Source organism: Microtus oregoni, unplaced genomic scaffold (genome assembly GCF_018167655.1).
Source record: "Microtus oregoni isolate MIOR12 unplaced genomic scaffold, Mior012 000036F_ref0000092, whole genome shotgun sequence".
NCBI classification, from domain to species: Eukaryota; Metazoa; Chordata; class Mammalia; order Rodentia; family Cricetidae; genus Microtus; species Microtus oregoni.
Genome location: NW_024543095.1, coordinates 2,556,748 through 2,700,926, shown reverse-complemented (window position 1 = coordinate 2,700,926; position 144,179 = coordinate 2,556,748). Strand labels below are relative to the sequence as shown.

Here is a 144,179-nt window from a genome sequence, read left to right as displayed (position 1 = left end):
GACCTCCTTCTTCGAGGACATCAAGAAGAGTAACAGAACCCAGCATGTTGCAGGCCTTTGATTAGCAGACTGCCTTGTTCTCCTGCCTCCCTTGTCCCGCTCCACAAGGAGAGTGGAAAGAGTGTCACCCTTCCCATTTGCTCCTCTCCATCCTGGGGATGTAGCTGAATTACAATGTAAGGAAAACACTTTTTTTTATATATTTTTTTTTATTTTTCGAGACAGGGTTTCTCCGTAGCTTTTTGGTTCCTTGGTTCCTGTCCTGGAACTAGCTCTTGTGGACCAGGCTGGCCTCGAACTCACAGAGATCCCCCTGTCTCTGCCTCCCGAGTGCTGGGATTAAAGGCTTGCGCCACCACCGCCCGGCCTAAGGAAAACACTTTCATCTAGAAAGCTCAAACCCTCCTGCTTCCAGCTGTGAGCCTCCAAGGAGATAGGAGGGGCCACCAGGGAGGGAGGGGCGTCCAGATCTTCTTGTCCACCCTCCAATGAAAGGCCTGAGAGTGGAAAAAGGCCAAGGGTGGCTGCAAGAGTCTGTCAAGCAAGGACAAAGGAACAGAAATGACAGACCCCAAAAATGAGACGGTCCCTGCTTCCTAGTAGAAACGACAGAACACTTTGTTTGCCCTAAGCTTGCATAGACTCGGTGGGTCTCAGGTTCCACCAAGCCCCAGCACTGCAAGGAAAACAGAGCTCCACATCACTAGTTTCTCCAAACACTGACCCCCTCCAGAATGTCACAGCCATTGTCAAGGGCTCCCCATGTTTTATGCTAAACAGCTTATAAGAATTACCTCAATAATCTTCAGAGCAGCTGGGTTAAGGTGGATATTATTGTCGTATACACTCACCACCACTACTACCACACACACACACACACACACACACACACACACACACAAACATACATACACACACACAGGAGAGAGAGAGGTTGACAAAACGTCACACATCAGCAAGTCAAATGCCTAGGTTTCTTAAGCTGAGACCCTGGGCCTCTGTACCTGACCTCGGTCTCTATCTCCAATGGCTGGGCACCCAGAGGTGAGAGGAGAGCAGACCTGACAGCCTGGAGCACCGTAGAGCCAAGGATATTGTGCAGGGCCCTTTTAAAGAGGAACGTAGTGAATGTGCACAGGAGACGCTCTTAGTGGTTGCAGCTGAGGACGTACACCCAAGGTCAATCAGTACAGATGCCTGAAGATTCACAAGTCCTGGTGGGTACAGTCTATAGACGTCTCAATAGTATGTTATTCTCAAGCTGGGGGTGGAGGGGAAGAAGAGGCCTTGCCATAACCAAAACCTACATGCCCACCCCCAGAAGCATCTCCTGTGTCCTAGTTAGGATTATTATTGCTGTGATGAAACACCATAGCCAAAAGCAAGTTGGGCGGAAAGGGTTTATTTCAGCTTACACTTCCAGATAACAGTCCATCACCAAAGGAAGTCAGGACAGGAACTCAAGCAGGGAAGGGATCTGGAGGTAGGAACTGATGCAGAGGCCATAGAAGGGAGCTACTTATTGGCTTGCTCCTCATGGCTTTGCTCAACCTGCTTTCTTATAGAACCCAGGACCGCCAGCCCAGGGATGACACCAACCACCATTGGCTGAGCACTCCCCCATCAATCACTAATTAAGAAAATAATTACAGGCTTGCCCACAGTCCAATCTTATAGAGGCATTTTTCTTAATTGAGGTTTCTTCCTCTCAGATGACTCTAGCTTGTGTCAAGTTATTACAGCAAATCCTAGAAGTAGAGTTTCTGGCTCACTCACAATAAATCAAAGGATGGGGTGAGCCCAGCCCTCAGCCACCATCTCTGAGGTCTAGCAGGACAATGTTTATGGCCCATGAATGACCTTCATATGAGGCTCTTGGAGGATGTCCCAGCAGGCTGGGGCCCTGGTTGTTATTGTGCTATCCTCTCTGTGGTTTACAAACAACAACCTGTAGCCCAAGTTCACCTGAAACTTCAATTCACCACACTTGATTTGGGCTTCCCAAAGCCTGCCAGATCCGCCCAGTTCTTTCTCGGTAACAGTGTACCAGGGGCATGGGCTGCAGACCTTGACTGCCCAGCAAATATAAACCCTGAGATCGTGAAGGAAAACAGAACAGAGCAAAGATTTGCCCTTCCTTTCTCTACAGTTGGTGGTTATTTTCAACACATCCACCCACGAGAACCCTAGGAACAGGAAGCTTGGGCTTGAGGTGGGTACAGAATTATTTCCTTCCTCTCTCTCTCTCTCTCTCTCTCTCTCTCTCTCTCTCTCTCTCTCTCTCTCTCCTGTGTGTGTATGTATGTGTCCGTGAAAGTATATGGGGGTGTAAGAGAAAGACCCTCCATCTGACTCAACAAGGCAAGGTTTTTCAGTCAAACCCAGAGCTTGCCAGTTTGACTAGTCTGCTATCTGGCTTGCTCTGGGGATCCTGACCTTGCCTTCTGATCCTGGAATGACATAGGAGCTCCTGTGCCCACCTAGTATTGACTTAGCCTCTGGGGCCCTGAATGCCAGCTCTCATGCGTGCATAGCAAGTTCTTTAACCACTGAGCCATCATCCTCCAAACTCGGCTTCATTTCTGTCTTCAAACGTCTCTGCCAGCCTCCACGTCCCTCAGCCCTTACCATTCCAAAAAATCTTGAAATACTCTTGTCTCTCCTTGGATCTTGACAAGCAGAAAATACGGGTCTTCCCCCCCCCACACACACACACCCCAAAAAAGCTTGCTCAGACAATAAGCAAACATGGTTAATTAAATAGCATAAAGCCTTAGGAAGATTTCAAATCAGTCTCTTTGAGTGCTTCTGCACAGCTTCCTTTGTAAGCATTTCTCCTGGCCCAGACTGAGTCGGCTTCTGGAAAGCCCTGCTGGGGTCACCATGAGGTGAACAGCAGCTCACAGTGGCTCTGGAATGACCCGCAGTCACACTTAAGCTGACTATTAAAAGCCAAGCCCTAACCTGACCTGCAATCTCCCACTCGGCATAGGGAGGGGCTGGCCAAGCTCTGGTTTGGCCCAGAGCTTCCCTGGCTTAAGGCCAGGCTCCCCTGGAGAGGCTCAGAACAGTATAGAACTCATATCAAACCTGGAGATCAGATGATGGATGATGCAGGGGGATTCCACTGGGTGGTGGGCTGGCACTGCCAGAAAACCTGCTGGCATGAGGCTGGGCCTCAGGACTTCACCATCTGCAACTGGCCCTGTATGGTGCTATGTCTGAGTCCTTGGCCAATGGTGAAATGTCACCCCTTCAGCCTTCTCCACATCACAGCTGCCGCCGCATGTTCAAGGCAGTGACCTGAGCTCTTAAATCCCGGGCATACCACTGTTGACCATCTATAGCAGCCCATCTATAGCAGCCGATGCCATTTTGTCTAGTCCATGAGACTAGTAAAGTAAAGTAAGGCATGCAGACTCCATCCCACAGTCCCATCCATGCTGCTTTAAACATGAAGCATCATCTAGTCCTTGTCAGAATGAGCCAGACGGCCAGCTTCTAGCAAAGGTGTCTAGTAGTGCATTTGCTAGATTCTTCTTGCTCTGTGACAAGCTGGGCAGATCCCCACAGAAAGTCCCACGGGATACACAGAGACTTAACTCAGGTTCTGCAGGGCTGAAGCAGGATGGGCCGGAAGATGCATGGCGTGCAGTGACTTCCAATCAAGTCAATGAGAAGCAGAGCGTATCTGAGTGGGCAGCGAAGGGCTCTTCGATGCAGGAGTCTTCCAGCTGTGCACAGACGTGGGGCTGGGCTGTATTCCTGCGCTAGGTTGGCCTATGTGTCCCCCTTTCTTTCCTAGCTACTTGTCACTATCTTATCTAAAACTAGGGTTGCTGTTTTCATGTTTCATAAACCTGTCTGCTGGGAAATTCTCTATGGTTAAAAAAAAATGTAAGATTAAAAAAAATCTTAGAAAAATAAGCAATTCTTTTATTTCTACTTCAAAATATACTGTATACAATGGGGACCCTAATGAGGAGAGTAGGCCGTGAGGTGACTCGATCATAAAAATAAAATAAGGTAAAAAAATGATAATTTCCCACTTCAGACCCATCTTTAACCCGGCTGCTGGGGGCAGGTGGTTCTAGTCATCTGCTGTCAGGGGGCGTTCCCCGACCAGCAACCTTGTCATTGCCACCCAGAGAGTCAGAGTCTACAAGTCCCTGGAGCGTCTTGACGACATGCTGGGGCTGACTGGCAGCGAAGTCCTGCAGGCGGGACCCCATTTGCTCCTGGAGGCTTCCAGCCAGCCTGCGCACCACCGTGCGGACGTTCCCACCCCGTCCCGGCAGCACGCCGTTGCCGCTCATCTTGTTCAGGAAGTACCAGAGGACTGGAAGGATGTGCCGTTCCACGGCCTGAGGCTTTCGGGGGTACACTGAAGCCACCAGCACTGTCAAAGGAAAAAGGGAGGGTCATTTGAGCTGTGCACTCTCTCTTCCCACCTCTCTCCAGCACCACCAGTTCTGTGCTCAGAGCAGAGGGCAGGCACCCCTGCCAAGCTGACTTCCCACCTAGGCCCCATGCTCAAGCCTCACCACATTCAGGGACCCATGAAAATGTTTCAATTTATTTTAACATCAGAAGAGAAATATTGGTTTGTATTCACAACAGTTATAAAATATAATTTTATTTTCTATGAAGGAAAGGACCACAAAGCCAGTGCAAACGAAGTAGGTCCATGGTGATCGCAGTGCATTCCCTCAGCCCCAGTGAGGGAGATGAGGCAGGTTGCAATTCCACCTCTGTAGGCAGAGACTGTTCTTAGGTTTCCCGGCCGCCTAGACCCAAATAATCACACAAAACTATATGAATTGCAACACTGTTTGGCCAACGGCTCTAGTGTATTCCTAGTTAGCTCTTACATCTTAAATTAACCCATTTCTATTAATCTATGTATCACCACAAGGCTGTGGCCTACTGAGAAGGTTCTGGCATCTTTCTCCTTCAGCAGCTACATGGCATCTCTTTGACTACACCTACTCTCTCCCTATATCTCTTTGATCCTGGCTCTATTCTGCCCTGCCATAGGCCAAAGCAGCTTCTTTATTAACCAATGGTAATAAAACATACTCACAGCATACAGAGGGGAATCCCACATCACTCCTATACTGTCTACCAGCTTTGTGAACTCGAGAAAACTACCGCCTCTCTGAGCCTTTTTACATCTGTAAAGTAAAAGTTGCCAGCCTAAGCCAGGCTCTCAAGATTGTTAGAGATTCCATTATAAATAAATGTCAAGTAAGCAGGTGACAAATAGCAACCAATACTAGCACTGCAGAAACGCTTTATTGCCACTCAGGAAAGTCATGCCAACACAGACAAATGCCACACTAGCGGTGCAGCCTAGAATGAAGTCCTTCTAGAGACATGCGTGCACCCCTCTCTTTGACAACGAGAATGGACATGTCTATGCCTGGTCCTGGACAGTGTGACTGTCTGCCTTATTCCAACCTAAACCTCAGATCAGGACCCCAAAGATGAGCTGAAGGAGGCCACTGGACTTCTTTGCTGCTCTTCCCAGTGTGGCCATATTGAATAAGTCTCCTTTCTCTATTTTCCCCTATTACTTGTTCTTTAATTAAGAACAAGTTAAGGATGGGTCGCTGAAACTAGCTTGTTAGGGCTGCCAGGGTCCAGACTCCTACTTAGCGACTCCAGCAGCAGGGAGAAGAGTAAAGAGTCTCTGAAGAAGAAGAAGACCTGTACAGCGACCAGTACAGCTACAAGGAGCAAACCCCACAGCACCTGGGCACAATGCTACAATCAGGCAGCTGTCCGTGAGGATGGATGTGTGTGCAGGCTCTCGGGCTCTAAATAGACCCTCCGCCCCAGTGAAGAAGCCCCTGAACTGTTTTCTCAGAACTCAACCCTCTACATTCAAGAATACTCATCACCCCACATGAACCTGCAGAAGCTCTCTATCACCAAAGGAAGTACCAGGGCTACAGCCAATGTCAAAAGCCTCCCCAGGCCTTCATGGAGAGGTTTCCCTGGCCTGAGGTTATGACTATTACCCTAAGTACAATAGTGCTAACCAACACTGCCAGATAGATAGATAGATAATAGATACATAGATAATAGATAGATGATAGATAGATAGATATGATAGATAGATAGATAGATAGATAGATAGATAGATAGATGATAGATAGAGAGAGAGAGAGAGAGAGAGATAGATAATAGATAGAAAGACAGACAGACAGACAGACAGACAGACAGACATAGAGAAATATGCAGCCTAGTCTGCCTGGCATCCTAGTCAAGTGCTGGTCTGGAACAAGGAACAAGAAGGTTCTGGAAGACTATGAGGACCTAGCCATATATAAAAAACTACTCCAATCTAAGATTTGAAACTTCAAGGCTTCATTTCAGGCCAAAAAGATGAATATGAGTCCATTGTTCAAAGGAGGAAAGCAAGACTCAGGCTAAGGACTTCTCTTCATGAAGACCTTGCTGAAGACAGAGGCTGCTTTGCCTTGACTCCAAAGCTTACACCCACACTGTCCTCCAGACTTCAAGGAGTCCTATGTCTCAGAGGCCAGTCTAGAGTTTTAAATGCCCAATTTGTCCTTCTCTCGCCAGCTTAACATCTTCCAAACCCATGGGTGTTCCTTTGACTTCTGAGACAGTGGAGAAACAGATAACCTGGATGTTCCCCTCAGGGAAACCAGATGACCTGAATGTACCCCCAGATCAGACTGATACTCTCCACAGCATTTTCAGGAGTGTAAATGTCAGATATGACTACCCCAAGGTTCCTGCGTCCCATGGGAGGGTCCCCTGGGAACACCAACAGTCACAGTTCACTTAGGTGTCAATGTGGTGACTGGGAAAGCAGGTTTGCACGCTGAAGCCATGTAAGCATCACTGGGAAAGGCTCCAATACAAAGAGCCTTGGAAGGGTTCCTTGAAGAGGGGCACTGGCTGGAACAAACTAAATGCTGTGCTCTCTGGGTTTGGAGAGGGCTATGTTGGGGAAGCAGTCACCCAAAGGCAGAAGAGTGGTCAGGTAGCCCTGAGGAAAAGAGGCAGGGGAGGCAGGAGAGAAGCAGCTACATGTATTAAACAGCCAAAATGTTTCTGTCTCTGTGGGATCTCACCCACACAACCAAAGTGAGGTCATGAAATATTTACTTGTGCACTCTTTGTGGTGACATTACTCTCACAAGGTCCCAAAAGTAGGTGGAGGTCTGGGGTGTGCATATAACAGTCTGTCTTTAAGGTAGGAATAGACTGATATCCATCACCAGGTGGAGGGTGAACACAGTCTGGGGTGTGCATATAACAGTCTTTCTGTAAGGTAGGAGTAGACTGATATCCATCACCAGGTGGAGGGTGAACACAGTCTGGGGTGTGCATATAACAGTCTGTCTTTAAGGTAGGAGTAGACTGATATCCATCACCAGGTGGAGGGTGAACACAGTCTGGGGTGTGCATATAACAGTCTGTCTTTAAGGTAGGAGTAGACTGATATCCATCACCAGGTGGAGGGTGAACACAGTCTGGGGTGTGTATATAACATTCTGTCTTTAAGGTAGGAGTAGACTGATATCCATCACCAGGTGGAGGGTGAGCACAGTCTGGGGTGTATATATAACAGTCTGTCTTTAAGAAGGGAGAAGCCAGTATTCATCACCAGGTGGAGGGTGAACACAGTCTGGGGTGTGTATATCGCCTTTCTTCCTTCAAAAGAAAATACTGGAGCTAAGAACATGGTAGTCAGTAAAGTGTTTGCTGAAAGCATAGGGGCCTGGGTTCATTTACATACATTTTTTTAAAAAGCAAGATGATGACGTTTTTCTAAGCCAGGCAGCAATGGGGAAATAGAGACAAGAGAATATCTGAGCTGTCTGGTCTGCTAGTTTAGCCAAATTAATGAGCTCCAAGTTCACTGAGAGTTTCTGCTCAAATAAAAATAAATAAATAAATAAATAAATAAATAAATAAAAAAGGGAGAGGAGACTAGAAAGCTTGGTCAGCTTGCTGTTCTTATAGAGGACACAGGTTCAGTTCCCTAACCCCCACATGCATATAGGTCAAACTCTGGCCTCCACACCCACCCATGCAACACACACACACACACACACACACACACACACACACACACATGCAAATTCTAATGCCTGTTACAACGTAGGTAAACCTTGAAGACATGATGTTAAGTGAAACAAGCCAGTCTCCAGAAGATAAACTATGTCACAGTCCACTGACATCAAGTGCCAACCACAGTCAGTCTCACAGAGACAGGAAGCAGAATGGTAGTTGCAAGGTAACTGAGGGGAACAGGGAGTTACTGTTTGACAGGGTGAGAGTTTTCAGTTTCACAAGATGAAAAGAGGTGGCTGGTAGTGATGGTTGGCCAGCACTAGGAAGCATTCAATACCAAAGAACCTCTTATGGAGATAGTGGTAAAGTTAAAATAATAAAAAGAGCCCGGAAGTGGTGGCACATGCCTTTAATCCCAGCACTTGGAGGCAGAAGCAGGCAGATCTCTGTGAGTTCGAGGCCAGCCTGGTCTACAAGAGCTAGTTCCAGGACAACTAGAGCTGTTACACAGAGAAACCCTGTCTCTAAAAGCCAAATAATAATAATAATAATAATAATAATAATAATAATAATAATAATAATAATAATAATAGATTTAGGGGAACAGAAAGGAAAATTAAAGAAATCCCAAGAACCATCCCTTACCTTGACTTTAACTCTAACTGAGCCCAGAAACAAGACACTGGACTCCGCACGGCATCACTGGCCCTTCCATCAGACCTCTTTTCTGTCCTGCCACGTCTTGCCTGCAGACTCTCCTGGAGCCTGGCTCTCTAGGCAATGGTGGGTACTCACTCTCTTGACCTCCAAAGACTAAGAACAACAACCTGCCCACCTCAGCTGCCCAGCCCACACTCTCTTTCCTGCCCACATCTCAGCCCCTGCAGGCTCAGGATACTGCAGAGTGTGTCTGTCAACTTCCTGTTGCCTGCAAGCCAAGATGTAGCCAATGCCATGTCTGCCTGCACACCACCGTGACTGAACCTCTGCAACTGTAAGAGAGCCACCCCAATTAAATGTTTTCTTTATAAGAGTGACCGTGATCATGGTGCCACTTCATGGCAATAGAGAACCCACCCCAATTAAATGTTTTCTTTATAAGAGTAACTGTGATCATGGTGTCACTTTATGGCAATAGAGAACCCTAACAAAGACAGACAGACAGGCAGATGGATAAATAAACAAACAGGTATGGTTGGTGTGGTGACTCGTGCTTTGTAACCCTCACAGGTTAGGGTGGTTGGAGTTTACTCACTGAAGAGTAAACTCCAACCACCCTAACCTGCTTAACAAGTTCGAGGCCAATGAGGGACCCTGTCCTTAAAAAAAAGAAAAGAAAAAAAGGTGGATACTAGCCAAGAAGTCCTTTGGCTCCTATATGTATGTCCACCTCCACCTCCACACAGACACATACACAATTTTCTAAAAAGGTATTCAGTGGGATACAGAAATCTCAGTCTGTAAAAAGAAAGAAATACATTCTTAGGAACTATTTGGTTGTATACATATTTACCTCGCTTTCACCAAAAACAAAGATTGCCTTCTGGTAATGTGGAGAGTGTCATAGAAAAAGCAGACTGTGAAAATTCTTAAATGGTCTCTGAGATGAAAAACTACATTCCAGGAGAGAATAGTGATGAAGTCTGGGCTGGGTGGGATCATGGGTGCTCACCTGAGAGGCGTTCTGTGACCTCCAACACTGCAGGACCGCTCAGGAAACGCACACGACCTGCAAAGGCTTGTAGGAGGCAAAGGTGATCTGAAAGAGACGGAAATGCCGGTGATCGAGACGTTGCCAGTCATACCGACACACCAGGCACGCGCGCATGTGATTGGAGACTAAGCTCAGGTGCCGGCCCTCACTTTTCACCTTATTTGAGGCAAGGTCTCTCACTCACTGCTGCGGCACATGAAGCTATCAAGCTCACCAGCTTCCAGGACCTGTGATAAGTCTGGCTGGGATAACAGACTTGTGCATCCAGCTTGATCTGGGGACTAAGTCAGGTGTATGACAAGTATTTACCCACTGAGCTGTCATCTCAACGTAGGGCCAGTTTGTAAAAAAGCGAATGAACAGGGTATTATGGGAAGACTGAGAGGTCCAAAGCAGTGCAATTGGCTCCAGTCTTCCATTTCTCCCATAGGTCTGACACATAGTGTCTGTGATTTTCCAAATTGTCCTGCAGTGAGGTTTTGGATAAAATTGGTAGGCAGAAGACAGACTCACAACTAGTGATGCTAGCAAGAGATGAACGGGGGTGGACACAAGGATATTTGAGTGTTTCTAGAGCCTCAGAGTAAACTGAGGCACTAAGTGCTGGTCACATGAAGGTCATTAAAGGGCTGGGGACAGCATTCAGAACATACAATCTGGTCATTAGGATATTCCATGCCAGATCAACACTTAATCCCATAGTAAGCACTTCCTGGTGCCCTTTATGTAATGGATATGAAGCCTGGAACCAATAAAAAGGAGTCCCCCTACCCTCCAGGAAGTTTCTTAGATTTGAACATGAACCTCACCCAGGGAGGGAAAGTGTGCCCACGTAACAAGAGCCTGAGTTAGGGTTGATCAACACCCCTAGGTCTGGCCATGGAAGGCATGAGAGCAGAACCTTCTCCTGCTGTCCCCAACTGCCCCTGCCGTGAACCTGGAAGCCCTAGCAAGCCCGGTTTCCAGCATTCTCAGCTCCCAGGATTTTGCAACCACAGCAGTCATGGAATAACTTGATGGAAGGCAGGGCAGGTAGTGAAATCACCCTTCTCAGGGCGGTGGCTAGGGGCTTGCCCACACCTGTCAGCAGGGCAGGGCAGGCACAGCCACCCAGCGAGTGCATCCTGGTGTCTTTGTTGATTTTCTGCTTCCATAATTTTAAAAAAACAGAACAAGCAATTTACAAACAATGGAGCTTTATCTGGCTTGGGGTTTGAAGGGTGGAAAGTCGAAGAGCCTGTACTAGACCCCGGTGAAGACATAAGTTATGTATTAGTCCCTGACAGAAGGCAGAAGTATACACCTGGGCGTGACGAAGACAGAAAGGAGTCCAGAGCCACCCTTTACATCAGGATCCCAACCTGTGATAGCCGAGCCTGCAACAATGCGCCCATCTGCCCACGACCGCAGAACCCCTTACCCGAGATGCTCTCAAAAGTCCTGCCACTCATCACTACTGCAGAGGGACACACTTTTAGTATGGTTGGCAGGGGACCTCAGAGCACAGCACCTGAGGTCAGGATGCGAGATTTAATAAGTGTTTGATCCAATATGGCACAGCGAGAGCAAAGCATTTCTCCTGCATGGCTCGGTTCAGCTCCTGGCCCTTGGCACAGACCTCCAGAGCCCGAAAATTTTCAAGAGTCCTTGAAAATGAACCGCCAGCCAATCAACCAGGCAATGCTCCTACGGCAGCCAGCAAGCACCAGGGGCTTCACAAATGCTTGCAGAGTACAGGTGCTTGGCAAGTGCTGGCTGAGCGCGGCCGCCTGGTAAATGTGTGTGGAGTCATAGCACACAACAGGGCACAGGTTTTCCGGGTTGGTTTATGAATGTCAGAGCACTTGGCCTTGTCTTGTTCTGGTCAACTCTGTAAGACTGGCCTTCTTGGGTCACACTCGGATTTAATGAGATAGGAATACAGATTCTGGGTGCACGTTGCCTGAGTTTAAATCCCATCTCCTTCATATCTTCCTATGTAACACTATATGAGCCACTCGCTCCCTCCATGCCTCAGTTTACCCATCTGTGAAAAAGGAAAAATCCTAGTTTCTTTCTGAGTTGCTGTGAGGATAGATGAGTTGATTTAATATTTAGGATTAGACCCATATCATATACTTAGTAATGTATATACTGTTGTAATGAGTTTTATTATTGCCCTAAAATTCTCACAATGGAAAAAAAAATCAAAACAAGAGGCCAGAATCTTGAGCTGGCTTAGGTTACTCAGCAACAGAATGCTTGCCTAGCATGTGCAAAGGCCCTGAGTTCACTTCCAAGCACCATTTAAAAATAATAATAAAAGATGATGATAATGGAATCTAACATTGAAAGGCTAATGTCAATACTCCGTTAGCTTGGCCCACATTTCCAGAGGGTTCTTTCTGCCTCACAGGAAGGTCAAGACTCTCTATGCAGCAAAAAGAACCTAAGATGTCATGCAATGAGAAGAAAACAGGCCTGACCGACAGTCAGTCTGTCCTCCAGAGTCTCCCTTCTCTACAAAGGGACAGAGGAATCCCCAGGCACTAACAGAGTTGTTCCCCTTAGAGAAGCTGAGGCCACCAGGCCTTGTCATCCTCAGACACTTGAAAGCCACAGAACTCTGTGTCATTTAAAAAAAATACTGCTGTTAACATTTGGCATCCTTTAGTTTTTTCTTTTCGAGCCTTACTGCGTAGCTCTCATAGATCAGCCTGTTTCTGTCTCCCTCTTTCTGCGCACGTCTGTGCACATCTGTGCACGTAATTGTCCTATCATACATTTGAAGTTGCATCCTGTTTAACCAAATCAGAGCTTTTGAGTATGATGACTTGAGTCGTGGTCTTTCCTGGAGTGCATATACTTCTGCAGGTAAGTCTATCAGTTCCCCTCCTCCGAGTTTTTCCTGGGCGGCCACACCCAGTTTGGGCCACCGGGAGGACATAGAGTGTCTTACGGGACTGAACTGTGATGAGTGTCCCCAGATGATCATCAGGCCACTCACGCTTTGCCATGTTTTCCTTTAAAAGTTCTCTATAGTGTGAGGTAGCTGGTTCAGTCAGGAAAGTACTTCCACACGAGTGTGTAAACCTGAGTTTTGTGTCCAGAAAAAACACGTACACACACACACACATGCGCACCTGGGATGACAGCTATTCCAGGTCACAGTGAGAGGTCCTACGTCAAAAGCTGAGGTAGACAGTTCCCAAAGAAATACTTCCGGGGGTTGTCTCTGGCGTCCACACAGACAGACAGACAGACACAAACATGCACGCACACACGCACGCATGTGCACACACACTTTTATGAGTTGATACTTGTCATAAATGGGTTATATTTCTTTCAAATGCTTTAGGTTTTTCCATTTCCCAATAATTTAACAAGCATTTTTTTTTATTTTTGGTTTATTTTTTTCTTTGAGACAGGGTTTCTTGTGTAGTCCTGGCTGTCCTGGAACTCACTCTATAGACCAGGCTGACCCTCAAAATCAGAGATCTGCCTGCCTCTGCCTCCCAAGTGCTAGGATTAAAGGCGTGCATCACCACCTGGCCCAACAAGCATGATTTCTATAGAAAAGAATGAGTCTTTATGTTTAAGCAACGAGTAAGACTATAAAGTAGCGTTGGAAACTGGATGCAATTCACTTGTTTTCTCTTTGAACTTTTAGACGGGGCGCAGATTGGCCCCAACTTATGTTAATCTTCCTGCCTCGGCCTCCCAAATTACAGGTATGTACCATTAATATCTGTATTAAATGAAAGAGCCCATATGAGATTTGTATTCCCTTGTGGTTTTCCACTGGGAATACAATTTGAACAAATATGGGCTTTTTTTTTTTTTGAGCGTTTGGTGTGTTGGAGAGGTATCTTGACTCAGAGTCTAATCCTGTTGACAATATAATGTCAGTCACATGATTTACAGACATTTAAAGTCAGAGAGCAAACAGCAAAGCTAGATCCACAGCCACCCCAACCCAAGCTTATCTGGCCTCTACAGCCCTGGCCAGAGGCTGAGCTAAATTGAGAGCTCCTCTGACTGTGAGAAACGGGAACACCAAGGTCATCTGGGGAAAGCAGAGCTGTCTGCAGTCTGAGGTTTTCATCAGGCGGATATCTTCTCCAACGCAAGAGTAACAGAGCCCAACACGGCCAAGCAGTCTGCTCCTGCACGTCCTTACTACTCAGAAAAATTCCCGAGAATTCAGGTCTCAGTGTCTAGTAGGAAAAACAGCACTGAGCCTCAAATTCAGAGAAACCCCAAAGCAGGAAGTGGGTGATGAATGGGAGAGGCCAGGGAGCAAGCTGCCCAGTCTCCTTCCTGTCCCCCTAAAGGGAACGCTGCAGAAAGCAACACCTGTTATGTCAAGGGACATCCAAGTCACCAACCCTCGGGAGAACCAAGCCAGAAGACATGATTGGGGCTGACGAGACCATGCTCTCAATGAATTTCACGATCAAGCAGCGTCTTGAGACTCGTCCTAGGAAAGCCAGCCTCCCCAATTAGCCGTGCCATCTGGACTTCGTGCCAGGGAACAGAGCCGGACTTGGCACTGTCGTTCTCAATCCTCCTGCCCTGCAATTAGCAGGAAACAGACTGGGGGTAGGCTATGCTGTCGCTCTGGCCTTCCACGTGTGAGTTCTGCCCAGCATTTGACAGTCCACCTCCAGCCTGGAGCCCAGCATCCCACCCCCCAGAGTGGACAACTGAAGAAGCAGACTGTTGAGAAAGCACCTCTGTAAGAGAAACCCAAAGGCCCGTCAGAAATATCAGGTTTAGCGGAGTAGATTGGAAGACTGTATTCATTTTCTATCCCCACTGCCTGGGCTCTGCAGCCACCACCGAGAGCTCTGAACAGTGGGAAACTTGGTCACTCGTGTCTCTTCTGAGCTCCGTTCAGCTCATTCCAGACAGATGAAAGCCCTTCCCGGGGATGACATGAATTCTATCCTTGGTACTCCACATCACTAACCTAACATGAATTCTATCCTAGGTACTCCACATCACTACCCTAAGTCCTTAAGCTTGCACTCCATCATCATAAACACCTTCAGAATCAGGGTTGCTGCAGGAACGGAGAAGGTGTGTGGCACAGCAAACCCTGCTGGCCCAGACAACTCGTTCGCACACCCTACTCCAACAGCACCACATGCAGGACCAAGAGAGCATGCTGCTCCATCTCAAACCTCAGTGCGGATGTAAGGAGTTAGACGTGGATGTAAGGAGTTAGAAGACAGCCCCCCTCACACCAGCCATCACTCTCTGTGCACCACAGTCTGCCTGGTGGGCCAAAAGGACTGTTTTCAGCTGTATCCAAAAGGACTTTGTCCCAACAGGGAGAATCACGTGGCTGAAACCCTGCTTGCCACATGCTGGTCCCCAGAGGTTTCTGTGTTGGGAGCATGGTCCCCAGCGTGGAAATGTTGAAAGGTGATGAGGTTTTCAGGAAGCAGACGTTGACAGAATGCAATGAGGTCATTAGGAGCCTTGCCCTTGGAGGGGGCTTAATAAAGGCCTTGAGAATGAGTTCCCACATACACTCTCTCTCCCTCCCTCCCCGTGTGTGTGTGTGTGTGTGTGTGTGTGTGTGTGTGTGTGTGTGGAGGGCAGAGGCAACCTCAGCTTTCAGTCTTTGCCCGCCACTTTGTTTGAGACATTGGTTGAACCGCTGCATTCACCAGGCTAACTGAGCTTCGCGAGATTCTCCCATCTCTGCCTCCCATTTCTCCACAGGGAACTAGGATTACAGAGGCGCCTTAGGTTTCCATGACCCACTTGAAGTGGGTTCTGGGATCTGAAATTGTGGACTCACACAGAAAATTCTCTACTTACTGAGCACAGCCACCTTTTCCTGGTGTCTGTCTTCCTGTCTCACCATGTAATCTCTTTCACAGGAACTCCTGCCATTGTGAGACCATCCACCACTGTGACATCATCCACCATTGTGATGTCATCCACCATTGTGACGTCATCCAGCCAATATTATGACACCATTCACCACTGTGGTGCATCCATCACTGTGACATCATCCGTCATTGTGATGTCATCCACCACCGTGACATCATCCATCATTGTGACGTCATCCACCATTGTGACATCATCCACCATTGTGACATCATCCACCATTGTGACACCATTCTCTGTGAGGTCTATCAAAGCTGATCAGAAACTAGCACCATGCTCTGGAACTTCCAGAACCATGAATTAAATATATACATATAAATATATATAAAGATTAAATTTCTTTACATATATATGTATATATATTTCCCAGGCTTGGTGTTTTTTGCTATAGGAGCAGAAAGCAGACTAATGCACAGGCCACTCCCAGGCCTATTGCTTTCCAGGGTAGTCATCCTGAGTGGCTACAGCAGACCCTCAGGTAGAGCGTACCTGACTCTTGTAGCTGTGGGAAACACCAAATTCTGTTGTCCAAAGTGCTGGGCTCTTCTATGCTAGGGAAGGTTGTCCCAGTGGCAAAGAGCAGGCTGAAGTCCTTGGTGCAGGAAGAGTTAAGAGTCCACTCCTAGACATGAGCGTTCATCCTCCTCCGATACCTAACACCCATTCTGCTTTGTGTAGGTTTCCCCCAATAAATCCAGAGCCTGGGGTGATTTACCAAGAGCCTTGATTATTGGCAACAGCAATCTCACGCACCCAGAGCAGCGCAGGGAACAAGCTGTAATTTAGGGCTCGATTTGTATTGTTTGTGCCACAGCCACAAACTCAGCAAATCATAAATTCCCTCCGAGATGAAATGTGGAAATTGACAATATTTATGAACTCAGGAGACAGAGAAGGGCTTGACCAAGCCTTTGATTTGTAACTGAAACTCCTCCTGGTGGTTCTAGCCAAGGACACAGCTTGCTGTCCCAGGCCCAGGAACTGGGCTCTGGCCAAGGCATGAGGGAAGGAAGAGAGATGAGTCTGCCAGGGACGTCTCACCCAAAACGTTCTGCAAATGCCAGAGTCAGGTGCCACCCTGTGCCCATCAGATCTCCAGCAAAGGCAATCTTCAGATACCAGTTCCTTCACACTAGCCCAGACATAAGCCTGCTCGGGTACTTCTTTCTCAGTGCGCCTCAAGTTTTAAACTCGCCCTTCCCTCTAGGGAGCAATTAAATATCACCTTCCAGCCAGGAGGGGAAAGGCAGATGCATCGAAAGGCTGCCTGGCAGTGTGGACCTGGGCTGTTAGACTGCAGGGTGCATGGGATCCGACACATTCTTGCTTCTCATGATGACCGCCCACTGTGCCTCCCTTCTTTTCTCCATGTTCTGTTCCCCTCTGAGAGTTCATCACCAACCGCTGCCTCTGCTAGACCTTGCCAGCTCCCCTCACTCACCCCTGTGCTGCCCTGTGTGGCCCTGAAAAGCCACTTTCCTCATGTGACTGACTATAGGGAGGCTACACCAAATCCTCTCTCGTTCCCGATCATGCAGGGCCTAGTAGACTACAGTGGTTTGAAGAAGAAAGACTCCATAGGCTCATATATTTGAAGGTCTGGTCTTTAGGGAGTGGTGCTACTTGAGAGATTAGGAGGTGTGGCCTTGTTGGAGGAAGTGTGTGGCTGTGTGTGGGCTTTGGCGTTTCAAAAGTTCAGATCAGTCCCCAGCGTCTCTCTCTTCTGCTGCCCAAGGACCCAGTGGTAGAACCCTCAGCAACCTCTCCAGCACCATGTTTGTTGTGTGCCCCCATGCTTCCCACCATGGTAATAATGGATTAAACCTCTGAAGCTGTAAGCCAGCCCCAAATAAATGCTTTGCTTTATGAGCTGCTGTGGTCTTGGCGTCTCTTCACAGCAATAGACCAGTGACTAAGACATAGACAGGATGTGGAAAAGCCTCCAGTCAGGACCTCGGGGACCCTACAGTGTTAACACCTGTTCTACACAGCGTCAGACAAGCCAACCAGAGCTGTTTACCACACAGTTGATCCCCAACACAAGAAGATGGGTGTGGTGCTGGTGCCTCCCACAACCCCACAGGGACCGCAGTGGAATGCTCACCCAGGCTGTCCATCATGGCATCCAGCACAGTGGAGGCAGCCGCGGAAATCCCAGAGTTCTTAGCGTTGAGGTTGTCTGTGACTGCAGTGATGACGGAGAGCAGCATGGGATGTATGCCGTCTCTCAGGAGCGGAACCATCTGTGCAAGGGACTCCAGGGCCCACTGGCCCACTTTCTTGTTGGGATCCTGAAGCCTTGGGGTAAAAGCATCAAAGACCTATTGAGGGGGGGAAACAATCAAGAGTTTGTGGGAACTCAGGCTTGGCAGGAGTTAGCTGGGACCCCTTTGGTATCCCTGAAAGGGGTTTCCAGACCTGTACTAGAGCATTCCCAAGGAAGAAGAGCTCAGCTCCTCAAAGGGGGAACAGACAAGAAGGTGGGACAGATGTGTGCTGAGCATTCTCCACGTGTCAATCATCCACCCTCTTCGCTGTCTCACACTGAAGACCTTAGCCACCCGTGTTGCTGCTGTACTGCCCCTTCCATTAACTGTGAAGGCTCATGGAGGTTAATGAGTCTCTTAAGATCACATAGCAAGAAGGAAACCTGACTCAGCCTGGGTTTCCACATGCCTGTCAGCATGAACCAAGTGCATTCAGCCTGTTACCCAGCCTGTCCATCATTTCTGTTCCAGCCGCTGTCTAGCCATGGGCTCTGATACCAGATATTATGCAGATAACTAACCGAATGTAACCCAAGATCTTGACCACAGCGCCCTCTCTGGCAGAGGGGCTGAAGTCAAGCAGGAAATCTCCAAGCATTCTAAAGATGTGCTCAACATCCAGCCACAGCCAACTTGTCATTGGACATTACAAAGACCACAGGAAAAGTGAGCGCTTAGTAGGCTCCCCGCACAGCCCCTCCAAACCAGTTCAAAGCTCTCCAGATTGAACCGGCACCCACAGGGAGAAATCAGGGAGGATGGGGTGGGTGCTCACCTGAACAAGGTTGGCAGCAATGAGCTCTGGCTTGGCCTTGCAGTATTCAAGGAGCTTCCCAATGCCTTCCATCCGAGCCAGGAACTCCTTGGCCTCCAGCAGCCTGGTCAGCTCCCGTAACTGCTCTGCCATCTCCACGCCACCACGCATGGAGGAGCGTAGCCCCATCAGCCTTGGGCCATTGGGGCCAAGCCTAGGTGGAAGCAGAACCTGAGCCCTGGGGAGGAGCCCAGGGGATGACCACAGCTCTCATCTCAAGCCACATCCCACCGCCAGGTAAGACAGAAACAGTGGTGTCTCTATAGCTTTGTCCAAACCCTGCCTCTCTTCTGAATGCTGCTTGGGGACACTGTACTTGGGGACTGTGGGCATCTCTTTTCCTCAAAGGGCAACAAGAAACACTCTCTCTTCCTGATTTTCAACTCTCCTTTCTGAGGACATGTAAAGAATTGGAGGTGGGGAAGATAAGTGGGCATGTGCTGCGGAAAGACGACCGTTGCAAGCGTTGGGAAAGAGGGGATCCTGAGGATGGAACCCTGGGTCTCATGCACACCAGACAACTATTGTACCACAAAGAAGCACATCCTGGCTACTGTATATGTAACCTAAGACTAAGGAAAGATTCAAGATTCTGGAGGCCGTCACATTCTACTCCTGCTAGGTTCACATTTCATGCCTCTGGTTAGCTAGGCTCTCATACTCCTCCAGGAACAGAGAGCATTTGGATCACATTCCATCAGAACCTAGACTGTTCAGCCATCGTGAGAGAAGCTCCACATACGATTCCTACCTCCCACACTTAGTTCAAAACCAGGGTCTCTGAGCTCCTGCCCCGTACCCAGGTCCTGCCCGTCATTTGTCCTGTCATCTGCTCCTGCATCTCGCATTCTTGCCTACTGAAAACCAAGAGCTGTGTTTGGGTCCTGATAACAAAGGGATGAGAAACACAGCCTTTGCCTTAAGTATCTCACAATGGATGGGATACAGAGGTATGAAGAACAAGGACAGCTGCCTACTCTGGAGAGATGGGGGCACAGTGTCAGAGAATGTCAGGGGAAGGTAACAGGCAAGCTGCATCTTGTAGAATCAACAGGCAAGTTCTAGGTGCTTGGGATGAGTAAAAACAGACTGTAGCAGAGAAAGAAAATATGAGGGTGGGAAGGCTGGGGGCTGACTCAGTCTATGAAGGGAGAGGAGGAGAGTGCAGGACATCACTGAAGAGCTGGGCAGGACCTTCCCGGACATCCTGCTGTGGTCAGCTGGGATCCTCACAGGACCTGGCAGAAGGGTTCACACTTCAAGTAGAGAATTCCTGTCTCATTTTTAAATGTTCCCAGTACACATCCTCCAGCCCTCAAGCCAGGTCTTGTCTGCCTGTGTCCAGCTCTGCCTAAGGACTAGTCCTGGGCTGACCAATCTGGTTGCTAAAGGACATGTTGATCTAAGTGAACAAAGAGATGCTGAGCCTATACAGAGAGCCTGGCCAATACAGAAGAGCATTCCCTCAGTCGAGACTACCCAACTCAACATGTCTGGCAGATGCTGACAAGCTAGGATTTGGTATGTCTAAGATGTGGGAAAGGGAATTTATCCTACAAATTCATCATTATACATGCAAACCCAGCTAGGTTTCAGACATGTCCCAGACCACAATCAATCCCATGGGTCATAAAACACCCTTGGCAGCTTTGGCCATGGGGCCCCAGAGACACAAGAACAACCATACCCCTCCTGAGTAGGCAATCCGTTCTCACACACCACCAAACTCTTCAACACCTTACGGCCTTTGGCAGATGGAAGTTCATGATTGTCTTGTATTCCCTTGAGAAACAGACACAGAACATAAGCCAAATGGGGTAGTTTGACATTCCAGTATAAAGCATAACAAGATGGAAAATCCTTCCTCCTGGGAGCACCCCCAAGTCTGGAGCTCTGAAAGTAGCTGGGCAGAGACCAAGATCTCCACTCAAGACAAAAGGGAAGAGGGACCCAAGGATCTTGAGATGCATAGGGGCAGACCTGGGTATAGATACTGGGAGAAAAAGCACAAGCTTAACCCTGAGTGAGGATGAAATGGAAGATCCTGGAACCCCAACTCATTCCCCCGACCTACATGAAGGCTGTCAGCCACTTGAGTTCCACCAGCTCACCCGCTGTCTGATGGCTGCCATGACTTTCCGGAGGTCATGAGACGGGAGAGACTGCTTCAGAAATGCATCGAACTTTGCATTTGCCATCAAGATATTCACCATCTTCCGACCATAAAACCTGCCACCGGGGAAAGAACAAATGAAGAAACAGCCATGGAGAGGCCCAATAAATTCTCTCTACAGCTTTACACAACTTTCCCAATTATAACAGAAGAGGTTTGCTTCTTCTAATTAGGAAAGCAATCCCTACCCAGTTAAAAATTAGATTCATAAAAGAATAAACATCATCCATAATGCCATTACCAAGAGGAAATCACTATTAAATTTTTATATATTTTCTTAGTCTTTTTTTCTAGGCATTTACATTTTAATAGATAGCATAATACTTGGGCAACTCACTTACAAGTCTTTTTGCTTTCTTATTAACCATCTTCCCAGACTATGTAATATTCTTCATATACACCTTCTTTTCAAGATTTTCTAGAATTTATGAGTATATATGTCTAGGTGTATTGTACAGGTACCCACAGGGTCCAAAACAGGATGTCAGAGCTCCTGGAATTACGGGTGGTTATAAACTGTGCAATGTAGGTACAGGGAATCAAATCTGGATTCTCTGGAAAACCTCACAGACATACCTAGCCACAACCTATCTGAGTCACAAGCCAGACAATATTGATGACTCTGGCCATGGACATTAAGAGCAGCCATACCCTTCCTCACTGGGAAAGTGGCCTTAACCACTAAGCCATCTCTCCAGCCCCATTATCTTTTTAACAGCTATCCATTATAGCTATTTATCCAATAGAGCCAATATTCATATAGTTATCTATCCAATACCAGAATACTTAATGTCCTTCTGCATGGCTATCAGAAGTGTTGGTAAGTATAGTGGCATTTCATCTGTATTTTAATAAATAAAGCTTGCCTGAAGATCAGAAAAGTAAAACAGCCCCACTGGCAAGCCTTACAGACCAGGCAGCCATGACACACACCTTTAATGCCACTTGCCACACTAGCTTGCCATAGATACTCGGTGGTAGTGGTGAACACCCTTAATCTCAACCCTAGAGAGGATTATAAAATGGGAGGAGACAGCTCTCAGACACAGTCTTATTCTGAGATTTCTGGGGGCAGGGTCACCATTTTTGGGCTGAGGTTGAGGTAAAAGCCAATGGCTGGCTGCTTTGCTTTTCTGGTCTTCAGGATGAACCCCAATATCTATCTCTGAGTATTTATTAACTGTTCTTCAGGTAAGTTTTTTTCACCTGGTTTGGGACACTAAAATATCTGGGGAAGGGAATAGGAGGGAGCATCATCTCTACCGGGTGAATTAGCGCTGGCTGGGTAAGAAAATCCTGGCTTGGGTTTGGGATTCAACAGAGGAGTGTGAGTTCACTCATAGGACAGGACTAGGAAAAAAAGGGGAGGGGCATTCTAAAGTCTACAACAGGGTCTGACACACAGCCGGATATGGTTGAAGGCTATGAGGCTGAAAGAATGCAGAGAACAGGGTAAGCTGTGTTTAGGGCGATGTGAAGGGACCGGGCTTTGGTCAAGAGGCCACAGGAAGCTGAGGAATGGCCATATGGTCATGTTAGTCAAAGCCTCTCCAGGCAATAAAGATATTTATTGCCTATAACTCCAGCTTCAAGGGATTCAACATTCTTGTTTATCTCCATGGTCACCCCATCACACACACACGCACAATAAATCTTTTAACTCTAGGCAGGAAATGAGTGGCAACAGGGCAAGATTAGGAGCTTGGGGACCTGTTAAGAGGCCACTGTCAGAGACCAGGAAAGAGCGACAAAATGAGGATAAGATGGGGGCAGTCAAGTTCAAGACATGATAAAGGGGTTGAAACTGCAGGATTACAGAGCTGACTGGAGATGGAGCAGAAAGCACCTAGAATGATCATATCCACCCAACCTGAGACTCTGCTCATAAAACACACAGTCCTTGATTTTCCACTAAGGAAAACAGGAACATGAAAATGCTAGCAGCTTCCCTGTGTTCGCTGCCACTGCCCCGTGTGTGAAGGCTATCAGAGGAACAAGGGTCGCATCACGGTGGTCTTCTCCCTCCTCTGGGTGACACTCTTGCTTTGCAGGAAAATGTGGCATCATTCTTTCAACATGAAGTCTTGTTTCCCTGATGTCTCTCTCATGGCTGTCCCGATGCTCTATGTAACTTTGGTTTCAGTGCCAACTGACAGCATGGCCCCGCTAAGGAAAACAGGAACTAACTCAACATTCTCCAAACAATACCCGAAGGGACTTATGGAAACAAATCCCACAGTCAACAAGCAAGGGAAAGTTCCAGGCATCATTCCTACAGGCCAAACTCTAATCCCCAGTTTATGCAATGAAACTCTAAGAGGCAAGGAGAAACAGGAAGTCCAGTAACTCTAGAAACCCGGGTACTTTAAGGGAAAAAGAAATGCGGTTGGCTCCATTTGATGAGGGAATAGGAAAATATTAGGTCTTGATTTCCAACCCTCTCAACAATCACAGACAACCCCAAGCCTTCTCCTGAAATACACCTTATTTCAATAAATGGTGCCCCCATTGACCCCGACGTTCAGTGTAAAAACTAAAAGTCACCCTTGACGTGCCTTTGAAACCCTCCCTGCCCATACCTGATGGTTCTGCCTTCAAAACAGACCTAATGCCCAACCCACCTCCTGGGCCCAGCCTTTAGTACCTCCTGCCAGGATTCTGAACTAGCCATCTGTCTGCGGCCATATGGAATACAAAGCCATTAGGAAGAAAGACACTCTGAAACAATGGTGAGGTGTCACCTTCTCCCATTAGAGCCATTAGAGGGGAAGGAGGGAGGGAGGAAAAAGTGGATACTGCCAGTCATTGGCCAGACCAAGGGGGAGGCAGCACCTCAGGCATCGGGAAGGTCCTTGGAGGAGGCACTCTGAGTTACCCAGAATGACCCCTGGAGAGTGGGTGGCAGTGCTATACTGGGTTTATTCCAGAAGATTCCCACTCAGCAAACAAAGAAGCCACAGGCAACACCCTGCACAGTGGGGGGTTTGGGAGAAGGGTGGGTACTTCAGTTTCCCAGGGAACAGGGAGGTGTGGACAGTTTATGTGACCAACACACCACCTCAGCTCCACTGACTTGGGGGAATGGGACCTCTAGAGCAGAGCCTGGTGACCTAAGTCCCCTGATCATGCACCCCATCCTCTGAGATGAAGGCATTAGGCTTCACATCCAAACAGACATAGTGTCAACATCCAAGAAAGCCAGAGGGTGGGATTACTGCAGTCAATGGCTCCCCAACTCCGCCTTTGGGAGACAATCAGCCCCCAACACACTTTAAAACTCTCTAGAACTCTCCCATTACACAGCCTAAACCCCAGCTTTTGACCTTGGCCTCCAAGGTCCTTCATGATCTGGGTCTGTCTACCATGCCCTAGTGTCTCACTCAGACTGGCCATCATTTCCCTTGTCCAAGATGTTTCCCCGGGGTCTCTATTCTGCTTCCTTTGCCTGGAATGCATGCTCAGAGCCTCGGAGAGTGGACTCCATCAACTTATCCCTGCACAGCTATCCCCAGCCTCAGCCTCAAGTCTCTCCCCTGCTTCTCCACTCCATTGTGTTGGCTTTTAAAAAACTTTTGTGTCCTTTACCTCTAATCTAAAATGCTCAATATACAGGGATACATATATTGCTTGTTGAAGGCAAGCTTCAACACAACAGAAGCTTAATTTTCCCTATTCATTTTCGCATCCATACTCAGCAAAGCCCTCAATGAACACTCTTGCAAAAAATAAGAAAAAAAAATGGCTGAACAGTCTGAGGTTGGCAATGGGGCACAAAAAATAGAGGAAATAGAAGGTAAGAAAGAGCAGTCACTGACCACTGCCTAGAGAAGCTGGCCGTTATTCCAGAGGGAAGAGAGAACACAACTAGAAACAGAGGGTGCAGCCTCCATCCACCTGATCATCCCTCTGCTAAACCCTGAGGACACTGAGCTATGGGGCCGGGACCCGACCAGTGACTTGTTACCTTGGCCACAGCCGGTCCTGAGTCCTGTCCTACCTGGTGTCTTGGTTAGAGTCCTGTGCCAGCCTCACCAGGTTGTGCACCAGCATGTCTGTGTTGTCTCTGGAACCTGAGAGCAGCTTCTCCGCGCCAATCTGCTCCAGGACGGCAGAGAGATGCTTGGCGGTACATTTCCGGACTAAGGGGTTCCGGTGGCTGAAAGGAAACACAACCGTGGCCAAGAGGTTGGTCACAGCCCCAGACTAACACACATGCAGGTCTGTAATTGCAGACTGAAAACCTGTGTCCATGGCAGAAATGACTATAAACCTGTCCTGTGGCAACAGGGGTGGTCTTTGAGTGGTCAGCTCCCAGCGACAGGGCTAAAGTTGACCACAGCATCAATGGAAGTGAGAGGAGCAGCTGCACGGAGTCACATGACAGCAACACCATTTTCAGGGCATCCACGAGCCCAAGCATTTCTTCTGTCCCACACACGCGTGTTAGCATCATTCTTCCACCTGTCCCAAAGGCAGAATTAGATGCTCACCCTGAGTTGGCACCTGCTTGGTCCCTGGTAAGTACAGCTGTGCTCTTGTATTCCCCCACCCCAGCCAACTCAGGCTGTCAGTTCCCTGGAATTGCGTACCCTGCCACCATCTTGGTTGTATCTCCCAGACTCCGGCTGATGCGAAGCCCTTGCATGATGCTTAGTGACAGTGGGATACATTTGGTCATTTAACAGGTGCCACCCAACCTCTGGTGAGAGAAAGCCATCAAAGTGTTGCCTCTTTCAAGTAAGGCTCGTGTGTCCACAGACTACCAGGCTGTACCGCCATGCTCCGCACAGAAGCGCACAGTGCCCCACTGCTGTGGACATAAAGGGGAACATCCGGGTTCTCCCTACTCAGTGTGACCTTGGCATCACATAAGCAAGGTCCCCAGGAGACTTAAACATATAAGGCCTGTTCTGGGCATCTTGAGGACAGTCTACCCTGGTACAGTGATCAATGGTCACACCCCCTATGTCAGGCACCAGACCGGGCTCACCTTATCCACCATCTCCCAACAACCCCAAGTTACCAATGTCATCATACTGCAGCAAGGGACGTTGAGGCAAAGAGGAAAATCTAGAAAAGGCACCATTCCCCCAAGTTCATTCAGCCACAGGCAGTATTCAGTAACGCTGGGGAAAGCATGCTTATCGTGAAGCTATTCATTGATTCCTCACAACCACTTCCGGGGAGAGATACCAATATTCTCTTCATCAGCTGAGGAAGCAAAGGCCCAGAGAGGTGATGTGGCGATGTAAGGAGCGAATCTAAGCTGTTTGGCCCAGGAGCGGGCATTGCTTTGCAGCAGTTGCTGACTGGTACAACCAGGGTGTGCTGGCAGGTGCAGCCGGCCCTGGGTAGGCTGAGAAGCTCCTGTCTCCACATGATGATTGACTTATAGGAGCAGGGAGGTGTTTTGCCCTCTGGGAGGAAGGGCTTGGGAAATGCCTTTTGATTTGGTTTAGACTTGGGGGGGAGGGGGTAAATCTGGCTCTAACAGTAGACCATTCCCTCCCTCCTGAGAGAGGCCAGTTTTGGTCCTGGCTCTTCTTGCTTGTCCATGTTTCAGCAGAAAGAAACACTGCTCCCCTGAGAAGGACAGGAGCCCCCGGGGAACCGCGGAGGCTGCTTTTACAGCTCTGTCTCCCAAGCGTTGCCATGACCACCAAGCAGAACAACATCACCCTTGTCCTTCCACCCACACTTACCCGTTCTCCCCAGCTAGCCTATGATAGGTAGCAGGAGCCCACAGAATACAGGGTTTTGCTCCCTCTGCTAAATGTGTGAGGTGCTTTCTGTGAAGCCTTAATGTGGATACCTTAGCATGCTGACCCCAGCAACCCAAGAGAACCTCTACAAACACAGTTTCTGCTTCCTCTTTCCCTGTCCCTTCCTCCCATTCTTCTTTGCTCACTCCATATGCCTAGGCCTCTACCCTGACACACACAAACACACACACACACACACACACACACACACACAGAGAGAGAGAGAGAGAGAGAGAGAATACATACTAGACACCCGCAGATGTGAGAGCCACCAGTGCACGAGCAGGGGTCACATTTTCCACCATGGCGCCCAAAGCCCGGTTGGCTGCCCGCTGGATGAACTCGCTGGTGTTTCCCATCTTCTGCAGAAGGCACCGGGCAATCTCCTCAGCCTCCTGGTCCATGCTCTTCTTCAAAGACCGGAAGAGGTCTCCCAGGGTGCTGATGGCCAGGCGAGATACCTTGGAGCGGAGGTTGGTGACCTTGGAGAGAGGGGAGAAGGGACCTCCAGGACAACTGTACCTTCCCAAGGGCTCTGAGCACAGTATGTGGCCTCTCTGCTGCCTCTTCACTTATGCCAAGGCCCTGTCATCGTTTGTTACAGTAGAAGAGGAAACCTTTCAGTATCTTTGGGCAAAAAGGTCTCTTTTGTTATGATAATAATATCCCCATTTTATCATCATCCCAACCAGTCTTTCCATTTTCAACATTATCTGAAATTTGTACATTTGCTTTAAGTTTGAAAATTTCCCTCTAGGTCCATATTGTGAACACTTGCTCCCCAACTGTTAGGGCTATCTTAGGACAATGGGGACTTTCAGGAGGTGGAGCCTAGGGTCACTAGGGGCAGTCCTTTGACTTTTCTAGCCCACCCCTATTTCCACTGGGCTTTCTGTTAGCTGTCCCTGCCGTAGTGTGAACAAGCTGTGCCATCCACTTCCTGCCCTGATGGGCTGAAATCCCCCTGAAACCAGGAGCCAAAATCTTTCCTCCCTTAGGTGGCTCCTCTCAAGTGGTTGTCACAGTGCCAAGAGAAGAAGACGAGCAGCACATTTACAGAAATGACCTTTGCCCTTCACACTCACTCTGCAGAGGAAAAAAACCAACCCTCAATCACATAATGCAGTGCAGCCAAGTGTCAACACAGCATCCTCTGTATTCATAACTGTCCCACCCTTGCTAGAGCAGTTGGTTCCCAAGGGTACAGCTCTACAGAGATGGAGCTCATGTTACTGGCTCTCAGGGCAGGACCTCGGCTGAGATTCGGGCCTTGGGAAACACTACAGCAGCCCTGAGGGTGAGGATAAACCCAGAGTAAACACTCCATCCCTCTTTAGACATTGCAAGTGCAGAAGATGATGGACAGAGACAAATGGGAACACAGGACTCCAAACGCTTCAACTTCCAAAGATTACACAATTGCAGATAAAGAAAACCTGGGTCTCAGGGCTGGTATCTGAGGGCTGGGTAGGGACCTCTTCCCTCTGTGGCTGGAGGCTGATGGATAAGCAGAGGTGACCATACTCCAGAGAGCCATTGCCTCTCATGGCTGGGCTGTGGCTCACCTGAACCATTGTGCCGGGAAGACTAGGGGATGTGTGTGTGACTAGGGGATGCGGCAAAGAACAGAAACTGTGGGGAGGCCTCACCTCTGCCGTCACTGCCAAGGACACGTCGTGCAGCCGGGTACCGAGGACCTCCGAGTGACAAGCTGCCAGGCGCTGGATGCTCGCCAGGCCCTTCTCCTTCATTTGCCTGAGAAGCAAGGCCAGGCCTGTCACAGGAGGGGAGGAGGGAGGAGTCCTGTTTCTCTGCAGACCGCCCCCAGCAGGGTGTGATTTCACGGCCTCAGAAGCAGGGTTTCTAAGGGTGACAACACCCAGGTTTGGAAACCCAGAAGGTCAATACAAGCTGGTTTATAGCCCTCCACTCTGGCCACCCAGGACCTGCTAGGGTTTTTGACATAAGACAGACAATGCCACGAAGTTGCTTAAAGTGAGGCCTGCAGATCGGAAGGCTCCTGCAAGTGTCCAGGGCCACTGCTTCCCTAGTGACTAAGAGCACAGTCTCATTTGCATAGTGGGAGGACACTCATATTAAATTTGATTCAGATGGGGACATATCTTTATTAGGAGGATGCTGTCCTAGTATGTGCAAGGCCCAACACCAAATAGACTGCACACGGTGGCACATGCCTGTCACCCCTACACTCAGAAGGCAGAGGAAGAAGGATCAGAAGTTCAAGGTTATTCTCAGAGAGTTCAAGGACCGTCTGGGATACATGAGACCCTGTTTTAAAACATAAATTAATAAACTTGATGTAGAGGAATAAAGTTGTGACTTTTCTTGGTCCCTTTGTTCTGTAGTCAAAGTCCTACTGGTCATGCGTGGCTCTCACATGTCACAGAACAACAATACACGGGCTCATTTGGAAGGGCCCCGGGGCATGTACAAGAAGTTAGCGACATCACACATATGAACTACATGTGTGCATACACACACCTGCGCATCTACATACACGTGCGCGCACACACACACACACACACACACACACACACACTTCTTCCATAGCAGCAGACCCTAGGGGTAAAGGAAGAGTGAAGTTGGGGGCCAGGAGCTCTTCTGTAGCCCTCCTAAATAACCCCCCTCCCAGTCCAAGCCACAGGTCATACAATGTGGGAGCCTCCTCACCAGTCACTGCTGTTGAGGCTCTGGAGGGCATCTGTCAGCCCCAGCTCTGGGTTCGAGAAGGGTCTTAACTCCCTGAAGGCTCGAAGGTCCACCTCCTCCTCCTCTTCCTCCCATTCAGGGGAGCCCAGGGTAAGCACGGCGGGTAGCGAGTTAGCTGCATTGGAGGAAGAGAGACAGCAAGCTTCACCCGGGAGGATGGAGAAGATGGAGGAGAGAGAGATACTCCTAATTCTCAGACACTAAGCCTGACATTCAGTGCAGCCCCACACACAGAGGGGGAAGAGCCTGGAGGTGGCGAAGTCATCATCTGTGCCTCACTTGCCCTAACTTTCCACCTACTGCTCACATCAATGCCGACTGCATTACCTTAGGGACACACTGGCTGCTGGGCGTCGTGTGGAAGACCTCTGAGCCTGTGCCTCTCCTCCAGCTCCTCCCCACCTTGGCTGGGATATGGCACAATAATCTGTTGAAAGGCTCCCTGCCCACTTGATAGCAATTTAAGCTCACGCTCATCCCTGAACCGCTATTCCGTTCTTCCAAGCATCCCTCCTCTCGTGAGAGCGCCTGAGCACGGAAGTACTCCCGCAGACTGCTGAAGGAAGGCAGGGGGGGCAGTGAAAAGAGGAGGGGAGATTGTCACCTGCAGGGGCAGGATGTGGTCACACTTTCAAAGGCTGAGGGAAAATGGGAACAAAAATGGCTGGCGTGTAGGATGCTTGCCTAGTATTTGTGGGGCTCTTGGCCCAGTCAACACATGCATACACAGAGAGAGACAGACAGACAGACAGACAGACAGACAGAGACCAGAACATGTCTTCTTTCTTATGAATAGATGCTAGAATCACACAAAATTCTAGAAGAACAGGGAGAAATTTCAGAGACACAACACAGCCCTCAGCTCCTCCATCACCCAGCTGGCATTGAGTGCTCTCCACCACGTCTCCCGCCTTGGAGAGTTCTGCTGCGAGGATTATCTGGTTCCCCTCCCACAGAAGGACTTTCACTATAGTACACTCAGAGATCCTGGATCTGGGTGCACTGGTGAGTGTCTGTGTGTGTGTGCACATGAGCATGTGTGTATGCAAGAGTGTGTATGTGAGTGAGCGTGTATGTATGCGTGTGTGTGTGTGGTGTGTGTGTGTGTGTGTTTTACTGGAGATTGAACTTACAACCCTCCAACACGCCAGTCAAGAACTATAACACTGAGCTATATCACCAGTCCCCTCTTTACTTTTTTTTTTTTTTGATTTTTGTTTTTTTGTTTGTTTGTTTGGGTTTTTTTTGTTTTTGTTTTTTGTTTTTTAAGACAGGGTTTCTCTGTGGTTTTGGAGCCTGTCCTGGAACTAGTTCTTGTAGACCAGGCTGGTCTCGAACTCACAGAGATCTGCCTGCCTCTGCCTCCCAAGTGCTGGGATTAAAGGCGTGCACCACCACCCGGCCCCTCTTTACTTTTTATCTCTAGACAAGGTCTCATTAAATCACCCAGGCTGGCCTTGAACTCATTCGGCAGCCCAGCCTGGCTTTGCATTTAATCTTCTTACCTCAGCCTTCCAGGTGTCTGTTGATTTAGTCCTGCACCACCAATAGTACTAATAACCAGCCTTCCACTACCCGCCTAGCCTCCACACCATCCTCCAGCATCATTTACACCCACCTAGATTTTAAGCACATACTTGCACATAGAAACACATTCAGACCCACAAGGTCCTGCAGGGGTCACTTCAGCTTCTAGCCTATAGGGTTTGTCTTGATTTTGTCTTAGGATGCCCCTCTCCTACCAGCTTCTCTACAATACTCTTGAGTATGCCTTCCCACTAGTGCCCAAAAATTTCCATTCTCTGTGTCCACGTGCACACACATGCACACATGCAGAGAGCGAGAGAGAGAGAGAGAGAGAGAGAGAGAGAGAGAGAGAGAGAATTGAAGAAATGCAGGCGAGCTGATCTCCAGGCACCTGGTCTCCTGAGATAGGCTGGAATCTCAAGAAGTTTATTACAGCTGTGAAGACAACCAAGCTTCCAGTCCTGAGATTCAATCATTTTCAGACCAGCCAAAAACAAGGCACAGCTGTAACTGAGGAAGCAGCTGAAGTGACCCTCCCATGGCTGTCAGGGAGGGGAGAGTAAGAGGATTCAGGCTCAGCTTCCAGGGAGGTCAAAGACGTTGCCGGTTCCTAATCATCCGCTCACAAGCCTGAGGAGCTTCAATAACGAGACAGTAGCAGACCCTACTGGATCAAGACTCAACAGCCCAAGGCTCGGGCTGGTGGCCCGCCATCGCTGTGGGTGGCTTTGAGGCTTGGGCTCTCCAGTCTGCTTATCTACAGAGTGGGGTGGGTGAGACAGATCATGTTCACGATTCATTCTCTCTCACACACAACCCAGGCCACGGGGCGCACAGGATGATGACTCCTCACCAGTCGGCTGTTGAGGAGGACATCTGCTAATCCCTCTCCCTCATGAGAGACAGACAGACAGCACAAAGACAGACAGACAGACAGCACAGAGATAGAGACAGAAAGATAAAGCTGGGCCTTGCTCATCTAACCAAGTGCCGTACCACTAAGCTAAAGCCTGACTAGCCAAGCCCATCTCCTAATTACCTATAATTTTAATCTCTTTTGAACTCTCCTTCGAATCAAGCCTCTTTCTCGATCCTAAAGGAATTTACTTTAAAGGAAATTTTAGGTCACAGTCATAGCAGGTAAACTAGTACTGCTTGTGACAGACCATGATTTTTTTTCTTTTTTTTTTCTTCAGACCATGATTTTTTATACTAAAACTGGAATAATCTTTAAAGGTGCAACTATGAAATTTCAGCTTCTGGAGCCTCTGAACCTCATTGTGGATCTCTTTGTTAAAACAAAAGCCAAACAAAAACAAAAACAAAGGCCAGCACAGTATACACACCTGTGACCCTAGCACCTGAGAGAGAAGGGTACAAAGATCAAAGGTCAAATAGCAAGACCCATCACACCGTGATAACAATAAGATGATAGAAACTAAAAAGGAGACCCAACTTAAGGCTTTCTATTTGACACAATTGAAAAGATACAGAGAAGGAGAAGAGAAGTCAAAAATATTTATAATACCAAAGCTCTGCCATCATTACATGACAGAAAATGGAAATCTGAATCAGAATTATTCATTTCAACCTTTACTTTAAAAAAAAAAATCAAGGCTCCTTTGAAAGTGGGACACAGCTCCCCCTGGTTCATTGGCACCTTCCCTGAGGGGACCTTGCAACATCTACAGATTCCTTGGTCCTAGCCAGCCCCATAAAGTCCCACTGTATGAAGTCACAGGCAGACTTCCAAAATCTTCCCTGGGAAGTTGTTGCTTGCCAGCATCTTTGGTTCTCATATAATGATGACTTCTCTAAGACTCACACTAGACTAGCAGAACTGCCTAGTCATCTTCCTGCTAGATGAGCCATCATGGGCCCCCTAGCCTGGCCCATGGATAATTATGGGCCCCAGACACTGTCTCTCTTAGTAAGACGAACACGACAAAGGTAGGCAACGTCTCCCTGGCCACACTTCAGAGCGCCCAGAGACTGCCCAGATAGAGGTTAAGTCCCACCTGATGCATGGCGGGCAAAGCTAGGCTCCTGCTTGCTGACAGGGATGCTGGGCAGGGAGGCTCGGTTGGCCCGCTTCCTCAGGAGGACTCCGACATTATTTCTGTGTGGGCTGCTCAGCCCGGTGGGCACAGACATGGTTCCACTGCCCCGCAAAGGAAGGAGGCCTGTCGGGGGAAAAATCCTACACTAAGGAGGTCTTCCACCTCCCTGGCATCAAGTTTCCATGATCAGCAGGTGACAAGGGAGGAGACATGATTCCCTATCCTGTCTCAGGGTGGAGACGGGGAGGAGATAAAAGTAGCCCCTCTTTTGGAAGGCTGAAAACCCAGGAGTTGTCCAGGAGACTTTCCCGGTGGAGACATCCACCTGGTGCACCAGTACTCCACCCAGGGCACGGGTACCCCACCCAGGGCACGGGTACCCCACCCAGGGCACGGGTACTCCACCCAAGGCACCGGTACTCCACCCAGGGCATGGGTACTCCACCCAGGGCACCGGTACTCCCACCCGAGGCACCAGTACTCACACCCAGAGCATGGGTACTCCACCTGGGGCACCGGTACTCTCACCCAGGGTATTAGTACCTTCCTTTGCTGAAGTTCTCCATGTGCCCAAGCCCTGGGAAGCCAGTTCCTGCTCCCGTTCTGGCTCCTTTGTCCTCCGAAGCAGCTCCATCTCCTTCATCTGCTTCAGCCTCATCTTTTCCTGGGCCGACTTAGAAATGGTGAATTGGACCTGGAACAAGGTCAAGGAGATGTCTGTTAACCTTGGGAACACAACCAGTCTTTCTATAGCTTCATCCATCCAGGGAACGGAGCACAGCTAGGTCCTAGTCCCCTGGGAGTTTCACGGCAGGGGTGGGGCGCAGACAATAAACAGTGACCTGTCTATAAAGTCCAATGAGATAGGCTAGGAGAAAGTACAGCAACAGAGATGGCGGCTTTGACTTCAACGAAGAAACCCAAAGTCGTAGCTATGAGACCCCTGCAGGATGATATTTAAGGGGAAACAAAAAGGAAGAGAGACAGCAGAGCAGAGTTTGGAGGAGAAAAGTGTTTTAGCAGGGTAATAGAAAGTCCCTGAGGCTGGGGTGTGCCTGGCACAAGCAGGAGCTCAAGACTTTAAGTGACCTCTTATGCCCTTCCAAGAAAAAGCCGCAGCCTTTGTCGTGAGCCCTAATAACCAGCGTGAGATGTAGCCTGTCACCTCTTGAGCAGAAGTATGGCAGGATCCAACTTTCAGGTAAGGCGTTTCTCCAAAAGCTGGATTGTCAGAACATTTTATCTTTAAATAGCTTGATATTCTTAAGAAGTTGTAAAAATGGAGCCAGGTGTGGTGGCGCATGCCTTTAATCCCAGCAGCACTCGGGAGGCAGAGGCAGGTGGATATCTGAGTTCAAGGCCGGCCTGGTCTACAAAGAGAGTTCCAGAACACACCCCAAAGCTACAAAAAAACCCTATCTCAAAAAAATAAATAACAAGCCGGGCGGTGGTGGCGCACGCCTTTAATCCCAGCACTCGGGAGGCAGAGGCAGGCGGATCTCTGTGAGTTCGAGGCCAGCCTGGTCTACAAGAGCTAGTTCCAGGACAGGAACCAAAAGCTACGGAGAAACGCTGTCTCGAAAAATCAAAAATAAATAAATAAATAAATAAATAAATAACATAAAATAAATAGGGAGAAAGAGAGAGGAAGAGAAGTCAAAAGTGGACCTGGAATTTGGGGCCTGAGCAGCTAGGAATTGTCATTGGCTGGGTGGGCACCCTGTGGGGTAAGGATTCAGAAGTAGGCACAGTAGGCTCTGAACCTAATTAGATATTTAAGTAGTGATGCTGGAGGTAAGCAGAGAGTGGTAAAGACTTTGAGAGTCTTTTGCCTGCTCTACTTTCAGCACAGCTTTTGGTGCCATGGACTGCAGCGCACACTCTGGGATAATTAAGTAGGCCAGAGACCAAAGGACTGAGCCCTGGTCCTCAGTGTCTACAGGTCAGGAAGATGAGGGGGGTTACAAAGGAGGAGCTGAGCTGTCCATCATGTTCCTACGCCTTCTTTCTCAGGTGGGAATTTTCTAGGTGGAAAATTGAAGAGGGACATGTCACAACGGAGTCACAAAAGCTGGCCCAAGGCAGAAGAGGATTGAGATAGGGCATCTGGGACCTCAGTTGGGCAATGGGGAGTGAGGCTGCCAGACTGGAGTGTGCTCAGGAGAAACAGGTGTTTTGGGGGTGGGTTGTGGTGTTAAGATGAAAAGGCTAAAGGGTGATCTGGACTCGGCGAGAATGCTATACTGATACAAGAAAGTGGCCAAAGGCTAGTGCTTGGGTGTTGATGGAGGGAGCCGGAACAGGAGATGGTGGTGAGCAAGGGGGCCCTTGGAGCCAGGATAACATGATGGGGGCAGATCAACTCGCCATGCCGGGACCTGTGGAATGACTATGGAGAGAGTGGCTGCGGCAGACTGGAGAATAAATCATGTCACATAGACCTTTCATAGCCACCCCGGTTAGAGCGGAGCCTGGCCCTCGTGTTGCCAGCGCGGTATCTCTGGCTGTAATGCGGCACCTGCTCAGGGCAGGCCTTTCGTGTCCGGTTCAGATCTGAGCTGCCGTAGGCTGTTTCAAAGGACAAACACAAGGATCCCACAACAATGACTCTGTAAGGTCAACTAAATTCATCTCAGTCAGGGAAGAGAAGCCACCGCCTCCTGAAGGTCACCTTCCAAGTGTGAGGTATTTGTCAGCCTGTCAAGCACAGCTTGGGCCCTTGAGCCTCTGAGTCAGCTGCCTCTGGGCTGCTATCTTGGGGGTCAGTTCAAATTACTCAGCCTGGTTCACCTAAGCTTTCTGTGCTCTTCCCCGCATCCCACTCCCTCCCAGCCCACACATGACCTTCTTCTGTCCTTCCAGCTCTCCTTCCATCTGTATTCTCCCCTGTTCCCAATCCCAACCTCATCCCCAGCTCCCCATCCCCCCACCCCACCCCACTTCTACATTCCCCACCAGCTTAGCCCAGCACAGCAGATTTTAGAAGGATGCTTCCATCCAGCCGTTCGGACCTCGGCTTCATTCTCCTGTCACTTCCCTGGTACCTTGGCGCTGGACTCCTTCTGGTCTTCTCCGCTCACCAGGGAGTGGGCTTCTTTGGCATCACTAGAGGGGAACGTTGTCGGAGTGGAGACAGACTGTGACGAAGCCAGGGACTTAGGGGGGTCTTCAGCAGACTTGGCTTTGACCCCTGGGACCAAAGGCTTTGGCTCTGAGAAGCAAGAGCAGGGACAGAGCTGAGGACCGTAGTGTGGGCTGTCAATGGGTCCCTGACCCTTGACTGTGCAAGGCCTCATTCCTCGCTTCTTCTGGCCCACACTTCCCTAATGGGGAAGTCAGGTAGCATTGCCAGGGATGTCAACGGTCACATCATTTCCCATTTACTCATTCCCTCCCTCCTTCATTCATTCAGAAAGCAAGCCACGGATATTTCATTCTAAGAAGAGGAGAGGGCGGGAAAACAGAGTCAAATAAAACACGCCTGTCAAACATTTATGCCACTCCAGCAGACCCAGAAGGGGTCAGAGAATTTTTGAAAACTAGAGCAACCGTCTCACTTCACAGATGGGAAAACTGAGGCCAGGCGAACTTCATTTCCAAATGCCAGTTCTATACAATCTCACCATAACTCTGTATTTCCCAACCAATTGATTTAAAGGTACATTTTTTTTTCTTAAATAGAGACAGAATAGGGATGTTTTCTCCTGTCCTCTAAATGTCGTCATTCGTCATCTTGAGAGCGCCAGCTAACCAAGGGTTCATTGGTACCGAGACTGCCATCTGGGGGTGCTCAGGACTGGAAAGGGCATTTCTGTGTCTGTTTCTCCACGGCTCTTTGGTCACTAGTTCCTCCCTCTGCCCCGTGAGGACATCACTATATGCTTGATACGATATCTGATCCACTCTGCCCCGGTGCAATCCCCAATGCGGTTCTGCTTTGCAGGCTGCATTTCGGACTCTGAGAGCAATACTGTGAGCTCAGTGAGCCTCCAAGCGGCCTGGACCAAACTACTCAGCCCAGTTCACCTGATTCATCAAAAAGCAACAGCACATCTCCCTTGTCTGGACTGTCATGAGCTATATGAACTGGTGTGAGTCTGGTGCTCGGTAGACCAGACGCCTTCCTAGTCCCTGATACAGGCTTGTCACCACTTGTCACCCTGTCTCCAGTGTGGTGGCATCTTCCCCATCTGTCTGTGAAATTAGGGGTCCTCAGATCTCCGCTGGTCTAATCCCACAACCCAGGCCATGGATGCGAAGGAGAAACCGGATGAGAGTTGATGGGAACACGTACCCAGAGAGGAAGGGGTCTTCTCCAGAGGCCCATTCTCGCAAGTCAACCTTGAAGTGAGTGAGGAAAGAACTATATGAGATCCAGAGACATTGGAGCAAGAAGGTGGGGAGACGGGAAGATGGACAGAGACGGGGCTGGTTTCCCTGCCACAATGGCAGGAGCTGTGGGAGAGTCTCATTTTATGGCGTATGACTTTGGTTTCTGCTGCCTTTGTTTAACTCTGTGACGCTGTGTTACTGTGCCTGTCTAAAACACCTGATCATCTAAGAAAGAGCTGAATGGCCAATAGCGAGGCAGGAGCGAGGATGGGTGGGACAAACAGGGAGTATAAATAGGAGAAACCAAAAAGGAGAGAGGAGCAAGAGAAGGAAAGGACATCCGGGGCCAGCCACCCAGCTACACAGCAAGCCACGGAGAAAGAAATAAAGTAAGGTATACAGAAATAGAGAGAGATAAAAGCCCAGAGGAAAAAGGTAGATGGAATAATTTAAGATAAGACAAGCTGGCCAGAAACAAGCCAAGCTAAAACTGGGCATTCATAACTAAGACTAAGCCTCCGTGTGTGATTAATTTGTGAGCTGGGTGGCAGACCCCCCCCCCCAAAAAAAGCCAAAAGAGTAAAACACCACACAACAAGGAGATAGAGCTCCTTACACAAAGACTAGATTGGCTGATTATCCACCGGACCAGGCTGGGAGTCCAGACACAGTGCTAGGCCGTTCCCTGGCTGTGCAGTCATCTGTTTCCTAGGTAACAGCATCCCCACGAAACCTGCTGTCTTAAACTAGACCCACATCTTTGACTCTACCTGGACAGAGGACCTAAGACGCTCCCCCTCAGCTCCTGCCACAGCCCCTGCCTTGGCCGGGGCTTCATGGCAAGCGTTGTAGCTGCTAAGCCATCTCTCCTCGTCTCCACTGCTCACCACACTTTTCAAAAATGTACGTATATGTTGTACATGCCTGTTTGTATCAGTGTTTTGCTGGAAGGCGTACATGCAAGTGTCTGTGCATGTGTGTGCATGTGCCTGGAGGCTCGAGGCTGATGCTGAGTGTCTCCCTTCATCGCTCCCTACCTTACATTTTGAGGCAGGGTCTCTCACTGAACCCAGGACTCACTGCTTCAGCTAGTGTGGCTACCCAGCTTGCTCTGAGGGTTCCCTCTCCACCTCTCACACCCTAGGGTCATAGCATGGGCCATGATGGCCACCAGATTTCATGTGGTTCTAAGGACCCAGCTCTCACGACTACACTGCCAAGCCATCTCCCCAGCCTCACAGCGGCCTCCTAAAGTCAGAGCTTATCTAATCCCCACATCTAAGAGCTTTGGATGACACCTACTTGCTTCAAGACAGGGGCTGCACCCCTCGGGAGGGCATTCCCAGATGGCTGATGCCTGTCTCACGTGCAGTGAGAGCTTTGTAGCTTCCCAAACACCACAGTCATTCCTCCCTGTGTATCTTTCTCTCCATCTCGTTCTGTCCTCGAAATTCCTCCAAGAAATGGTCCCAGCTTGACTGAGATGCTTTTCTATCGGGCTTCCCAATATGGCAGGCAGCCTTCTGCTCCACCTCCAGTCTTGTTGGACTTGAACCCAATGATGTGCACACAAATCTCTCTCATCCCCAAAGACTTAGTCACCCTGGTTTCCAAAGCACCTAGCAGATAGTAGGCACTTAATAGTTTTTAAGTAGATAAATGGTCAGGTGGGTGAATGAATGAAGGAATTAATGAAGTGGCAATAGAATGATTTTCCCATCCATTTGCTAGACAACTTTACAGAATTGCAGGACAGCATAAGGCAGGTTTTTTATTTTATTTATTTATTTACTCATTCCTTCATTTGGGTTTTAGAGACAGGGTTTCTCTGTGTACCTTTGGAGCCTGTCCTGGAACTCTCTCTGTAGTCCAGGCTGGCCTTGAACTCACTGAGATCCACCTGAGGCAGGTGTTTTCTATGTGACTAATTCATGCCAGGCACCAAGCTTAGCAACACAGGTTTTTGAGCTAAGGCCCTTGTCCTATAAAGTGCCAAGTTAAAGAATAGGATGAGGTTTAAACAAGACAAAATAAATAAAATGAACAGCATAAAAAGAAACTAAAATCAATTTAAATAGCCAAGATGTGTTAGTTAAACCGATGAAACAATGGAAGGGAGGTGGGGGTGGATACGCACTCTGTGTCATGTGGGCAAAGCAGAGGTAGCCACTTTCTATCCTGGCCAGCTGTGAAAGCCAGCTGAGGCCGGGCTGGAAGGACAGTGCTGTCATGAAGGATAAAAGAGTGCCACATTGGAAGTAAGTCTCTGGGCCGGAATCAGCACACCCACAACAGTGTGAGATGGACCCTGTACGTAGCACAGGAGGGTGAGGGGCTCCCCAAGGTCAAACCAAGCAGGCTCCCCTCAGGGCTAGCAAGGGGTGCAGGAAGGAGAAGGTCGTGGAAGAGTTGGCTGCATGGGGGGTGAAATCAGGCCAGGCTGAACAGCAAGGGGTGGAGACGGCAGGTCAGGACCTTTGGGTGACACTATGAAGCAGCTAGCTGCAAGTGCAATGTGGGAGGGAATGACAGGGACAAGAACATGTGGGAGCTTCTGTGCATCCTGTTGTTGTGAGAGGTATGGGGAGGGCACTCAGTGAGGGACGGGGGCACAGGAAGCCACAGTCAGACTGCTGAAGGTGCCAGCAAAGGGCTTTCTCCACGAAAGGGCAATCTGGGGAAGCACAAGGTGCTTCGTGTTGCCATGATCATATGCATTCGCCCATTCCCCCTACTTCCTCTAGTGATAACCAGCATCTGCCAAAGAAACCAAAGGTTCCCAGGGAGAGTGTGGGTCTCCAGGGCAAGGCCATCACCCAGGGCCCTTGGTCATGGAGGTCATGAGCTCCAGAAGAAAATCAGGAATTCCGAGGGTGTGTAAATTTAAGTGACAGATGAAAGGGAACATGTAAGAGAAGACATGGATGTAAAACCAGAGGGGAGAGGAAGGAGAAAAGTGGACGGCTGGCCACAGTCCAAAATATATGAGAGAGTTAAGTTATGGCACGGGAGAAAGGACTCCACCACTAATGCTGCAAAGAGGAGAGGAGTCTGACAAAGGGGAATATCCCACAGTCAGGAAAGCCAGTCCAGAGGAGGAGGTGAGCTGCCGGTGAAAGTGGAAATGGAAGAGAGCTCCCATCCAGGAGCTGGTACACAAACACGTTCTCACATCCCAGAAAGGCTGTAGAGAGATGGGGCCATGGGTGTACAGGGGAGAAGGTAGCACAGGAGACAGGAGATCAAGGAAGCCAGAGAGAAATGGGAGATCCTGGACCATCAGGCCAAAGATGTGGAAGGAAGATATGACAACTCTATGGAGTGGTATAAGTGAGAAACGTCCCCCGTAGTCTTGGCATTTGAACACTTGGTGCAGATTGGGCGGCAATATTTGGATATGTTTAGAAGGTGCGACCTTGCTGAAGGAACTATGCCATTTGAGGGCAGGCTTTGGGGTTTCAAAAGCTTCATGCTATTCCCAGGGCTTATGCTCTGCTTCCTGACCAAGGATCAAGATATGAGCTCTCAGCATCCTGGGCCACCATGCCGCATGCTTCCCCGCCACAGCAGACTCTTCCCCACTGGAACTATAATTCCAAATAAACTCTTCCTTCTAGAACTTGCCCTGGTCCTGTGGTGTTTTACCGTGAGGGGTGCACCCACACACTTAGACAATGGGGATGTTCTACTGGGAACTCACCAAGACCAGCTGGCCTGGGTCTGGAAAAGCCTGGGATAAAACCGGACTCTCTGAACATAGCGGACAATGAGGACTACTGAGAACTCAAGAACAATGGCAATGGGTTTCTGATCCTACTGCACACACTGACTTTGTGGGAGCCTAGGCAGTTTGGATGCTCAACTTACTAGACCTGGATGGAGGTGGGGGTTCCTTGGACTTCCCACAGGACAGGGAACCCTGATTGCTTTTCGGGCTGAGGGGGGGGACTTAATTGGGGGAGGGGGAGGGAAATGGGAGGCGGTGGCGGGGAAGAGACAGAAATTTTTAATAAATAAATAAATTAAAAAATTTAAAAAAAAGAAAAGTAAACTATTACACCATACTAGGAGAGTCAGGCTCATGGTCAGTGAGCATACACTCACATATGTTCAGGCACATACACTCACATGTGTGTGTACCTACTCACACACATACACAAACATGATCACAGACATACACTCACAGACATGTGCTATATGAATCCCTGCCCACTCACTCTGACTGTCTGGGCTGGCCACTGCATGCTGAGAGTCATTTAGAAGGCTCTGCCTGGTTTTGGTTTTGTTTTGTTTTGTTTTTTACAAGAAGATTCATAGTACTCAGAGCCACTGCCCCAACTGTTTCTGGGTACAAAGAGCCCCTCTTTAAGTCCAAAAGTTTCATGGAAAATCCATATGCTCACACATATGCACACACAAACATGCACACACATGCACACCCTCATATACGTGATAATGGTGTTGGTTTTCGTATCCAGCAGTTAAGAAAATACATAGTAGCATGCAGCTGTGGCTCTTTTGGGAGATCCTGCACTCAAATGGGGTCTGTGAGCAGTGTGCTACTAATTGCTCAAAAGTGACACAGACCTGCCGTGTCTTTGTAGCTGAGGAGGTGAGCATGGCAAAATTGAGAGCATGGAGGGGGAGGATTGAAGGGTGATTTGGGAGGAGAACTTGAGGAAACAGGAGAGTCGAGATAAAGGAAGGATAGAGATGAGCGCAAGAAAAGAGATATTTTGATTAAGGGAAACATTATGGGGCTAGCAAAAGACCTGACACTAAGAATTCCCAGGAATCCACAAGGATGACCCCCCCCCCAAGGCCCTAAGTAATAGAGGAGAGGGTGGCCAAACTGATCTTAGCCTGTAGTCAGATTGACGAATATCTTAAATGTCACCATAGAACCAACACCGGATGGAAACGGAGGCAGAGACGCACAGCAGAGCCCTGGACTGAGCTCCCACGGTTCAGTTGAGGACTGGGAGAAGTGAGAATATAAGCAAAGAGGTCAAGACCATGATGAGGACACCCACTGAAACAGTTTATCAGAGCTGATGGAAACTCACCAACTCCACTTGGACAGGAAAGGAACCAGCCTAAGACCAAACTAGACCTTCCTCATGCAGGTGACAGTTGAATGGCTGGAGCGGAAAGCAGGGCCACAGGCAGTGACATGAGGATTTATCCCTACTGCTTTGAAATCCATTCTCTTTGGACGGATACCTTGCTCAGCATAGATATAGTGGGGAGGCCCTTCTTTCCAAAAAGCCATGTCGCTTACTGTGTCTAAAGAGTAGATGGGGTGGTGTAGGGGAAATTTGGAGGGAATAAGAGGAGAGGAGGAACTGGGAACTGGGATTGGTATGTAAAATGCAAAAAGATATAAAAAAATAAAACAAAAAGCACCTAAAAAAAAAAGAAAATACATAGTAATAAAGATTCACCATGAACTTGATCATGCCCTGAAACAAACTATGTTATTCATCACTATGGCAACTGTAGACACTAAGAAACTAGAAAACAAGCTGCCCACATCGCTATCATCTATGCCTTCATGAGTCAGAGAAGCCCCAACATGAATGCTCCGGCTTCCATAGGTCTGGGGCTCACGGTGGGGCATTTTACCTGTCCCAAGCCTGACACCTCAAAGCTGTGCCTATCATGGTGATTTAGCAATGAGGAGTCCAAGGGATTTTGGGGGTTGGGGGTGCACAAATTACAGGAGAGATGTCTATAAACAGAACTGAGATTTGAGATTGACCCTTACCGAGTATGTGGGGCCCTTGGTCCCGGAAGCACATCCAGGCCTGGACCCAGGGGGCTGGGCAGGGAGCCAGGCGTGCAGGAAGAGGTCCCTGTGGGCAGCCGGGCCTTCGGAATGGGCGGGATCACGATGCCTCCTAGAGACTTGTGCATCTTCTCATCATGGCAATGCAGGTATTGCCTGGAAATCTGTACCTGGAGGGGAAGGGAGCCTGGTCCTTGGAAGCATGACTCACTGTAAGTTCAGCTCCTAGTAACCTCACAGAGTGTCTCCCGCCAGAAGCCTGCTGGGGAAAGGATGCCGGCCCAGGCTCTTAGCCCCACCCCAGCCCCCTCAGGAGAGGTCATTCCTTCCTGGCCACTCCAGTGGGAAGGCTGGCAAGCTCTTCTGTTGTTTTTATTTCCTTTTGCATTCTTCTCATCTCAGAAGAATCTTTGACTATCAGAGCTAGAAGGGGCCCTCTAAAACACCCGATCCAGAGCTCTGCTTTTACAGATGTACAAAATAGGGCCTGGGGGCAGGGTTGGTCCCCCATGCCAACTCATTGGCATTAAAAAAGAGGTGTCCAGAAAACCAGGCAAATTCTGAAACATGAATAGTGGGGAAATCCCTGGGGCTACCAATTATAGGACAGACAGTCTTGTAGTCCCTGTATCTCTTAGGTAGCACCCCCACCCGAACTCCGAGGCCAGCCGTGGGGGCCTGGAATGTTTCGGGGAGAAGTGTAATGGCAGCCTCGAGTCTCTCTCCATGCCATTCTGATCTCGATCTCACAGAGATGCACAGAGCCCGGGACAAGGGTTGGTAACGGAAAGAAAAGCAGATAGGATAACTTCAGTAAAGACCCGGAGCTGCGGAACCTCCTTACCTCCCGGCCATTGGCTCCTGAATCCTGGAGATGCTGTCTGCCCCCAGGAGGGTCCAGGTCCTTCTCCTTGGTACTGTTGGCCTCAGGGGTGGTGGGGATACTCTGGATGGGAGGCATTGGCCTGGCCACCCTCAACAGCCTCTGTGAGGTGGTACGGGGGATGGTACTCCTCAGAGGAACTCCTTTGGGGCCTCCCCCAGGATCCAGAGAGGCTGAGCAAGGGTAGGATGGGGAATGGGTTAGGACCTGGAGCATGGGGAGCAGAAGGGGTTTCCATACTAACCTACTACCTTGAGTCCTGGGAGAAACAGGGATGCTGAGGGGAGACAGCAGGGCTCCCTCTAACCCGACACCCTACACCCTGCATATCAGCAGACAAGCAGAGGGTTTTGAGGGTCCCTTTTCATTTCCATAGAATTCAGTCAAAGGTGGCATGGGGGGGGGAAGACAAAAGCAGTGTTGGGCTTAGAGAGGGGACAGCTGACCCTGGCTAGAAGCTCTGTGACCCTCCATGTTCCTCACTTCAGATCTAAAATGTCCCTCCTCAGGTTCATGTTTGGGGCACTCTGCCCAGCTGGCTGTGCTATTTGGAGCAACTGTGGAGGCTTTAGGAGATGAGGCCCAGCTGGAGGAGGGCAGAAGTAGGTCACTCAGGAGAGTCCTTTGAAGGTTACAGCTTGGGCCCTAGGTCCAGCCTTGTGCTCCGGCGTCCTGGTTTGTGAACTGCCTCAGACACATACACCCGTTGCCGTGAACCGAGCTGCCCGGCCCTGCCTTCCCCACCATGGCTTGAAACTTTGAGCCAAAGTAAATCTTTCCTCCCTTTAGTTGTTTGTGATCTATGTCCTGGTCAGAGATGTGGACATAATAAGATATCCACTAAGACCCAGGGAATAGACTCCATAGGCTGTCAACCAGGTGCCTGGTGAATCCCAGCCATTCTGGTTCTTGGCTTCCACAAAATGCCAGTCTGGTGCCAAGCAGACACAGGGGCTGAGGGTGCACAGCCACTGACCTGGGGCAGAGCCGCCTTGACACTCCTAAAGTGGCCTCAAAGACATACTGCTCTCTCCCAGTATCTGTTACTCTTTATCCTCACCGTCCCCCACATATCCCACAAAGCAGCACCCCATCAGTAGAAGCCCACTGACCAGCCCCGGTGAACCCCTAAGAGACTGAACCTCAGAACAGGTAGTGGCGGAGTCATGCCTCACCTTGAGAAGATGCTGTCATGCCTTCTGAAAGCCGCCTCTTCTTGAGCTTGTCCTTAATCTGAATAGTGTCCCGGGCCACACTGCTGGCCTCTGATTCCAAGGAGGGGATAGCTACCACAGGGTGGGGCCCCAACGGCAGAGCGCCAAGGTTCCTGGAGTAGCCGTTCCTGGCCTGCCAGCCTTTCAAAGGAGCATCCAATGAGCGGCTGCCCTGGTCCTTGTGTCCACTCAAGAGCTGTGATGGCTTCTCACCACTTAGCAGGACACTTGACACTGGCTGCAGAGAGGCTGGGAGAAACAGACATGCAGTGGCTTCCCAGCCAAGACCCAAGGTGGCAGCAGGCATGAGCTTGTTTGTGTTGTCTCCATAGAAAGGTCGGCCATGTGCCTGGTGAATCCCAATCATTCTGTGAGTTTCAGACCTCCCTGAGGACCGTTTATTGATTAGTGGAGCCACAAGACACATAACCCTGATTGAGACCCATATCATGAAGTCTTCACAGGATAAAAGGGGCTCTATAGGCAGCCTTGGTGCAGAATGGGCAAGGAATGCTAAATACGTAGGAAAAAGGCTGTCTGCCCTGGGAATGCATCCACCAGGCTCCAGGAGCCAACCTCTGAGCACCGACAATATCAAACGTGGATCCAGAGGACAAGCTGGGCAACCTCTGAGCACCGACAATAGCAAACGTGGATCCAGAGGACAAGCCCGGCCTTCTGAACAAGTCATGCTCACCTGTAGACTTCAAGCCCTGCGCTCAGTAGGCATGCTCAGTGAGCATGGCCCAAACGGCAGGGGGACAGGGATGAGTGGAGCACAGGCTTTGTGACTAAGGGACTTTCAGTCAGAGGAATGTGATATGCTGTTAATAGGTTCAAGGGAAACATGAGATGAGCCCTAAGTCACAGAGAGAAATGTTCAGTGCACTCACTGCTGTGAGTAGTGATATAGAAGGAAGGCAACAGCAAACTACAAGACCCGAAAGAGTCCTAAAACCTGGAAGCACAACGGGAAGAGTAGGTGGGGTGCTTGCAGAGGCGCTTCCATATTGTCTCACTTCGTGGAATCCCTGTACCTGATTCCTAAGACCTGATGCTCAGTCTGCAGAGGTTGAGCTGGAGCTGGCGTACAACCCAAGGATGGCCAAACTCCCTGACCAGCCACAACCTGAGAGAACATAAGTACCCAGAGCCGTGGAAGCCTCCACTCAGACCAGAGGGACTGAGCCCTGCCCTAGCAGTCCATAGCTGGACACGGGAGTGGAGAGCCCAGGAGCAGAAGGTGACAGAGGAGCGGAGTGGAGTCAAGGCAAGCATCAGAGCAGGCAGCCATGTTTGTGGGGCTACTCAAGACCGGCGCATTCCTAAACCCAAGATGCAGGCCCCTAGAGAGACCAGCCCTGTCTTGCTGGAGTTTGAGGAATCCCAGGTTCCCAGAAGAGCTAATTCATACCAATAGCACCACGTTCCCATCCCTGGAGACCCTCATCCCCTAAGGAGACATTTTTTGTTCATTTATACTTTTTGTTTAAGTTTTTTGGGGGGTGGTTCTCTCTTTTTGTTTTGGTTTTGTTTTTCTTCTCTACTCCCTAAAATGAGTTTTAAAACTAGGCATCACTCGGCACACATAAAAGTTGGTATATAAATGTTTTGTCAGATTTAAATGGTTACAAGTTTGAATAATTGTAAGTTTTTAACTTCTTTTTCTTTTAGACAAGAGTCTATGTACCCAGGTTAGCTTCAGACTCCTTGTAGCTGGGGATGATTTTGAACTCTGATCCTCTACTTCCTCCACTGTGCTAAAATTAGTCTCTAGGAACATTTTAAACAAGGGCCATGATACAAAAACACCTGCTCTAGTTGGAGAATGTCCAGACATCCAGATGTCATCTCATCCTTCTCCTGGCTCTGTAATTCCAACTCCAGTCAGTGGTCTTGACTGGGTAGTTTCTAGAGGATCATTTCCAATCCTATGCCAAAGACCCCAGAGAGGCCACCAGGGTCATTTGGTGTGACCCAGTCACCAGAGCAGGCTCTCACCTTCACCATAAGCGAGAAGACTAGAGTCGATGCTTCCAGGTGGGGGCACTCGGAGCCCAGCGCTAGTCCGAGGAACACTCCCACAGTTCACAGCCTCTGGAGCCAGAACTTTGGCTGGGGACAAAATCACAGGATAATGGTACATTAGAGTCCTCTGGGACCAGAACTAAGGTATAAAGGAAGAATAGGCGTACCCACGCTCACTGTCATTCTCCCCCTTGGGGTCTCTGCTGGAAGAACCAAGGGCAGGTCCTAGACCTCACACCAGAGCCTGGCTCTCTGATGGGGGTGCCAGCCAGGCAGTGACTTCAAACAAATTCCACAAACCCTCGCTAGGTTCCCTCTCCCATCAAATTCTTCCTGCTTCATGGCTGCTTTCTCCCTCATGGCTGCTTTCTCCGTCTCTGACTGTTTTCCATCTCCCTCCGGCTTTGGGTCCAAGCCCTTTAGCTACAGTTTCTTCAGTCTCCTTAGTCCCCGTCCTCCAGCAACCAGTAAAATGATCCCTGCTGACCACAGCCCTGGCTTCTGTCACCGTGCATCTTGGTGCTTTCTCTGGTACCCACAACAGATAAATCCCTTAGCAGAAAAGCCTTGGCCTTGGCAAAGCCCCTGTCTCAGAGCATCCATCACCTGCCTCGCCCTTATATGTGTGTGTGTGTGTGTGTGTGTGTGTGTGTATCCAAGGTTAGTAATAACTCCACATTTGAGAGTCATCTAGTTCATCTGGGGCAGAGGTAAATCCCTCAATTTCCACCAGAAATCAGAGTGTCTGGGCTGTCTCCTGACCTGGCCACCCACAGGCTCACAACCACAAGATGGAATTAACCCTTCAAGGAACCAAACCACTGCATCAAAGCAGATACAAGGCCAGTCGAAGACCGCAGGGCACTCCAAACCCCTGCAGGCCTTGGAGCTTTGCAGACCGACAAGGCAATTGAAGTCAGGACAGCCAGTACCACCATGTGGCCAGCTGCCACCTGGATGCATCTCCCCAGTAGTGGGTGACCCCTAAACTATCCAAGGAATGTACCCAGCCCATCAAGGTTCCCTACCTGGAGGGACTTCATCATGGGTGTCCATGCCCTAGGTGGGGAAGGTGCCCACCAGGCTGTCTGGAGGTGGCAGTTGTCCCTGGACCCTGAGAGCAAGCCTCGGGGGTCCAAAGAGTGCTGGTCTGTGACATCCAGGCCCTGTGAGCAAGGAAAGAAAGAAAAGAAGGAAGGAAGGAAGAAAGGAAGGGAGGAAGGAAGGAAGGAAGGAAGGGAGGGAGGAAGGAAGGAAGAAAAACAAGAAACAAAATAGTTTTAAACCCTCTGCAGCAATCTACCAGAACTAAAGCCTGGCAGAGGTGAAAAGATCAATGCCAGACCCATGATGCCCTTTGTCCTCTCTCAGAAATGCGCAGTTCCCAGAGCCCTGGAGCCATGTGACTCTGTAGAGGAATCCCGATGGAGCCCAATCAACCTGTCACTCCTTGTCACCTTCACAGGGTGCCTTCAAGCCTCAGGGAAGGTGTCATTCTGTCCTTCTTCCCTAGTATTTTCTGTTTTCTTCCAAAGTCCTTGCCTCAGGAGCTGCCTGGGAGCCTGTGACAGATGCTTATCCTCAGCTCAAGGTTGGGGTGTTGGCAGGGTCTCCCCAACATTGGTCCTCCAGTTTTTGGGGGGGTTGTTTGTTTTTCAGGTTAGGCCTGTTTACACTGGTAAGAAGAGCATGGCACTTGTTCTCACTTCACTGGACAAGTTACACCTCTAACGCTCTCAGACTCTGAGCCACCTTGGCCACTCTAAGCCTCTTCATCTCCCTCAAGCCATCAGCTCTTGCCCCTGACTGACTGGGCTTCACTGCAGGCTCTGAAACTCCACACAGCTTTATCCAGGCCTTCTTGAAACAGGTGGAGGCGGGACACAGTCAGACCTGAGTCGTGGTAGAATTGGGCCTCCCGGTGTCAACCCCTGAGAGTGTTTCCCTCCAGATGCTGTCTGGGGTCAGGCAAGAACACCACGACCCCCAGCTCAGGAGCTGAGAAAGCCAGCCTGGAAGCCAGCCTGCCACAAGCCCTGACCCAGCCTCAGAAGGTAAGGGAATTCCTGGCAACGTCTCTGACAGGTTGAACGAGGCTCAGGCAGCTGTCCTGACCCAACCCTGTGCCCCTGCCTGGCAGTTGGGTCCTCTCTCCCAGAATTTTCCTCAGTAACTACCAGGATAAGAAAGATTTAGCCACATGGTGGTAACCGCAACCAGGAAGACCTGCAAGACAGCACTTCTTCCAAGCTAATGAGAAAATTCTAGCCCACAGAGACAGTCCTCACCCTTTGGTCAAGGGTGAAAAAGAGGTTCAATGAGCCGGCCAGGCCAGCAGTTTCCTGGAAGACCCAGAGTACCACTCTGGGTCTAAATGAAAGCCCACAGGCTGGAGTCTGGGGCTTTGGAGGCCGGAGGTGTTGACTCTCGTCAGAGAATCTCAGTATCTGTGGACAATCTAGGTAAATTAGCCACATTCATCTACATTCCTGTTCAAAAGCCTGGCAGAAGATCTCCATCACCTAGAGTCTGGTTAAAATTCAGAGAGACACCACCACCTGGGCCCGCCCGTCCATCCGTTCGTTCATCCCCCTCCCACTGTAAGCAGGCTACAAGAGTGTGTCTGTCGTTTTAACTCCAAAGTGACTTTTGAAGTCCAAACAGGACTGAGCCACTGGCCTACAGTTCAGGTCCATCCCACAGTAAAAATTTAGCTCCCCCTCTCTCCCCTTAGGTTGCCAAGGTAGTCATTGGTGCCTCAGTTTACTCAAAGTGCTCCTTTCTAAACAGACCATTAGGAGTTGCCCAAGAGCACAGAACGAGTTCGTTTTTATAATCCTGCTACTGCAATGCCTTGTGAATAGGACTGTCCTCGCTGGCTGCCCCCTGGAAGTCAATGTCCACAGACTGGGTCAGCCTCATTCCTCCATGCCTGGGAACTCACAGGAAGGAACCACTGGGCCATCATCTAGCTTCCCACAGTGCAATCATCAAGCAACCCCGCAAGTTTGCATCTTCAACCCCTTAGTCCCCAGAGATCCACAGAGCAGGGTCTCCCACACACCTGCCCAAGAGGAGGTTGGCCACGCTGGCTAATGGACAAGCAGTCATGTCCCAAGTGACAGGCAGGAGTGGCACCCCATCCCTAACACCAGAAGATCACCCAGGCCCAGGGTGTGGTGGGCCTACAAAGATCCCTGTCCCTCAGACAAAAGTCAGAATGAGGAACTCCAGTGCACACGGAGCTCAGGATTTAGCTCAGGGGACTTTTAGCCACTGTGCCCTAGGCAGAATTCACTGAGGTCCCATTTGTACAAGACACTGTTCTGGCTACGAAGGCCTACGTCCTCTACTTACTGAATAATCTAAACTCAACCTAAAGGGTTCAATGAGGCAGGAGATTCTAATAGCCAGAATTTTATTCTCACCCCTCCATGTTCCACATTGTCTTAAGTGTCTGATTCCTTCTCTCTCAGCCTCAGTTTCCCTCAAATAAACATTTTCTGCTCCTTTCCAGAAAGCTGTGGTGACAGGGGCTCCGTGATGGCCCTGACCACAAGAATGAAGGTACAGGGCGGAAGGGACTCAGATTTCAAGTAGAAAGAAAACTAAGCTAGCATTGGCTCCAGAGTGTGTCAGCCTCAAGAACAAACTTCAGCCACCCCTGGGCCTCTCACAGACCATACAGCCAAGGCCCATGCTCACCTTGTTTCCCAGGGAACTACTGTCCCAAAGAGAACAGCAAACAGCTCAGGCAGCAAGGCAGGGCAAAACAAAACACAAAGGCTCCCTCACGCCATCTTGAGAGTTACAGTGGAGATGGCCTTCCCACCCTTCACAGAGACTGACGGACATAAGTGTCCACGTGCAGGAGATGGAGATGCAGAAGTTCAACTAGATTCTACACACACACACACACACACACACACACACACACACACACATCCTTTTGTTTTCCTTTTCTGAAATAGGATCTCAGTATGTAGCCCAGGCAGGCCTAGAACTCAGATCTTTCCATTCAGCCTCTGGAGTGTTGAGCTCCCAGGCATGTGTCACTGCACCTAGCTCAGAGGTCCCTTGGCCTCCTCCAGGGCTCACTATGGGTCCTTGTTTCTGCGTGAGTCCTTATCGTCACCCAGGGAGGAAGAACAAAGTGGGTGCTCACTGCCACCCGTGTGGAGCAAGTACTTACACACTGACACACCAGTCAGGCCAGGGAAACAAAGGGGCACTCGCAGTATCTGGGCAGGTAGGCACCTACGGGGACCACATCATTGTCTGAGATGCCAACTGTGGGAAAACAGCCTTGCTGGGCCTGATTCAGGATGTCAATGGTCAAAACAGAGAAAGGCATTCCAAATCCAGAGGTGGAAGGACAAACACATCTGTGGGTCTGGAGACCCAGAGAGCCCCAGCCTGCGAAGGCTATGATGGCCATGGTGCAGACCCTACCTTTCTTATGCCCTACAGAGCCAAGGAATGTGACCTCCGGTGTGTGTCGGTGTGGGTGAGCGTGTGTGTGTGTGTGTGTGTGTGTGTGTGTGTGTGTGTGTGTGTGTGTGCTCGGGAGAACGGAGACCTCTGTACACATGCTGGTCACATCAGTTACTGCTCATGGATCATAAACAGTAGACCTGTGTGTCTACAAGGATGGTGGCCCTGGGAGATGACGGGAGGCTATCGCTGCCTTCAGAGGCAGGTGTCTTTAGAGCCCAGGTTGATGTACCCTGCCCTTTATCCTCTGCCACATTCTCCCTGCTTCAAACATGCTACTCCCTGGACGGAACTTAAGCCAGTTGTACCAAACTCGAGAAGTTCCCAACTACAGGCCCGTTGCTTCCCCACCTGGGGCCAGGTGCCAGGATGGTCTGTGGCTACCTCACTGATGCTGGGACAGAAGGAAGCCCCATTAACCCTCAACACTTCTGAAAAAGATCCAGCCTTCTGAGAATCAGACAGAGTGGGACACTCTGGAGATACAGAGATATCAGAAGTTCAAGGTCTTCCTCAGTTACATCCCAAGTTTGAGGCCAGCCTGGACTACATGAGAGCCTGACTCAAAAAAGAGATAAAAGAAAAATAAACAAAATCACCCTTGCAGATCCCCTACCAATGTGAGCCTCACTCTGGAGGGTGGCCGGGAGAACCATAGTGTTGAGAGACCAAGATCAGACCAGCATGAAATGAGCTGAGCGCCACTCTTAGGATGAAATCGAGATAGGAAGTTCCATTCTGTCTACGGGCTAGCCATATGCCCTCCTGTCTCCACTCCCAAAGGTCAGGAGAGGCTTAACATACAAGGAAACGGAGGCTCAGAAGGGCCAAGCCAAAGCCCCATATGTCCCGCACGTGTGTGTGTGTGTGTGTGTGTGTGTGTGTGTGTGTGTGTGTGTGTGTGTTTAGAATTCAAACCCGGGATAGAATCGTTCCAAAATCCTCATGGTAACCTGGTCCCTGGTCCCCGAACTCAGCGCTGTCCCCATCCCTGTGGCAGCATCCGTCTCAGCACCCCCAGGGAATCTAGCCCAGAGGAGAACCACCCACCGCCTAAGGTCACGAACCTGCAGAGCAGATGGGTTAACAAGCCCAGGGCAGCCCTGTTTCCTTTCCGGTATCAGTCAGGCGCAGCAAGTCTGGCCTCTCTTAGAGAAACCCAGAGAGGGGCAGGGACCACCTCCAGTCTCTCGGCTCCCTTTTCCCCTCACAGCACGCTTTGTGCTCGCTCCAAGTTAAAGTTTGTCCCTCCTTCCAAAGACTTCCGAAGCTCAGCACTCTGGTCCAAACCGCTCGGTGAACACAGTCATCTCTCACCTCTCTGTCCAGAGGCCAAACCCCTGCCAGTGGAGGAATTCAGGGTCCTCTGTCTCCCTGGAGACAATGCTGTACCTGCATCTAGGGAGGCAGCAGGGTCAGGGTAGCACCCACCTGGCCTGCCTTGGCCCGGGCCCAGCTTAGGAACCCTAGGCCACGGCCTCCCGTCCAAGCAGGCTCAAGGCTGCCACAGCCGCCACCGGCACACTCCTGCTTTGTGCCAGACTCCTCTTGAATAAACACCGCTGCGTGGCAACCGCTCTCTGAAGGAGTACAAGTCCCTGTGTGGGGGAGAAGACCAAGCTGAGACTTTTCCCCTCGGTCTCCTTTCTCCCGTGGCTCCCCAGGCGCTGGGCATGCCCCAGTGGCCAACCTAGCTTCTAGGCCCATGGGGAATGGGGGAGGGGGCAGCGCACAAGCGAGCTAAAGACACCTCTGTGAGGTGGCTGCAACAGGAAGGGCACAGCAGACCGAGCAAGAGTCATAGGCTGGTGAGCCTGCGCACGTGGCCTCTGGGACCCCAGGTGCCTCTGCCCCCTAGCCTGCCTCCACAGGCAGAGGCCAAGAAGGGTGGGCAGCAAGCAGCTCCCAGGTCTGACCCTGATTCTGCTGTTGCAGTCTCGTGCCCTCTGACCAGGACTTAACCTTGACCCGCCTCAGTTTCCCTGTCTATATAATGGGTATAAAATAGTACACGCTCAGAAGAGCTGATGTCAGGATTAAATAGCGGCCAGAAGGGAGCGTGGGGTTTGTCTAAAACAAAGTAGGCCCTCTGCTCCTCCCCGCCAGGAATATTGACTTAGCAGAGAGCCATGGTCTCCTCCCCAGCCACATTCCCTTGCCCAGCATTTAGGAAACAATTAGTCGGTCATCCTGTGTGTGTTTCCTCACTGAGCCCCTGCGGTAGTGTGTCAGCCCAGCAGAGTGCGCCTAACCACTCCCGCCCCTTGTCTCGCCCACTTTTGACCCTCAACAGCCCACTCTCCAAGGCACACAGGGGAGGAGCAGAGGTCTCTCGCAGCCTTTCGAAGAACGGCTCACCCAAAAAACTCGGCCCCTCCGAGTTCTCAGAAAGGAGTCAGCTTGGCAGATACAAGAATACAGGGAAGTATGGAGTAGGCTGCCCCGCTCCAGGAAGCCTAGCTGCTGAATAGCTTCACCCACTGCACGGCTCTCCACCCCAGGCCCAGGGGCGCCACCCTGGAGCCTCTCAAAGGAGCAGCTTCCAGAAGCAAAGGGAGGCCCCGAGTGCCAGGGAGAACGGAGAACTGGGTCCACCTGCAGAGAGCGCTGGTCCCTCTAGAGGGCGCCAGCGGGCCTCCTCTAAAGGAGCTGGGAACTGCAGCCCATTCCCAAGTTTCGCCTGCAGATCCCCCCACAAATGAGGGGCCTCCCCTAGACCCGGCCTGGACTTGGGTTCTCTGTAGGATGTAAATATGAAGAAACCCAATGTTACAGATGGGGAAACGGAGGCCTGGTAAGTTATGCTTTGTGAGTGGAAGAGCCATGAGCATCAGAGAAAGGATGGACACCGAACAGGCGGGACTCTGTGTCCCATAGGTGGGAAGCCAGATATGCACCTCCCCAAATTCACCCCACACTCCAGCCTGCACGGGAGTTTCTAGGTGTGATCCGACGGTCGTCTCCCCGCCCCCCCCCCCCCCCCCCGCAGTCCCAGTACCCCCTGGCTCTACTCTCCTTCCACTGGGCCCTCCGCTCCCTTTGCTCTCTAGGGGCACTCACCTCTGAGAACGGGAGCATCAAGTTTCCCTAGAGCGACCCTGGAGCTGAGCAACCCAGAGAGACCCCGGAAGGTTTACTACCCGCGCAGACCAGCGTCACCTCCCCAGCACCTACCCTCAGCACCTCCACAGTAGTTCCTTCCTTACACCCTCCCAGCCCCTCCCTCCCCCCAACCACAGGATCTTTCTATGTAGCCCTAGCTGGCCTGGAGTTCTCTATGTGGCGCATGCTGTCCTAGGACTCTCTAGGTAGATCATGCTATACTGGGACTCTGTGTAGCCCTGGCTGTCCTGGAACTTCCTTTGTTACCAGACTGGCCTGGAATTCTCTATACAGCCCTGGCTGCCCTGGAACTCTATATAGCCCTGGCTGGCCTTGAACTCATAAACACACAGAGTCCTTCACAGTAGCTTCTCTGTGACTATTTGAAATGAATTAATTAAACAGTTTAAAGATAAAGATTTACAAGCTCACTGCCACATTCAGGAAGAACTCCATCTGCCTTGGAAGCCTCTCAGGACGGTCGCGGTAATCAGTACACAGTCACTTCATTTTAGCCGCCGACAGACAATTTGGTTCTGACCCTAATCCAGTGTCTCTCACCTTCCTAATGCCACAACCATTTAATATAGTTCCTCGTGTTGAGCTGGCCCCAAGCATAAAGTTGCTTCATGGCTACTTCTAGACTGTAATGTTGCTACTGTTATGAATCGTAATGTAAATACCTGATCTGCAGAAACACCCCAGGGGTCCTGACCCACAGGTTGAGAACCAGTGGCAGGGCCTAGTCCTTCGACAAACATGTCACCATGGATCCTCTTAGCCTTCGCCTATCTGTAAAGTGGGTCAGCATCCATGTCTAGCAACAGGAAGATGTAGATGTCCTGAACACGTGCCCTACTGCATGGCAAGCACACACACCATGGTGTAAGGCAACCTTTGAACCCCACAGCCAGGCTGGGCTGGGTTGGCTCTGGGTACCACGGCCCAGCCTCCTCTTGTGGACCTTCCTACCCCCTTCACATAAAGAACCTGCTCTCATCCTCTGGCTCGGGCACAGCCCGGCAGCCACACACGCTACCCTGTGAAACATGGGTCGGTCCCGTGTCAGGTCTCTCAAATCCATCGCTCGCTATCCAGGCTCTCATAAGGTTAGAGAGGGACACAGATGCGACTCCAGTGGGGGCAGGGACAGTGAGACCCTGAGAAGTCTTCTTCTCTGAGACTGACTGCTGCCCCAAGACCAGAACTGTGCCTCCAATCTGCAGCCCTGGGTTCTGATCGTTGCGGGTTGTGAAGTTTGACGCTCTGACTTCCCTACTATAGACCAGGATGGTCTCGGCCACATGGAGATGCCATGAAGCATATGGGGCAGGGGGATAGAAAGTGTGGGCTACATCTCTCCGTGCCTTTGCCTCATGAGTACCAATCAGCAGTCACTGAGTACACTGAGTACACTGAGTAGAGGTGGCAGGGCCACAAGTGCCCGAAACGGGAACAGAAGGGATTCTGCTCCTAACTCTGCCACTGATTTTACTCTGTGGCTTCTGATGAAGCCCTGGGCCTTCCTTAGCCGTCCAAACTGTCACTCATAACTAAGAGCCTCAGACACTAGGTGACCTCCATGGTCAGAGAGGATGGCTGACCTTCCTCACTTCCATAGGCAGAGAGAGACAGAGGCAAGTGACATGACTTCCAAACTGACCTTACCTCATTACCTCAACTGACCTTTGCCTCATGGTCCCCAAAATCTCACTCTTGCCCCCAAACCACAACCCCTACCCTCAGAGCCTGGTCGATGAAACTAATTGCTTGCTTCTATGAGGTATGTAGGATACACCTGTTCTCCTTTCTCCCCACCCTCCAAATGGGGTGTCCGAGAGGAGCAACTTCTGTCTCACAGTCACAGGAAAGGGTTTGAAAGAGGATGCTCTCCTCCAGGGCTCACTGAGTGGGGGCGGGGATAACAGGGGGTGGGATGATCGGATGGGATGGGGTCAGTGGAACAGACTAGGAGAGGATGGGATGGACAGATGGACAGGATGGTGTGGATAGATATGACAAAGTCAATAGCTGGTGTGGGATAGGAAGGGAAAAGACGGGAGGATCCAGAAAATTACAGGTGGGAAGCAGAAATGAGAAGGAGAGCGGATGGGGTTGCTACTGCAAATCTGTAATTAGTGAATTCCATAAATGAAAGTTAAGCAAAAGTAGAGAATGAGGTGGCAGGCGGGAGAGGAGGTCATTCTGAGCCGCTGGATCAAGCATGACCCGTAAAGGCCTTCGTTACCGCAGTGAGGGAGGTGGGCTTGAGCTGAAGCTGACAGACTTCCCAGTGGAGCAATGGACGCCATCAGCGCAACTTCGGCAGCCTCCAGTGCTGAGAGGGACATGTGGTGACTGGCAGAGAGCCTGGCACATCCTGCTCACTGACTGGTAACCCAGTCTGACCCCCATGAACCCAGATTACATCTCTGGTGTGGACTTCAGTGAGCCTTTCCCAACGCAGAAGAGAGCCACTCCCTGGGTAAGAAGGCTAGCAAGCGAGTCAGACGCGACCCACAGGGACCAGAGCCTGGGGCCAGGTGCAAAGGGAAATGCCACACCTACTTAAGATCCACTTCTCCTCAGCACACTAGAGAAGGATGTCAGCCAGCCAGCGCCATCCAAAGGGCATGCCATAATCAGGCTCAGAAAGGTAAAGACAAAAGAGAGAATCCTGAAAGCAATTGAAGAGAGAAGGTCGTTGTCTATAAAGGACCATGGTATGAAGGATAATGAATTTCCCATAAGAAATGATGCAGGCCCAAAGAGGGGCCTCCAGGACACAGTGCATAAGCAGTGGTGAAAAGAGAGAATAAGGACCAGAGGATGTTAGAGCCCCGCTTGGCCATCAACAGAGTAGCCATGACGGCCAAAGACCCTGGGAGCTTGGAGTAGAAGAGGGTCAACTCCCTAACACACAGATCTAAGTCAGCATTCAAAGACAGGTCCAGTCCTCCACACTCACCCTTAGAGATGCTCAAGAAGCCAGATAACCTTCTAGAACATTCACTGTAGATCTGGACTCTTCCCACATCAACCCTCACTTACCTACCAACCCTACCAAGAGCCTTTACATCTCAGAGATTCTGGAATGCGTAGGAAATGGAAGACATAGTCTCCTGAACTCTGGGTAAGTCATATGCTCTCTTCCAACTTGAAGCATACCCTTGGCCAGGCCCGTCCAGAGCCAGTGCTCCATCCCGCCCAGCAGCTCCCCAACTGAGTTTTGTAGAATAAATGTAAAAGCAAGAATAGAAGTTTGTATGGAGAAGGAAGAATAGACACAACGGGCATAAATGCCACTTCTTAGGGCCTTTAGCATGCTCTAGGAGCTGGGGCAGCTGAGCTCCATTAGAGTTGAAGCATGAAGCAACTCCCAAATCCATACAATTATGGAGACCAGCTTATACGTGAAAGGCTTCTGAATACCGGAGTTTTGAAGGATCCTTGTGAACCTCATCTCTCATACATTTCAAGGTTTTCAAGGCAACAGACCAGACCTTGATGTACATAGCCAAATAACAAATTTATTCTTCAGTTCAGATACAAATATTGTACTACTTAAGGTCATAGAAAAAAATATAGAAAAAAATCAGATGCCCAGGAAAATATCCTCCTTTGACAAGGTCTCTCTCTGTGCCTCTGTCTCTCTGTCTCTGTCTCTGTCTCTGTCTCTCTCTCTCTCTCTCCAACAGAAACATCTTCATTGGCTCCCCTTAAGTCACCACCACAAGAAAAAGAAGTTCTCACCACAAGGAAGTTTGCGAAAGACGTCCCCACCGCCACCAATGCAGTTTTAAAACCATAAACAGCCACCAGCACAAATCTACCGAGTGCCTCCCCCGAGTGACTGACAAACACTCCCAGGCTACCTGAGCTGCTACCTTCAGGCTTCCTTCCAAGATGCTGGTCCCCAGGGGTTCAAGCTCTCAGCACAGGTCCCCTAGGAAAGAGACAGTGAGTGGGAATGACGATTGCAGACATGTTGCAGGAGAGGACAAGCCAGGGCTGGCCGGAGGGACAGCAGCCCGATGGCTCTGATGTGAAAGGGAAGAGAAGGCGCTTGTTCCTCACTATTCGCCAGGGCGACAGTAACCATGGATATAAATCAATTTTTGAAGCTTGTCCGTCACCAGCTAAACACAAAGAGCATTCTCTGTTGGAGCCACGGGCAGGCAGAGATAAACAGAGCAGCGCAGGTGAAGGGACAATCAGGTATGGAGCAAAGCAAACCTGGTGCCTTCACCACTTCTCCATCCTGAGGGACTGTGTTACGTGTAAACAGATGACAGCAGCGACCCGTCTAGAATTTGTTACGGAAAAAAAATTATAGAGAGAGATGGGGGAGAGGAAGAAGCCCAGATGATGGGGGAAATAAATATTAGATAGAATTAGAAAGGCATGACTGGATACGTCTGTAGGACAAGAACCTGAGAGGCTGAGACAGGAGAATAGCTTGGGTACAGACCCTGTCTCAGAAAAAAATAATAATAATCAATAATATTAATAATAGCCGAGTGGTGATGGCACATGCGTTTACTCTCAGCACAAGGGAGCCAGAGGCAGGCTCTATGAGTCAGTGGCCAGCCTGATCTACAGAGCAGGAGAGCCAATGTTACACAGAGAAATTCTGTCTCAGAAAATAATAATACTAATCTACATACAAAAGCAAGTGAACAAACCTTTTAAACATACAAGGTTCAAGTAGGGGCTGAGAAGATGGCTCAGCAGTTGAAAAGACACACTGCTCTTGCAGAGGACCTCAGTTTGGTTCCCAGCATCCACAGTGAGTGACTCACACCAATCTGCTACTCCAGCTCCAGGGGATCCTACAGATCTGGCCTCGCTGGGCACATGTCCTCATATGCCGACAGCCACACACAGGTAAACACACATGTCCTCATATGTCGACAGCCACACAGGTAAACACACATGTCCTCATATGCCGACAGCCACACAGGTAAACACACATGTCCTCATATGCCGACAGCCACACACAGGTACACAATTTTCAAAAATGTAAAAATAAATCTTCTCTAAACAGATTAAATTAAATGTCCTTGGGAGAAGAAGAAGAAAGGTTGTGGACCTGGTGCCTACTTGGCTCAGTGGCCTTGGTCTAGCCTTGGCCCTGTGCAGTACCGGTTCCTGGACCTCGTAAACTGTTCTAGCTCCATCTGAGGTGCCCCATCCAGTCTCCATTTTGCAGAAGATAAGTTCATTCATAGAAGGTAAGAGGCTTGCCAAAGGCCACCAAGGGGGGGTCATGGGCTGGACTAGCACATCCCAGAGCTTTCAAAGTGCTCAGTTTCTTCACGAGAAAAGGAAAGGCCAGCTGTGCCGGGGCCAGCAGAGGACAATTCCAGGTAAGAGTCAGCAAGCTTTAATTTGTTTTTTCTTTCTTTCTTTCTTTCCTTCTTTCTTTCTTCTTAGCAGAGTGGTGTGTTTGTGTTGTTTAAAAAATTAAAGCTCTACATTTATAAATAAAACACAAAATCTTTTGAAATCTGATAATTTTTTTTTAAAAAAAAGTTATCTGGTTTTGCCCATTCACTTAAGCAATGCTTTAAAAAAAAAAACAAGCCCTCGGGATGCAGAGGCAGGTAAATCTCTGTGTTTAAAGCCAGCCTGGTCCACATAGCACATTCCAGGCTAGACAAGGTTACATAGTGAGACCTTGTCTGATGCTAGTTAATTAATTTGTAAATGGAGGTTAATCTGTCTTCTCCTGCCCATAGTTGCTTCCAAATAATAACTTAGAGACTTATATTAATTATTAATGCTCAACCAATAGCTCAGGCTTATTACTTGCTAACTCTTACACTTAAATTAACCCATAATTCTATCTATGTTTTGTCACATGGATCAAGCCTTGTTACCTCATCTTCTAAATGTCCTGTTTGTTAGGTGGCTGGCTGGTATCTCTCTCAACTCTGCCCCTCCTCATCTGAGTTCTCAGTTTAATTGTCCCATCTAACCTTATTCTGCCCAGCTACTGGTCAAACAGCTTATACTATTAACCAATGAGAGGAATACATATTTACAACATACAGAAAGATCATCCCACAGCATTAATTAACTAATTAAAAAATACACAAATAAGATAGCCCTGGAGTTAGAGAGACAGCTCAGCAGTTAAGAGCACTTTCTGCTCTTCCACGGGACTGGAGCACTGTTCCCAGCACCCATTTTGAGCAGCCCACAATTGCCTGTAAGTCCAGCTCCAGAGGAGCCAACTCCTTCTTCTGGCTACTGAGGGCACTGCACACACATGGCATATACACTTTCAGAAATGCACATGCATGCACACACATAATTAAAAATGAGTCTAAAAAAGAAACAAAGCAAGTGTACTCAATCCCAGCACTGAGAGGCAGAGGCAGGAGGATCAGGAGTGAGGTTATCAGAGTTTGAGATCAGATTGGGCTACGTGACACCTTGACTCCAAAAGAAAAGAAAAGAAAAGAAAAGAAAAGAAAAGAAAAGAAAAGAAAAGAAAAAGGGAGGGGAGGAGAGGAGAGGGGAGGGAAAGAAAGGAAAAGAAAAGAAGAAAAAAATTAAGGCCCTTGTGAACCTGAAAATGTATTGTGAATTTCTAAAAATGAATGTTTTTTTTATATATATATAAACTTGTACATTTGCAGATCTGGAGACAGGGTTTCTCTGTAGCTTTGGAGCCTGTCCTAGAACTAGCTCGTGTAGACCAGGCTGGCCTCGAACTCACAGAGATCTGCCTGTCTCTACCTCCCAAGGGCTGGGATTAAAGGCGTGTGCCACCACCGCCCGGCATATCTGGAGACTTTTAAACACAAAGCAAATGCAGTTTTCTGTGATACAGGAAATTTCTCAGCCCATTTTGACAAACCCTTCTGAACTGCAGTGCTGTCCTGTGAACACATGGGGGGCCTGCCATGCACAGCTAAAATGGGTACAGTCAATGCAGGAAACCCCTCCTGTGGCAAGAGAGTCCAGCCTCTCTGCATGCGTGCACACACAATCACAGGACAAAGTGCAGAAGAACATACGCCGTAACATTGATTTCGCTTACTGAAGCAAACGGGGGCGGGAATTATTGGTGATGGTATTTCCACTGGTATTTTAAACCTTTTTAATATCATTTATTTATTTGTTGCTTTAAGGCAAGGTCTCACTCTGTGGCTCTGACTTGAACTCTCCTTGTAAACCAAAGAGGCCTCAAACTCATAGAGATCCACCTCCCTCTGCCTCCTGAGTGCTGAGATTAAAGGCGTATACCACCGTTGCCTAATTTAAGACTTTTTAACCTAATTTGTCATTACTAGGGACTAAACCCAGGGCCTTGAACTAGCAAGGTCCTCTACCAGTGATCTATCTTTCATAGCCTCTTATTTTTATTTGGGGATGAGGTTTTGCTAAATTACCGAGCCTGACCTTGAACTTACTATGTAGCTCATGACTCAAACTCTGATCGCAGCTTCCACTAGCTGGAGTTACAGGCCTCAGCTAAGGTTTCCTACTTAACAACCAGATCCAGTAAGGAAACCTTGGCCCATCCTAGTTATGAGAAATAAAACCAGATAACAGGGGCATCACAGCGATGACTAAGGAGTATTAAATACAACCTGGAGTGGATATACACACACCTTTAATCCCAGCACTCAGGAGGCAGAGACAGGCGGATCTCTGTGAGTTGAGGCCAGTCTGGTCAACACAGTGAGTACCAGGATATCCAAGCCTATATAGAGAGACCTTGTGTCAAAACAACTAAATAAACTGGGTGGTGGTGGCACACGCCCTTAATCCCAGCACTTGGGAGGCAGAGGCAGGTGGATCTCTGTGAGTTTGAGGTCAGCCTGGTCTACAAAGCAAGTTCCAGGACAGCCATGACTGTTATACAGAGAAACCCTGTCTCAAAAACAAAACAAAGCAAACAATAAAAACAAAAATGAAACAAACAAACAAAACTAAATAAAGCTGCCAGTTGTGGTGGATCTACAGATAGATCTCTATAGTTTCCAGGTCAGCCTGGTCTACACAGAGAATTCCAGGACAACCAAGAAATATAGTGAGACCCCGTCTCAAAAAGCAAGGGGCAGGGAGGGGAATGAAAGAGACATTAAATATGAACTGGATATTTTATAATAAACTAAGAAATGTTGAGGCTGGAGAGGTGGTTCAGAGGCTCAGAGCACTGGTTGCTCTTGCAGAAGACCTGGGTTTACTGGGCCCAGAGCACATAGCACCTCACCACCATGGGTGATTCCGGTCCTAGGTGGTCTGATGCCCTCTGCTGGTCTCCACGAGTACTACATGCACATGGTGCACAGACACACATGCAGACAAAACACCCAAACAAAAAATAAAATAAAAAAGAAATATACCTTCTGACTTTGGGGGGAGGAGGTGGTTATGTAAGGAGTCATAACGTTTAGGAAATGTATGTATTTGTTACAGTGTCATGACATCTCTAACATGCCTTCAAATACAGCAGCAAAAATAAACACAGGCACACAGACAAAACATTGACAATGCTAACTGAATGTATGCAGATGACTAAAGTGATTAATTCAAATCTTTTTGTTTGTTTGCTTGTTTGCTCGCTTGCTTGGTTGTTGGGTTGGTTTTTTTCCCCATACAGGGTTTCTCTGTGTAACAACCCTGGCTGTCCTGGGTCTCACTTTGTAGACCGGGCTGGCCTAGAACTCACAGAGATTCCTGCTTCCCAAGTGCTGGGATTAAAGCCGTGCAACCACCACACCGGCTATTTGGTTGGTTTGGTTTGGTTTGTTTGTTGTTGTTGTTTTCTTTTTTAAGGTCTCTCTATATAACCTTGACTGTCCTGGAGCTTGCTGTGTAGACTAAGATGGCCTCCAACTCTGCTTTCTGTCTTCTGAGTGCTGGGATTAAAAGCAGGCACCATCACGCCTAGATAATTCTCGCTTCTCTGTATAATTGAATTTTTCAAAAGTTTGGAAAGGAAAGGAAGTAAAAAACAAAACTTAGCCCTCACGCTACCATTGAGCAAATGTGAAATTCTAGACCGAACAAAGTCCACGCGGGAAAACATGTCCGTTGTCGCATAGCGCAGATGGTTCCTTTTAAGGAAACTGGAAAACGAGAAAGCTCTGCGACTTGACTGTTAGACACTAAGAGTTGCCCATGCGGCGGCTGTGAGCGGGGTATTGCTCAGGTTAGTCCTGTGGAGAGTGCCCAGGTCCAGGAGGAGGGAATATCTGCTTCCGCGGGGCCACTGTCCACCTCAGAGGATCTGCAGATGCAGTCACCACCGGAAGACCCGGTGTCCTTCAAATGGGGATGGAATTTCATTCCTGAAAGAAAAAAAAAAAAAAACTGGAAGTCCCTCGGGGGAGGGGGGTGTTTCTCTGGCCAAATCCAAAAGGCTGGTGGTACCCAGAACGGGGACTTTCTTGGATGGCAAAGTTGCCCGAAGCAAGGCTGACACCTAGTGGTTTGTTTTGATTTTGACGATTTACACTTGGACCTCCGCCAAAAGCAACACAGGAATACCCTGTAAAATCCACAGCCAAGACGTCCACTGGAAGAAGGAACCCTGAGTACTGAATCCTCCCCACGTACACACTCATTTGATTTCTTGCAAGCAGGAATCTCAGAAAACTGAATGAACGGCCTCGATTCTAAAGAGTTCTTGTTGCAGGGTTCTAGAAGGCATCGATCAAGCAACTATTTGACCCTGACTTTCCTTTAAACACCCCTACTTTCCAAGGCTCTCCCTCGAATTCTAGAGCAGCATTGGCCGCTGATTAAGATCAGTCCTCTTCTGTGGCTCCCATGGCCCTCTACTGGGAAGGTTGGTTACATTTCCTTCACCGTCTCCTGTAGCATAATCAAGTGTTCCGCTGTGTCTCCCAACCCATCCTCATGCCTAAGTTACAAGCACCTTAGTCCCACTCCCAGGGACTGGAACCCACCTGTGCACAGAGCTATGCGAGAAGAGGTGCCCCGAGAGTCCTTCCCAAAGGGTATTCCCCTGAGGTACACCCCTGTCCTCAGGTATCCAATAACTCGAAGTTTGAAATAAGTAGTCGTTCGTTCATGAGGTAGAGCTGACAAATATCACAGGCTCTGGTCATCACTTCCATGGTAATTACCCCAGGCTCCAGGGTGGAAGCAAGAGACGTGATTCTTCAAAGATTTAAAAAAAAAAATGGGCTGGAGATATGGCTCAGCGGTTAAGAGTAGTTAATGGTTGCTCTTCTTAGAGGACCCAGGTTCAATTCCCAGCACCCACAGGGCAGCTCACAACAGTCTGTAACTCCAGTTCCCAGAGGATTCGACACCCTCATTCGGACATACGTGCAGGTAAAACACTAATGTATATAAAGTAAAGAAACAAATCATTTTTTAAAGATTTATTTATTTATTATGTATACAACATTCCTTCCATGTCTGCCTGCGGGCCAGAAGAGGGCACCAGATCTCATTATAAATGGCTGTGCGCCACCATGTGGTTGCTGGGAATTGAACTCAGGATCTCTGGAAGAGCAGTCAGTGCTCTTAACCTCTGAGCCATCTCTCCAGCCCCAAGAAATAAATCATTAATAAAATAAATAAATCATTAAAAAAACCTATAATCCCTTCCAAACAAAATGAAACATAAATCAATTCTAACAAACCTATTGGCTGGTCAAAAAGCAAATCAAAATTCCCATAGGATTTATAGGATTTATGTTTAACTAGGTCAAAGGAAAGTGTCCCACATCAAATTCCACCTGAAATCTGTTCAAGCCAAACTAGGAGGCAACCCGACGGGTCTATGGGAATCTTAAGTACCAGAACCTGTACCCAGAATACTAACCATTGGCCATAGTTATCTTCATTGTCAAAACGGCTGCATTCAGAGCCATCCAGGAGACACTCTGGACATGCCTGTGAGGGTGTTCCCTAAGAGGTTTTACCTGAGGAAGCAAACGCCTCCTTGGGTGTGGGTAGCACCATCTTGTGAGCTGGGACCCCAGAACTAATGTAAAGAGGAAAAGATACAGAAAGCAAATAAACACTTGCTTCCTAGCTGTGAACCAGGGTGACCAGCTGCCTCGGCTCTGCTGCCTTATGGACGCTCAAACCACAAGTCAAAACAGAACGTCTTTCCTTCAGTCAAGTATCCAGCTCAGCATCCTAGAGAATCCAATCCAGCATCCTAGAAGGATGCTGACACAGCGCCTACACAAGGAGCGTGAGCAGCCTCTGGAACCTTCCTTAGGACACTAAAAACAACCTATTATCATTGATCAGGAAATAGCCTACCAGTCTGAAGCTGGTGGGCGGGACAAAGTAATCTGTATTGGAGTCCTCCACCGCCAAGCTGATCTTCACACAGTTTAACACAGTGAAGCAGTTTTGTTGCTGCATACAGTATTACCATCCATGTCAGTGTCTTCAGCCTAACCCTGCGACCCTTTAATACAGTTCCTCATGTTGTGGTGACCCCCACATGATAATCATTAAATTGTCTTGTTGTTACTTCATAACTGTTGATCTATGTGGAAAAAGAGAAACCATCCATTTCTCACCAGCACATCTGTCTACACACAGATCCACAGAAATATGGAGGGACCAACTACAAAAGAACCAGTTACCTCTGCATGCAGCTGTTCCCAGGTGGGATTCTGGAAAAGGATCAGAGGCTGTGGGCCTTCATCTTCTCTAGAGCAGTGGTTCTCAACCTTCTAATGCTGCGACCCTTTAATACAACCCCTCATGTTGTGCTGATCCCCAACTTATAAAATTGTTTTTGTTACTGCTTCATAACTGTAATTTTGCTACAGCTAAATTATGTAATGTAAATACTTGTGTTTTCCAGTGGTCTTAAGCTACCCCTGTGAAAAGGCTGCTCAACACAGGGTCGTGCCCCACAGGTTGAGAAAACTGCTTTAGAGGCATGCATTCTACATCACTTGCCTACTTTATGTCGATTTTAACACTAGGCTGGTAAAGCTCAGCAGGTAAAGGCTCTTGACCCCAGGCCTGACAGCTGAGTTTGATCCCTGGGATCTGTCCACAAGTTGTTTGTCCTTTGACCTCCACACACGTGCTGTGAGATGCTAGTGTGCGTGAGCCCCACCCCAACACCTAACCATAACCTGTCCAGTCCATATGTTACTCGTGTTTCCAGGGCTGTTAGGTGCTGGACAACAAACTAGTGTGCTCTTCCCTGGGGAAGGCCACCTCGCTTGCTCCCAGCTTTCCTCAGCTATGTGTAGTGTTTTGGGTAGAGTTGAGGCCTTGTGGGCTTTTTTCCTGTCCACTTGAGCACGTCCCTTGGTTTCAAGCTTGTTCTGCTCCTGTTTGGGCGGCCATGGCAGTGAGATTTTGTGGAGATTTTACTAGGAGACACAGCCTCACAACAAACTCCCTGGTCCTCTGGCTCTCACAATTTTTCCAGCCCGAGGCGCAGGAGTGTTTTGTGTCCATTGCCATCAGGTTCCACCGTTCTGTTAATTGATTGGTTATGGTTTTCTGCATTGTCTCCATCCATTGCAAAGAGAAACGTTCTTGATGAGGGGTGAAGATGAGACTTATATGTCTATACGGGTATTTATAATTGTTGTTAAGGACTATATTAGTTTAATAGCTTCAACAAGATGAGTCTTCTCCAACAGCCATGGCTTCATGAGCACTGAGCTACGTTTCCAGTACCAGGCATGGTTTCCCTCTTTTTGAGTGGGCTTGAAAACCAATTAGAGAGCTGTTGGTTACCATCAAGGTGAGCCGGCCACTACAGTACCTTTAGGGTCAAGTCATTCTGGTTACTAGAGTTATCGTAGCTGGAGAGGATGATGGAGTAAGATCTTTGCAACCCCACCAACTGTGACATCCCTCCGGCACTTGTTGGTCAGAACAGTGTGCTTTTAAAAAGGAAATTCACTTTTGGAAAACAGGAATTTTTGTCTACTCAAGAGGTTAAATTTCTTTAAAGTGTCAGATTTAAACAGAAATTTTCTCTAGAACTTACCTCTTAGCCTTTCCTTCCCATACTGGAAAAATGTCTAACAATAAACCTAAAAACAATTGCTTAAACACATCCACATTTGTTCCAAGGTTCCCTCAGTTACTGTCCCGTTGGGTTCTTGCAGCGTCCTTGAGGCAAGATGGCATGATGGTTACTCTCCTGTCTCACAACAACAAAATAGCACTGAGGTTATCACACTGGTGTGAACCCAGAATTTGCTCTCTTGGTTATCACACTGCAGTGTGACCCCAGAATTTGTGCTCCAGCTTCTGTCCGTTGGTTTGATCTTTCATGATGAACTTAATTGTATTCTGCTGATCTGCCTTTCTCATACCCAGATCTCTCACAAGGCACCAATTAAACAGGCTGCCAGGTGTACAAATGACTTCCTGATACACAGAATTTCACCCTGAAGTTAGAATGTTCATCTTTGTCATGTGTTTCTAACTACAATCAAAGAAAGGGTTCTGCCTAATGGAGAATAATAATTAAAAAGATCAAAATCTAGCTGAATCTATTGTCTGTTCCTTGGGGGCAGCTACGTGTACTGTTGAGGTACCAACAGTCACAAGCTTAATCAACAGCTCTAAATGGTACCGAAGGAGACCCAGCACACCCAAATCTCAGTAACACTGTCCTGTGAGAAGAAAAACTGGGGTGGAAGGACAGGAACTAGCAGTCCTCACTGAAGCCAGGACATCAAAGCCTGTCACTGGGGAAGGACCGCAGCTGTCCCTGGCACCAGCTGCGAAGACACCACCCACCCATTTCTCTACTACAGTGCCACACTTGGTTAAAAAACCAATCATCTAACGATAGAACTGGGTTACTGTGTGACTTTTCTGTGTAGATAGAAAGAGGACGTGTCATCACTCAGCATGCAATCTTCTGAGGGGTCTTTTTCCTCAGTGAACTTGAAGCTTGTTAACCCATTAATACCCCTTGTGGCTCTGTGAACTGGGGTCAAGTTTTGTCAGCGTAAGCAATACTGCTGAAGTACCACAAAGTCAAGACTCAGAGAGGAAAAGAAAACTAAATTTTATGCCCGAGAGGCCTTCAAAGAGGGGAACAAGTGGTCACTCAAAAGGCAACATGAAAATCCTTGCTGCCTGGGAGGGATCAGTAGACCTGTCGTTCACAGCTCGGAGAACCTAGAGCTAAGACAGTCAATTCCAATCTGCAGAATTCTAGCACTGCTGAGTTCTGTGCGCTCGTGTCTCCTCTTTATGTCCCGTTTCTCTCTTCCCAAAATGCTGGAGCACACTGTGTCTTGTGCTTCTTCCATTCCTATTACTACTCTCCAGGGAAACTTGGGAGCAATGCCATGACAACCATGTCAAGGCCAAATGGCTACCTCCATCCAAATCTCAGCATCGCCTTCGAAGTTCTGCAAGTTATCAGAAAATGTCAAATAACCAGCAGTGTTCGGGATGCCTGGGGGAATATTAAATAGTCAGGTCCTGCCAAAAGAACAGCGTGAGCAGTGGTGGTGGACCAGCCACCCATGCCTGTCACACCTTGCAGCAAAGGCTAACTCTAACTTCAAAACAATCTGACAACAACCAGTTCTCTCCAACTCCGTTACTACTGGTCCATGTCACCATCATGGATTACTTCAAAAACAAGGGTTCTATTGCAGTCCTGAAAAACTGAATTCTTAACTGCAAATGCTGAGTATTCTGCTCCAATATGACAAGTCTCTCCCTCTCAGAGAGCATAACTTCTGCAATGGTCTCCAGGCCTGACCTCAGCACCTTTCTGACCTTTCTCGTGCTGACTTCCAACACCAACTGCCCTTGGGCCTTTGCTCACTGTCTCCATCCACTTACTTGACTCACCTTCTCCAATGTCCAGATCTCAACAACCAGATTACACCTCATGTAATTTACGCCTTCACCCCTCCAACGCCCTTCCATACTGCTTTCATCCCACATTTATGAATCAGTTTCCTTCCCCCCCCCACCCCCCCCCCCCCGGCCAACTCTGAGCTCTGCATTATTCTAACAAGGACCTGAAGTGACTACTTTGGCTTGGCTTAGAAACTGGGGTTGCCAGTCCGTCCCTGAGGACATTTTGTCAGGGTATACACACAAAACAACAACAACAAAAAACAGAGCCTGGGACACTTCAACCAGGAAACAAAGCAAAGAGGAAGAGTTGACAGCACCTCTTGAGAACATAGTAGAAACCTTCAACTAATTATTAAGAAAAAGGGGTGAGGAGTGGGGCTGGGGGAGAGAACACCTGGCCTTTAAGGCTTCAACCATTAGGGATATTTATCCAAACCACGGCAACCAGACGCTCCGGGAAGCGGTTGCCTTTATCCAACAGTATATACATTAGGCGCCTAAATAACCCCCAGCATAGTGGACAAGTAAATATATCATGTTGGGAACTGTCCTTCACAGGGATTATGTTCATTTCACACGTCAATCAAATGTCCAAACCTCAGACCTCTTTTAAGGATTCAAAAAAACCAATCAACATACTCAAAAGTTGTCTATACCTAAGGCAACAAACACAAAAACCCAGAACTTACAGTACTGTACAGCACAACTTAAGTGAACTCACAGAATATCAAATAACACAGGATGAGGGAGAATACTCTAGATTTAAACACGACAACCACTAGGTCATGTGATCATCGATGTGACAATGGTAGCAGGCTTCAAGACCCAAGTAACACACGCACACACTTCACTGTCTCAACTGAAAGAACACCACAGTCAAATTCTCTATCTCTAGAAAAAAAGTTACAAAGGTCTTAATAAACAGTAAAAATTTCCCTTGTTGCTGCTGTTTCGTGATACCTAACTAAACATAACCACCTATTGTTTATGTCTAGAACCTTGGAATATGCAGTTGCAGGTGGCTCCAGAAATAATCAACCATCACTGGCAGATTTAAAACAAGATGCCTGTTCCTTTTACTGCTGCAAACTTGAATATATAACAGGCCTTGAGAGTATTTACCTATGACTGCTAGGAGGGAAGCCACCATCATGCCATAAGCCCAAACACCCGGCTACAGTCTCTACACATACCACGAGACACACGCTGGGTAAAGATGAGTATTTATTTACTTTACAAAGAGAATGGTATTAAATTGCCATAAACAACTCCATTTATAGACAAATAACAACTGTACATCGCACCAGCAGCTTGCCCAAGATGCTCTTCCTGCTCCGGCTGTGCAGCCTGCTCTGCCTCTGATGGAGTCCTCCCAGATAGCGGTGATCTTACACATCCTTCTGCAGAAGTGAGCTCTCCATCTGCCCCTTAGTGAGCACTAAGTCAGTACTAGCTCACTCTTTTAAAAACAAGACAAATTACTGGTAATTTGAAAAAGCTGTGTAGCACACCAAAATACTTATTTATACATACATAAAAAAATCTTGAATAAGATTTATCATTTTTAAAGATAAACAGATACCCTAGCCCTGCCAAGAGTGGGTAATGAAAAGGAAAGAAAACGTTAAATTACTGAATTATAAAAATAGTTTCTTTGGAAAAAAAACTCCAGCAAGGTTATCATTAATATCTAAAACCAAAGAGAAAAAAATAAACAATTGTTCTCTGATCCATTAGTAATTTAAATAAAAATGGAAACCTCTTCAAAAGCAGCAGTGACTGAAGTTTTAAAAAGTCGCAGGTTAGAGCATAACTCATCTATACACAGATGATTCTCTACAGTCTGCAGACAAGAACACCCTTGATATGGCTAAATCTTTGCTTCTTTAATTACCATTATTTTGTTTTGTTTAAAAAAATATCTCAGACGACACTTTAAAAAATAAGTGTTATTTTGGGGAAGCACTCCCAATATCAATCTGACCTAAGCCAGATGACCAGTTAGCAGACAAAACTAGGGGCACGGGGATTCTATTTCTGCAAATCACAACCGTTTTAAGTTTTAGTTATTCCTTCATGTTTTATGAAAATGTATCAAATTAGGTAAGCCAGATTAAAAACAATTCATTAGTGCTGCTTTGGCATCTGGACTGGATGAAGATACCAACCTGAGATGAGCCGACTCCTTCCCAAGCGTCCAGTTCCTGACCCCTATGGCATGTCTGTCTTCACCTAAGTCAGTCTGTGATAGAACCAATCGTACTAGAGTATTATATTATAAAAATATACCATATATTGGACACTCATGTCAGTACATGGAAGAAAGTGTGTCTATTTACTGTGTAAAGTTTATTAACATTTGAATGAAACACTCTTATTTACACAGTTAAAGTCTGGGGCACTCAGGACAGGAAGGTGGTGTGGCCTTTGTGAACTTGGAAGCATATGGCGGCCTCTGGTCTCCCGGCACGGGGCAAGCCTCCCTGGGAGGATGCGGCAGCATCGGGCAAGATGAGCCAGGGTTCACAGTGTGAACGGCTGCTGTCTTCACTCTTCTTCACTTTCATTTTCAGGATCTAGGTCAGAATCTCCATTTAATTCTTTATCACTTGACACATCTCTGTCCTCGCCATTCTCTTCCACATCTTCAGCATCCTCATCTTCCTCTCCATTGTCTTCATCAACACCTTCATCTTTTTCACTGTCTTTCTCTTCATCTTCATCCCAGTTATCCTGGTGAAAATAGCAAAGGAAAGCATTGGTGAAGAGCTTCCTTAGGGTGAAGATAAAAAGCAGCTGATCAGAAAACACCACTCACATCAGAATCCTTTTCTGCAATTTCATCATCGGACTCCTCTTCTGAAGACTCTGTAAGAGAGCAGCAGGTACAGTGCTGAAACACAGTACAGCTAGCACCTGTGACTAAGCCACCACCACCGGAAGTCGATGAATATTTTTCTTTGTTGCTTGCATGGTTTGGGCTGGGATTTTGTGTGTCTCACAGGCACATTCTACAGCGTCAAATGGCCTGTCTTCAGCAAGCCTCCACCATCAGGAGCTCTCAAAGACTTTCACAAACCAGATTTGATGTTGGGGTGAATCTGGAGACTATTCTGAGTAAGCAGAGGCATTTTACAGAGTTGGCTTAAAAAAAAAAAAGTAAGATGACACAGGATAGGACTAAAGAATCGGGTTGGACAGTAGGTTCAGAGATTAAGAATGCTGTCTGTTCTTGCAGAGGACCCAGGTTCCATTCCCAGCACCTCCATGGCAGTTTACACATACAGACATTCAGGCAAAATACTCATACATGTAAAATAATCTAAAAAACAATTAAGGCATTAGCCACGCATGGTGGCACACACCTTTAACCCCAACACACAGGGAGGCAGAGGCAGGTGGATCTCTGTGGGGGCAGCCTGGGCTACAGAATGAGTTCCAGGGCAGCCAGGACTACACAGATAAACCCTGTCTTGGGGAAAAGAGAAAAAGAAAAGCGTCACTGCATGGTGTCACCTCGCTGGTGCTTCACTTTGCACTTCTTTAAGGTCACCACACTTAGTAATTATTTTCCTCCAGGAAGGTAGCCCACACATGCTTTGTCATGGCACAATCTTTCTGCACCATTTCCTGAAAAGGCAGTCAGCCCTGGACACTAGACTCTGTGCTGACACAACACCACAGAGTTCTACAGATCTTCCAGGCTGACCTGGCATGCAAGGTAAGCTTTTGGATCTTGTTCATCTAAATCAGTTACTCTAATTTTCTTGTTTCACTTAAATAAGCAAAATATTAAATAATTGTAATATTTTTAGAATTTATTTTATAATAAAAAATTTATAATTTAAATCACTTAAATATGCAAAATATTAAGTAATTTGGACGTTACCAGCAACTTTAAAATACAGGATTTTCTCTTTGAAAATGACTTAATTAGCTACTGCTGAGGTGTAATGCTGCTGGCTCCTTTCTGCTGCCTTTGGCGTGCAGGACTTGCTGATCTGCATACCACCTATTAATAACAGCTGACTGCAGATTCTACTGCAGTTACTGTGTGCCAAAGGATAGTATGTGTCAAGTCGAAAGTGTTAGACTTCTTTAGGAAGAACATCTGGAACTAATAAGACATATATTACTATCTCGTTCTTAGCTTCACTAGTGTTTATCTATTGTTTTATATGGGTTTACGATGAGGAAATTACTTTCAATTCCTCGGTTGCTCCAATTGTTAGAGATGTGTAGATGGTAAAACTTCTGAATTCATTTCTATGCCAGTGTTCTCCAGCGACATCTGTTATACCAATCACTGCATTAGAAGATTTTCTGATGCTATGTTACCTTGTAATATGTTTTTTAAAAGATTAATTTATTTATTATGTATTCAGTGTTCTGCCTGCATACATGTCTGCAGGCCAGAAGAGGGCACCAGATGGTTGTGAGCCAACATATGATTGCTGGGAATTGAGCTCAGGGCCTTCTAGAAGAGCAGCCATGTCTTCAGCTCACCTTGCAATAGTTAAATAAAATACTTAGCAAAAAGTTCTATAATCGATAAACTACCCGGGATATCTAAGCATTAAGTCTCAGGCTTAATTATAATTACTTATACATATTGACTATACAAATTCACCTAAAATATTCTGGACTCTGGCTGAAACTGTTAACAAGGCTTTACCAGATTCATAATACACCTAAACTGTATATAGAGGAGGGAATATCTATTATTAATAAGGGTTAATAAAAAAAAATCAGCTACCAAACTTCAACTTGGTATCTGTCAGGGGTTGACTAAGCCTATTTTATTACAGTTATCTTGTGCCTACAACAAAACACATGTGCAAGTCAGGATACATCTTTTGGGAGTCAATTCTCTCCTACCACCATGTGGATCCTAAGGATTGAACTCAAGTCCTCCCTCAGCCTTAGTGGCAAGTACCATTATCTGCTGAGTCATCTCTCTGGTCTCTATTAAGAACATTTTAGAGCAAATGGCTTTGAAGTCAGTTTTGGTCACTAACATTCCTAATTACTAACAATGTCATGGTCTCCCAGTTTCAGGCTCTGCTAAGACTACAGCACTTGTCAGCGGATCACAGGTTCGCCTCACTTCCCTCAGGTTGATCAGGCTGATAGAGGAGAGTAAAGAAACAAGACTTCCATGCTCTCATTTATATGCAGAAACTAGGTTTAAAAGCATGTGTACATATGCAAATTTAAATGCATTACGTAAGTCACCAAAACAGGAAGAGGATCACACAGCACAGCTGTGGGAACTAGAAACAAGGAAAGAGGACCAACCGGCTTGAGGGAGGGGACATGGAGTAAGGCAGAAGGTATGCGCACAAGAGAAAACTATGAAGACACATATATTTGAAGATTCCATGAGAAAACCCACCACTCTGTATGCTAACCTAAAATATTAACTTAAAAGCTTATGTAGGCATTTCCACAAAGGTAACAGAACCGAATTACTGTGAAAAAAACTAGACTGACTATATGCAGCCTCTACCCCAACTGTTTACCTTCTTCATATACCAATTTTGCCTTCTGTTGAGGGGAAGGCATCTTTTTCATTTTTTCTGATGCTGTAACCTGGAAGGCAGAATTATGAAGCAATTATAAGCTTATCTCAAGTATAACCAACATCACACCTAGTTCCCCAACATTCAGCTAGTTCACCCTCCCCGCTAGACTTCCCCCAAAGGAATGAAATACAAGTTGGAACACAGGAAAAATAAAAAAGGGGAAATTATTGTGATTAGAAAAACCACATGCAGTTATTAGAGCATTACTACACCAAAATGTTAACTCTACATGCCCTGCAGCTACCTCACTGCTCACAGTCACAGGCTGAGCTAGAGTGCAGTATAGACGCCCTGTAACTCACTGAGCTAAAGATGCAATGGTGAGGAGGCTGGGGCCTGTAGCTTCAGCACTCTTGAAGGCAGAGACAACAGTAAAATCACCCTTAGCTACTGAGTATGTTCTCGCTAGCCTTGGGGAGGAGTAAGAGAATAAATACAAATGGGGAGGGGCACAGTTAAGATTTTCCCACTGTCACTCAAGAAACACTTCCAGGTTAAAGCCCGCATTCTAATTTGTCAATTTCTTACTCAACTTGAGCCTGTTACTACACGAATAAGTCCTCATTCCTATCAGCCAAGTCTGAGCTGGAAATTTTTTTGATTTGCTTACTTGTGTGATAAGAAGAATGAGTTTTCCGTGCAGGTGTGAGAGTTTCTGGAAAGATTTGACTCTGCTTTCCATTAGCTGGTAGAGGGTCCCCAGCTGGTGCACCAGGTCAGGCAACTAGAAAAAGCAGACAAAGAAATGTCACCAATTCACAGCATCACCACACAGTCATGCTCAGCCCAGCGCAGGAGCTGGCCCTGCACAAGCATCTGTCAGAAGCACTTCTAGGGATAGTGGAGCTTTAGGATACAGCCTAGCAACACCACAAATTTTCAAAAAAGACCCTTGATATCCTGACAGGAAAAAATAACTTCAAAACGGCACAAATCACCACCGCTGGCCAGTGGTGGCACACACCTTTAATTAATCTCAGCCTGGGAGGCAGAGGCAGGCAGATCTCCATAATTTCAATGCCAGACTGGTCTACAGAGCAAGTTCCAGGACAGCAGAAGCTACACAAAGAAACTACCTCAGGGAGGAAAAAAAAGACAACTCAGCTAGGGCAAAGGCAGAATGAACTCCTGTATACTGATAAACTATTGCAGACAAGAACAACACAGGGCAGATAATGAAAATTCTCCACCACACATCTCTGAGTTGAAGAAATTCCCTCTGAATCTTAGCAAGGACTTTCCTTTGAATCAATCTGGCACATTATCCACACTTGTCTCTGGAACACCAGAAGCTTCTCCCACACATGTGTGATTCTACACATGAATGCATACTATTTATTTTTACCACTAAGAGGAGGGGACCTATAACTTAACTGTGGGTGTTTCTTTTTAAGTCATTTGCTAAAACCTTCTGGGAAAATATACCATAAATGCTAAGTAAATAAAAGAACAAATAAAATTTTATTTTTAGTTTAAAATATAACTGATAGCCAGGCATGAAGACTAGTGCCTGTAATGCAGCACTTAGGTAACTGAGGCAGGATTGGCAGGAGTACAAAGCCAGACTGAGCCTCAAAGTGGTTCCAGACTAGTCCAAAGCACTGCCTCAAAACAACAACAACAACAACAACAACAAAAAAGCCTCATAATTGGGGCTGCAGAGATGAGTTAGCAATTAGAGAACTCAGGTTTGGTTTCCAGTACCCACATGGTGGCTCACAACCATTGGTAACTTCAGTTCCAGGAGATCCAATGCCCTCTTCTGACCTTCATGAGCATCTGGTACATATACATATACATATATGTATATGTATGTATATGTGTACAGACAAAAAACTCATACACATAAAAGGAAAAAACATCAGAACAGGTCAATGAAATGCTGCTAAGCCTGATAACCTGAGTTTGATTCCCCAAACCCACATTAAGGCAGAGTCAAGTTGTCCTCCAGTCTCCACACATCATGGTATAAGCACCCCCAACACATACATACAAATTAACATGATTTTCTTTCTTCTTTTTTTTTTTTTCGAGACAGGGTTTCTCTGTGGTTTTGGAGCCTGTCCTGGAACTAGCTCTTGTAGACCAGGCTGGTCTCGAACTCACAGAGATCCGCCTGCCTCTGCCTCCCGAGTGCTGGGATTAAAGGCGTGCGCCACCACCGCCGGCTAACAGGATTTTCTTAAACTCGAACTGAGTGCTGGTGAGATACAACCTTTAATCCCAGTTCAAGGCCATCCTGGTCTACAGAGCAAATTCAAGGACAACCAGGAATACACAGAAAAACCCTATCTTGAGGGAAAATAAAAAAGGGGAGTAAAAATTATGTTCCTTATTAGGCATGGTAGTACAACAACTTTAATCCCAGCAATCAAGAAGCAGAAGCAAGCAGGTCTCTTTGAGTTCAAGGTCAGTGCGGTCTATCCACATAGCATGCTTTATGCTATATGGTGAGACCCTGGCTCAAAAACATATAATGATAAAATAAACTCTCTAAAGGAAGAGAAGGGTCATTTTAGTTAGTTTCTACCCCTTACCAAAGCCCAACCAATCACCCTCATAAGACTCACCGTGGACAGGTATGATGCATGAATTGTCAGCACACACTTCAGCCACTGAACCATTAACACAGCACTACCAAAGAAGAGAAATCCACGTGAAAAACGGTTCACTAACTCAAAAGTACACACAGCTACACAGGAAGTCTATGAAGGTAACAGTCAAATATATTTTCCAGGCCTTTCATTGTGCTATGGAACCTACAGTGATTTCTGTAAAACAGTTAAGCTTTTGCAAGCTGGACTAGTAAGTAGGACAACAACCCTCCCCCCCCACACACACACCAAGACTAAAGGCCAGGTTTTACTTCGTATAATTAATTTATACCAGGACATAACAATGATCCAAACAGGATGATTTTCTACGTTATAATTACATTTGAGCCCAATCAGCTTGTTCACTATTGGGAAGCCTTCCACATTAACATTAACAGGCAAATAGGACCAAACCCTGTAATGTGACCCTAATGATCTTTTTAGATTTCTTCTTTTGTGATCTCATAAGGCTAAAGGAGTCTATATAAAAAAACTGGAAAGGGCTAGAGTAAAGTACAACAGTACCTTGTACTTATAACCTCAGCCCAGCAGGGTGGAGGCAGGGGTATCCCTGGGGCTTGCTAGCGAGCCAGGCTAGCCAAATCTGCAAGTCCTACATCACAAAAAAAGACACCCTGTGCCAGGTTCTGGCTTCTACAAACACGTGGTGGTGCACTAATACGTACATGTACACACACAGCTAATTTTAGAAATTAGAAATGAGGACTGGAGAGACGGCTCAGTGGTTAAGAGCACTGACTGCTTGTTCTTCTAGAGGTAATGGCACACTTGGCTGGGGTAGGACCCTGTGTCCACCTTCACCTCTGAGTGTTGCAATTGTGTCTGGCTTGAACCCATGCAGGTTTGAATACTTGGAGGTTGAGTAGAAGGATTTGTTAGAATTTAGGCAACCTCTATGTCTGTTACTGAAATCCTGGTACTAGCATACTGTCAATCAAAGCAATTCTTTAGTCCTACATTCTAAAATGAACTCATGCTGGAATAGTAGCTACCGATGTGCTTATAACAGAAATACATATTTGTATAATATTTGTGGTGATTTGAATGAGAATGACCCCAGAGGCTCACTCACAGGTTTGAATACTTGGTAGAATGATTTGGGAAGGATCAGGTGTGTCCTTGGAGAAGGAGGTGTGTCCCTGGGGTGGGCTTTTAGGCTTCAAAACCCAAGGCCATTCCCAGTTAGTGCTCTCTGACTCCTGCTACTGGACTAAGGTGTGAGCTCTGAGCTCCTACACATTTCCTGTTTGTTGCCATGATGTATCAACTCTGTCCCTCTGGCACAGCGAGTCTCAAACAACTTCTAAGTTGTCTTGGTCATGATGTTTTACCAAAATGATAGAAAAGGACCTCAGAAGTATTCTAACTCAATATGCATTGTTTTATCCTCACAAATACACCTCTGAGGATGAAGGTATTTATCCTTTATGACTGATGAAAAGGAGGACCAAGGATGTTGGGATTTACGCAAGCACATACACTAGCCAGAAGACCCACAACTTGATTAGCTGCATGTGTAATGACACCCCACTCTTCTGTTTTCTCTGTAGCATCTAGCGGTCATATAAACACAATGGTAATTTAGAAAATTCATCTGTATCTTATTATCTTGGGAACTAAGAAGTATAACTATTCTTTTCACTTCTCAGATTAAAAAGTGTGGCTAAATTATGACCTACCCGTCTTTCTGTTACTACTGTTAAAAAACACACTTTGTTAAAGAACATGCGCTCCCGTGGTTCTGGGATTAAGGGTGTGCACCACTACAGCCTGGTTTCCATGGCAAGCTAGTATGGCTACTGGGATCAAAAGTGTGTCATTGCTGCAAGTTCTGTAAGGCTGGCCAGTGTGACTATTTTAGTTTTCTGATCCTCAGACAAGTTTTATTTATTAAAATACAAATAAAATCCCACTACAGTCTGTTTCTCTATTCTCTTTAAAAGCACATTTGCAAAGTTATTATTATAACCATATAAAGTGCATTGCATTTTATTACTCTGTGTCTGCTTTTTACACTTTAGCTCAGTTTTTCCTTTGGGTTTGTTTTAGTTAATTCCTTTTTGTTTTTTTTTTTTATTTTTATACTTTAGACTCATTTGAGTGTATCTGCATGTATCTATGTGCACATGTGTGCCAGCTGTGCACTGTCAGGAGAAAGCATTGGATCCTCTGTAACCAGAGATACAGATGGTTGTGAACAACCACATTTATGCTAGGAATCCATCCCAGGTCCTCTGCAAAAGCAGTAAGTGCTCTTAACAGCTGAGCCATCTCTCCAGCTCCACCACCCCGTTTTATGCTTGTTTTCAGTTCCCTCAAATACCTATTTGAAGAAAGAGGGACACAATTATGCACAGATTAAAAAACAAAACAAAAACCTCAAGACTCTCTCAGGCACCAGCCTTTAATCCTAGCACTTGAAAGGCAGAGTCAAGCACATCTGTGTGAGTTCGAAGCCAGCCTGCTTTACAAAGCAAGTTCCAGGACAGCCAGGGCTGTTAAACAGAGAAACCCAGTCTAATGAGTGTGCGCGCGCGCGCGCACACACACACACACACACACACACACACACATATTTAGATATAGAAATGAAAACTCTACAAAAAGGAAGCAGAAAACTACCTAAAGGCAATAAGCTGTTAAAAGCTAAAACAGATGGTGAAAATTTTTGTTTATAGTTTGTTTTTAAAGAAATGAATGAAATTTATGCCCTGGCAATGCTGAAGCATGCATAGGCAGTCCGTATATGATAGTTCTGTTGAACTTGTCCATATTGGGTTTCCTGGTCTAAGTTGACAAAGATGACTGACCAGGTCAGGACGGTACCAGATGGTTGTGAGCCACCATGTGGTTGCTGGGAATTGAACTCAGGACCTTTGGAAAAGCATCTGTTCAGCCACAATAAAATCACTTAGGAATAAAAATTAGACAAATTAAACATTGGAGGGAGGTAAGTAATACTTGACACAATTCTTCTGAAATTTGAGGCTAAGGATAGAATCCAGGCCTTTGACACTGTCAGACAAGGACTCAACCACTAAGCAACATCTCCATTCCGGACACTGCTATTTTTAATTTATCTATAAAACAGTAATTCAGCTTGCAGTGATAGCTCGCATCTATATTGAGGCAGGAAAATGCTGAGTTCTAAAGTTACATAGTAAGGCTGTCTCAAACAAGAAGACACTTAAGTCACAGAAACAGCTTACCTATTGGGATGTCCTTGCAATCTCTTCGTAAGCTAAGGGAAAGAAAATACTGTTAACATCAGCCAAGGCAACCTTTCTCCATCAATTCCCCAGATGCAGCAATGGTTGTACAAGCTATTCCACCTAGCAATCTAGTTTTACTCAATATTACATGTTTGAAATCATTCTCATAAAAGCAATTATAGGACAGAAGTAAAAGCTAGCACCCTACAGGCGAGTACATGGAAACCAAATATAGAATGGTGATTTCCTACAAACGGGAAGGTATAGGAAGAGGCACACAGAATCACTGCTAATGATGACAAGACTCTCTTTGGAATGACAACTGGACAATCTATGAATGTATGAGAAACAACTGCACGGTACACTAGAAAAGAGTTAACTTCATAATGTGTAAACAAAATTTCCACTTAAAAAACACATAAAATGTATGGAGAAAATGCAGGGAAGGAAGCTTTCAATTTTGAGTGGACAATAACCCAATGAGTTTTCTACTATTTTCTAAAATTTTCCTACCAATGATATAAAAACAGCATACATTGCTACCAAAACCCCTCTCATAAAACACTTCATCATGTTAAACAAATAACTCAAGTACAACTTCTATATATCAAATATTCATTCTGTCTTTAGGAGTAATATTTGATAACTGGTACCTACTCTTTTAATGTTTCAGTGCAATTATACTTTTGTATAGTAAAAGTACACAGCAAAATGTACTTTTGAAGGAAAAAGATTTTTCCCTACTGTAACTAATGACTTAAAAAAAAACTGTACAGTCTCAGGAATCTACTTTACCTGATACACAGAATGAATGCAGATCCCAAGTCTTATCTGAGTTATATTCATTTCAACATCTGGTACCACTTAATGTTTGGGTCCCACCATTCCACAACCCTTGCTTATATAGCCTTGCTGCTTGCCCTTTCTGAATAAAGCTAAACAGTTATGGAAGCAAAGGCAAAACTAACTCTTGCAGGAACTATGCAAGTTCAGGGGTCAGAGGCTAGACCACTAGGTAATCTTAATTTTCCCTCCAATACCACATTCCAATCAAGAGAAAATAAAACATGCAATACTTTCAATATTATGATAAGAGTACCTTACAAGAAATAAAGGTGGAAAACAAAAACAACAAAAAATCTCAGGGTTCTCTCTGTTGAGGTATTCCACTACAACCCCCAAACAACAGCATCTATACCCAGTATTCTGTGGTTCACATTAAACCACAGCAGTTACCTCTTGTAACAATGGGATAACAGCATGCAAGGGCATCCTTAGCACAGTCTTCTTTATAAGATTTATATTTCTAGTTTGAAGCACTTTCTGTGAGAAAATAAAATGGCAATTAGGAGAAGCATATTTCCAATAAGAATACTACTGAAAAATCTTTTCTAACTGAAAATAGCCCAGGCAATAAAATACTGATTGAACTGGGGAAATCAGGTTGGAAATCAAGTTAAGCTGCCTTCAGATAGCAATCCAAAGAACATCTCTAGACATCTAAATACAAGTATGTGTCATTATAGGGATGTTCTTCAACTTCCATCTTAAAATAGAGCTGTCTCCATATAGAGTGAGTTCAATCAGTTTCTGTTTCAAAGAAGACTCTTTTAAATTATCACCAACTGATAAAAATTTAAGCCAATCAAATGATCACGTAATGGACGCTTCAACCAAACCACTTTAAGACTTGATCTCTGGGAAAAAAACAGATTCCGCCCTGGATTGTAGAAAAAGCAACTGAGCAGATCAGTACTGAGCCTACAAGCTCTGGGCAGCTTCCATGCCAGAGTCGGGCATGTTTCACAGTAGCAGGAAAGAAGGGGATGGAAGAAGAGTCCATTCAGGTCTCTGATACATCCTTTCTCTTAAATACTTTTTAAATCTAAGCAGCAGAAAGAGACCAAAGAAACACAGGAACATAGTTGCCAGCCAATTTTCTCCAGTTCTTTTTACTCCAGAATCCTTTCAGAATTCTCATCAGATTTTACTTTTCTTGTAAAAAAAAAAAAACTACCTTTATAGCAACCTGATTACAAACAATTTTAAACTATCATAGAATTACAAGATTTCACAGGCTATAATATATTTAATACTCTTATACACAATCACTGGGAAATGAAGATACAGAATGCCCTGAGCTAATACAGTTCTTGATTGAGCTATATTTTTATCTTCAAATAAACAATATGTAAGATTCAAAGAAAACGATGAAGTTAAGCACAGTGGCATGCACCTGCAATCCCAGCTACTGAGGACTGGGGTAGGAAGATCAAATTCCAGGCCAGCCTGACCAACATAACAAGATTCTGTCTCAGAATTTTTGAAGTTCTAGGTATGTCAGTAGACCACCTGCCTAGCACATGTAAGGCAGTTATTTTGCATATAACTTCCAGCCCTTAGGAGGCTGAGGCAGGAATATCATGATTTTAGGGCCAGCCTGGACTCCACTGTTATATCTTGATTCAAAGAAACAACAACAAAAACCAAAGATCTAACTCAGTGAGAGTACTTGCCTAGCACACACAAGCCATGAGTTTGATCCCTATCAGTACAAAAACCAAACAAGAAAAACCGATTCTATTAAAAGTATAATGTGCTGATTATAATACTGGAGGTACTTGTTGAATTTAAGTATTCCTAAAATAATTGCCTTACTATAAATCTGTGATCATAAAGTTCTAATCATCTAGAAGGCACCAGAAACATCTGTATTTGGGAATAGTCATATTTTTGATCTACTCACACCAGCATGTACTGTCTTACCATGCAAGGAGCATGGTGGAGCTTCCGGAAATATAAAATAATCTGGCCTATTTGAGTGGGGGTGATGCACTCGGGAGGCAGAGGCAGGCGGATCTCTGTGAGTTGGAGGCTAGCCTGGTCTACAAGAGCTAGTTCCAGGACAGCCAGGACATATAGAACCCATCTCAAAAACCCAAAAATAACAATCCGGCCTGTCACACCATGACTTACACCAAGTCTCATCACATTCTGTCACTGTCATATCTGCTGTTTTCTTTGAGGTTTGCAAAATAAGCCTATTTTTCTACTGGGGAGATGGGAAGCGGCAGGAAATCCGAGCCAGACAAACAGACACTGACACACAAACGAGCCAGACATGGTGACACTTGCCTAAAATCCCAACACGCAAGGGACAGAAACCGTATTTCTGTATTTAGGAATACATATATATATACACCAATTAAAGAACCTGAGGTCTCATATCTGAGACAGAGAGGGTGGGGAAGATGAAGCATGGAAAAGGTTAGTTAGTGGAAAGAAAGGGAAAGGGAGAAACGCTTACAAAAAGAAAGGCAGAGGCCAACTGTAGGTTAAAGGCCAACCTGGTCTATAAAATGAGACCTGTCTAAATGAAAACAAAAGCTAAAAGAAAAGAAGGCTGGGAATGTGGTTCAATGGTTGAGTGCTTGCTTAGCATGAAGTAGGTCACAGGTTCAGCCCCTAGAACCACAGAAAAACAAGTAGTGGCCCAGCCCACGGGTCCAGTCTGATATTTAAAACAAAAAAACAAAAGAGGGAGGGAGGGAAAAGATAGGAAACTAAGCTGTATGAAAAGCAATCAGCGGTAGCAAACGCCTTTAATTCCAGCACTCTGGCCTACAGAGAAACTCTGACTTTTCGTTTTTTTTTTCTTTTTTGGAGGCGGTAAACATGGACACCTGACACGAAACAAGGGACTACAGAAAGTTTTCTCAAGACCATATTTAAAGAAACAGCCCTATTAACCAGCTTTAACTACCAAGAAGATGACTCCCCTCCCTCCCTCCCTCTCTCTCTCTGTTGTTCGAGACAGGGTTTTTTTTCCTCTGTCTCTCTCTCATTCAAGACAGGGTTTCTCTATAGATTTGGAGCCTGTCCTGGAACTAGCTGTTGTAGAGCAGGCTGGCTTTGAACTCACCACCATCCACCTGCCTCTGCCTCCTGAGTGTTGGAATTGAAAGCGTGCACCACCACTGCCTAGGCATGACTTGTTAGTCCCTTGATAAATAGGAGGGAGCAGAACAGTGGGACTGCATAGTAGGTGTGTTCTTCATTTGTAAAACTCAAACTGTTTTTCCAAAGTAGCTGTTTCATTACACACTGCCAGCAGCAAGGCATGGTTTTCAGCTGCTAAATACAACACAAACATCACCTTTTTCATTTTTAACAACCTATAACAGACATGCAGTATCATCTCACTGAGATCTTACTCTGCCACACTAAAAAAAAATTTTTTTACATGTGGGCTGGTGAGGTGGCTCAGAGGGCAAAGGAACTTTCTCCCGCCAGGTCTGACAACCTAAGTTCAATCCCTAGGGTTCACATGGTGGAGAGAACCAACTCCCAAAAGTTGTCCTCAACCTCCACACGTCCCCTGTGGCACACCCTGGCATATAAGATAAGCAAACAAACGTAAAAAAAAAATAAACATTTTCTATACATTCTTATTGTCCATCTGACTTCTATGTGCTGTCTGTTCACTTCTCTACTGGATTTTTGAATGGCATCTTGTTAAGAGCTCTTTATATATACTAAGTAAAAACTGTGGTATAAAAGTGAACATTTTTCAGCCTACAGCATGGTGTTTCATCATGCTGTTTTATTTCATGGTCCTAACACTGTCATTTAATTCATTTGTTCAGAGAGGCTCTTGCTACGTCACAAACAGGATAGCCTGAATGAAGCATACAATCCCCCTGCCTCATCCTCATGTGTGCAGTACTACACCTGACTACCACTGTCCTTTTTTGAGACAGAGTCTCTCTAGGTAGTACTGGCTGTCCTGGGCTGTGCAGACCAGGCTGACCTTGACCTATGCCTCAGTCACCTGAACTGCTGAGATTAACAGAGTGCCCCAACAACCCTGGCATCCAGCATGTCTTCTCAAGTGGAGGAGTTCTGATTTTAAAGGTCCACCAAATGACCATGTATTCCTTTACCCTCGTGATTTCTATACACCTATCTGTACTCACACATAATAACAATAGTTTTAAAAAGTACTATTAACTTTTGTTAGGTATGGTAATAGATGGTGGTCCATTTTCTTAAAGGCATTTTTAAGTTAGGTAGGTTTGTCTATGGATGAAACATTATCTCATCATAAACTTACTCCACCCATGTTAGCATGTGAACAGATAAATGAACAAATGATGGCCTGGCAGGCATTTGTGGGGAGCTTATGAAACAGAGGCTCCTGATGAACTACAGTACAGTTCTAGAACCATATTCACATAAGCAATGATGTTTCAAAAATAATGTCAAGTAAGTATTTTGTACAAATTATTTTTCATCAAATTCTTCTAGGTTTCCAAGTCACCTAAAACAAATTACATCAAACTACTTGGAAAGTAAATTTATATTTTTATACTTATTTGCCCCCTCTCTTTACACAAGACTACTTTAGACAGAAACATTAAATAATCACATTGAAATCAAGTGAAAAATCATAAGTTCAAGGTCATCTATACTGATTGAACTAATTCTGCTAAGATATAAAAAAAGCATTTAACAAATGAAAACTGCACTAACAGATCAGGCAGTTTAAGTACTCAGGTCCTACTGTTTGTCAATTTTTCTATGTAGACACTGTCAAACTGTGGGTGTAAGAGAGCCAAACTGAGTAGCTTCCTGCAAGCAGTCACCAACTTACAGACATTTCTAATGCTTCCTTAAATTTCTAGAACTATATAATAACATAGCCCCCAACCCTCTTGAATCTTCCCCCGAACTCCTACCCATTGCCAAGGTTCCACCTCATTGCCCCCTCTCACGGCCAGGGGTAATAAGTTTCTGGAATCCAGAGTAAAAACTCAGGAACGCATTTTCCTACAGAAAAAGATATAAATTGTGATCTAGAATGCTAAGTGTTAATTAAGAGTTTAGCTGCACTTTATATGGGCTTTTGTAAACTAAAGCCTAAGGAATCCAACAATTCAAAATACCATTTCTATGAGAAAATGCATTCCAGGTTCAAGAGAATAAATAACACACTCCCATGGTAGGTTGATGAATGTCTGTATATTGCTACCAAGCATAACATTTGACTAAATTCACACACACAAACTAAGTTGCATGTTTCCATATGCTATGACTACTCATTCTGTGAGTTGAGTCCACAGTCTCCACTTCTCAGCCCGCTGAAATCTGCTGCAGTACTTACGTTTAGCATCTCTAAATCATTGCTTTCCAAGCCCTGGGTGAGAAGGACTGGAAAGCTGGTTGTCTGCAGAAGGTCATCCTTCCTTCCTTTTCTATCTAGATCCATGGCTTCAAGGCGCTCCTCGATGCTAGCCTACAGAGCAGAAACATCTAAGTTAACCAAACAGGGATTTAGAGGCTGCCAACAACTCAAGAGTCACACCTCGGTCACAGAAACACAAAGAATCTCACCACCACAGTAGTGCTGTGGAAGAATCGTGAAAAGAGCTGCAATCCAAATTCCCCCAGTCTAGCAAAAACAAAAGCCTAAAGAGGCACACTGGGGACTTGAAGAAATGACTCGGAAGTTAAGAACACTGGCTGCTCTCCCAGAGGACCCCAGTTTGGCTCCCTGCACCTACATGGCTGCCCACAAGTATCACTGGAACACCAGTTCCAAGGGATTCAATGTCCTCCTCCGGCCTCTACAGGCATTGGATGCACACAATAAAGACATACATGTAAGGAAAATAGCCATAAACCTAATTTTTCTTTTTTACTTTAAAAAAAAAAGAGGCACAATCCCTCTTTGGGTAGATTAAAAAATGAAAAGACCTGGCATCTCACCATCAATGCATCAAGAAAACAGCTATTACCATGTTTCTCTAGTACTTGTCAAGAATACAAAGTTGGGGTGGCAAGATGGCTCAAGCAGGTAAAGGAGCCTACCATCAAGCCACCAGCCTGATTTTAATCCCTGGAACCCAAAAGGTGGAGGAAGAGAACTAATTATGGCAAGTTGTCCTCAACCTCCACACAAGTGACAGGCAGGGCACGAATGTGATCTTCATGCCCAATCCTCCCACACAGATGCACTCATGCACACATATAAACTAATAAATAAATGTAATAAACTGTAAAATATCAAAGCTCTATTTTAAGACACATAACCAGCCAGGATTGCTCAGACAGCCAAGAGAAAGGAGGCATCATGGGAACTCAGCATATGCGAAACCCAGTGAAAGTCATCACAGCAATTCCTGACATAACCTACTCAACTTCTATCTCCCCAGCTACTGAGAAATGACGAAAATCTCTTCAGTTAAAGACTGGAAGGCAGCAATAACTGCTGCAGGATTCTGAAAAACTGCTCCAGCTCTACCCAATATGCTCCCTACAATTAATTCCTCACACTTCAAACCCAAGTAAGCAGTTATTACCTCATTCCTGCCTAATTTCCTCTTGTTCTCCCCCTCCTTAGGCTGTGAGAGTGGGGGCTTGATCGGTACGTGATGTCCAGGAATCCCAGGCACCAGAACTTTTGCTTCAGAAGTCATCACTGGTGTTCTCACCTGTCACACACAGATTCAACGTGTGGGAAAGATGTGACTTGGTTCTCGTGCTTCCTACTAGAGAAAGCAAGCGGCTCTCCAAAACTTTTCCATTCAACAATGCAAAGAAACATACTCACCATGACAGGAATTCCAGACAAAATGTGAATTAAATGTTGCCAAATAAACTTAAAATACTGGCTAAAAGCTCGTGGTTTTAAAGTTCACAATATCTCATTAAGAAAAATAAAACCTACCAAAAAGCTGTGTGATGCAAAAACTGCTCAAGTTACACACCTAACAACCTCCAAAACCAAATCTTTGCCAGCCATGCTCAGACAGCCAAGAGAAAGGTGTCATCTCTGAAACTCAGTCGGATGCGAAACCATGTGGGTATCATCACAGCATGGCTTGGCTTTCCTTCCTATTTCATCACCAAACAAGGTATTATATAGCAACAACAAGTTATACTGAAAACAGAATGCAGCAATGATGGATGGGCGGCAATGAACTCCAGATCTACTGTGGTCTGATTTTACCCTGAAATACAACATACATTTAAACAATGACGTGCTCTTTCAAACGCAGAGACTAAATGAGCAATACTGAACTCTTATGAGCACACACTCCTCCAGAGTTCCCTGTCCAACTCATCTGCACATCATCAGCAGAGCGAGATATCTTACATTTACATCTGGAAGCACAGTCTCATGCTGTGCTATAAGAAAAGAGCATAAAGTGCAGTAGTGTAAACACCTGCTACCCCGGCAATGAGGCTGACGAATCATGAGTTTCAATTTAGGCTAAATAGCAAAACTGTTCCTCAGGAGACAGGATTTAAAAAAATAAATAAAGTCAGTCTAATATGGCACTGTATTCAACTCAATCTAGCCAAATCTATTATTCTTAATATCAAGCCTGTAATGCGCTTACCTTGGTTATTGCTGTTTCTACTGTTGGAGCCCAGCAATTAGAAATGTCTCTTTCCAAACATATATGAGTATCTTTGGCGTTCAAAGCCTGGAAATGGTTTTTAAAAGGGAAGAAGGGAGAAAAGAAAGGTCAAGCAAAGCAATCACCAATGATGTGACAAACAACATCACCTCCATAAAGAATAAAAGGAAGACCTCCAGGCCACATGTTAGCCACAATCTACACTCAGACCAATGGCAGCTGAGTAGAAAAATAAATTGAAGGCACTGGTGCAGTGTGTACTTCCCTTGTTTATGGACCATCAGAATTTTTCACTCATCAAAGGCCAACAGATAATTCTTATTTACAGGAAAGGGTATATAGTCCAACAGTCTTATATTTAGTCCCCCCACAAAAATAATGGGTTCTATCCTAAATTTCCCTAAGCAAGTTCTTCCTATAAACAGGTTGAGGACAGCTCTGCCTACTAACAGACTGCTCTCAGAGGGACCTGTATGTCCAAGAACAATGCCCAACAAGGGCAGAGAAGTCACATGCAACAAGTTACTTATGTCCCCAGAAGAGCTTCTATGTTGCTTTTATGCCTAACACCTGCAAAACCTAAAGAGATAATAAAGGCTATTATCCAGAAAGGGCCATCCCATACAGCCAGCAACAGCATCTTTTTCTCCTTGTTTAATCAAACTCTATGTACGCAACCAATTTTTCAGAGTACTTCTTAGAATTGAGGACACCTAAAGTCCCAGCACCAGGAGGCAGAAGCAGTAGAACCCCTTACAAGTTCAGTCAATTACGGCTACCAGGCAAGAGCCTGTATCAGTGGTACAGTGTTTGTCTAGCATGAATGAGACTGAGGTTAATCCCTAGCATTACAAGGAAGAAAAAAAAGAATATTCTTTAATAAACTCAAGAAAGCAAGCTTATTTGGTCTTATTAAGTAAAAGCATTACAAACCAAGCTTAACCACTAGACATGACTAAGAACTCGCACGTCTTTAGAAGAAAAAAAAAACTCTAGTAAAAAAATGTCAGGACACTATCCCTTACATTTCCATTTAGAAAATACAATAGGTACCACCACTAAAGGCTATTAGTAAGTAGTGTATTTTATGTAATAGGGCAAAATTCAAAACTCAAATCATACTCATGCTGACCAGAAACATGTATCCAGTAGGAACATGATACCAGGACTAGTTCAAAGTTAGATACACACACTGGAAACATCAGATTCCTAAGACATCAAGAGGAAAGAGGTGACATTCTACAAACTGTTGGGTTTAGAAAAAGAATTCTCACAAACCACCCACTGAAGGTTTTTTTTTAATTAAAGAATGTTGTTTATTTTTTCTAAGTATTCCAAAATGCCCCTTTTAAAATCTGAATTATTATCTCCAAAGTGGCATCTACTTACCACTCGCTCAATGGTAGGCTGAAACCAATTGCCATACACAAGCAATAAGGACATTTTATCTAAGCAAAATCCAGCTGCTAGAATAGGGATGGGTTTGGGTGTTGATCTCTTGCCTTTCCCAGGTGTTGCTATTTGAATTGTGCAATTTGAAGTCAAAGGCTTTTTGCAGTGTCTAGGAATAAAGAGAAAGTAAGATTAGAGAATCTCTAATTGCTATCAAGTTAGAAAATATGACCCTGCCCCTTATCGCTCTTTAATCTATTTTCAACAGTTTTGCCAAAACAACTATCATGAGCCTTAGATCATGATTCAAATCTGTTTAAAACTCTTCCACGGGGGCTGGAGAGATGGCTTGGTGCAGTGGTTCTCAACCGTCCTAATGCCATGACTCTTTAATACAGTTAGTTTCTCATGCTGAGGTGACCCAACCATAAAATTATTTTGTTACTTTGTTAACTGTAATTTTGCTGCTGCTGTGAGTTGTAATGTAAATATCTGATAAGCAGCATATCTGATATGATCTGATCCCTGTGAAAGGGTCATTCCACCCCCATAGGAGTGGTGGAAAACTGTTGACACAGCACAGGTTAAGTACACTGGTTTCTCTTCCAGGACCCAGATTTGATTCCCAGCAACCACATGGCAACTCACAACCATTTGCAACTCCAGTTCCAGGGAACCCAACACCTCCTTCTGGCCTCTGTGTGCACAGGCATGAAATTGGTATAGGCATGGAGGCAATACCCACACAAATAAAATAAGTAAAACAAAACAAACAAACCAAAAACTCTCGATGGCCTACCTGTGCCAAGGAGACTTAAAATTTCTGGAATTTTTCCTTCTTGGTATGCTAGAGATGAAGCCTTAGCACCAGACAATCTAGCCCAGCACATGACATAGTTGCATTCCCCCACCCTCTAGAACGTTCTATAGTGTGTGCACGACTCTCCTAACACTACCCATGGTATAAGGAAACAGCACAGGGACACTTCACTGAGTTAAACACACATAGGCAAAGGCAAATAAACCACGACGGAAGACAAACCAAGGCACCACCCAAATCCATAAGCACGTCTCCCCAACTGAGCAACTTTTGTTACCATTATCAATAGTCACGATAAACACTTCATAAAAGGCCATTCTCCTAACCAAAGAAATAACATGGCATATGACTTCAAAAACTTGAGCTCATGACGTACTCATGTAGACAAGCAATCAAGAGTACTTTCAGATGGCTCAGTGGTTAAGAGCACTGACTGCTCTTCCAGACGTCCTGAATTCAATCCCCAGCAACCACATGGTGGTTGAGATCTCGTGTCCTCTTCTGGTGTGCAGGCACACATGCAGACAGAACACTGTATGTGTGATAAATAAACACTGTGTGTGTGTGTGTGTGTGTAATACGTTTAAAAAAAAAAAATCATATAAACTGCCGGGTGGTGGTAGCACATGCCTTTAATCCCAGCACTTGGGAGGCAGAGGCTGGCAGATCTCTGTGAGTTTGAGGCCAGCCTGGTCTACAAGAGCTAGTTCCAGGACAGGCTCCAAAGCCACAGAGAAACCCTGTCTCGAAAAACCAAAGAGTACTTTCACAATAACCTATCAGAATGAGCAGGAATATAAACCAAAGAAAGAGGTGGAACACAGGCATTTCTTGCTTAAACTTCTTACTTACCCATTTAGTATGTGTTCAAAAAGATGGACTTGACCGTCTCTGCAAACAACAGCTAACTTGACAGGCTAAAAGAAAGATGTAGCAGATTAATTATAGTCAATTATATATCCTGCCTTGAATTAAACTCATGAAAACTGAGCTCTTGTCCCACCTCCTTTGTAACTAGAATTAAAAAAAAAGAAGCAGCAAACAAACAGCAGCACATTTAAAAATCATTATCTAGGGAACAGCTAGACGGCTCAATCAACAGGTGAAGACACTTATCATGCAAAACTATCAACTTCAAGCTAACACCCAAAATCTATATAAAGATGGAGAGAACTGACATTACAAAATCGTACTCTGGCCAGACTCATGCAAATACACTTATTTTAGGGTTCATGGGGTTAAGGCAGGATTTCAGCTGGGCAGTGGTGGCACATGCCTCTAATCTCAACACTTGAGAGGCGGAGACATGAGGCCTGCCAGGTCTACAGAACATGTTCCAGGACAGCCAGGTCTATACAGAGAAACCTCATATGTGTTTGGGGAGGGATAGGGTTTCTCTACATATCCCTGGCCTGGCCAACCTAGAATTATGTAGACCACACTACCCTTGATCTCACTGAGATTTACCTGTCTCTGCCACTTGAGTGCTGGGATTAAAAGTGTGCACCACCAAGCCCAGCTTGACAAACAATTATTTAAATCAGTATCTCTGACAAAATGTTGTTCTTGTCAAGATTGTAAATAAAGGAGCACAAGGCAGCCTCCAAGGTCAGTGTGCTCTTTCTGAAAAGAGCATGGATGCGTGGTCCGGGGATGCCTCAGCACAGCAGCCAGGACTTATGTGAAGAAAGAGAAGGGCCACGTCTCCTCAAGTCTGTCAGCTCCCAGGGCCTCATAGTCTAGGGGCTCCCACCCATCATATTCTTGCTGTCATCTTCCTGTGCTGAGGACTAAACTTAAGTTCCGAAGCTTCTTGAGCATTTAGCACTTCATAAATCTTACCATTTATATTTTAAGCTATGTCTAGTTCAAGAATTCAAAGGCCGCTAACACGCTAGGAAACACTGAAATACAGCTAGTGTGGCATCGAGAGCATAGAGAGCATAGAGAGCGTTCAGGTCAGACCTCAGGAAGGAAGCAGTCAGAGTCATCAGTTCCCAGAGGAGCCATCCACACAGCACCACTTTTCCATGAGCCCTAACGGATACTCTCATCTTATACAAACTATCAGGTGTAGAGTGTTGTCTAAGATCAGAATCAAGGGGCTGGAGAGATGGCTCAGTGGTTAAGAGCACTGGCTGTTCTTCCAGAGAACTCAAATTCAATTCCCAGCACCCATACAGCAGGTCACAACCGTCTTTAACTCCATTTTTAGGAGATCTGACATCATCACACAGATAATACACTAATGCATATAAAATAAAGATAAACAAATTTTTTAAAAAGACCAGAATCAAGACTATGTTTGGGGTTGTATAATTAATAATACTACCTAAAATTTTATAAGAAATAAGACTTTGGCTTCTTGACCCATTACTAACTTTAATATGTAAATGCCTTTAATGAGTCAGTTAGGGAGCTGGGGAGAAGACTCAGTTAAATGCCTGCCATAATCCTCCCATAAACCAGATATATGGCATACACCTGTAATCCTGGCACTAAGCAGGACGGAATGTTCAAGATCATCACTGTTGGCTACACAATGAGTTGAAAGACAACCTGGGATATAAGACCCTACCTCAAGAAAAACAAAATACCAAAAGTGATGATGGTGATGATGATGGTGATGACAATGACAATTAATTGGCCATGCTGGCACATGCCTATAATCATAGAGCTTGAGAGACAAGAGTCAAAATATCGTCATGAGTTAAAGGCCAGTCTGAGATACCCAGCAACTATGAGGCTAAAACAGCAAGACTGTGTCTCAGGGCTGGAGCAATGGCTCAGAGGATAAGAACAGGAAGACTTGAGATCAAATTCCCAAAATCTACATAAAAGGTCAGGCATGACCACATGCACAAATACAACCCCAGCACTGGGAGTGGGAAGGAAGAGGACACAAGGATCCCAGTAGCTTGCGCACCACCACTCTAGCTCCAAGCTTAGGGAGACTGCCTCAAAAGATTAAGGAAGAGTGACAAAGCAGGCTATCCAAGGTCCTCATATGGTTTCCACAGGTACATTGGGCATGTATATTCTCATAGACACACAAGCACTTATCCACATGCAGACATACATACACAAACATACTGTCTCAAAAAAAGTTCAGTAGCATAAATAGAAACAATATGTGTGCTGTGCATGCATGTATATGCATGTAGGGGCCAAAGCTGTTATCTTCTTCAATCACTCTCAGATTCATTTATTAGAGCATAATCTCTTGTTGAATCTCTACCTCCTAAATGATTACAGGCAGCTACCACACTGTACAGCTTTGACATGGGTTCTGGGGATTGTACATAGCCAACACTTTTATCTACTGAGCCATCTCTTCAGTCTCCCATAACTTTTCTTGACCCTAAAATCACTTGTCACACATCAAGCCACTTACCTCTTCCTTGTTCTCTGACAAAGTCAAATCAATATAGACAGGTTCATCTGTGACTGTGAAAGACATAACCGCACTTCTCTCTTTGTTTTCTGAGCGAACCTGCCTAGATAACAAACCAGCCATCAGGTAAGACTTGCCAAGAACTATGCAACTAGTCCGTGCCTGACGCCCACGCCAACCAGAAGAGGGTGCCAGGTTCTCTGGAACTGAAGCTACAAACCTGGTAACTCTGCAAGAGGAGCAAGCAGTAGTAATTGTTGAACCGTCTCTCCAGCCCCCAAAGATTTTTTTATTATTCTATGTATCAAAATGCCTTCATATGAGTGTGCTTGCATCACACTCAACGTTTTTCAAGTGTTAGTTCATTTATGTGTTTTTTTAAGACAGAGTTTCTTTGAGTAACCCTGACTATTGTTCAACTCACTCTGTAGACCGTACCTGCCTCTGCCTCCAGAGTGCTGGGATTAAAGACTTGCACCACTGCTGCTCAGCCATACTCAACTCTTTATAAAGTAGTTTCTGGAGACCAAACTCGGGTCCAGAAGAACCAGACTCAAACTGTATACTTTAAGTTCTGCATCAACAAAGCTAGGTACAAGCTAAATGATAAAGAATTAACATGTGATTTAAAAGTATGCTTTTGGACTGAAGTGATGGCTCAGTGGTTAACAGTACTTGCTGCTCTTCCAGAGAACCTTGGCTTGATCTGAAGCATCCAAAAACAGTGGCTCATGGTTAACCGTCTAGACGTACAATGCAAGATCTGACACCCTCTCCCGGCATCTGAGGGCACTAGGTATACAGGTGGTGCACAGACCTACATGCAGACAAAATACCCGTACACATAAAATACAAAACTTAAAAAGAAAAATGTTTTAAATTTAGTTACAACTATTGACAATTTATTTCCTATTAAACAAGTTTATATTTTTTTTGAGTCTAGAAGATAATTAAGCTAACTTAATATACAGTAAATACAAACACTTCTTAAAAATGTACTCTTTGAAGGGTGAAAAATATATAATTATTTTCAGATAATGTTGAAATTATAAACATCCATACTGATCCCATAAACTCTGAGATTCTTACAAAGCAAAGCTGTCTTCCCAATCCCAAACAGCTACGTACCAGACATTAAGTAACCGGTCATGTACTGCTCCAGATAAGAAATAGAGACCTGTAATCCCGTCAAAAGGCTGGCTTTCATTAGGTCTGATGGTAGTGAACCTAAGTGATGAAACAGGTGTCGAGTGGCCTGTGAAGTGCTAGAGAAAGTTAAATCTCATTTAGGCAAGGGTGGACTCAAAAACAGTGCAAAAATAAAAGTCTTTATGTATCCTGAGTAAGCTATATCATACACATCCTACAGCAGCACCTACAGCACACCAACAGTTAAAATTCATTCTAAGCAAAATTATTTGTAATATATATAATCCTTTCCATAAAAAAAATACCAGTTTGGGGGGTGGGGTGGTTGCAGGGTGGCACACACCTTTAATCCCAGTACTCACAAAACAGAGGCAGGTGGATCTGTGAGTCCAATACCAGCCTGGTGAGTTCCAGAACAGCCAGGAGCTACACAGTGAAACCCTGTCTCAAAACAAACAAAAAAAACCCACCAAACATTAAGACAAAATTAAGATGCCTCTTCTATTATTGATGTAGGTGGGCCTTCTACTTTCATTGGTTAATAAAGAACTGCCTTGGCCTTTGATAGGACAGAAAATTAGGTAGGCGGAGTAAACAGAACAGAATGCTGGGAAGAAGGGAAGCAAGCCAGACGCCATGCCTCTTCTCTCCAGATCAGATGCCATGTAGCCAGCTGCCAGGTCAGACATGCTGAATCTTTCCCGGTAAGCCACCACTTTGTGGTGCTACACACATTATTAGAAATGAGTTACTCAAGATGTGAGAGTTAGCCAACAAGAGGCTGGAACTAATGGGCCAGGCAGTGTTTAAATGAATACAATTTGTGTTGTTATTTTGGGGTATAAGCTAGCCAGGCGGCCGGGAGCCGGGCGGCAGGAATGCAGCCCACAGTTCCTTTCTACATATTACCCTACTGCACAACCAGTTTCTCTCACTTCTGTATTTTCCTTTTTCCTCTCGCTGGCTCACCTTCCCACTACCTACCCACCCCAGCAAGCTGCTGCTCTTTTGTTTTGTTTTTTTTTTTTAAGAGATGGTACCTAGCTCTTTAAGCCACATAGTCCTAGAGAGAACTATGCTGCCAAAGCTGACCTCAACCTTGAAGTCCTCCTGCCTGAGATGTATGGAATCACAAGCATGCACAGCCACTTGGACTTAACTCTTTATCATTTTTTAAGGGTGCTCAGACACAGCCAAGGAATTGCAGGTCCTCATGGTACTCTCAGAGAGTCGAAACCACAATTTTAAGGCATCATCACAGCACCGTAAGTTCAATACCCCGGAGTGAAACTTATTTAAAAGTCCTGATAGCAAACCCTCACCTTATATAGTGTAAAGAGATAAAATGCTAATTGCACACTAAAAAAACACAACTGTAATCACTGCATAATGAAGTTTTAATTCAAATTCCATCTATTTTTCTCATTTTCAAATGTATGTGAGCATGACTGAACTATTTAATATCAAAAACCTTAGACTTGAAAAATGTTTTTAATATTATTTCTTTAAGAATCATTTTGTGTGCTTTGCCTGCAAGTATGTCTGTGCACTAGGAGCACATAGAGGCCAGAAGAGGATGCTGATCCCCTGGACCACTACATGGGTTCCAAGACTTGAACCTAGGTCCTCTGGAAGAGCAGCAATGCTCTCAATCTCTAAGCTAACAACTCTCCGGTCCTAATTCTATTATTTAAACAAATTACTTGACAACTGGTAACTTTTTTTTTCTCAGGAAAGATCTCTTGTAGCTCAAGTTGGCCTTGCTATACAGCCAAGGAAGACCTGAGACTTCTGATCCTCATGTCTTTGCTATCATTGTATGCATTCATTACCATGTACAGTTTACTCAGGTCTAGGGACTGAACCCAGGGCTTCATGAATGACAGGCAAGAACTCTACCAACTGAGCTGACACCCTGCCTTGTCAATTCTGTTTAAATATCTACAAATAAAAGAACTTGGATTTTTTTTGTTAGTTTGTTGAGACTGAACCTTATTTTGTCATCTAAGCCTCTAGAGCCTCAATTTATGCACTCCTCTACTACCACAAGACTATGATTGAGGGGAGGTGCTACTTGAGCCCACGCTTTACGTAAGGCAAGCCTTCTACTAATTGAGCTAGGATCCATACTCTTAAAACAATATTCTATGACTCCAACTTGTACATACTGGCTCTAGAACTGCCATTCTTAGAAACAATGTGATTAACTCACTCTGTAAACTTCTTTGGTCTCCAAAGCCCACAGTTTGATTGTTCGACCAGCCGAAAGTAACATCTTTCCATCTGGACTGATACATAGGGAATTGACGCTGCTGTTGTCTCCTTTCCATTTGCTGAACAGTTAATAAAACCAAAACATAATGAACAAGAGAAACTTTTCAGAGCAGAAAAAGACCAAATAAATAGGTCAGACATTAAAAAATACTAGGTAAGGTCCTTTGCCAAATGCCTTCCCTAAAATCTCACACCGGTTACTAGGCACAGACACAGCACTTAAAGCATCCCGAAAGGCAGACCTCCCTTTCGTAAACACAGGTTAAAAAAAACCCTGACATGTCAGGAAATGGGTGGATAAATGATATAAGAACATTCTATAGGGAGCCATGTATCCGTATAATCTACCATGAGGTATATTGTCAATGCCCAGGATACTACTCTGCTAGCTGGACTTCCACAAGTTGATCCCATCCCCACAAAAATTCCTGTTGTCTTTGACAAGCTAGTCTTTTAATTTCCTTGGCAACACATGGTTTCTCTGCAGCCCCCATAAGTTACTTCTATCCTAGATTTTAATGGATGAAGTCCTAGAAGAATGAGTCTAATTTCTGTATATAATGTGATTAAGCAATAGGGAGCCTAGCTGTTCACATATCAAAATTATATATTATGAACAAGGGATAATACTTAGAATGTAGTAATAGCTCCTTTATATTGGTAAGAACTCAAAATTAAAACAAAGGCTATAAATTGGTAATTTGTAAGACAAATACTGTTGATAAACAGAAAATATTTGAATTCACTAGTAACCAAGAAACAAAGTACAAAAACCCTTCTTCCTTACTGGCTTCTAAATGCTTTCCAATTTCTTATCAGTGTCCAGCGTTTTAAGGCTTTTCACAAACATTATTCATTATGTATGCACCAAGTTGATACATATTAAAAAGGCATGTTGCTAAGAATGAAGAAATGGCTTGGTAAAATGCTTGCCCCTTGAGCATCAAGCCCTGATTTCAATCCTCAGTACCCACATTAAAAATTATCATAATAAAAACTAATTAAAATAACACTGTATAGGGTGAGGCAAGAGGTCCCTTGGGACTTGCTAATCAGCCAGTCTAGCCAAACTGACAGGTTCCAGGTTCAATTAGAGACCCTGTCTCAAAGAAAAGCAAAACAAAAAAAGAAAAAGAAAAAAATAGAGTACCTGAAGAAGACATTCTGAAATCGTCCTCTAGCCTCTTTGGGCATGCACATGCGTACACGCAAGGACACATACATACATACATGCACGCACACTCCTCACACTGCCCTGAGAAACCTAAGGTACTTCCTGAATCTACCCTCACCTGTGAAGGGTAATACCAATGCCCCCCACCATCCTGCTGCCAGTCACACCCAAAAGAATCCTAACTCTAATTCTGAGAACTTTGCAGTATTACAGATTACCAAGGCTCAACCTACTAGACATACTACAGATCTGTCTACACAAATCAGCTTTAAAAAGTGGTGGCACAAACCTTTAATCCCAGCACCCGGAAGGCAGAGGCAGGAAGATCTTTGAGTTCAAGGCTAGTCTAGTTTATAGATAAGAGTTCCAAGACAGACAGGGCAGTCACAAAGAGAAACCCAAAAGAGAGACAGAAGGGGAAAGGGCTAAAGAGATGACTCAGTGATCAAGAGCACTGGCTGTTCTTCAGGAGAACCCAGGTTCAAATCCTAGCACCCACATGACAGATCACACAACCGGGGATCCAACGCCCTCTTCTGGCCTTTAAAGGCACTTCATACATGTGGTACACATGCAGGTAAAACTCCCTTGCACATAAAATTAACAAAGAATATTTTTCTTGCCGGGCGGTGGTGGAGAATTCACTTACTGTTTGAGCATTCCCAATCTGAAATGACCTGTCAGTTCCTTCCCCTAGATGGATGCACGTGCCTTCAAAGTCAGCAGAAGCAGCAAAGCAGCCAGAAAATACCAGATCAACCCTCAATCAGCCATTGGATCCCAGTACTAGTCAAAACTATATGTTGTCTCAGGTTGAAGTGAATGTATATCAATATAAAGGTGTTTGTTTCTTCTTGAAAATAAAGCTAGGCCGGGTGGCGGTGGTGCACGCCTTTAATCCCAGCACTCGGGAGGCAGAGGCAGGAGGATCTCTGGGAGTTCGAGGCCAGCCTGGTCTACAAGAGCTAGTTCCGGGACAGGCACCAAAGCAACAGAGAAACCCTGTCTCAAAAAACCAAAAAAAAAAAAAAGAATATTTTTCTTTCTTTTTTGTTTTTATTTATTATGTATACAGCTAGCCAAAAGAGGGCACCAGACCTCATTACAGATGGTTGTGAGCCACCATGTGGTTGCTGGGAATTGAACTCAGGACCTTTGGAAGAGCAGGCAATGCTCTTAATCACTGAGCCATCTCTCCAGCCCAAGAATATTTTTCTTAAAAAGGAATGCACTAAAGTAGAGCTTTCTCTGAGGAGTATGGCAGGTTGCAGAATAACAATCCATAAAGACAGAAACCTTCCAAGGCCTTCATTTTTTTGTTTTGTTTTGTTTTTCGAGACAGGGTTTCTCTGTGGTTTTGGAGCCTGTCCTGGAACTAGCTCTTGTAGACCAGGCTGGTCTCGAACTCAGAGATCCGCCCGCCTCTGCTTCCCAAGTGCTGGGATTGAAGGCATGTGCCACCACCGCCCGGCTTTCCAAGGCCTTCAGACTTCTACAGAATCCCAACAGCTGAAGAACCAAGCACGAACACACCACCTAGGAGTTCCAGTTTGCTTTTAAACAATTTTATGGGGGCTGGAGAGATGGCTCAGAGGTTAAAAGCATTGCCTGCTCTTCCAAAGGTCCTGAGTTCAATTCCCAGCAACCACATGGTGGCTCACAACCATCTATAATGAAGTCTGGTGCCCTCTTCTCACCTACAGTCATAGACACAGACAGAGTATTGTATACATAATAAATAAATATTTTTTAAAAATTTTATTTCAAATACCAACAAGCCAAGAATCTTCAGCAATTTGAAGAATGTCTTCAACATGTAAACAGGGACTGTATCCAACAATTCAAAACACCCACAAAGAGATAATAAAATGAAACAAAAGGAAATGTTGAGATTCCACAATATCATCTTCACAATAAAAAGAAAATATAAAGAACAAAAACATAAAATAGAAAATCAGGGAAAAGGCCAGAATATAAGACCAGGATGTTCCAAGCACCAATTTATTTCCTTACACAGGCAAGTGGGCATGTGGGGCACGCCTGTAGTTACAACAGCCGGTAACCGCAAGACCTTTATGAGTTCAGGTTCTGAAAACTTGAAGTCGGCATTGGCTGCAGAAAACCATGTCCCCAGCTGTCCCTATTCTCTCCAGCTTGGTCTACAGAGCAAGCTCCAGGATAAGCTCCAAAGCCACACAAAGAAACCAAAAAAACAAAAACAAAAAACGACAACAATCTTGGGATTTGAACAGAAGGCTCTGCTCTGAGTTAAAAATGTGTACTATGCTTGCAGAAGCCTGATTTCAAGTCTTGGTTGGTACTCAGCTCTTGAGCAAAAGCTCAGAACTATAGCTCCACACACATGCATTTTTCCTCAGGAAGCTACACATTAACATGTCCACCAAAAAGGAGAGAGAATTGGGATTAGGGAAGCAGGCTTATCCATCTAAGGAGAGAAAACTTTCTGCAGGCTGAAGAACAGAACCCAGGCTGTAGCTGCTCAGCAAACTAAAGAGGTTGGAAGTCCTCCGAGACACACATAAAACGGATTAAAGGACACATCTAAATGTAACTGAGCCAAATTACAGTACTGTAAAAAATAGCTACACACAAGACCAAGCAAAACTTTCAGCAAAGAAATATGAATCTAAAATTCGGCAAGCCTCATAGTTACAGGTAAGTCATGCTGCTAAAATAAAATATTAAGTAAGTAAATAAATAAATAAATAAAGCTGAAGTAAGCTGACAAACTAATGGAGGAAATGGGACAGGGAAAAATAAACCCAGTAATCTGGAGCACTAAGTTAGTACATAGTATTTATAATGGAAGATACCAATTAACAGTGGTGTAAGAACACTGTGGATAAACCTGGAAATTCAATTATCTTATGAGACAGCACAATTTAGCAGGAAAGAGGCCAAACTTTAACCTATTTCTTATGTACAGCAGGGACACATCCAGGCTCATGAAACGATTAAATATAATGCATTGCTAACATGCTAAGCAGTTTCTCTTCGAATGACCATGAACATTCAGAACATCCAGAGAACATATACACTGCAAGCCCCATCCCAGACCACTGTCAAGACTCTCCCCAGGTGTTTCTGGTCAGCACAAGTGTGACCTCCAATAAGTTCAGTGCAAACACTGGTCCTCAGACCTGGACCTCCAGCCCCACACCTTGCTCAGATTTTAAGCCATCCGGGTCTTTCACTCCCTACTCCCACAATTCTCTAACTAAAGGACACTGTTACCCTCTACCATCTATTATCCCCAGCACACCACAACTCTCTAACTAGAGGACACTATTACCCTCTACCATCTATTACCCCAGAACACCGACCTCTAAATTAATTTACTCATCCCCAAATTAACCATTCACTTTCCTGTGCTCTGCTCTGGCCATATCTTTACCTTTCTTGGCCTATCCCTAAAAGGGCTACCCCAACTTTCCCTAGCCAAACCTATCTATCTACTCTAGAAGGTCCAACCTTAACCACGGAAGTTCCACCAGCCCTTCCCATCTCTACCTTGCTGATCTGGTAAGTAATCTCATGCCACTACAACATTTCTTTATTCTAAATCATTTAGTTGTTTTCCCTCCACCCCTCTTCAAACTCCTTTATTTCACTCTTAACATAATAAAACTTTGCATGCCCGATTTGCCTGAAAGTTCCTCAAGAACCATCTACACAGTCTTATGAATGAATGTGTATATTCCCTACTGGATCCCAAAAGATGCTGGGTCACCTCCACCTCCAGGCATTGGTGGTACTCACCACTTTACTTTGCATGTCTGTATACTCCACTCCACAATATACTTATCATCTGAACAACTATATATGCAGTCATTTTCTGGATGCCACTGTATGCAATTGACTCTGTTTTCATGCCCACCACTCTACAGATTAAAAAAAAAAAAGAAACAAAGTCTTACATAATAGTATGAATCCTGGAATTACCAAATATTTACCTCAAAAACTTAGTGTTTATGCTAACTAAAGTCTTAACTTATGTCTTACCCATTTTAGTATTCTAACATCAGAAAAGAGGTAAACCAGCTAGAGCTTAATTCTCTGCAGGCAAAACGTACTTCTACACCCTCAAAGGGCACTACAACACATGTCATTGTTTTGCACAGAAACATCAGTATAAGGTATGAGCAGTACTGGAAAGAACAAGTAAACTCAAATTATGCAGTCCAAAAATTAACTTCTCTTTAAGACAGGGACTTGTTACAAGGACAAGGATAACCTTGAACTTGCAGTGAACCTCTTGCCTCTGCCTCCCAAATACTTGAATCAAAGACATGCACCAATGTCTAGCTGAAATCAACTTAAGGTATTTAGTTGAAAATATTACACACACACACAAAAAAAAAAATCTGCCAACCAGGGTCGTATTGACCTCTAACCATAGCACTGGAAGCTGAGGGAGTTTGAGGCCAGCTTGAGCTACACAACAATGTGGCATCTTGGGGGGTGGGGGGAGTCTTCAGGTAAATCCTGTTGTGTGACATAGATGACACCATATTGTGTGAACAAGTGCTTTTATCTTTGTTGTTGTCCAGCAACAGAAGTGGAACTCAAAGCCACCTTCCACTTGGAGAGGAATAAATACATTCTTGGTATATGTCATCATTTTATATCTTTAAAATCTTTAATGTAGGCAATTTTGAGGATATATATGTATGTTCATGCAAGGGACATTGTAGGTGCATGTGCATCTAAGTCCTAGCAAAGAGCAACTTTAGGTCATTTTCCATAACTATTACTTTTTTAAAATTTGAGACAAAGTCTTTCCCTAGCCTGGAGCTTGCCAAGTCAGCTAAGCTGACTGGCCATTCAGCCCCAGAGCACTGTCTGCCTCTTCCCAGTACTGGGATCAAAAGCCTGCTCCACTACCCAGCTAGACTTTTTAAATTTAATGTGGGTTCTGGAGGCTGAATACAGGCAAGCATCTTAACCAGCTAAGCTATCTCCCAGCCCAATGTTGACAATTCTAAAGGCAGATTTAAAGCACATCAATTTTTAGGCTGTACTTTTTGTTTGTTTTTGAGAAAGGTTTTCTCTGTGTAACAGCCCTGGCTGTCCTGGACTTTCTTTTTAGACCAGGCTGGCCTTGAACTCACAAAGATCTGCCTGCCTCTCAGTCTCTCAAATGCTGCAATTAAAGGCATGCACTGCTATTACTGGCTTGATTGTACTTTTTTTTTTTAAAAAAATCATGTGTATGCATGTCTGCCTATCTGCCTACATGTGCATGGAGAGGCCCAGTGAGGCTACAAGAAAACCAGACATTTCTCATCCACCAAACACTAGGGATTTTCTTGTTGCTATTTGAATGGGCTACTCAGGGTGGCAACAATGCTGCTGAAACATAAGATTTTTTTTTTCCTTCCACTAGTGATGACAACAAATAAGGAAGAGTCCAGGAACCATTCTTAATTCTAAAACTGACTCCTTAACTACACTTATAAATTCAAAGGATTATAGGAAGGGAGGGGTGTCATTCTTTTGTAATAGAAAAACTGGAAACCTTCAAATGGTTAACAACAAATTATGTACTAAAGGGACTATTCAATTTAATGTAGGCTTAGGACCATCATTAGAAAGAAAGATTAAAGTTAGTTTTAGACAAGATAAAAACTGCTTATATTATAACTTAAAAGAAAACAAAACAAAAAATCAGGATACAATAAAAATTAAATGATGAAATTTTTTCAATAAAATAAAAAAATTTTTTTCAATAAAAAATTAAAAAAATTAAATGACGAGATAAAAGCCATCTATTTTTTAAGTTTATGAACTAAACACAGAAATACACAATAAATGGAGATCTTTCTTGGTGACAGATTTATATGTAAACTTTTTCCATTTTCAACTTCATGTCATTCCAAATTTTCTATGGCAGACACTGTTTAAAATGGAAAACCTACTGCCTTGTTCTTCCACAGTAAGTATTCCTCTATACAGAAACCCACTCAGTGAACTTCAAAGCACAAGCACAGCCTGAAGCCAATTACGCCAGCGAAGTGACTGTCTTCAAGCCTAACCCACACTTCTATAGCTTGAGGTACTGGGCTGGGATTCTGCAACACACAATTCTGCTTTGCCAGCTGGATCCACTACCAATGTATTTTGTGAGAAGACATGGCTGAAGAGAGAGACCTATCTCTTCTGTCTTCATTTGCATCACCCCAAGGCTTGACTTGTCTTCACCCTTGGTGGTACAAACTAAAGCCAACAGGCAGTCTGAAGGAGCCAGCATCACCCTTTTCCCTTCAGACATCAAGGAGAAGGAGCAATCTCCTCTAAAATATGCACCCCAAGCCACAGTGCTAGCAAAGTCACCTCTTATGGTCTCAACTTTAGCAATAACTCCAAATGCTTCCTTTGTTCCCTCTAAGGGTAGAAGCGTCTTCCAGAAGCTGCTACGTATACTGACTTGAAAATCCCTCTGATCCCTTCTTTCTTTACCTTTAGTCATAGCTCTCTGTACTAACTCATACAAGTAAACATTATCTACTACAGCTCTTAAATGTTCTGTAGTTGTTTTAATGCAATGGGATGGGAAAATGTTTCTACAGACAGAAAGCTCATCGAGATCTTGAAGTATATTTAATAATCTCTAATAGTCACATCTTTTACATAAAACATGTAAATATACTTACTATTAATTTACTGTGCAGTTCTCCTTTTACCGTACTATACAATAAAATGCTACCAACTGCTGTACCAAGAGCCAATAAGTCAACCTGGTCACTCGTTCCTATAACTTCCGATTTCCTTTTTTTCCTTTGATGACTTTCCTGCAAAAAAAAAAAAAAAAAAAGGTAAAAGTAAGATTCTTAACTTAATATTTCATACACGCAAGCAAAATTATCACTAATACATAAACACCAGTGCCCATTAGCCCTCAAAGACATGTCTTAAAAGTTTTCTGGCCCACCCCTATACCTCTAGAAAGGTCAGACAGCAAACTGTACCTCTTCCATGCTCTTAGCATTCTCCCAACACACCCAACAGCCTTATCACTCCTACTTCTCAAACACCAACAAATCTTCCTAGCAGGTCCCAGAAAAGCCTCCCTTCCCCAAGCTGAGATCTACAAGGGCTTATGAATTTACAAGGGCTTATGAATTTACAAATCCAGGTCCAAATCTCTCATTGGAATAGCCAACTCTTCCATTCGTCTCCCAAACGTTCTTTAAGTTCTAGCTTTTTTTTTTGTTTGTTTGTTTTTTCGAGACAGGATTTCTCTGTAGCTTTGGTGCCTGTCCCGGAACTAGCTCTTGTAGACCAGGCTGGCCTCGAACTCCCAGAGATCCTCCTGCCTCTGCCTCCCGAGTGCTGGGATTAAAGGCGTGCACCACCGCCACCCGGCCTAGCTTTATTTTCAAGAAGAAACAGACACCTTTATATTGATATACATTCACTTCAACCTGAGACAACATATAGTTTTGACTAGTACTGGGATTCAATGGCTGATTGAGGGTTGATCTGGTATTTTCTGGCTGCTTTGCTGCTTCTGCTGACTTTGAAGGCACGTGCATCCATCTAGGGGAAGGAACTGACAGGTCATTTCAGATTGGTAATGCTCAGACAGTAAGTGAATTCTCCAACACTTTACAATCTCTACTGCCTAGAAAACTCTAGCAGTCTCTATGTGGACACACCTCTAGTCTCCAATACGAAGGAGCTTGGAAAAGGGAGCAGGCAGGTAGTGGTGGCACACACCTTTAATCCCAAAACTTGGGAGGCAGAGGCAGGTGGATCTTTTATGAGTTCAAGGCCAGCCTGGTCTACATAGCTAGTTCCAGGACACACTTTAAAGCTACAGAGAAACCCTGTCTCAAAAACCACACACACACACACACACACACACACACACACAGGCTTAAAAAATATTAGTGTGTATCTAAATGTGTATGAATGCCCACAGAAGCAGGGTATTAGATCCCTTGAAGCTCTAGTTTTACAGGTATTTGTAAGTCACCCTATGCGGGCAATAAATTCCAAACTCAGGTCCTCTGACTGGGACATAAGTGTTTATTCACCACCCCAAAACCTAGTGCTGTAAGTACAACTCCACACAAACAGTCCTGAATTCAAGAACTCATGCTACTGACTCTAGTTCCACACTTACACCATATTCTCTAAACTTTGCACACACTTTTCCTCTAGAAACCTCTCGCTTCTCTTAAGAATTCATACTCTATGTCACAGACCAGTAAATCCTGAGTTGTCCTTTTCTGTGAGTCATAGCTCTTTTCTCTATAGAGCTAAGAATAATGTCACAAGAAAATTGACTACACATATAAAGCCTAAAGAATGAGAAAACTTGGTCAAGTACATGTAACTAGAAAACCTGCCAGAAGGCATTAGGAGAGAAAAACTAATAAAAAGACTGACTTCTTAAAGTAAAGAGATTTCCAACATGAGCTGCAAACCAGAAGCCTGTCTGATGGAAGCTTATAACACATCTGATCAAGGGCATCAGAATGCTGAGGTAGTCACACATGTGTGACTTCTAAAAGCAGCAAGTTATGAGATGAAGACAGGGGTTTAAAAAGCATAACCAGTCAGCAATGAAGCAATGGCTTTTCAGACTGAGATTGCGGAATCAGAGTTGGCATACACACAGAGATTGAGCCTTACGGCCTCCTTACCTTGCAGTTCATCTCACTTAACGCTGTTATAACCTACTAATTCTACTTCAAATTCACAATCAAATATGTCTTAAAAACTGACCTCTAGACATTGAAAATTATGCTTAGTTTTTAGTAAGTAGCTTAAATCCATTTCTCGCCTGTTTTAAAGGCACTTACTCTGGCATATGTGTTTCACAGGAAAAAAAATATTGTATTTCATGAAATCACAAATACATCAAAATAATGTTCTTCTGTTCCTGCCACTAGGATCTAATCTGTAACCTTTACCTTCTTTTGAAATTAAAAAGCTTGAGACCTCTTGACAGAACACAGATGAACTGTGCTGTACCTCCAAGAGATGGCAGCGAAGAGAGATCAGATTCTTCCTAGAGACATGTCAGTGTTTCAGTCCCATTCCCATCTAATGCCTGAAATGCCATGTCCTTCAGTCAGGCTTTGAGCTGTATGTGTTCATGTTTTCACAAAGCAGCATTTACTGTGGCAGCCAACATCAGACATGACCTGCCTGACTTCCCCAGGGTTCTACAACCAGAGGATGAAGAAAGAAAGATCTGAGAAGGGTGGGGGAGGAATCAGATCAGTTCCTAGGTGGTAATGATTAATTGTGCAGCTCTAGCCTGCCATTAGAATGACAGCTTCACAAATATAAACCAGAGGAATGCTAATACTACCATTTCATAAACTTAAAGACTTGATGACCATTCTGGAAATGGGGAAAAGCAATCTAGCTTGTTTAACATTTATGAACCATTACTAACATGAATCTATCTTTCTCTACTGCTATCTCTACTGAGGATCACCACACATTATTGGCCTTGTGGCAAACTGCCAATTACTAAACCAAGGGCAGGACTCTTATGAACTTGTTTACATTGGAGAATACAACACTAAATGAGTCCAGACAGAACATTCACTGGTTCATATGACCACTTACTATGGGCCAGGGCTTACTACATATCTTACAACCATATATATAATGTAATAGCATTAGTGCCTCACTCAATGCTTAGGGCTCTGGAAGTAGGATAGTGTTATCTGTATTTCCACATTGGAGAGTCAAAGTCCCATGCCAGACCTTACCAACATGATGAGAACATGGAGGCCTCATAACAACATATATTTTACATCTCTTACTTTAAGGGCTCAAGAATGTAAAATGAAATGGGTTTGGTACAATGAGATTATCACAGTACTTAAAATAGAAGGGCACACAATCAAGGGAGCCCAAAGCAAGAGGTTGAACAGTTGCCACAAACTTTGATCCATATCCTGCCATAAACCCCCACCCCATTACAAAGTCAGACCCGTTTGAAATATGTACAAACTCAATACAGAAATCTGCCTCTAATTTTTCAAGCAAAACTGATGATGCTTTACCAAGTAAATCAGTAGGTAGCATACCCAGGATGGGAACTGTTATCTATGTGGTCACCTTGGCTCTCGATTCCATGACTCAAGTGCAAGGGAATAGTGTAAGGGCACTGGGCTGGGAGTCAGAGGCAGGAGCCTAGTGTACTACTTACAAGTGCTCAAGCTTTTCTTAAAGCCGTTTAGCTTCCCGGGCCCTGACTCTCGTCAAATGCTATCAGCTTTTCTGCTTAATTCTTATTTTTTGGTGCCTGAGATTAACTCCAGGGCTTTTTATGTGCTTGGCAAGTTTCTTTGAGCTACATCTCAACCCTACAAGTTTTTTTTAATGCAGTAATTTTGGACATTTTATAGTTACATAGTAAAAAAGACAACACACAGATAAAAGGAAAGTGAAACTTAACAAACATTTAGGGGTAGGACTCTGGTATGCTAATCACATGTTCCTCTGCACTACATACACACTCAGCACACCACTTTGTGTGTGATGTTCTGTAATATAAAGTTGCTTTAATTTGAGGGGCTTTCTTGAAAAGTTAAAGTTGGGCTCCTTTAAAAAACACTTTTTTTCCCTACCATAACACAGCGGATGAATATATAAAAAACCAACCCATGATTTTTGAAACTTGGGTTTCGTTCTGGGGCATCAAAGATTAGAAGTCATCAGTAAAGCAGAGTGAACTAAGTTTCAGCCAACTAACATTAACTATCTGTCGCAGACAACCAAGAATTGGGTCTTTGAAGACCTGAGTTAAGGGGCTAGTTCCTGGAACTAGCTCTTGTAGACCAGGCTGGTCTTGAACTCACAGAGATCCGCCTGCCTCTGCCTCCCGAGTGCTGGGATTAAAGGCGTGCGCCGCCACCACCGCCCGGCGAAGTTGCTTTCTTTTACGCATCTTGGAGGGCTAACTATACAAACATAAGATACTATAAGAAAAGAATACTGCCCGGCGGTGGTGGCACTCGCCTTCAATCCCAGCACTGGGAGGCAGAGGCAGGCGGATCTCTGTGAGTTCAAGGCCAGCCTGGTCTATAAGAGCTAGTTTTAGGATAGGCTCCACAGCTACAGAGAAACCCTGTCTAAAGATACTAATACTGATAATAATTAACACCGCACTTGAAACAACGTCCACTAAGTGATTCTGCACTTTAAATACTACTCTATGAAGTGGGTCTGACTGATGGAGGGAACAAACAGCACAATTAGGACAGAGGCTGGGCTCGGGCTTCACAGCCTGGGACTAAGCGCTTTGCTAACCACTGCTCTGTGTTTCTCTGAGTGTTAGTACTCAACCGTTTACAGCACTGTTAAAATTACAAAGAAAACCTTATAAAGAAAGAGTACTGCAATTCTGATAATGACAGTCATATAGCTTTTTCACAAGTCTGATTATGTTTGACTTATAGGGCCTGATAAGTGCTCTTTGTCACCAAGACAAACTGGAAATGTAGCTTAAAACCTGACAAATTGCTAAATCTACTCAACCGAATTACCACAAGTGAGCTACATGCCCAACAGACGTTCAAGTCGAAGATGGAAAGGTCTGTTCTCTCTGGTGAGCTATCCCAAACACTAACTTTGAAACTTTTACACCGGTGACAGCAAAGCGCCACAGGATACTTTCCCGTTCGGAGCACACCGAAGTCTACCTCCTGCCTCACTGCAGGAACACGTGCGCGTTCATCTGACAGTGAACAGCATTTACCTGTCAGCGAAAAGGACTCCCTACTAGACAGATTCCCAACTACGGGGAAAATCACTGGGACGAGAATCATACACATTAAAAACCAAGCGGTTCTACTACTTCATTACTTCACTTTGCCTCTGCATCCTATGAAGGCCTCAGGATGAGCGGGGAGTGTTAGAAAGGGGGAACCGAGCACAAGTTTGAAGCAGCTGAGAGTGGAAGGAAGCTAGGAAAGTGACGAGTATGCGGGAGAAGCCCACAACCTAGAGGCAGAAGAGAACACGTGTTGAACACGCATCCGAGTAAAGGGGCTCCCGGAAGGGAAACGCGACTTGTACATTCCAAGTGCCCAAAGCAATAACCAATAACCCAGGTCTGGGATGCGGAAGAAGGAGACCGCCCCGAGGTACTTAAAAGAGTGGATCTGATGAGGACACGCCGGGGAGCCCAGGCCTGGAAGTGAGAAGCCGCCCCTGGGGTAGTGGGGGGGCAAGGGCTTCGCTGAATATGGCGGCCCGGCTAAAGCCGGGCGCAGACCTCATGGAGAACGCGGGATCGGGCCGCATCCTCTGACCGCCCCCTCGGGACAGGCCGCACTCACGTCCGCGGAGCGGAGCTCAGGGGAGCCGCCGTCAGCTCCGCGCTTCCTCGCCCCGGGCGGCCCGGGCCACGCGCGACGTGCTGCCACGCGCCGCCCAGCCCGGGACGCCGTAGCCCGGCTGGGAGGGCGCCCTCCCCGCCGCCGTCCCGCTCGCTTTACCTTGGCCTGCAGCCGCGCTGGCGCCCAGGCCAGGCAGGTGCAGGTACCGCTGAGGTGCGCGGAAGGCACGTACTCCTGGTGCAGCCGGTTGTTGGCTGTCTCCCACACCCGCAAGTGGCCGTCGCTAGAGGCTAAAGCGAAGTAGGCCTGCCCGTCCGGCGAGAAGGCACAGGGGACCCCCGCCGGGGCCAAGGGGTCGCAGCTACCGCCGCCACCGGCCGCCATTGCTGCTCTGGCTCCGCGGCAGCCACGTGTTCGCCCATGCGCAGGCGCACCGGGGCGGGGCGGGGCCTGAAGGGAGGAAGTAGGGCGGAGGGAACGCTGGGAGCCTGGGGAGTGGCTGCTCGTGACGCATTAGAGCTTTGAGCGGGGCCCACCCTGTATACGGTGGCTCGGAGAGGCCCATCTTAAACTACTGTGAGAAGGACGCGAGACTGGAGAATTACGTACTGCAGAACAAGGCCCTTCTTTTAAAGATGTTATGTAAATGACTAGACAAAATGTTTAAAGGAAATATTAACTTACATCTCCAAGATTGTAACAACTTTTTTCATATTCCTTTACTCTCTTTAAGGATATAGTCATGTGCTCACAGTAATTATACAAGCATAGAACTATCAAAGTAAAAATCGGGGCTTGGAGAAGAAAGATGCCTGTTTTGGCTATATTAACATACAGATGCTATAGGAAACGAAGGGAAGTCGAGTTGAACGTGAATCAAGAAGCAGTGCGTGGCGGCACACGCCTTTAATCCTAGAGTTTGGGATGCAGAGAAGTCAGATCTCTGAGTTTGAAACTACCCTGGTCTACAAGTCAAGCTCCAGGACAGCCAGAGCTACACAGAGAAAGCCTGTTTTAAAACCAGACCCCAAAAAGAATGTTACTAAATAAGAGATTTTATGGGCTGGAGAGATGACTCCGTGGTTAAGAGCACCTCCTACTTGTGTACAGGTCCGGAGTTCAATTCCCAGCAACCACATGGTGGCTTACAACCATCTGTAATGAGATCTGGTGCCCTCTTCTGGCCTGCGGGCATGCATGTAGTTAACTACAGTGTACACAATAAGTTTTTTAAAAGGGAGAGAATTTAATGCCAAGCTAAGAGAGCAATTAGAGAATATGGATTCTACAAAGTTGATTGAGAAGAGGTATCAGTGAAACGCGTAAAAGCCAAAGAGTGAGATCCCCTGAAAACCTGGGCGTTTCAGAAGCAAAGCATGATAAAGCCATGTCAGAGGCTGAAAGATAATACCTGAGAACCGTTATGCCCAAATCACAGAGTACCCACAAAACAACCAGGAGACCAAGTCCTGTATGTAAAAGCAAAGAGCCTTTACTCTTACACAAGTTTGAAAACTCGGTCTCTCCATGTGTCCAACATATTGGAGTGATCAGAGAGCCCCAAGCTCAGAGTTGGGTTTTTACAGTAGCAAAGGTGGGGGTGAGGGATTTCTAAGGTTTAGGACCTCTGATTAGCTGAGATTTGTCTAGGGGTGTCCTGGTGAAAAGCGATGGGTGTGTACTGGCAGGTGATCCCATCTACAATTGTTGGAACATTAAGAATTTCCTTTGGTAGCTGGGCGGTGGTGGCGCACGCCTTTAATCCCAGCACTCAGGAGGCAGAGGCAGGCGGATCTCTGGGAGTTCGAGGCTAGCCTGGTCTACAAGAGCTAGTTCCAGGACAGGCTTTGTCCAAAGCTACAGAGAAACCCTGTCTCAAAAAACCAAAAAGAAAAAAAGAAAAGAATTTCCTTTGGATGGTCTGTTCCTGGATAGTGCCAGGTAGTCTCAGTTTGGGGTCTTTCTAGGAATCAGGTATTGCCTCAGGGTAAACTACTGAGACCTCGGGCCTCTATTGTTCTTGTCATGGCTGAGTCCTACAAGAACCAATGGACTTTGCTGTGGAATAATCTTCTTGTGCAATGTAAAGATTTGTCACTCAAATTAGTTTAATAAAACGCTGATTGGCCAGTAGCCAGGCAGGAAGTATAGGTGCGGTGACCAGACTAAGGATGATGTGAAAGAGAAGGGTGAGGTCAGGAGTCACAGCCAGATGCAGAAGGAGCAAGAGATGAACGTGCCATGCTAATAATGGTACTGCTTTGTGGCTAAACATAGATAAGAATTATGAGTTAATTTAAGTGTAAGAGTTAGCTACTAATAAACCTGAGCTACTGGCTGAACATTTGTAATTAATGTAAGCCTCTGTGTTAAGGTTACCTGGAACTGACAGGTGGGAGAGAAGCGTCCATTTACAGGACTTTGCAAGACCCAAGGTTGTCGGTTAAAAAGGAGCAGAGAGGAGTCTGCATTAAAAGACCTAAGGCAGCTACCGGTAAACACTATTGTATGTGGTAAGGTAGAAACTATCCGTATTATCAATTTCTTAAATAGGAAAACTGAAGTATTGTAGCTCAGATGGAAAGAGAACCTTTCAGTTAGGAGCCAAGGAATACCTCCAAATCACTGTAAGCACAGCAGTTTACAGCCCTGTTCCAGAGAAAGGTTTCCCCAATGAAACAACAGGGGAGGGTTTCCCCAGCAAAGTTGTTACAGTTCTGCTCAGGTGCCCTGGAATGTAACAACTCTGCTTTGCTATGTGAAGGTTTTACTGCTAAAGTGTTACAGTTCCATTCTAGAGAAATGCTCCACTCAATTCTAGAGAAAGAAGACCTCACCCAAACCTCATTCACAAGGTTTATTGGGAGGGAAGAATCCAGTGGATAAGATTTCCCACCACCTCAGAAAGCTAAGGAATGGGCTGGAACCAGCAGTCAAAGTCACGATTTTAATCCTAGCCATATTGTTTAGCAAATCAAAGACTGGTGTGGTGAGAAAAAGAGAGATACAGTAACAATAGTTTCAGATGAAAAAGCCTCTAAATAGTTTGCAGTGTGTTTAAAAATATATGTAGGAGGCTGGAGAGATGGCTCAGTGGTTAAAAGCACTGACTGCTCTTCCAGAGGTCCTGAGTTCAATTCCCAGCAACCACGTGGTGGCTCACAACCATCTATAATGATTTCTAGTGCCCCCTTCTGTAGGCTTGAGAAAAGAAAAAGAAGTGCTTAAAAGAAAAAAGAAAAAAAGAGTAGTAGTTGGGTATAGTGGCACACACCTTTAATCCCAACACTTGAGAGGCAGACAGATCTCTGTGAGCTTAAGGTGTGGTGGCACACAACTTTAATCCCAGCACTTGGGAGGCAGAGGCAGGCAGATCTCTGTGAGTTCAAGAACAGCCTGGTCTACAGAAGGAGTTCCAGGACAGCCAAAGATACACAGAAAAAAAACTGTCTCAAAAAGCCAAAAATTAAAAATAAAAGAAATAGAGCTTAAAATGAAGCCACATAAAGATGAAAAACACAGAGAGAGTCTGGATACTATATAGTATTGTGTTGTCTTTGAATTACATGACTGCTGAGGAAGGAGCAACAGCTACTAAAAGACATTTGATTATAAATGCTGCTGAATTAATTCAACATATATATTTTGAAAATGCCTTGACTTTAAAATATAAGTCAAAAGGTATGTTAGTTTGAAGAAGAGGTTTTGCTTTTATTTCCACAGGAAATGAGAGGCTGTGGATTCATTCTGAGTTAAAAAAAAATTAGGTTTGATCAAGGAAGACCCCCCAATAGGAGTGGATGGCCCAGATGTCTGAGTTCTACATCTAGAACAGATTCAAGACTGCTGCCTGAGATGATCAAGCCTCCAAGGATACTCCAGTCAGGACTTGCTCATAATTCTAAATATTCTTTAGGCCCCCATAAGATTAACTGCACCCCCAATCATCAGGAAGTAGCCTGGAAAAAATACGCCCACATTCCTAAAAAAATGGACTATGGATATTTTCCTTTGTTTAGAATGGTGGTTACAAGTTATTATGAATAATGGTCAGACAAAAAGCTAAACAAGTGATATTAGATTCAGAGATCTTGTTTTAAAAGGGGGAGAGTGCTGTGGAACATGGTCTTTTATCCTGTCACTTGTATTATATTTAATAAAGTGTTCATTGGCCAGTAGCCAGGCAAGAAGTATAGGTGAAGCAACCAGGCAGGAAGTAGAGATGGGGAAATGAGAACAGGAGAATTCTGGGAAGAGAAAAGCTCATTCTGCAATCATGACACAGAGGAAGCAAGATGTGACTGCCTCGCCAAATAAGGTATTGAGCCACGTGGCTAAAATAAACAAAAATTGTGTGCTGGGGGAGCACATTCTGTTCCTTCAGCCAATAGCTTTTAAGATACCAGCCCATTTGAGCATGGTCTCTTATACTGTAAAGGCAGTGGGAACCCTGTGCCCGTTCTCTTGCCTATGTTCCCACTTCCGGCTGCTAGACTTTTTTCCTGTTTGCACAGAGGACTGTTGTCTAGGATAGTGATCTGTAAGTTTTCCCCTTAAATAAATAACCCTTTTATTATGCATAATTCTGAACTGGTGTGGGATTGTTTTGTGACTTACATCATCAATTATGGACTAATATAAGTTATAAGAGTTAAGGGCTGGAGAGATGGCTCAGTGGTTAAGAGCATTACCTGCTCTTCCAAAGGTCCTGAGTTCAATTCCCGGCAACCACATGGTGGCTCACAACCATCTGTAATGAGGTCTGGTGCCCTCTTCTGGCCTGTAGACATACACACAGACAGAATATTGTATACATAATAAATAAATAAATATTTTTTTTAAAAAAAGTTATAAGAGTTAATAAGAAGCCTGAGTTAATAGGCCAATTGGTTTATAATTTTTTTTAAAAAAAAAAAGATATTCCACCATCTACACCATGGTGGAAAGGGGCAAGGAGCAAACTGAACAGGCACAGGTCTTCTCTAGGGCTTCTTAGGGAAGTGGTTTTTCCAGGCTGGAGATTTACAGGGAGGGAATTGGGAGAATTTCAATTCCTGAGCTTGAACAAGCTCAGAGATTGGTTAGATTTCATCCTCAGGGATTGGCTTGTTTTGTATTGAGTTGGTCAGGAGCAGAATGTGTTTCTTTGGCTCAGATTTCAGGGTCTGGGTGTGTTTCTTTGATGGGCCTTTTTACCCTACAGTATGTGACAAGAAAAGCGCAGGCAGCTGTACCTCTCACCTTACCTAATGAGAGAGCGTGGAGACACCCAGATGGCCCTTCCGTCCCCATGCATATTAATTCTTAGATTCATTTCCCTTCTCCACTGTTCTTCATTCATTCTTTCTTGCTTTCTTTTTTGTTTGTTTGGGGTTTTTTTTGTTTGTTTGTTTGTTTTTTCGAGACAGGGATTCTCTGTAGCTTTGGAGCCTGTCCTGGAGCTTGCTCTGTAGACCACACTGGCCTTGTACTCACAGAGATCCGCCTGTCTCTGCCTCCTGAGTGCTGGGATTAAAGGTATGCACCACCACCTCCCGGCTTTTTTTTTAAATTTGTTTATTTTTATTTGCATTGGTGTTTTGCCTGCATGTGTGTCTGTGTGAGGGTGTCAGATCTTGGAGTTAGGGACAGTAGTGAGCTGCCATGTGGGAGCTGGGAGTTGAACCTGGAAGAGCAGTCAGCGCTCTTGCTCACTGAGCCATCTCTCCAGCCCCTCTTTATTCATCATTTAACTCTATCTTTGTAATCCTTACTCCCTCTCACTTTCTCTTACACGTCTGACAGAACTGCAACTGGGCAAAGTCTAGCTCTCCACCCACAAACACCTGAAAGGAGCTAGGGAGAAGCCACTACTACTGGGACTTCTGCTCACTTTCAGTTCACAATTCCTAACTTTACTTGAGAGGTCAATATTTCCAAGTTAGGAAATAGTTGTTCCCTTGGCCAGACTGTGGTGGCCCATGCCTTTAATCCTAGTACTCGGGAGGCAGAGACAGATGGATCTCTGTAAGTTCAAGGCCAGCATTGTTCCCTCATACAACTGTTGCCATAATTGTGAGATACAAACTCACAACTTCCCTTACCTCACACCTCCTTCTACACCCTTGTTCTCACCATCCATCTTTTCTGCAGGTGACCCTGCTTCCTATTTCCTAAGGAAACAGAAGCAGTCAACAAAGAATTGTCACAGGCTCCCAGAAACACCAAACTGCCCCAGTTCCAAAGGCCAGCCTCCCCTTCAGTTGTAGGTTATATCTCCTGCCTGCCTAACTCCAGATGTCACTTAATTGAGAAAGTCTTCCCTTTCCTTGCTAGCATCGATTTTTACCTCTTAACTTCCTCACTATCAACATAAACGTTCTATTATTTCTCCCTTAAAAAAATATTCCCTGCTAGATGTGGTGCACGACTTTAATCCCAGCACTTGGGAGGCAGAGACAGGTGGATCTCTGAGTTTAAGGCCAGCCTGGTCTACAGAGTGAGTTCCAGAACAGTGAGGGCTACACGGGGAAACCCTGTCTTGAAAAGAAAATAGGTAGATGGATGATGGATGGATAGATAGATAGATAGATAGATATTAGATAGATGGTTTCTAATTTTTCTTTAAAAACAAAAGTATTTTTTAGAAACTAACCATTGTTACTTTCTTTCCAGGCAAAGGAGCTTTCACACATGCCCCTCTGAAACTAGAGCGGACACCAGAACCCCCATACAATGTAAATGTGTATCATCATTACCATCCTCCATAACCTCACATGCCCCCCGCCTTCTAATTTTGTGTCTTTGTCTTTAATCTTCCTCATTTTCCCCCACTCTCTGACATGGTTCCTCGGGGCTCTTCTTTCTCTATAAAGCTTAGCCACCATCCGTGTGCTGATGGCCACAAATGTGTGCTCCAACATTTGTCCTTCCCTTGAACTTAAAACTTGTATATTCAATTCCCTATCCACCATCTTCCTGTGGATATGGTGGTGAATTGGGTGTCACCAAAAAGGCTGTGTCTGAGTTCCAATTCTGTTCACTGTAGATGTTGCCTTATTTGGAAATAAGACTTTGCCTATGTAACCTGGTTAAGGATCTCAAGATGGCATTATCCTGAAGTAGACTCTAAATCCAGTGACTGGCATGCTTCTAAGAAAAACCTGGAAGATAGAGAGAGATACACATAACAAGGATGACCACACAAAGACAGGCAAAACCAGGTATGAAGGCACATATCTTTAATTCCAGCAGAGATGGGTGGATCTCTGTGAATTTGAGGCCTGCCTGGTCCACATAGAGAATTCCAGGACAGCTACACAGAGAGACCCTGTCAAAAAAGAAGGAGGAGGAGGAGGAGGAAGAAGAAGAAGAGGAGGAGAAAGAATGAAGGCATAAGTCACAAACAATCCCACACTAGTTTTGAATTATGATTAATAGAATGGTTATTTATTTAAGGGGGAAAAACTTACAGATCACCGTCCCAGACAACAGCCCTCTGCGCAATCAGGAAGGGAGCCTAGTAGCCAGAAGTGGAGCCAGAAGCCAGAACACTAGCAGAGGGAAGTGGCCTCTTTTTTAAAGGGAGAGAGACAATGCCCCAATGGGCTGGTATCTCAGTGGCTATTGGCTGAAGGAGCAGAAGGAGCTCCTGCAACAGAGGAATGAAAGGAAAGGGGTATGGGGGCGGGGGGGGGGGGCAGTGTGTGGAGGCCCAAAAATGTGTGTCTGTTTTTTTTAACCTTCTCTGAAGGTCAGAGCTTGTTTAATGTTGTTGACAACAAGTGCGGCCTAGGGTGTGGTTATTTGGTTTTTGACATTAAGATGACCCATACGGGTAGATCCACTCCACCCTGACCAACGGTCAGGATATTTAAGTATATTTTTGCTTGTTTTTTTGAACTAGGAGGTTTGACCTTGAGAGTGGCTTAATTAAGACACCCTTAATTTTACTTTTATGTATTATTTTTAACGTGTCTGAGTATTATACTTGCATGTATGTGTGTACATCATGTGTGCACGATGCCAATGGAGGCCTGAAGGGGGTGTCAGAGCCCCTGGAACTGGAGTTACAGATCGTTGTCAGCTATCATGTGGGTGACAGGAACTGAACTTGGGTTCTCTGGAAAAGCAGTCAAGGCTCTTAACTACTGAGTCATCTCTCCAGATCTCTTTCCTTCCCTTCTTTTTTTCTTTCTTTCTCCCCTTTGGAATGGATCTAAAGCTTTGATAGGCAAGCACAGGGCAGATAACAACTGTCAGTAGCTCCAGTTCCAGAGGATTGGATGCCCTCTTCTGGCCCCCGAGTTCACTGCATACATGTGGTACACAGAGACACATGCCAGCAAAGTACCCATACATGTTAAAAATACAAGTAAATAGATTAAAAAAATAAAGTAGACTGTTATACCTGAAAATTGTGAGGAGAAAGGCCAAATCCACAATTATCTAATTAAAGCAAAGTTTAATAAATATTGGCCAGAAAGATGGACACTGGCCAGGTCCATAACCAGAATTCCCAGAGAATGGTGATGAATTAGGTTAATCAGGTGCTCATAAAGGCAAAATCCACAAGGTTACTACGTCCAATCAGGGGAAAGAACATCTCCTGAGCACTTCCTGCAGGTGCAACTCCTGCCGGCCTTGTGATCAAGCACATCCTGAGCAGTTGGGGCTACCAGTTTTGTTTACTGAAGCGAAAACACAACAGCCCCAGCATTCCAAGAAGTTATCTGTCGTTGGGCAAGTGAAGCTTACAAACATTAACTCTCTCAATAATATGATCAAAACCAAGAAAGATTGTTAAAGGCTGTTCTCATCAAACAAATGATCTGCGCTTAGGTGTCCAGCATCGTTTTTCCCCCCATGATATTTATTGAGCTCTACATTTTTCTCTGCTCCTCTCCCTGCCTCTCCCCTCCCCCTTCAGTCCTCCCCCAAGGTCCCCATGTTCCCAATTTACTCATCTTGTCTTTTTCTACTTTCTACTTCCCATGTAGATTAGATCTATGTAAGTCTCTTAGTGTCCTCATTGTTATCTAAGTTCTCTGGGATTGTGATTTGTAGGCTGGCTTTCTTTGCTTTATATTTAAAAACCACCTATGAGTGAGTACATGTGATAATTGTCTTTCTGGGTCTGGGTTACCTCACTCAAAATAATGTTTTCTAGCTCCATCCATTTTCCTGCAAAATTCAATCTGTCGTATTTGTTTCTGCTGTGTAGTATTCCATTGTGTAAATGTACCACATTTTTCTTCTCCATTCTTCAATCGAGGGGCATTTAGGTTGTTTTCAGGTTCTGGCTATGACAAACAAAGCTGCTATGAACATAGTTTGATGTGGGAGTGTCATACATCAATCTGTTGACTTCATTGGTTAAGCAATAAAGAAACTGCTTGGCCCTCATAGGTTAAAACATAGGTGGGTGGAGAAAACAGAACAGAAGGCTGGGAGAAAGAAGCTGAGTCAGAGAGTCGCCATGATTCTCCCACTCCAGGCAGATGCAGGTTAAGATCTTTCCTGGTAAGCCAGCTCATGGGCTACACAGATTAATAGAAATGGGTTAGGTCAATATGTAAGAGCTAGCCATTAAGAGGCTGGAACTAATGGGGCCAGGCAGTGTTTAAAAGAATACAGTTTCCGTGTAATTATTTCGGGTAAAGCTAGCCGTGCGAGCAGCTGGGTGGCGGGATGCAGCCCAGCCCCGCTGCTCTTATTTCAACAATAGTTGAGCACATGTCCTTGTGGCATGATTGAGCACCCTTTGGATATATACCCAAAAGTGGTATTATTGGGTTTTGAGGAAGGTTGTTTCCTGATTTTCTGAGAAATCGCCACACTGACATCCAAAGGGGTTGTACCAGCTTGCATTCCCACCAGCAATACAGAAGTGTTCCCTTTTCCCCACAACCTCTCCAGCATAAGTTGTCATCAGTGTTTTTGATCTTGGCCATTCTTACAGGTGTAAGATGGAATCTCAGAGTTGTTTTGATTTGCATTTCTCTGATGACTAAGGATGTTGAACATTTCCTTAAGTGTCTTTCAGCCATTTTAGGTTCCTCTGTTGAGAGTTCTCTGTCTAGGTTTGTACTCCATTTTTTTATTGGATTTTTTGGTGTCCAATTTCTTGAGTTCTTTGTGTATTTTGGATATCAGCCCTCTGTCTGATGTGAAGTTAGTGAAGATCTTTTCCCATTCTGTAGGCTGTTGTTTTGTCTTGTTGACCGTGTCCTTTGCTTTACAGAAGCTTTTCAGTTTCAGGAGGTCCCATTTATTAATTGTTTCTCTCATTGTCTGTGCTGCTGGGGTTCTATTTAGGAAGTGGTTCCCTGTGCCAATGCGTTCAAGTGTACTTCCCACTTTCTCTTCTATAAGGTTCAGTGTGGCTGGATTTATGTTGAGGTCTTTGATCCATTTGGACTTGAGTTTTGTACATGGTAATAGATATGGGTCTATTTTCATTTTTCTACATGTTGATATCCAGTTATTCCAGCACCACTTGTTAAATATGCTTTCTTTTTTCCATTTGATATTTTTTGCTTCTTTATCAAATATCAGGTGTTCGAAGATGTATAGATTGATATCCGGGTCTTCTATTCAGTTCCATTGGTCCTCCTGTCCGTTCTTATGCCAGTATCAGACTGTTTTCAGTACTGTAGCTTCGTTTTTTTAAAAATTTTATTTATTCATATTTTAATGATGAGTACATCATTAAATGCCATACAATGTTAGAAGAGGGCATCGGATTATGAGCCACTACGTAGTTGCTGGGAATTGCGCTCTGGACCTATGGAAAAGCAACCAGTGCTCTTTCCCAGGGCCGTCTTTCTCTTCAGCCCTGAGGTGGCTGCTGTCTTAGCCCAGGTTTTCTGTTCTAATATGGCTCTCTCACCCGCTGCTCTCCCAGCCCCTAACTTCCAGCGCTCCCGTGTGTCTGTATTTCAGAAGTTCCAGCGTGAGCTAAGCACCAAGTGGGTGTTGAATACAGTGAGTACCGAGGCCCACGTGCTGCTGGGGAAGACCCTACAGAACCACATGCTGGACCTCCGCATCACCAACTCCAAGCTCTTTTGGAGGGCACTGGCCATGTTGCAGGTGGGAGCGTGACAGGAGACCCCCAAACCCAGACTGCCGTAGAAGGTGGATTTTTTCAATGTTGGGGAGGGGTGTAGGGTTGAGTGCTAGGTTTTCACAGGTGTGTCTTTCTTGGGCATATCATCCTGTCTTCATTGCATGCACACAAAGGTGCATAAGTGTGACACTGTAACTCCCAGTCAGCAGTCTTTAGGTTTCAAGGTGCAATAGAAACCCAACTAGTAGCCGGGCAGTGGTGGCACACGCCTTTAATCCCAGCACTCAGGAGGCAGAGACAGGCAGGTGTCTATGAGTTCGAGGCCTGCCTGGTCTACAAAAGTGAGTTCCAGGACTTAGAATAGAATAGTTCTAAGACAGTAACCTCAGTGGGAAGGAGTCTTTCTGTTCCTCATGACACCACTAGCATCTGGCTGAGGGCTCTTGTTGCCTTGTCTTGGGTCATGTACACAACTTTGAACCAATCACTGCCCTCCAGGGAGAAAGGGCACCTGCTCATCTGCTTTGTGTGTACTTTCAAGAATCTGGTGGGGCAGAATGGCTTAATTATATCTACGGTCTCAGAATGGAGACCAACAGTTATCCAGGAAAAGAAAGGGGCTAATTCCCAAATGGAGAGAGAATGGATGCTGGGCAGAGATCATGATGGATGGCCTTGAAGGTTGCTATCCTTTATCATCGATCTATGTGGGGTCGTTGGATCAGTTGTAAATCTCACCAACTTCCCATTCATTAACTCCTTTAACTCAGTTTTCCTTTACACTTTGTGATTATGGGATTGCCAGGAGAGACAAACTCTCCACAGTGTCTTCAGCCAGTCTTCAGGATCCTAACCGCCCCACCCCCCTTCTCCCTTTCTTCTGTGACACTATTCTCAGTTCTCCTTGCCCTCCACCCCAACACTGACTTTCCTACTACTCCCACAGCGGTTCTCTGGACAGTCCAAGGCTCGCTGCATCGAGAGCCTCCTCCAAGCAATCCATTTTCCTCAACCACTGTCAGATGATGTCCGGGCTGCTCCCATATCCCACCACGTCCAGGTTGCCCATGAGAAGGAAAAGGTATCCTTTCTTTCCCCTTTGCTGGCCATTCCACAAACACTTTCTGAGGATCTTAAACATCTTAGGAACTTGGTGTGACACTAGATTTACAATGTTCAGAGATCCGTGCCAAGTGGAGCTCCCATTTGAAGGGGTAGGTGGATGGGGTGGGGGTGGGGTGAGGAGGCATGACAGTGGCAGAAACTACAGAGGCAAAAACGACACCAACAAAACGGCTTCTGTTCTGCCTTGGAGGGGCATCAAGAAGGACTGAGAGAAGGGTCTTGGCACAGGAATTTTCCCGCTTAAGTGAAGGTTTTTTGTTTTTGTTTTTTTTTGTTTTTCGAGACAGGGCTTCTCTGTAACTTTGGAGCCTGTCCTGGAACTAGCTCTGTAGACCAGGCTGGCCTCGAACTCAGAGATCCACCTGCCTCTGCCTCCCGAGTGCTGGGATTAAAAGCATGTGCCACCACAGACCGGCCACCTTTCTATTCTTTTACCCAACCTAACTCCTCTGCCCAATTCTTTGTCCCCTACAGGATTCTTTCTCAAATGACCTTACCTTTTCTTCAGCTTGCCCTGCCCCTTCCCACAGGTGACCCCCACAGCCTTGCTGAGCCTTTTACAATGCTGCTCCATCACAGAGGCTAAGGCACGCCTGGCTGCAGCTCCTTCCGTCTGCGAGGTTATCAGGAGCGCCCTCTCTGGGCCGGGTCAGAAGCACACCACCCAAGCCCTTGGGGACCCAACAGCCTATATATAGTGCAGTAAATTGATGTTTCTGGGACCGTGAAGAGGCTCTGACATCGGTCCAGTCCCATGAAGACTTGTGCCAGCGATACACGTGGTGGAGGGACAAACCCAATTTCTGGGGGTGGGGGTGGGGGCATTAACAGCCCGGGATCGGGGAAGAGTCACTGGCATCTTCTGATCTCAGAAATAAAACTGATTGTCTTGTTTTGGAACCTAACCTTGCCAAAAGTCAGCTATCAGACTCAGTACACACAAACACGGAAATGGTGGCACCAGGTCATTCCGGGCGAGGAGAAGCTGTGTTTCAGCTATTATCCGCTAGAGAAAGACAATCCTGATGAGACAAGAGCCTTCTGACTAGAGTGAATGTCATACCCCCTTAGAGACCAGAGAGCAGAGGATTTTGATGGCACCCTCTCCCTGTGCTTGCAAGAAAGAGCAAAGGAACTCTGGCTGTGCTGGGGACCCTTTGGTGGTGGGACCCTACAAACACTAGAAACTTGTCTGCGCAGTTTTAGACTTCAGCAATCACGGTTTTGATAAATCAAAGACACCTGGACTCATACCAGGTGCAGTATTGAGTACCTGCAGCCAAGGCTCTTACTGAAGAGATCTGGCTCCCTCTTGTGGCAAAGAAATAGCCAGTTAAGAGATCTCACCGCTTCCCCGCCCCCACACAAACACCTCCCCTTCTGAGAGAATTATTTTGGGATATGACTGGGGAAGTCAAGAATCAAGGAAACTTTTGGAACAAATAAGATTAAAGTGAGGCAAATAAAACCTGAGAATGTCTTGAAGGTTTACAGTGTTACGTTGCTAGGGTTCAGCCTTGTCTTGGGTTCAGGTCCTGAGGCGGGAAAGGGACATTGGCCAAGGAAAAGGAAACTTCTGACCACCAAGTGGGCTGCGCTCAAGTGGCCCCGAATAGCTCAGGCTGTCTTTATTTATACATACCAGAATTTTTCTTACCAGGGTTACATGAACAACTTTATTATTGGCTTCTTTTTTTTTTTTTTTTTTTTTTTTTTTTTTTTTTTTTTTGGATTTTTCGAGACAGGGTTTCTCCGTAGCTTTTGGTTCCTGTCCTGGAACTAGCTCTTCTAGACCAGGCTGGCCTCGAACTCACAGAGATCCGCCTGCCTCTGCCTCCCGAGTGCTGGGATTAAAGGCGTGCGCCACCACTGCCCAGCTATTGGCTTCTGTTTTTGACTTTAAGAAATACATCACATTATGAAAACCCCCATTGTTCCCCTTTATGCTTCCCCAAATACACCATCTCACCCACTACAATACCTTACTCTAGACATAGAGTTCAGCATTTTTGCAGGCCTTAACTAAACATCGAGCCAGACACAACCTGCTCTCCTGGCGCACATGTCAGCTGCTTGCAGTTACGAAGTTAAAAGTAACAGACTTGGGAACAATGCTTTAAGGACAATATTCAAACCCAGACATTGGTTCATGTCTGCAAGGTGTATTTTTATACAGTTCTTTTTCCTACAAGAGGACTCCACATCTCGATCTCTCTGTAGAAGGCAGACTTTGATAAGTCGCTCTTCCCATCTCTCTGTACCATGCATCTCCCACCAATGTAAGCTCCTGTGTATGGTAAAGATGGATCTCTCCATCCTATAGTTTGCATTGTCTGTTTCCTCTTGGCGCATACGAGATCCTACCAATGCTTCTATGTGTGGTGTCCAGGGAACTTACTCTCAACAGTTGGCACTGTGTGAATCCCTAAGGCTTTCCCCCATTCTGTGTACACATGCCTCACTCCCCTTTCTAGAACCGTGAGACAGAGTGAGCGTTCAAAGTGGTGTTCTGTCATGCGCACCTGTTTCTATCGAATCAGAAAAGTTCCCAGGATTGGGCGTTGTAGTTAGCAATTCCAGGGAAGAGATTTGAGAAGCGTTAGCCCCCTGTTGAATATTAGGGGAAAATATTTAAAAAGGAGCAGAATTTCCAGGGGAAATTACAGCTGTTGCACGTGTGGCTGACAGAGTAAAACTAAAAACCACCCGAAGAATCACCAAAATAATGAGAGAGAAAAGAACCTGCAAGCTGCCTGAATTTTGCAAATTCCTACCCTGGTCTTGCCGAGTGAGAGTTTCCACCGGTGCCTTGCCCTGAGGAAGCCCGTAGAACACGGAGTCTTATGCTGATCCAAGACTAGGCTGCACAGCTCCCAGCATGTGGAGTGAACAAAAGAGAGTTGGGAACTTCTTAGGGGATTCTGGGCTCTAGGCAGAGCTAAAGCAGTTCGGAGATAGGCTAGAACTGAGTAACGCGTGGTGGTGCATTATGTAATCCCTTCATCTGAGAGGGGCAGTAGGAGATTGTGAATTGGAGGCTTCATGTCAAGAGTGCTCTCTCTCTCTCTCTCTCTCTCTCTCTCTCTCTCTCTCTCTCTCTCTCCAAGAATTATCCAGAGACAGATGGGCTACAACTTGTCTCCAAATAACTAGCACTCTTTGGAGAAAGCAAACATCTGAGGAGAGGAAAACAACCAGAGAAGGCAGCGGTGATCCCAAAATGTTGACAGAAAGCTGACCACTGGATTGAAGAGAAAAGCAAATGACCTCTTGGGTATCCATCTGTTGGATCAAAGCCAAGAGGATTTGGCTTAGGAGGCAGTTGAATACTGACTGTACATGAAGTCTAATATACTAAAAATGGAACTCCATTCGTCCAGGTCAGCTAGCTGTTATTTTCACAACATAGGTGGTGCTGGGTTTAGGCAGCCTTGTATAGGTCTTGAATATGTTAGAGTCTGTAAGGTCAAAGAAGGGAATTTGAACCAGGTAGGGGATGAAAGTACCAACCTGGTTCCATGTATGGGCTCACAAACACAGCAAAGTGCCCAGTATCCTATCTAAATTCAAGGCAGATTAGATCCTGGATCTAATCCTATATCCATTTTGGATTAAACGCATGGATTAGATCCTAGTGTTGTGAGGTGAGGACAGACATTATATATGGAATCCTTTATGGGAGAGGGAAGAACGGATCCCTTTGTTAGTTAGTGGCTGAGGGTTACAGAGTGAGAGAAAGACACAGGAAGATGAGCTCTGGTTTATAGGGTCCCCGAACTCCAGAATGATGAGACATATTAAAGACAAGCAGGCAGAAGAGCTTCTCAGAGCTAAAGCTGGAAAAAATTGAGCAACAAAATGAATAACAATAGTATCGAGTCATAATACAAAGTACAAAATAAATATACATGCATACATACCAATAAATATAAATGGACAAATAGAATCTGGTGAGAGGGAGACACATCTTTCTTACTCACGAATTTCAAATACTATATGTGGTGTTATAGTATTCCTCCAGGAGATGGAACTTAATCATGCCAGTTCCCGTACCCCCAATAGGAGTTAGATTTATAGATTTGCCCCTTCCAGAAGCAAAGTAGGAGCAAAAGAAAATAATAACTTCAAGTAGAGAAATATGGCATGCACTACCCTACAAAGTACTTGAGACCAGTATCACAAGTTAATAACATGTCACTCTTGGCGTGCTGGAATAAGAAGGAAATGCCACAGCTGTGTATTCTCCACTTCCACCCTGCCCCACCAACATAATCTCAGTCTAAGCATACAGGGAACATCACAGAGACACAAATTTAGGGCTGTTCTTCTTCTATTATTGGCACAGTGGTTGAGCATTGGTGGAGCCCTCAGAGGACTCTGGGGTTTGGTCTCCAGCAACATGGTACTATGGGTTGGATCCTGAGCATCAGTGGGAAAACATGACATCCAAGTGAAGGCTGAGGCTCAGTTAATAGTAAATACGCCAGTGTTTTTATTTTATTTTTTGAGATAGGATTTATGTAGCTCAAGTTTGCTTTGAATTTGCAGTATAGCCAAGGATAACCTTAGATTCTGGATCCTCCTGCCTCCACCTTCCAGGTTTATCTCATGGCGTTGACAAGTGTACTAAAGTTTTATAAGATATTTAGAGTGGGGCTGGCGTCGGGCAGTGTTGGCGCACGCCTTTAATCCCAGTACCCAGGAGGTAGAGGCAGTCGGATCTCTGTGAGTTCAAAGCCAGCTCGGTCTACAGAGTGAGTTCCAGGACAGCCAGCACTGTTACACAGAGAAACCCTGTCCCAAATAGCAACAACAAAAACTAAAGCAAGCAAGCAAGCAAACAAACAAACAAACAAAAGAGTAAGATTGGAGAGATGGTTCAGTGGTTAAGATCACTGGCTGCTCTTGCAGAGGACCTAGGCTGAGTCCCAGCACCCACATGGTCGTTCACAACTGTCTATAACTCCAGTTCCAGGAGATCTGATGTCCTCTTCTGACTCTCTTGGGCACACATGTGGTAACAGACATATATGGAGGCAAAATATCCATATACATAAAATAAATTTTAAAAAAGGTGTTAAGGATAGAGGAGCAAGGGTAAATGGGTTTACTATACATTTATTACAGCTTTTGTGATTACTCCAAAATAAAAAGTAGAATTCCTGCCAGGCAGTGGCAGTGCATGATTTACACTCAGATACAGAGGCAGGAGGATTCCTGAGTTCAAAGCCAGCCTGGTCTACAGAGAGTTTTAGGGTGGGCGGGGCTATACAAAACAAACAACAAACAAACAAACAGCCGCAGTCCTGACTATAATAGCATGCTATGCGTGGGAAAGGCTAAATGAGTTTAAATGATCTAAGAACCCTGAATCATGCATAATAGAATAAATGTTTGATTGATTTAACACTCTGATCAGTGTGTATAGCACACTGAAAAGATACCCAGGGCTGGTGTGATGACTCCGCAGGTAAAGACCCCGACTTCCAAGCTTGGTAACCTGAGTTTGATTCTCAGAAGGGGAGAGCGCAGGGATGAAGAGCTGGCTCTGTGGTTGAGAGCACTTCTTGTTCTTGCAGAGGACCTATGTTCAGTTCCCAGCGCCCTAAGGCAGCTCACAACCATCTCTAACTCCAGTTCCAAGATATTTGATGCCCCTTTCTGACCTCCTTGGGCACCAGGCACACATGTGGTACAGACACATACAGGCAGACAAAACACATAAAAAGAACTAAATCTAAAAAATACATATTTGGAAAGAAGGAGAGAGTTAACTTTATCAAGTTGCCCCCTGACCTCCATATGTAGGAGTCAAGCCACAGTCAAGAATTCACACCTCTCTCTCTCTCTCTCTCTCTCTCTCTCTCTCTCTCTCTCACACACACACACACACACCTCTCTCTCTCACACACACACACACACCTCTCTCTCTCTCACACACACACACCTCTCTCTCACACACACACACCTCTCTCTCACACACACACACCTCTCTCTCTCTCACACACACACACACCTCTCTCTCACACACACACACATCTCTACCTCTCTCACACACACACACACACACCTCTCTCTCACACACACACACACCTCTCTCACACACACACACCTCTCTCTCTCTCTCACACACACACACACACACCTCTCTCTCTCTCTCTCTCTCTCACACACATCTCTCTCACACACACACACCTCTCTCTCTCACACACACACCTCTCTCTCTCTCTCTCACACTCACCCACCTCTCTCTCTCACACACACACACACACACCTCTCTCTCTCTCTTTCACACACACACACACACCTCTCTCTCTCACACACACACACACACACCTCTCTCTCTCTCACACACACACACCTCTCTCTCTCTCTCACATACACACACACACATACATACCTCTCTCTCTCTCTCTCTCTCTCACACACACACACACACACAGACACACACACACACACACCTCTCTCTTTCTCTCTCTCTCACACACACACATACACACACTAAAGAGACAAGTGATCAATGTGCTTTGTAAAAAGGCATTCACTAGGGGTAGCTTAGTAGTCGGGTCCTTGGCCAGCGTGTGTGAGTCCCTGGTCTGAAACTCTCAGCACTGGTGGAAAAGATATTTCCTAAAGGCATATAAAGGTTTCCTATGCTGCTACCTATTCCTTCAGCACAGCTACTTTCCTGTGACAAAGTGACATGAAAGCAACCATAGACACTATGCACGTTGGCCGAATGGACATAGAGAGACTGGCTAAGCAATTAAGAAAGAGAGGATATCTTTTCTGTACAGACTAGGAGGTTACTTGATCAAGAAAAGAAGTTTATTTTGGTTCCGAGTTGAAGCAGTGTTGAGAGGCCACATCTGGTGACCTTTTGCTGGTGAAGTCTAGATGTGGAACAGAGAGGGTTGTCACATGGCAAGAGATAGGGAGCACATGTGTGCACGTATGTCCATTTTCATCTCTTCCCCTTCTAAGGCTAGCAGTCTTAGGCCACGGGGGCTCTGCTTGCATAATTTTATGCGTAATCTCCCCTGAAAGGCCCCATTTTTAAACACCGTAGTTGAAGTCAGGCTAGTGGTGCTTAGGTTGCCCTTCCAGCACTGGGATGGTGGTGGCAGAAAGACTAAGAAGTTCAGGGCCCGACCTAGGCCCTCTGCGTGCGTGTGACTGTTGTGTAGCTTGGTATGTTTGTAAGGCTCCTAGCAGTGAGATCAGGACCTGGCCCTGGCCCTTAGCTGGCTTTTGGGGACCCATTCCCCATGCTGGATTACCTTGCCCAGCCTTTATGCAGGGGGAAGAGCTCAGTTTGTTCAAGCCCATGGGAGGCCTTCCCTTTCTGAATGGAGGAGAGGTTGGAAAAGGGGGTAGAAGGGAGTTGCAGGGGAAGGGATGGGAGTGGAGGAAAGAAGGGAAGGGAAACTGTGGTTAATATGTAAAATAAATTTTAAAAAATTTAAAATAAAATTTAAAAAGAGGAAGAATTTCAAGACCAGCATTGGCTACATAGAGAATTTGAGGCTCAATTGGGTCCTGTATCAAAAATGTTAAGTAAAAATATTAGATAAAATAGTAAACATTATTTTATTTAATAATTAACAGCTATTTATGTAGTTGAATTAAGTTCCTACTCTCTTAATGCCTCACTATGGGATAAAATTTCTCCCCCTGGCTGGGCGGTGGTGGCGCACACCTTTAATCCCAGCACTCGGGAGGCAGAGGCAGGTGGATCTCTGTGAGTTCGAGGCCAGCCTGGTCTAGAAGAGCTAGTTCCAGGACAGGAACCAAAAAGCTACGGAGAAACCCTGTCTCGAAAAAAAAAAAATTCCCCTCCTGAACCCTCAAGGGACATGCTGACATCATAATGTAAATGACAGGGCCTAAAAGCTCCTTGTTAGGCTGGAGGTGGCCCAGAGGTGGGGAATGAAGGCTGCTCTTGCAGAGACTCAAGTTCAGTACCCGGCACCCATGTTGTGTGGTCCTCAAACACCTGTCCCTGCAGATTCCCTCTCGGCCCCTCTCCATAGCACCTGCACTCGTACATGCATACGCATACACACACAATTTAAAATAGTAAGAAAAGCAAATCTTTAAGGGTTCCTGTTGAACTGCACACAAATGTTTTAAGAACCCGAAGGGATATTTCATTGCTAATTATTTCCCAGGACTCCAGGATGGTTTACCCCTGGTGTACATACATGCATGCTATGTGGCTAGCACCTGCCCGGTGCTCAGGGTACAGGGCAGAGTTCTTGATGATTAAAATCCTTGTAGGAGTTGCACAGCGCTTCATAAAGCACACACTCCATATTTATTTATTATTTTTTAGTGGGCTTCCCAAGAATATTAATTGTGCTGCCCCTATAGACGGAAGACCCTGTGGGGAAAAGACCTAGTCTCCTAAAACGGTGCCTATTAGGCAGTAGTCTGTTAGTGTTCTAGAGGAAGAAAAGCATTTTCTTTATCAATGATCACATCAATCCTGTTTGCACTGCACTGACTCTAGGGAAGATGGAGTGATGGGTGGTATAATGACTGATCTGGGCAATGAGACCGTCGATCCTCTCTTAAGGCCACTGCTCAGAGTGAAGTGTGTCAGGGCAACAGCAATTAGGAAATATGGAGACCTGCAAACCTAGAAAACCAAGCACCTCCAAGTCCCTGAGGGATCCCACTTGATCTATCCCAGCTCTCTTAGATTCCACTTGGGGCTGTGTTCTAACCTGCAGTTTGCAATTTATGGCCATAGACCCAGTCCAAACTTGACAATGACCAGTGACCGGCTCCAAAGAAAATGTGAGTCAGAACAAGTCATTTGGGAAGACCTTTGAAAGTCTGCCTCATCACGCCTCCCTTAATGACAAGTCTGCCTAGCTGAACCCTAGGAGATTCACAGATGGATTCTTCCCTGAGCTTTAGATATCAGAGCTCTCAGAGCCATGGGCAGACACAGGGAAGGGCTCAGCTGGTACCTGAGCGTGCCCACAGCCTGGCTTTCCCTGGCAGGGCCTATTGTGATGTCATGGAAACTCAGTATAAAGGCAGAAGCTGTAGCTGAGAGGGGGCATAGGCATGAGGAATGGCGTTAGTGTGGGGCCTGGCTGCCCTACTGCCAGCGTATCTCAGCCTTGTGTTACTTGGTTTTTTCGTTTCTGGTACATGGATACTGTTTTCTAGGTATCAGAACAAGGGCCAGGTGGCAGCCAAGACAAAGGTACGTGATAACCACTCTTTCTCAAGTCACTTCTCCCCATGCTGACGTCCTATAGGTTTGTCTGAATGCCTGTTCTCTGGGCCATAGGAGGACCTGGATGGAGGGCAGAGGGGAGTTGAGACATTACTAATAGATGCTTCCTCTTTTTTCTTTCTTTCTTGTGATTTTTCAAGACAAAGTTTCTCTGTGTAGCCCTGGCTCTCCTGATTTCTGTAGACCAGGTTGGCCTTGAACTCACAGAGATTCTTTAGCCTCTGCCTCCCAAGTGCTGAGACTAAGGGCATGAGCCAGCACTGCCTGCCTTGTCTTTCTCTTAATTCACTTCAAGAAGCCTTAGGATGGGTATGGTGGCGCATACCTTTAGTCCCAACACTTCGGAGGGAGAGGCAGGAGGATCTCTCTGATTTCAAGACCAGCCTGGTTTACATAATGAGTTCCAGGACAGCCAGGACTGAACAGAGATTCTGTCTCAAACAATGAATACCAAGAATATGAAGAATACGAAGAATATGAAGAAGAAGAAGAAGAAGAAGAAGAAGAAGAAGAGGAGGAGGAGGAGGAGGAGGAGGAGGAGGAGGAGGAAAAGGGGGAGAAGGAGGAGGAGGAGGAGGACGACGACGACAACGACGAGGAGGAGGAGAAGGGGGATGAAGGGGGAGGAGGGGGAAGGAGGAGAGAGGATGAGGAGGAGGTTGAGGAGGACAAGGAGGGGGAGGAGGGAGAGGAGGAGGGGAAGAAAGAAGGGGAGGAGGGGGAAGAGGAGGAGGAAGAGAGGGAGGAGAAAGAGGAGGAGGGGGAAGGAGAAGAGGAAGAAGAAGATGAAGAAGAAGAAAAAGACGATGACAAAGCCAAGGAGGAGTCGAAGGGGAGGAGGAGAAAAAGAAGAAAGAAGTAGCTTTAGGATCTATTATCAAATAGACACTGAGGAAGAATTACTAGTTATAGGGGAAGTGCTGTCTAGGAGTTCCAGCTGAAATGAAGCATTCATATGACTTAACTCTGGGGAAGTTAGGGAAAAGAATGTGGTAAGTAAGAGTGGTGTGGATATTGTCCATCGCATGGATGGGAGGCAGATGGTAGGTGAGCTTGTCTTACGAAGAAAGATTTATAACCATATGACAAGACAAAGAAGGTCTCAGGGAGTGAATTGCAAGTGTCTATTTCCAGTGGGAGAGGGATTGTCTGAGTACATTGTTTGTGTGTTTGAAACATCAGTAGATCACGCCTCTTCTGAGTCTTCGATCCTCTGAGCAGACCATGAGCGGCTGGCTCTCCTACAGTCCTGCCATCTTCCCCAGACTTGGCATGCCCACCTCTTTATTGAGTCACTCCAGTGAGTGTGTGGTATTGCACTATGGTTTCATGTGCATCCCCCACCCTGCCCCCCGATAAATAATAACATTGAACAACATCTCAGGTTTAACAGTCGTTTGGAAAATCTCCTTTGTAAACTGCCTATTCAAGTCAGTTGTGCATTTTTTGTTTGTGTGAATTTGTGTGTGGGGGGGGTGTGAGTGTGTGTGAGCATGTGATCATCTGGGTGTCTGTGTGTATGTTAGTGATGATCAAATTTAGGCCATTGCTCATTCCAGGCAAAACAATGACTACATTTCTGATGCATTTTTTCCTTGACTTTTGTTTGTTTGTTTGTTTGTTTGTCTGTTTTAGTTTTTTTTTTCCCTTTTGGTTCTTCAAGGCACAGTTTGTCTATGTAATCCTGGATGTCCTGGAGATCTTTCTGTAGATCAGGTTGGCCTCGAACTCACAGAAATCTGCCTGCCTCTGTCTCTCGAGTGCTGGGATTAAAGGTGTGTGTCACCACCGCCTGGCAACAGTATCTTTCTATTTATTTATTTATTTAGTAAAAACTTTCGTTTCTCATTTTACATACCAATCCCAGTTCTCACTCACTCCCCTCCTCCCTTCCCCTCCACCTCCCCCCATTCACTCCTCAGAGAGGAGTCCACAAAGTCTAGCACATTGCTTTGAGTCAGGACCAACGCCCTCCCCACTCTATCTAGACTGAGCAAGGTATCCCTCCAAAGAGAATGGGCTCCAAAAAGCCAGTACATGCAGTTGGGATAAATCCTGGTCTGTCAGTGGCCCCACAGTCTGCCCCAGTCATACAACTGTCACCCACATTCAGAGGGCCTAGTTGGGTCCTATGCTGGTCCCCTCACTGTCAGGTCAGAGTTGGTGGGTTCCCATTAGCTCAGGCAAGCTGTTTCAGTGGGTAACCCCATCATGGCCTTGACCTCTTTGCTTGTATTCTCACTCCTCCCACTCTTCGACTAGACTTTGGGAGTTCAGCCCAGTGCTTTGCTGTGGGTCTCTGCCTCTGCTTGCATCAGTTGCTGGATGGAGGATCTACGGTGATATTTAAGATAGTCATCAGTCTGACTACAGGACAAGGCCAGTTCAGGCACCCTCTCCACTATTGCTTAGTGTCTTAGATGGGGTCATCAATGCGGATGCCTGGGAATTTCTCTAGAGCCAGGTTTCTTGCCAGAATGCTTCTTTATTCTAATATTTTCTTTTCTTTTAATAGTTTTATTTAAGTATTGGATAAAAGAAACATTTCTCTAGAGTTTACGTCAACATTTTGTTGATCAAATACCCATGCTGTGCAGCCGTGCACATGAGGACGATACTATTTGGATTTAGTGGGTTATAAAGAAAAAAGGCAAACATGAGGTTGGGAGTTGGATATGTTGTGGGGTATGTGGGGAAAGTTGGAGTGGGGAGGGGTGGGTATGATTATATTTTATTGTATGTATGTATAAAATATTTTTGAATTAGGAAAAAATATTTAAAAAACCCCCTCCATGTTGTGATTTGATACATTTTGCTGCCTCTTGTACTTCCTGTGATTTGGGATTTTTCCAAAACTCATGTAGATATATTTCTATATATATATATATTATGCATTTTCCAGGGGATCAGGGTTGCCAAGTGTGACCTTCAGGAGGGATTCATGCCATTCTTTGCAGACTGGGTAGGGTTTCCCAGGCGGGGCTCCTTACTCTCTGAGGACTGGGTTAGCTGCCACAGGAGTCGGATCCATTTTGTCTTCCGCATGCACCCACCAGCTCCTCTGCTTCTGCTGTGAGTTGAAGCTGTACAAAGACGTCACGTGAGCTAAGGACAAGCTAGCACTAGGCTCTTAGACTTCTGGAACCATGAGGCCAACTAAACCCCTTCCTTCATAGATAGGCTGATGACAAATATTCTATTTTTTGCAACTCAACATGAACTAGAACCAGGAGGAATTTGTTTTCTGTTGAGAAGAGAGGACATACTTCATAAGTCACGATGCTCACCAGGAGGCACATATTGTCTGCTCTGGTATGGCATTCTATCTATCTATCTATCTATCTATCTATCTATCTATCTATCTATCTATCTGTCTTCTATCTATCTATCTATCTATCTATCTATCTATCTATCCTCCATTGCCTATCTATCTTTCTATGTATTTTTAGTGCTAGGGATCGAACCCGGGGTCTGGTGTGCTAGGCAAGCAGTCCACCATCTTTCTTTCTTTCGGGGGAGGGGGCAGGGTTTCTCAGTGTAGCCCAGGCTACCCTGGAACTCACTTTGTCACTCTGTAGACCAGGCTGGCCTACTCACAGAGATCCACCTGCTCCTGTTTTCTGAGAGCTTGCATTAAAGATACATGCCATCACTGCCCCTTGTAAATCCCATTTTATGATGCTGAAACCCGCAAATACAACATCTTTCCATAATGATCTGCTTAGAGGACCCTGCTAAGTTTCTCACTTTGAATCTATTCTCCTGAAGGAATATTCTCTAAATCATGTTATGTATAAATAACAACAGTTTTATTGCCTATTTTCCAGTTCTTATTTATGACTTTGTTCTCCTTGCCTTCATTTATGAATATGACTTCCAGTACAATATTCAGGAGCAGTGTGTTGTGGGCATCTGTCTCTTTTATTAAGTCAAGGAAAGTTTTCAGTAATTCACCAGTTATGTATAATGTTTTCTGTAGCTTTTTAAATATTCTTTATCAAATCAAGGAAATTTTAGCAAGAATTGGTGTTAATTAAAAAAAATCTTCTAAAATTTTAAATTTAATCTCTTCATACTGGGTACTAAGTATTAAATATATTTCCTGCCTCTATTTAGATGGTCATATTTTTTCTTGTTTGTTCAATCAGTGTACCGAGTCGCATGAGAATGTAAGATAATAAATCAACTGTGAATTCCTAGGAAATGTGTAATTCATTTGTAATGTTGGATCCAACACTTTAATTAGATTTATTAGATTCAGTTTGCTAATATTTTGTTTGGTACTTATGCAACTTTGCATAAATATATTGAGTGGTCAGGTCTTAATTAGATTTTAGAATGGTGATTGTTCCAGCTTCCTCAATTAAAACAGAAGCAAATCCACATTTCCATCTCATTAACGGAACAGACGCCCTCAATGCTCACGGAGTTACAGGGGTTTTGGAAGTTTGTACTAAGAATCTAGACCAAAGACCAGATTGCTCTTTATTACACACACACACACACACACACACACACACACACTCACACGCGGACACACACACGCATGCACTCACACACATACGCACACACACACACTCCAAAGGAATGTGACTAAAGTTAAGAAATTGGCTCTCAGCTGGGCCGCGGTGGTGCACGCCTTTAATTCCAGCACTTGAGAAGCAGAGACAGAGGGATCTCTGTGAGTTCAAGGCCTCTGGTCTACAGAGTGAGTTCCAGGACAGTCAGGAACCCTTCTCTCTCAGAAAAAAAAAAAAAGAAAGAAAAAAGAAAGAAAACAACAACAAAAAATTCACATTGTTTTTCACATTTGAATTTTTTTTAAAAAAAAATAAGAATTGTTTTATTTTCTGTGTATGAGATTTTTGCCTGCCTGTGTACATGACAGCACATGTTGCCTGGTGCTTTCAGGGGTCATAAGACAGCAGCAGGTCCCTTGAAACTGGAGTTACAGTTAGAAGACACAGTGTGGGTGCTGGGAACCAAACCTGGGTCCTCTCCAAGAGCAACCAGTGCTCTTAACGCTTGAGCCACCTCTCCAGCACCCCACATTTGAATTTGCAATTCTCTTAGCATCCGTCTCCGCATCCCATATTGAGAAATGATACACTTTTATTTTTCTCTTTGTTATTTGCCACTGTCTTAGCTCCTTTCCTGTCCCCTGACTGCTCTAACAGAAGTGACTTAATTGGGGGAAAGGTTCAGTTCTGCTCAGTCTCCCAAGGTTATGGTCCACTGGGGAAATCATGGCCGTGGGAGCTTAGGGTAGCGGTAACATTGCTTCTGCAGTAAAGAAGAGATCAGCGAGGAGTCCAGACTGCAACTTGCTTCTCTTTCCCCACGGACACAGTCTGGGTTCCCAGAGAAGGGCGCCTTGTTTCCTCTGAGCATGTGACACTTTGAGAACCCCCTTTTTTTTTTTTTAAATAAGGTCTTAGTTACTTTATACAGGGCATTCTTTGCCCCAACTCTTTTGCTAACCCAGATTTTTCTAGAGTCTGACACTGGCGTGACTTAGGATTTCAGGGTGGCCTCTGAGGTTTCACTGTTGCTCCTCGGGTTTTTGTTTTGTTTTGTTCCCATACCAGATTTCTCACTCTTTGACACGTGATAATCAATTCAGCCCGAACCTGTAAAATTAAAAGAACTTATTTGAGTCCTATAAGTAGCAATCCAAGAAGCATAGGTCCAGGAGCCTTTGGATCCATGTTCTAGAGAAGACGGGGAAAGTAGGGATCTGTATGGGCAAGCAGCACTGACTATTGAATGCTGGGTAAGAACAGGATCCATGTAACCAATAGAAGACAAAGAATAAGAATCTGCATACTAGTAACATGTCCATAAAACCGAGTCTGTTGACTGAAAAGCCACTGATTCTTTGATATCTACCCCAAATTTCAATTCTTCCATTCTTTCTTAAGAAATTAATCGTGGTCTTCTGTGTTCACTGATATCTTTCTTTCTTTTCTGTTTCTTTTCTCTCCTCTTCTTTTTTTTTTTGAGACAGTGTTCTCTGTGTAGCCCTGGCTATCCTGGAGCTTACTCTGTAGACCAGGCTGGCCTTGAACTCAGAGATCCACCTGCCTCTGCCTCCTAAGTGCTGGAATTAAAGGTGTGTGCCACCACAGCTCGGCTGATATATTTCTATGACATTTACCCCACCCCATATTTATTTATATATTTAAAAAAGAAAACAAATTATCTCCCTTCATTACACACACCAATCCAAATTCCCACTCCCTCCCTTCCTCTCACTCCATCCACATATCTCCCACCTTACCCCATCCATCCTCAGAGAGGTTAAGGCACATTGCTTTGGGGAAGGTCCATGGCCCTCTCTACTATATCTGGGTTGATCAAGGTATCCATCCAAAGAGAGTAGGGTCCCAAAAAGCCAGTACATGCAGTAGGGCCAGTGGTCCCGCAATCTGCCCCAGCCATACAACTGTCACCCACATTCAGAGGGACTAGTTTGATCCTATGCTTGTTCCTTCCCAGTTTAGCTGAAGTTGGTGAGCTCCCATTAGCTCAGGTAGACTGTTTCAGTGGGTGAACCCATCGTGATCTTGACCTTTTTGCTCATATTCTCATTCCTTCCTCTCTTCAACTGGACTTTGGGAGCTCAGTCCAGTGCTCCGATGTGGGTCTCTGCCTCTGTTTCCATCAGTTGCTGGATGAAGGTTCTATGTTGACATTTAAGATATTCATCAGTCTGACTACATGGCAAATTAAGATTGGGCTCCCTCTCCTCTATTGCTTAGGGTCTTAGCTGGGGTCATCCTTGTGAATTCCTATATCTAGAGCCATGTTTCTTGTTAACCCCATAATGGCTCCCTCAATCAGGCTATCTCTTTCCTTGCTCTCATCTCTGTCCTTCCTTCATCTCGACTATCCCATTCCCTCAAGTTCTCCTCACCCCTCTCCTTCTCCCCTAGCCTTCCCCTTCTCCCCTCCCTTCTCCATCCACCCCATGCTCCCAATTTTGTCAGGCGATCTTGTCTATTTCGACTTTCCAGGTGGATCTATATATGTTTTTCTTAGAGTTCACTTTATTACTTAGCTTCTCTAGGATCATGAATTATAGGCTCAATGCCCTTTGTTTGTAGCTAGTATTCGCTTATGAGTGAGTACATACCATATTCATCTTTTTGGGTCTGGGTTACCTCAAAAAGATGCTCAATCATACTACAAGGGCATTTGTTCAACTATGTTCATAGCAGCATTATTTGTAATAGCCAGAATCTAGAAGCAACCTAGATGGCCCACAACTGAAGAATGGATAAAGAAAATGTGGCACATTTACACATTAGAGTACTATTCAGCAGTAAAAAATAACGACATCTTGAATTTTGCATACAAATGGTTGGAATTAGAAAACACTATCCTGAGTGAGTTACCCCATTTTTTAAAAATTACATTTGTAAGCACTCAGCAGAAGTGGGACCCCTGTGAGCTCCAGATCAGCTTGATTGACAGAGCGAGTTCCAGGACAGCCAGGTTTCTCAGAGAAACCCTGTCTCGAAAAACAAAAACAAAACAAAATGAAAATTATATTTTGTGTGTGTGTGTACATGTGTGCGTATGACATGGGGCCAGGGGCATGTGGAAGTAGAGGACAACCTGAAAGAGTCTTTTCATGTACCATACTGGTCATAGGGATTGAACATAGGTTGCCAAGGCTTGGCCACACGTATCTTTAGCCACTGAGTCGTTTTGCTGGCTTCCACATGGCATCTTACCTGTTTGGTTGGCTATTTTCCTTATGAATGCAAGTCTCTAGAGTACAGGACTCATACACACAATAATCTAGGACTAATTTGTATGTGTGTACATCCATGTACAAATGCCCATGGCACGCGTGTGGAGGTGAAGACGACTTGTGGAAATTGCTTTTCTTCTTTTACTCTGTGGGCTCCAGAGATGGAACTCAGGTCATTAGGCTTGGTGTCAAACACCTGTGCCTACAGGGCAATCTTGCTGGTCCCTTAGTATACTTAATAAATTATTCACACGTAATTTGATGAGATGGTAACTAATAATATGGTTACAGATGACAACCGTGTTGATACCTGATATAAAATGTGTCAATATCCCATAGATAAGGTGAGAAGTGTTGTCCATAAAACCCCCAATCTAGAGCAAAAACCTGACTTTGTTTCTTTTTGTGTGTTTCTCTAGATTTCGAAGAAACATGAAAAATTCCAGAAACATCAACTTACAGGTCAAAATGATTCTCTCCCTTACTGATCAGCTCAAGGCTGGTGACTGATCAACCGTGGGCCATGCTTTCAAACTCTAGTCTTGAACAGCAGGTGGAAGAAAGTGGAAAAAGAGGGTGTTCCTGGAGAGTACCCCCATCTTTCTGACATCTTCACTTCCAAAGTCATGCAGACAGCTCCATAATTCCTACATTGTTTGCTTTCCTCGTGCTTCTCTGTCCCATACATTTTCATGGAAAGCCCAAAATATGGGGAAGGAGAATGGGCAAAAATTAACTACCAAGAGTTTGGTGAGGGAGGTCCATCTCCTTATTTCGCTACCACGGATGTGGATGTGGGGTAGACATCTTTAAAGGAAATGATGTATTGGGAACCTCTGTGTCCCTCACTACTGCATTCCAGGGTCACTTCTAGTACATGATGAAGACAGTATAGTTTGCTTGCAAAACAAAACTTGATAGCTGGGCCATACCACTCATCAGTTTCACGATGTGACTTCATCTTTGCTCCCCTAATTGTTAGATGATGTCAGTAGTCACTATGCTCACGGTCTCTTTACTCCTGTTACAGTTTCACAGCTGAAAAAAGCTGGAATGATGAATATCATTGAAGCTGATCTAACATGGTAAGCAGAGTCTGTCTTCAGACTGTCCTATGACAAATACCATGATGGCTGGTTTCATGTCAACATGATCCAAACTGGCATCATTTTGGAAGAGATTGCCCTCTCTAGATTGTCCTGTGGACAAGCCTGTGCTGTTTTTTTAAATTTTTTATTTTTGGTTTTTCGAGACAGGGCTTCTCTGTGTAGCCCTGGCTGTCCTAGAACTCACTCTGTAGACCAGACAGGCCTTGAACTCAGAGATCTACCTGCCTCTGCCTCCAAAGTGCTGGGATTACAGGTGTGTGCCACCACTGCCCAGCTACATTTTCTTAATTGATGATTGATATAGGAAGGTCCAGCTCACTGTGGGTGATGCCACCCATGGACTGGTGGTCTCAAGTAGCACAAGAAGGCAGGGTGAGCAAGCCATGAAAGCAATCCAGTAAGCAGGGTTCCTCCACGGCCTTTGCATCAGCTGCTGCCGCCTGGGTCCATCTTGCCCTGAGGTCCTACCATGACTTCCGTCAGCAATGGAGTGTAACCTGAGAACTGTAAGCTGAAACAAACCCTGTCCCCCTAAGTTTGTGGTCATCGTGTTTCAATACAACAATGGAAATCCTAGCTGCAACACCATCTTAACCGTAGATGCTGTATGTAAAATCCTGGGACTTTTACTTCATTTACTGTGACAGCAATTGCCTCCTTCCTAAATTAACTTCCTATTCTTATTGGCTGGCTTACTGGTACTTTAATATCACTTCAATTCTACTGACATCCCCTTTTGTGTTCAGTATTTCAGGACAGTCTACAGGCTGGAGCCAGGAATATATATCCAGATCCATAGACAGGAGTTTTCAAAAGATCTTCCAACATTTGGAAAATGCAAGGTCAGGAAACAGAGTTTCTGGGTAGGGGAGAGAGAGAGAGGGAGTAAAAGGAGGGAGGTAAAAGAAAAGTGAGTTTGAGCAATGGAGAATAATATTTTAAGCTTTATTTATTCCATGTTTTATATGGGTATTTTACTTGCATGTGTGTTTGTGCACCACATTCATGACTGATGCCCACAGAGGCCAGAAGAGGGCATTGGATCCCCTGGCACTGGAGTTACAAATGTTTGTAGACTACCATGTGGGTGTTGGTAAGCAAACTTGGGTCCTCTGGAAGAGCAGACACTACTCTTAACTGCTGAGCCGTATCTCTAGGCCCCAAAGTGTGTGTGTGTGTGTGTGTGTGTGTGTGTGTGTGTGTGTGTGTACACATCACATTTATTTAGGTATTTATTATTTTTGTGCATGTGTGCACATGTGTACCACATCATGTACATGGTGGTCAGAGGAGAAGCCACAGGAGTCAGTTCTTTCCTTCTAACATGTGGGTCTTAGGGATCGACACAGGTCTTCTGGCTTAATGGCAAGCACAGGTTGTGCGTGTGTGCATGTGTGTGTGTGCATGTATGTGTTTGCAAAACTTGGGTGTCATTTCTGGGGAGCCATGCAGCTGGATTTTTGAGATAATTAGCCTTGGCTGTCCAGTGAGCCCCAGGGCATCCACTTTTCTCTGCTTCCCCAGCACTGGGGCACTGTGTCCCTTTCTTTTCATGTGGGTCCTGGGGATGGAACTCAGCTTCTCTCTTTGTACAGCATGTCCTTTCCTCACTGACTCACACATCTTGCTCTTGGTGGAGGATTCTTTACATAAATAACTGATGTTTGTGAATGCAACCCCTCCTTTCATCTCTCCCTTAAACCAAAAATGTTTTGAACTTGAAACAACCACTCTCTCTCTTCTTACTAATTTTATGCCTACTGATCCCAAAGAAAATGAAAACATTTCTTTTTGTCAGGTCAACACTTATGAAAACCTTAAAAGAGTCCCAAGATTGGTCTTCCTCCGGCTCTGACATTGT

The 144,179-nt window shown here is 45.6% G+C and overlaps 2 protein-coding genes, 1 long non-coding RNA gene and 3 other non-coding genes across 6 annotated transcripts; 1 reads left to right on the top strand and 5 right to left on the bottom strand.

Moving 5' to 3' along the window:
* Nucleotides 1-4,094: 4,094 nt before the first annotated feature.
* Nucleotides 4,095-48,286, bottom strand: Togaram2 (TOG array regulator of axonemal microtubules 2). The gene is made up of 19 exons (XM_041631353.1): nucleotides 48,259-48,286; nucleotides 47,204-47,317; nucleotides 45,164-45,451; nucleotides 43,950-44,161; nucleotides 43,085-43,275; nucleotides 37,280-37,326; nucleotides 36,030-36,196; nucleotides 33,529-33,679; nucleotides 32,944-33,108; nucleotides 29,360-29,513; nucleotides 28,318-28,423; nucleotides 26,915-27,150; nucleotides 24,904-25,062; nucleotides 20,845-20,962; nucleotides 20,427-20,515; nucleotides 18,695-18,839; nucleotides 17,757-17,973; nucleotides 9,728-9,814; nucleotides 4,095-4,399 (listed from the first exon to the last, which is right to left on the bottom strand). Exons 1-19 carry the CDS (start codon nucleotides 48,284-48,286, stop codon nucleotides 4,095-4,097), a joined length of 2,979 nt encoding a protein of 992 aa, XP_041487287.1.
* A 22,577-nt stretch (nucleotides 48,287-70,863) lies between these two features.
* On the bottom strand, nucleotides 70,864-112,435 carry Wdr43 (WD repeat domain 43). The gene is made up of 18 exons (XM_041631269.1): nucleotides 112,182-112,435; nucleotides 106,365-106,502; nucleotides 103,471-103,592; nucleotides 98,455-98,575; nucleotides 96,222-96,358; nucleotides 95,094-95,196; nucleotides 92,552-92,616; nucleotides 90,877-91,048; nucleotides 89,467-89,553; nucleotides 88,423-88,554; nucleotides 87,225-87,356; nucleotides 82,298-82,384; nucleotides 81,059-81,090; nucleotides 77,805-77,868; nucleotides 75,845-75,958; nucleotides 75,172-75,241; nucleotides 72,468-72,517; nucleotides 70,864-72,382 (listed from the first exon to the last, which is right to left on the bottom strand). The coding sequence occupies exons 1-18, from the start codon at nucleotides 112,404-112,406 to the stop codon at nucleotides 72,197-72,199; spliced, it is 2,037 nt and encodes a 678-aa protein (XP_041487203.1). The 5' UTR covers nucleotides 112,407-112,435; the 3' UTR covers nucleotides 70,864-72,196.
* LOC121433115 lies at nucleotides 88,163-88,239 on the bottom strand. Its single transcript, XR_005972279.1, has one exon. It is a non-coding gene; the product is annotated as a small nucleolar RNA SNORD53/SNORD92 (small nucleolar RNA).
* On the bottom strand, nucleotides 88,864-88,941 carry LOC121433114. Its single transcript, XR_005972278.1, has one exon. It is a non-coding gene; the product is annotated as a small nucleolar RNA SNORD53/SNORD92 (small nucleolar RNA).
* Nucleotides 97,422-97,506, bottom strand: LOC121433116. The gene has a single exon (XR_005972280.1). It is a non-coding gene; the product is annotated as a small nucleolar RNA SNORD53/SNORD92 (small nucleolar RNA).
* A 3,877-nt stretch (nucleotides 112,436-116,312) lies between the features above and the next one.
* LOC121432856 lies at nucleotides 116,313-124,078 on the top strand. The gene is made up of 3 exons (XR_005972240.1): nucleotides 116,313-116,340; nucleotides 122,946-123,095; nucleotides 124,019-124,078. It is a non-coding gene; the product is annotated as an uncharacterized LOC121432856 (long non-coding RNA).
* Nucleotides 124,079-144,179: the final 20,101 nt, after the last annotated feature.

What these genes read in the sequence shown, in the direction of transcription:
- Togaram2 (XM_041631353.1), bottom strand. Translation starts at nt 48,286, where the DNA reads ATGGACACCCATGATGAAGTCCCTCCAG. An exon ending in CATGACAGCATCTTCTCAAG is followed by an intron (nt 44,162 to 45,163) that starts GTGAGGCATGAC and finishes ACCCTTGCTCAG; the next exon opens with CCTCTCTGGATCCTGGGGGA. An exon ending in TTGCTGCCAACCTTGTTCAG is followed by an intron (nt 17,974 to 18,694) that starts GTGAGCACCCAC and finishes CCCCCTCAATAG; the next exon opens with GTCTTTGATGCTTTTACCCC.
- Wdr43 (XM_041631269.1), bottom strand. Translation starts at nt 112,406, where the DNA reads ATGGCGGCCGGTGGCGGCGGTAGCTGCGACCCCTTGGCCCCGGCGGGG. An exon ending in TTTGAACACATACTAAATGG is followed by an intron (nt 91,049 to 92,551) that starts GTAAGTAAGAAG and finishes CTTTATTCCTAG; the next exon opens with ACACTGCAAAAAGCCTTTGA. An exon ending in TAGAAACAGCAATAACCAAG is followed by an intron (nt 88,555 to 89,466) that starts GTAAGCGCATTA and finishes TGTGTGTGACAG; the next exon opens with GTGAGAACACCAGTGATGAC.